The sequence below is a fragment of the Cherax quadricarinatus genome, chromosome 49 (assembly GCF_038502225.1).
Source record: "Cherax quadricarinatus isolate ZL_2023a chromosome 49, ASM3850222v1, whole genome shotgun sequence".
Lineage (NCBI taxonomy): Eukaryota > Metazoa > Arthropoda > Malacostraca > Decapoda > Parastacidae > Cherax > Cherax quadricarinatus.
This window is the reverse complement of record NC_091340.1, coordinates 23113419-23257597: the sequence shown is the minus strand read 5'-3', so window position 1 is coordinate 23257597 and position 144179 is coordinate 23113419. Positions and strand designations below refer to the sequence as shown.

Below are 144179 nucleotides of genomic sequence, written 5' to 3'. Positions count from 1 at the left end.
TAGAGTTGTCAGGCAGTGGAATAGCCTAGAAAATGACGTAGTGGAGGCAGGAACCATACACAGTTTTAAGACGAGGTTTGATAAAGCTCATGGAGTGGGGAGAGAGAGGGCCCAGTAGCAACCGGTGAAGAGGCAGGGCCAGGAGCTAAGACTCGACCCCTGCAACCACAAATAGGTGAGTACAAATAGGTGAGGTGAGTACACAGTGGGTGCAGACGTGGGTGCACAAGGCTCCAAGAACCTTAGTGTTTTTAAGGCGTGCAGTAACGGCTAGCAGTAATCAGTGGTAGTGACAAAGTCAGTGAACAATCCTAGGAGTGATAACTAAAATTAGTAGTTAAAAAAAAGTCGAGGGGAAGCCTGAAATCATTAATAATTCAAAGTGCCAAACCGTTGTGGGTCTACTAGGCACTGTTGCCACACAGATTCAAACATACAAAGATCAAAGTGAGTGTGGAAGCGGGTGTTCAAGAATTACCAGTGTTTGGTTAACAAGTGAAATGTGGGGCACCGTACAGTGAGAGTGAAAAGTTAATAAGCAAAAGGAGAAAGGAAAAATAAAATATACAACAAGGGAAGGTGGTAGCAGTAGGCCTGCTGAAGCAGTGACGTCACAACAAGTTGTGTGCCATTATACATATAAAGTGAAGTGTATATAATGTGAAGTGTATACTATCATAAGTGAAAAGTGAAATCACGTGAGGAACGCGGGATGTATGAGCATATATGGTTATAAACATCACGGGTGAAGGATCACCAAAATAGTGATTTAAGGCCTATGTACGACGACTATATCATCAGCATCTGGCAACTTGTCACAGCACTGCTGCCAGTGCAAGTATCACTCACCTATTGTGGTTTGCATGTTACAGGCTCTGGCTTCTGGCCTTGCATCACTGTTAGATACTGGTCACTCACTCCTGCAAGCTATTACCAGAATTAGAGTAGAAATAGCATACATAAAGTGAAGATAGTGTTGCCGAGTGCGAGGTGTAGAGCAGACTAGCGAGGGGTAACGTAGCATTACTACCGGTAGTTATTAGCAGTATGAATACTTAGGAAGCTAGGAAGTCCTCTCTCAATGTGAACAAGGAATAGGATAATAGCCAGCCATAATTGATACTTAAATCCAGAAAGGGCAATAAGTGGAGAGAGTAGCATTACTAGGACAGACAGCTGGGACTAAATTTGAGCCTACACGACAGAGGTATAACAGATATTTCAACCACACCACCTACCCCCCATAACCATCCCCCCTCACACACACACACAAGGGCAGACACTCATAGAAGCTTTAGACCCTAGTAACAATTTCCGCTTTTTATAACCCAGAATTACTGGTATGTATTAGCAGTATCTCCCCCTCACACCTCCCCCATACACACGAACACACACATATACACACATACACACATACACCTGCACTAGGACAAAATGGTAACTAACTAGGTGAATACACACACACACACATACACACACACACACACACATACACATGTACACACACACACATACACACACACATACACACACACACACACACACACACACACACACACACACACACACACACACACACACACACACACACACACACACACATACACACACACACATGTACACACACACACATACACACACACATACACACACACACACACACACACTGTGTGTGTGTGTGTCTCGACCCCTGAAACCACAACTAGGTGAGTACACACAGCTGATCCTTGGAATCTGACTGCGTCCCCTCACCCCCCCACACACCTTTCCCTCCCCCACAGACCTTTCCCCTCCCCGCTGTTGCCTTCACTCCCTCCTCCCTCCTATCTTTTCCTTCCCTCGCATTTCTCTCTCTCATAGCCTTTTTCCCTCCCCTTCCCCTACTCTCTCTCTCTCTCTCTCTCTCTCTCTCTCTCTCTCTCTCTCTCTCTCTCTCTCTCTCTCTCTCTCTCTCTCTCTCTCTCTCTCTCCCTCTCTCTCTCCCTCTCTCTCTCCCTCTCTCTCTCCCTCTCTCTCTCCCTCTCTCTCCCTCACTCCCATAACCCTATCTCTCACCCTCCTCTCTCTCTATAGGCTTCTCTCTCCATCTCTCCATTTCTCTCTCTCATAGCCTTTTCCCTCACCCTCCTTTCTCCCTCTCTCTTTCTCTCCCTCTCCCTCTCCCTCTCTTTCTCCCTCTCTCTACCCTTTCTCTCCCCCTCACATTTTTCTCTCTCCCCCTTGGTCTTATCCCTCATCCCCATACTCTCTCCTCTCTCTACCTCTTTCTACCCTTTCTCTCTCCTCTCTCTCCCTCTTTCTACCCTTTCTCTCTCCCCCTCGCACCCTCTCCCTCCTCTAGCCTTCTGTGGTAAAAAAAAAAAAAAAAAAAAAAAAAAAAAAAAAAAAAAAATGGGTGGCCTTAGAGGACGGAAAACCAGAGATCTGGTAGACGAACCAGGGAGGAAAGACTGGGAGTTAGAGCTCCAAAAAAGGGAGGAAGAGTGGGGAAGGAAGATAGTAGAGCTTGGTAAGAAAATGGAGGAGCGGATAGCTGAAGAGTGCAGGAAGTGGGAAGTACAGGTCTTAGCAACAGAAGCTAGGATACAGTGCTTAGAAGAGAAACTGCAAAGCCTGAAACAGATTAGAGACAAATGACAATTCAGATGTGACATCAGGAAATTCAAAGTCAGGCACAGACAAGGGGATGGTAAGCAACAACGGAGACATGCCATACACGAAGGCCCTATCAGACCCACGTGGGGCCAGGGAAAAGACGACGAGCACACTAAGATCAAACGACAGGTCCGAAGACAATGAAGGTATGCTATATGCAGAGATTCTAACAGCCAACTGCAGTAGCAAGGGACAGCTGGTCAGGAAAGACAGTTCACTGAGAATAGAAGTTTCAGATATGACAGGGACTGAAGGCAAGAACATGTCAATGGAAGGAAATAAAATGCCTCAGAGGAAGCAGATGGAGACTCAGTGGGAGGAGGAAAGGGCGAGGTCAGTTTTTGTGTACGGGCTCCAAGAAGCCAAGGGGGACAACTTTGAAGAAATAAAACAGGAGGAGAAAAAAATGATTGAAGGCATCATGAAAACAATAGGGGAGGGCGATATGACCCAGGTGACAAATTTTCAGAGAATTGGGTGGTTTGCGAGTGGAAGGATATGGCCTGTCAGAGTAACTTTCAAGGAAGAATCAGTTCGAACCAGGATTCTGCAAGAGAAAGCAAGACTGAGGGACAAAGAGGGGTACCAGAGAGTATACCTCGACCGCGACAGAACACAAGAAGAAAGGACTACTCTGAAAGAGAGGGTACAGAGATGCAAGGAGGAACGAGAAGCAATGACGAAAATGAGCAGGACCCAGACACAGGAGGAAGGGCAAACACACCCCACAGAATCTCCCACCAAAAGACTCCAACCGCGACATTCCCAACGCAACTGAGCAACCTATACTACAACCCACTCACTGTTCCCTCTGCCACCAACCCCCATATCACAAACCTCACCCCAACAGCTGTCCCTTATGGGCATTCTGACCCCACCCCCATCAACACAAACCCCACCTACACCACAGCCCCATATAGGCCCCCACCAAGGCTCTCGCTCCCCCAACCCCAATATTCTTGCATGACCACAATGATAAAAAAGAAACTGAAGGTTTGGTACACAAACGCGGATGGAATAACGAATAAACATGAGGAGTGGAATGAAAGAATCAGTGAAAAATCCCCAGACATCATAGCAGTCACAGAAACAAAACTCACTGAGACAATAACAGACACAATCTTCCCAACAGGGTATCAGATCCTGAGGAAAGATAGAAGGAGTAGAGGGGGAGGAGGGGTTGCACTGCTCATAAAACACCGATGGGGATTTGAGGAAATGGAAGGCATGGACATGATTGGAGAAAGAGACTACATTGTAGGTACAATTCAGTCCGGAGAACATAAAGTAGTCATTGGAGTGATGTATAACCCACCACAGAACTGCAGGAGGCCAAGAGAGGAGTACGAAGAAAACAACAGGGTGATGGTGGACACACTGGCTAAGGTGGCAAGAAGAGCTCACTCGAGCAGAGCAAAGTTACTGGTAATGGGCGATTTCAACCACAGGGAGATCGACTGGGAAAACCTGGAGCCACATGGAGGTCCCGAAACATGGAGAGCCAAGATGATGGATGTGGTACTTGAAAACCTCATACATCAACATGTCAGGGACACAACCAGAGAGAGAGGGGAGGATGAACCAGCAAGACTGGATCTTGTGTTCACCCTGAGCAGTTCAGACATTGAGGACATCACTTACGAGAGGCCCCTTGGAGCTAGCGATCACGTGGTTCTGAGTTTTGACTATATAGTAGAGTTACAAGTGGAGAAGGTAACAGGAACTGAAGGGGACAGGCCAAACTATAAAAGGGGGGACTACACAGGTATGAGAAACTTCCTGCAGGAGGTTCAGTGGGACAGAGAAATGGTAGGAAAATCAGTAAACGAGATGATGGAATATGTGGCAACAAAGTGCAAGGAGGCAGAGGAAAGGTTTGTTCCCAAGGGAAACAGAAATAATAGGAAGACCAAAACGAGTCCTTGGTTTACCCGAAGGTGTAGGGAGGCAAAAACTAAGTGCAACAGAGAATGGAAAAGGTACAGGAGGCATAGGACCCAGGAAAACAAGGAGATTAGTAGAAGAGCCAGAAACGAGTATGCACAGATAAGGAGGGAGGCCCAGCGACAGTATGAAAACGACATAGCATCGAAAGTCAAATCTGACCCGAAACTGCTGTATAGCCACATTAGGAGGAAGACAACAGTCAAGGACCAGGTGATAAGGCTGAGGAAAGGTGGAGAACTCACAAGAAACGATCAAGAGGTATGTGAGGAGCTCAACACAAGATTTAAGGAAGTATTTACAGTAGAGACAGGAAGGACTCTGGGGGGACAGACCAGATGGGGACACCAGCAAGGAATACACCAACAAGTGTTGGACGACATACATACAGATGAGGAGGAGGTGAAGAAACTGCTAAGGGACATCGATACCTCAAAGGCAATGGGACCGGACAACATCTCTTCGTGGGTCCTTAGAGAGGGAGCAGATATGTTGTGCGTGCCACTTACCACAATCTTCAACACGTTCCTGGAAACTGGGCAACTACCTGAGGTATGGAAGACGGCAAATGTAGTTCCCATTTTTAAAAAAGGAGACAGAAAAGAGGCACTAAACTATAGACCTGTGTCATTGACGTGTATAGTATGCAAAATTATGGAGAAGATTATGAGGAGGAGAGTGGTGGAGCACCTGGAACGGAACAAGCGTATAAATGCCAACTAGCACGGATTCATGGAAGGCAAATCTTGTGTCACAAACCTTCTGGAGTTTTATGATAAAATAACAGAAGACACGAGAGAGAGGGGTGGGTTGATTGCATCTTCTTGGACTGCAAGAAGGCCTTTGACACAGTTCCTCACAAGAGATTAGTGCAGAAGCTAGAGCATCAGGCGCATATAACAGGAAGGGCACTGCAATGGATCAGAGAATACCTGACAGGGAGGCAACAACGAGTCATGGTACATAATGATGTATCACAGTGGGCACCTGTGACGAGCGGGGTCCCACAGGAGTCGGTCCTAGGACCAGTGCTATTTTTGGTATATGTGAACGACATGATGGAAGGGTTAGACTCAGAAGTGTCCCTGTTTGCAGATGATGTGAAGTTAATGAGGAGAATTAAATCTGATGAGGACCAGGCAGGACTTCAAAGAGACCTGGACAGACTGGACACCTGGTCCAGCAAATGGCTTCTCGAATTTAATCCTGCCAAATGCAAAGTCATGAAGATAGGGGAAGGGCACAGAAGACCACAGACAGAGTATAGGCTAGGTGGCCAAAGACTGCAAACCTCACTCAAGGAGAAAGATCTTGGGGTGAGTATAACACCGAGCATGTCTCTGGAAGCACACATCAATCAGATAACTGCTGCAGCATGTGGGCGCCTGGCAAACCTGAGAACAGCATTCCGATACCTTAGTAAGGAACCATTCAAGACACTGTACACCGTGTATGTCAGGCCCATACTGGAGTATGCAGCACCTGTTTGGAACCCGCACTTGATAAAGCACGTCAAGAAACTAGAGAAAGTACAAAGGTTTGCGACAAGGTTAGTTCCAGAGCTAAGGGGAATGTCCTATGAAGAAAGATTAAGGGAAATCGGCCTGACGACACTGGAGGACAGGAGGGTTAGTGGAGACATGATAACGACATATAAAATACTGCGTGGAATAGACAAGGTAGACAAAGACAGGATGTTCCAGGGAGGGGACACAGAAACATGAGGCCACAATTGGAAGTTGAAGACACAAATGAGTCAGAGAGATAGTAGGAAGTATTTCTTCAGTCATAGAGTTGTAAGGCAGTGGAATAGCTTAGAAAATGACGTAGTGGAGGCAGGAACCATACACAGTTTTAAGACGAGGTTTGATAAAGCTCATGGAGCGGGGAGAGAGAGGGCCCAGTAGCAACCAGTGAATAGGCGGGGCCAGGAGCTAAGACTCGACCCCTGCAACCACAAATAGGTGAGCACAAATAGGTGAGTACACACACACACACACACACACACACATACACACACACACACACACACACACACACACACGCACACACACACACGTACACATGCACACATGTACACACACACACATGCACACACACATACACACACACACACACACACACACACACATACACATGCACACACACACACACACACACACACACACATGGTCACTTTACTCTAGGCCCTCTTTCCCCTCCCCTCCCCTTCTAATCCCATACACACACCTCCCCCGCTTCTAAGGGTCACTCATCGTTCTCTCCCCCTCCCCTCTCCCCCCTTAAGCCCATCCCTTTCTCTCCCACACATGCACACACACATACACAAGCACACATACACAAGCTCATATACACTTGACACAAACACGTACTCCCCAAACCATCTAACCCCTCCCCAAAACCATCTAACCCCCTCCCCCAACTACCTCTCCCCCTCCAATAACCATCCTCCCCCTCCCCCATAACCATCTATCCCCACTCCCCCTAACCATCTATTCCCCTCCCCCTAACCACCTCTCCCCCTTCCTTCTGTGGAGCAATGGGGGAAACTAGAACTAGGATGAGAACAAGGGGCCCGAAGGACGAATTTGGGAGGGAGGACTGGGAGGCAGAGTTCAAAAAAAAGGGAGGAAGACTGGGAAAGGAGGCTAGATGAGCTTGCAAGGAAGATGGAGGAGAGGTTAGCAGCAGAATGCAGAAGGTGGATGCTACATGCCACAACAGCAGAAAACAAGATACAGAAATTAGAAGAGGAGCTGAGACATCTGAAACAGCATAGAGACAAAGATATTACAGAAGTAGCATCAGCAATGGCTACATCAGACACAGACAACGGGTCTGAAGGGAGCATGGAAGCTAAACTGTATGTAGAGGTCCTGTCAAACCCACATGGGGCCAAAACAAAGACAGGGAGCAAACTAGGACAGAATGAGAGGTTGGAAGAAATTGAAGGAACTAGGATATGTGCAGGGACATTACCAGACACCTGTGGGGGCCAGGAACAGGTGAGCAGGAAGGACAAACCAATGAGCATAGGGGCCATGGCTAGGGAAGGGACTGAAGGAAGGAACACTCCAGGGGAAGGAACTAAAACACCTCAGAGGATACAATGGGAATCACAGTGGGAGGTGGAAAGGGAGAGATAAGTTTTTGTCTATGGGCTAGACGAAGCTAAAGGGGAAACTTATGATGAAAGAAAGCAGGAGGAGAAAAAAGCGATTGAAGGTATCATGAAGGTGATAGGAGAGGGGGACATGACCCAGGTGGCAAATTTTCGGAGAATCGGGTGGTTCACAAAGAAAAGGAATCGGCCTCTCAAAGTAATTTTCAAGGCAGAATCAACACGAACCATGATCCTGCAGGAGAAAGCACGGCTGAGAGGCAAACAGGAGTTCATGAGTGTGTACCTCGATCGAGACAGAACACAGGAGGAAAGGAGGATGCTGAAAGAGAGAGTGCAAAAACGAAAGGAGAAATAGGAGGAAATGAAAAACGAGAGCAGAATAACCCAGGAACAAGTGGAAGGACAAACACACCCCTCAGAAACACCTGCAGAAGGACTCTAGCCACGACACCCCCAAGGCAACTGAACAATCCAAACCAACCATCACACACTGATCCCTCTGTTCCCACCCCCTGCACCACAGTTACAGTATTAGAACAGAAGTTGAAGGTTTGGCACACAAATGCAGATGGATTAACGAATAAACATGAGGAATGGCAAGAAAGAATCAATGAGAAGTCCCCAGACATCATAGCAGTTACAGAAACAAAACTCACGGAGACAATAAGATGCAATCTTTCCACCAGGATACCAGATCATGAGGAAAGATAGAAGGGGCAGAGGGGGAGGAGGGGTTGCTCTGCTCGTAAAAAACAGATGGATATTCGAGAAAATGGGAGGCATAGTCGAGACTGGAGAAAGAGACTACATAGTAGGAACACTTCAGTCTGGAGAGCACAAGGTGGTCATTGTAGTGATGTATAATCCACCACAGAAATGCAGGAGGCCAAGAGAGGAATATGAAGAGAGCAACAGAGCAATGGTGGACACACTTGCTGAGGTGGCAAGAAGAGCTCACTCCAGCAGAGCAAAGTTGCTGGTTATGGGGGATTTCAACCACAGGGAGATTGACTGGGAAAACCTGGAGCCACATGGGGGTCCCAAAACATGGAAAGTCAAGATGTTGGACGTGGTGCTGGAAAACCTCATGCACCAACATGTTAAGGACACCACCAGAGTGAAAGGGGAGGATGAACCAACAAGATTGGACCTTGTGTTCACCCTGGGCAGTTCAGACATTGAGGACATCACATATGAGAGTCCCCTAGGAGCTAACGACCACGTGGTTCTGTGCTTTGAATACATAGTAGAGTTGCAAGTGGAGAGAGTAACAGGAGTTGAATGGGAAAAGCCTGACTATAAAAGAGGGGACTACATAGGGTTGAGGAACTTCCTGCAGGAGGTTCCGTGGGACAGAGAACTGGCAGGAAAGCCAGTAAACGAAATGATGGAATATGTAACAACAAAATGCAAGGAGGCAGTGGAAAGGTTTATTCCCAAGGGCAACAGAAACAATGGGAAGACCAGAACAAGCCCCTGGTTTACCCGACGGTGTGAGGAGGCAAAAACAAAGTGCAATAGAGAATGGAAAAAGTACAGAAGGCAGAGAACACACGAAAATAGGGAGATCAGTCGCAGAGCCAGGAACGAGTATGCACAGGTAAGGAGGGAGGCCCAGCGACAGTATGAAAATGACATAGCATCGAAAATCAAGACTGACCCGAAAATGTTGCATAGCCACATCAGGAGAAAGACAACAGTCAAAGACCAGGTGATCAGATTGAGGACAGAAGGTGGAGAACTCACAAGAAATGATCAAGAGGTATGTGAGGAGCTAAACAGGAGATTTAAGGAAGTTTTTATAGTAGAGACAGGAAGGGCTCTGGGAAGACAGCACAGAAGGGAACATCAAGAGAGAATATACCAACAAGTGTTGGAGGACATACGAACAACTGAGGAGGAGGTGCAGAAGCTGCTAAGTGACCTTGATACCTCAAAGGCGATGGGACCGGACAACATCTCCCCATGGGTCCTAAGAGAAGGAGCAGAGATGCTGTGTGTGCCCCTAACCACAATCTTCAACACATCCCTTGAAACTGGGCAACTACCTGAGAAATGGAAGACAGCAAATGTAGACCCTATATTTAAGAAAGGAAACAGAAATGAGGCACTAAACTACAGACCTGTGTCTCTGACATGTATTGTGTGCAGTCATGGAGAAGATTATCAGGAGGAGAGTGGTCGAACACCTGGAACGGAACAAGATTATAAATGAAAACCAGCATGGGTTCATGGAAGGCAAATCCTGTGTCACAAACCTCCTGGAGTTTTATGACAAGTTAACAGAAGTAAGACACGAGGGAGAGGGGTGGGTTGATTGCGTTTTCCTAGACTGCAGGAAGGCCTTCGACACAGTTCCCCACAAGAGATTAGTGCAGAAGCTGGAGGAGCAGGCGCATATAACAGGGAGGGCACTGCAATGGATCAGGGAATACCTGGCAGGGAGGCAGCAACAAGTCATGGTACGTGAAGAGGTATCACAGTGGGCACCTGTGACGAGCGGGGTCCCACAGGGGTCAGTTCTAGGACCAGTGCTATTTTTGATATATGCGAACGACATGATGGAAGGAATAGACTCTGAAGTGTCCCTATTCGCAGATGATGTGAAGTTGATGAGAAGAATTAAATCGGATGAGGATGAGGCAGGACTGCAAAGAGACCTGGACAGGCTGGACATGTGGTCCAGAAACTGGCTTCTCGAATTCAACCCTGCCAAATGCAAAGTCATGAAGATTGGGGAGGGGCAAAGAAGACCGCAGACAGAGTATAGGCTAGGTGGACAAAGACTACAGACCTCACTCAGGGAGAAAGACCTTGGGGTGACCATAACACCGAGCACGTCACCTGAGGCACACATCAACTAAATAACTTCTGCAGCATATGGGCGCCTGGCAAACCTGAGAATAGCGTTCCGATACCTTAATAAGGAATCATTCAAGACACTGTACACTGTGTATGTTAGGCAAATACTGGAGTATGCAGCACCAGTCTGGAACCCACACCTGGTCAAGCACGTTAAGAAGTTAGAGAAAGTACAAAGGTTTGCAACAAGGCTAGTCCCAGAGCTAAGGGGAATGTCGTATGAGGAAAGGCTGAGGGAAATCGGACTGACGACACTGGAGGACAGAAGGGTCAGGGGAGACATGATAACGACATACAAGATACTGTGAGAAATAGACAAGGTGGACAGAGATAGGATGTTCCAGAGAGGGGAAACAGAAACAAGGGGTCACAACTGGAAGCTGAAGACTTAGACGAGTCACTGGAACGTTAGGAAGTATTCAGTCATAGAGTTGTCAGGAAGTGGAATAGCCTAGCAAGTGGAGGCAGGAACCATACATAGTTTTAAGAAGAGGTATGACAAAGCTCAGGAAGCAGAGTGGGAGAGGACCTAGTAGCGATCAGTGAAAGGCAGGGCCAGGAGCTGAGTCTCGACCCCTGCAACCACAATTAGGTGAGTACACACACACACACACACACACACGCACACACACGCACACACACACACACGCACACACACGCACACACACACACACACACACACACACACACACACACACACGCACACACACACACACACACACACACACACACACACACACACACGCACACACACACACACACACACACACAAGTGCACACAAGTACTTACACATATGTACATGCAAGCATACCTGGAGTTTACCTGGAGAGAGTTTCGGGGGTCAACGCCCCCGCGGCCCGGTCTGTGACCAGGCCTCCTGGTGGATCAGCGCCTGATCAACCAGGCTGTTGCTGCTGGCTGCACGCAAACCAACGTACGAGCCACAGCCCGGCTGATCAGGAACTGCCTTTAGGTGCTTGTCCAGTGCCAGCTTGAAGACTGCCAGGGGTCTGTTGGTAATCCCCCTTATGTGTGCTGGGAGGCAGTTGAACAGTCTCGGTCCCCTGACACTTATTGTATGGTCTCTTAACGTGCTAGTGACACCCCTGCTTTTCATTGGGGGGATGGTGCATCGTCTGCCAAGTCTTTTGCTTTCGTAGTGAGTGATTTTCGTGTGCAAGTTCGGTACTAGTCCCTCTAGGATTTTCCAGGTGTATATAATCATGTATCTCTCCCTCCTGCGTTCCAGGGAATACAGGTTTAGAAACCTCAAGCGCTCCCAGTAATTGAGGTGTTTTATCTCCGTTATGCGCGCCGTGAAAGTTCTCTGTACATTTTCTAGGTCGGCAATTTCACCTGCCTTGAAAGGTGCTGTTAGAGTGCAGCAATATTCCAGCCTAGATAGAACAAGTGACCTGAAGAGTGTCATCATGGGCTTGGCCTCCCTAGTTTTGAAGGTTCTCATTATCCATCCTGTCATTTTTCTAGCAGATGCGATTGATACAATGTTATGGTCCTTGAAGGTGAGATCCTCCGACATAATCACTCCCAGGTCTTTGACGTTGGTGTTTCGCTCTATTTTGTGGCCAGAATTTGTTTTGTACTCTGATGAAGATTTAATTTCCTCATGTTTACCATATCTGAGTAATTGAAATTTCTCATCGTTGAACTTCATATTGTTTTCTGCAGCCCACTGAAAGATTTGGTTGATGTCCGCCTGGAGCCTTGCAGTGTCTGCAATGGAAGACACTGTCATGCAGATTCGGGTGTCATCTGCAAAGGAAGACACGGTGCTGTGGCTGACATCCTTGTCTATGTCGGATATGAGGATGAGGAACAAGATGGGAGCTAGTACTGTGCCTTGTGGAACAGAGCTTTTCACCGTAGCTGCCTCGGACTTTACTCTGTTGACGACTACTCTCTGTGTTCTGTTAGTGAGGAAATTATAGATCCATCGACCAACTTTTCCTGTTATTCCTTTAGCGCGCATTTTGTGCGCTATTACGCCATGGTCACACTTGTCGAAGGCTTTTGCAAAGTCTGTATATATTACATCTGCATTCTTTTTGTCTTCTAGTGCATTTAGGACCTTGTCGTAGTGATCCAGTAGTTGAGACAGACAGGAGCGACCTGTTCTAAACCCATGTTGCCCTGGGTTGTGTAACTGATGGGTTTCTAGATGGGTGGTGATCTTGCTTCTTAGGACCCTTTCAAAGATTTTTATGATATGGGATGTTAGTGCTATTGGTCTGTAGTTCTTTGCTGTTGCTTTACTGCCCCCTTTGTGGAGTGGGGCTATGTCTGTTGTTTTTAGTAACTGAGGGACGACCCCCGTGTCCATGCTCCCTCTCCATATGATGGAAAAGGCTCGTGATAGGGGCTTCTTGCAGTTCTTGATGAACACAGAGTTCCATGAGTCTGGCCCTGGGGCAGAGTGCATGGGCATGTCATTTATCGCCTGTTCGAAGTCATTTGGCGTCAGGATAACATCGGATAGGCTTGTGTTAATCAAATTTTGTGGCTCTCTCATAAAAAATTCATTTTGATCTTCGACTCTCAGTCTGGTTAGCGGCTTGCTAAAAACTGAGTCATATTGGGACTTGAGTAGCTCACTCATTTCCTTGCTGTCATCTGTGTAGGACCCATCTTGTTTAAGTAGGGGCCCAATACTGGACGTTGTTCTCGATTTTGATTTGGCATAGGAGAAGAAATACTTTGGGTTTCTTTCGATTTCATTTATGGCTTTTAGTTCTTCCCGCGATTCCTGACTCCTAAAGGATTCTTTTAGCTTAAGTTCGATGCTTGCTATTTCTCTGACCAGTGTCTCCCTGCGCATTTCTGATATATTGACCTCTTTTAGCCGCTCTGTTATTCTTTTCCGTCGCCTGTAAAGGGAGCGCCTGTCTCTTTCTATTTTACATCTACTCCTCCTTTTTCTTAGAGGAATAAGCCTTGTGCATACATCGAGTGCCACCGAGTTAATCTGTTCTAGGCATAAGTTTGGGTCTGTGTTGCTTAGTATATCTTCCCAGCTTATATCGGTTAGGACTTGGTTTACTTGGTCCCACTTTATGTTTTTGTTATTGAAGTTGAATTTGGTGAATGCTCCCTCGTGACTAGTCTCATTTTGTCGGTCTGAGGCTCCACGCATACATGTCTGAACCTCAATTATGTTGTGATCTGAGTATATTGTTTTTGATATGGTGACATTTCTTATCAGATCATCATTGTTAGTGAAGATGAGGTCTAGTGTATTCTCCAGTCTAGTAGGCTCTATTATTTGCTGGTTTAAATTGAATTTTGTGCAGAGATTTAAAAGCTCGTGTGAGTGTGAGTTTTCATCAGAGCTGCCTCCTGGTGTTATTACTGCAACAATATTATTTGCTATATTCCTCCATTTTAGGTGCCTTAAGTTGAAATCCCCCAGGAGCAAGATGTTGGGTGCAGGAGCTGGAAGATTTTCCAGACAGTGGTCAATTTTTAACAGCTGTTCCTGGAATTGCTGGGATGTTGCATCCGGAGGCTTGTAGACTACCACAATGACTAGGTTTTGGTTCTCGACCTTTACTGCTAAAACTTCCACTACGTCATTTGAGGCATTAAGCAGTTCTGTGCAAACAAGTGACTCTGCAATGTACAGGCCAACCCCCCCCTTTTGCCTGTTCACTCTGTCACATCTGTATAGGTTGTAACCTGGGATCCATATTTCGTTGTCCAAGTGATCCTTTATGTGGGTCTCAGTGAAAGCCGCGAACATTGCCTTTGCCTCTGCAAGCAGTCCACGGATGAAAGGTATTTTGTTGTTTATTGCTGGCTTTAGACCCTGTATATTTGCAAAGAAGAATGTTATCGGACTGGTGGTATTGTTGGTACTGGGTTGGTACACACACATTATAACTTATTTGAGATAGCAGTGTTATTACCATAACTAAAGCAGTTATAACAAGTGTTAGTGTTATAACTGAAGTCTGCTAACAGGTTGCATTGTTACAGGTGTGGTAGGATAACACCTATCGTTATAACGTAAGATAACAGGTGTTATTGAAATAACAGGTAGGATAACACCTATCGTTATAACGTAAGATAACAGGTGTTATTGAAATAACAGGTAGGATAACACCTATCGTTATAACGGAAGTAAGATATCAGGTGTCACTGATATAACAGGTAGAATAACACTTATTGTTATAACAAAGGATAACTATTATTATAACAAGTGTTATTGCTATAGGAAAGGAAAAATAACAGTTATTATTTCTCTAAGAGTGGTAAGATAACAGGTGTTATAGCTATAACAGAGGTAAGATAACAGGTGTTATAGTTACAACAGTGGTAAGATAACAGGTGTTATAGCTATAACAGATGTAAGATAACAGGTGTTAAAGCTATAACAGAGGTAGGATAACAGGTGTTATAGTTATAACAGAGACAGGATAACAGGTGTTATTGTTATAACAGAGACAGGATAACAGGTGTTATTGTTAGAACAGAGGCAGGATAACAGGTGTTACAGTTATAACAGAGGCAGGATAACAGGTGTTACTGTTATAACAGAGGCAGGATAACAGGTGTTACTGTTATAAAAGAGGCAGGATAACAGGTGTTACTGTTATAACAGAGGTAGGATAACAGGTACTATTGTTATAACAGAGACAGGATAACAGATGTTGTTATAACAGAGGTAGTTTTGTGAATAATTATTATGTAAATTACCTGCATGAGGCTTACAGGGTATTACTTGAATTATTACATGCAAATAATTTGGGTGAGATAATTGGGACTTAAGTAACAGTAGGTCGCTGAACTGTGACTCCCTTGATGCCCACTTCTTCACCACTCTCACAAAAAGCTAGACCTGACATTAAATTAATAATTGCAATATTAAAACCAGCTACAGTGATAAATTATAATTGTGGACTGTATATGATTAGGCTTGCTGGGTACACAAAATAAATTCGTATTACCACTTACCCTTTAATTATTGTAGATGGATCACACCACAACATTGACCTGTCACCTAGACCCTATACTGGCCAGTTAGAGAACTAAATGCAAAGACTAATGGTGCACTTCCCTGTGAGTGATGATCATATCTCTTATGTTCTGCCATCCACACATAATTCTTGAGGTCCCGCAAATTTCCTGTTTCAGTTCTTCAGCGGGGGACATTAACACAGGTTCCTATTACAAATTCAGGCCGAAACCCCCCAATTTGGCTCAGAAGATGCCTAATTATTATTATTAACAGTGCTCATAAATTACAAATGGCATCTCTCCTGGCGTCACTCCCTGGCAGTTCCACATCCCCACCTCACTCGAAATTTCTTGAAAGGGTCATATCAACATCACACTCTGTAACAGATAGGATAACAGGTGTTATTATAACAGATGTAAGATAACAGGTGTTTTTATTATAACAGAGGCAGTGTTTTTACTATAACAGAGGAAGGATAACAGGTGTGGTAAACTCTGGTAGCCTCACACAGTGTTAAATTAGCAAGTTAGAATGAGAGGATGGTGTCATTACGATTTCTTGAGTCATGTTGACGGCAGTGAAGGGACTTGAGCTAGAGTTCGTCACGGCCACGCTAGCTGGAGATTCGTCTGTAAAAACTTGCATTTGTGGTCACAGTGGTGCCTGTGCTAACCTTCCAATGGTGTAGAAATATACCTAGTTGGATGAATCTTATCGTGGCTAGCTGGTCTAGTGGCTAACGCGACGGGCTGGAGTTTTGAGACTCTATGACCGTGGGTTCAATCCCGGCGGGGGGTATGGTTTGTTTGCAATCGTGTCATTACGATTTCTTGAGTCAAGTCGAGTCAGTCTAAGAGGTTTATCTCTCCTGCCCTCCTAGGTAATAAGTCGGGTGACTGTGGCAACGGGACGGAGGCCATAGGGTGTGGACCCCAGGAGTGGTTCAGAGGTTGTGCTGACGTCTCAGTCTCCTAGAACACACCGCGTCCCGCCGCACTGACACTATTTACACTACTAGCACACCACTAGTATCACACACATATACACAGTGCTCTTTCAAACAGAGACCCAATTTCAATGCAGAGCATATATATATATATATATATATATATATATATATATATATATATATATATATATACGTACATACATACATATATTTGCGCAAATGTAATGTAACAGGTCTGGATTCTTGAAGATGCAACATTGCTCTAGTGCTGTGGATCAAGAGCATAAACCTCTGGGTTCTCAAAGGATATAAAAATTAAAGATTTGTGAAATATATTTATTTTATTAAATTCCTTTATAAGTGGAAATTCTTCTCCTTTATTAACTTCGGTAATATTTCTTTATTACTCTTTTATCTTCCATGTAACTGTATTTGTGTATACCTGAATGTGTGAGTGGCAGATGTGTGAGTAGCAGATGTGTGAGTGGCAGATGTGTGGCAGATGTGTGAGTGGCAGATGTGTGAGTGGCAGATGTGAGTGGCAGATGTGTGAGTGGCAGATGTGAGTGGCAGATGTGTGAGTGGCAGATGTGTGAGTGGCAGATATGTGAGTGGCAGATGTGTGAGTGGCAGATGTGTGTGTGGCAGATGTGTGAGTGGCAGATGTGTGAGTGGCAGATGTGTGAGTGGCAGATGCGTGAGTGGCAGATGTGTGAGTGGCAGATGTGTGTGTGGCAGATGTGTGAGTGGCAGATGTGTGAGTGGCAGATGTGTGAGTGGCAGATGTGTGTGTGACAGATGTGTGAGTGGCAGATGTGTGTGGCAGATGTGTGAGTGGCAGATGTGTGAGTGGCAGATGTGTGAGTGGCAGATGTGTGAGTGGCAGATGTGTGAGTGGCAGATGTGAGTGTGGCAGATGTGTGAGTGGCAGATGTGTGTGGCAGATGTGTGAGTGGCAGATGTGTGAGTGGCAGATGTGTGTGTGGCAGATGTGTGAGTGGCAGATGTGTGTGGCAGATGTGTGACTGGCAGATGTGTGAGTGGCAGATGTGTGAGTGGCAGATGTGATTGTGGCAGATGTGTGAGTGGCAGATGTGTGTGGCAGATGTGTGAGTGGCAGATGTGTGTGTGGCAGATGTGTGAGTGGCAGATGTGTGTGGCAGATGTGTGAGTGGCAGATGTGTGAGTGGCAGATGTGTGAGTGGCAGAGGTGTATGTGGCAGATGTGTGAGTGGCAGATGTGCGAGTGGCAGATGTGTGTGTGGCAGATGTGTGAGTGGCAGATGTGTGAGTGGCAGATGTGCGAGTGGCAGATGTGTGTGTGGCAGACGTGTGTGGGGCAGATGTGTGAGTGGCAGATGTGTGAGTGGCAGATGTGTGAGTGGCAGATGTGTATGAAGAGCAAGAGGTAAGTGAATGGCCGATGTATGTGAGGGGCAGGTGTGTGAGGAGGCAAGGGTGTACGAAGGGGGCAGGGATGTATGATGGAGCAAGGGTGTAAGGGGGAAGGGGTGTGTGAGGGGCAGGAGTGTGTGAGGGACAGGGTGTGTGAGGGACAGGGGTGTGTGAGGGAGCAGAGGTGAGTGAGAGAGCAGGGGTGTGTGAGGGAGCAGGGGTGTGTGAGGGAGCAGGGGTGTGTGAGGGACAAGGGCGTGTGAGGGGGCAAGGGTGTGTGAGGAGGCAGGGGTGTGTGAGGGGCAGGGGTGTATGAGGGACAGGGGTGTGTGAGGGGGCAGGGGTATGTGAGGGACACGGGTGTGTGAGGGGGCAGGGGTGTGTGAGGGACAGGGGTGTGTAATAGGGCAGAGGTGTGTGAAGGACAGGGGTGTGTGAGGGACAGGGGTGTATGAGGGGGCAGCAGTGTGTGAGGGACATGGGTGTGTGAGGGGACAGGGGTGAGGGACAGGGGTGTGAGAGGGGGCAGGGGTGTGTGAGGGACAGGGTGTGTGAGGGACAGGGATGTGTGAGGGACAGGGGAGAGTGAGAGACAGGGGTGTGTGAGGGGGCAGGGTGTGTGAGGACCAAGGGTGTGTGAGGGACAGGGGTGTGTGAGGGGGCAGCAGTGTGTGAGGGACAGCTGTGTGAGGGGGCAGGGGTGTGTGAGGGAAAGGGGTGTGTGAGTGACAGGGGTGTGTGAGGGACAGGGGTGTGTGAGGGGGAAGGGGTGTGTGAGGGACAAGGGTGTGTGAGGGACAGGGGTGTGTGAGGGGGCAGCAGTGTGTGAGGGACAGCTGTGTGAGGGGGCAGGGGTGTGTGAGGGAATGGGGTGTGTGTGGGACAGGGGTGTGTGAGGGACAGGGGTGTGAGGGGGCAGGGGTGTGTGAGGGACAGGGGTATGTGTGGGGCTGGGGATGGGGCGGGGGCTGCTGTGTGTGCGGGGGCAGGGGTGTGTGAGGGACAGGGGTGTGTGAGGGACAGGGGTGTGTGAGGTACAAGGGTGTGTGAGGGACAGGGGTGTGCGAGGGACAGGTGCATGTGAGGGGGCAGGGGTGTGTGAGGGACAGGGGTGTGTGAGGGACAGGGGTGCGTGAGGGACAGAGGTGTGTAAGGGAGCCGGGGGGTGTGAGGGACAGGGGCGTGTGAGGGACAGGGGTGTATGAGGGGGCAGCAGTGTGTGAGGGACATGGGTGTGTGAGGGGACAGGGGTGAGGGACAGGGGTGTGAGAGGGGGCAGGGGTGTGTGAGGGACAGGGTGTGTGAGGGACAGGGATGTGTGAGGGACAGGGGAGAGTGAGAGACAGGGGTGTGTGAGGGGGCAGGGTGTGTGAGGAACAAGGGTGTGTGAGGGACAGGGGTGTGTGAGGGGGCAGCAGTGTGTGAGGGACAGCTGTGTGAGGGGGCAGGGGTGTGTGAGGGGAAAGGGGTGTGTGAGTGACAGGGGTGTGTGAGGGACAAGGGTGTGTGAGGGGGAAGGGGTGTGTGAGGGACAAGGGTGTGTGAGGGACAGGGGTGTGTGAGGGGGCAGCAGTGTGTGAGGGACAGCTGTGTGAGGGGGCAGGGGTGTGTGAGGGACAGGGGTGAGTGAGGGACACGGGTGTGTGAGGGACAGGGGTGTGAGGGGGCAGGGGTGTGTGAGGGACAGGGGTATGTGAGGGGCAGGGGAATGGGAGGGGGCAGCAGTGTGTGAGGGGGCAGGGGTGTGTGAGGGACAGGGGTGTGTGAGGGACAGGGGTGTGTGAGGTACAAGGGTGTGTGAGGGACAGGGGTGTGCGAGGGACAGGTGCCTGTGAGGAAGCAGGGGTGTGTGAGGGGGCAGGGGTGTGTGAGGGACAGGGGTGCGTGAGGGACAGAGGTGTGTAAGGGAGCAGGGGTGTGTGAGGGACAGGGGCGTGTGAGGGACAGGGGTGTATGAGGGAGCAGCATTGTGTGAGGGACAGGGGAGTGTGAGAGACAGGGGTGTGTGAGGGACAGGGGTGTGTGAGGGGGCAGGGGTGTGTGAAATACAGGGGTGTGTGAGGGAGAGGGGTGTGTGTGAGGGACAAGGGTGTGTGAGGGGGCAGGGGTGTGTGAGTGACAGGGGTGTGTGAGGGACAGGGGTGTGTGAGGAAGCAGGGGTGTGTGAGAGACAGGGGTGTTTGAAGAACAGGGGTGTGTGTGAGGGGGCAGGGGCGTGTGAGGGGGCAGGGGTGTGTTAGGGGGCAGCAGTGTGTGAGGGACAGGGGTGTGTGAGGGACAGGGGTGAGTGAGGGAGCCGTGGTGTGTGGGTGACAGGGATGTGTGAGGGGGCAGGGGTGTGTGAGAGACAGGGGTGTGTGAGGGACAGGGGTGTGTGAGGGACAGGGGTGTGAGGGGCCAGCAGTGTGTGAGACATGGGTGTGTGAGGGGGCAGGGGTGTGTGAGGGGGCAGCAGTGTGTGAGGGACAGGGGAGTGTGAGGGACAGGGGTGTGAGGGAGATGGGTGTATGAGGGGGCAGCTGTGTGTGAGGGACAGGGGTGTGTGAGGGATAGGGGTGTGTGAGGGACAAAGGTGTGTGAGGGACAGGGATGTGTGAGGGACAGGGGTGTGTGAGGGGGAGGGGGTGTGTGAGGGACAAGGGTGTGTGTGAGGGACAAGGGTGTGTGAGGGGGCAGGGGTGTGTGAGGGACAGGGGTGTGTGAGAGACAGTGGTGTGTAAGGGGGCAGGGGTGTGTGAGGGACAGGGGTGTGTGAAGGACAGGGGTGTGTGAGGGACTGGGGTGTGTTAGGGACAGGGGTGTGTGAGGGACAGGGGTGTGTGAGGGGGCAGGGGTGTGTGAGGGACAGAGGTGTGTGAAGGACAGGGGTGTGAGAGGGATAGGGGTGTGTGAGGGGGAAGGGGTGTGTGAGGGACAGGGGTGTGTGAGGGACAGGGGTGTGTGAGGGGCCAGCAGTGTGTGAGGGACGGGTGTGTGAGGAGGCAGGGGTGTGTGAGGGGCAGCAGTGTGTGAGGGACAGGGGTGTGTGAGGGACAGGGGTGTGAGGGACAGGGGTGTGTGAGGGACAGAGGTGTGTGAGGGACAGGGGTGTGTGAGGGACAGGGGTGTGTGAGGGGGCAGCAGTGTGTGAGGGACAGGGGTGTGTGAGGGGGCAGCAGTGTGTGAGGGACAGGGGTGTGTGAGGGACAGGGGTGTGTGAGGGACAGGGGTGTGTGAGGGGGCAGTGGTGTACTCACCTAGTTGTGGTTGCAGGCGTCGTGTCATAGCTCCTGGCCCCGCCTCTTCACTGGCCGCTACTGGGTCAATCTCTATGCACCATGAGCTTGATCATACCTCTGCTTAAAGCTATGTATGGATCCTGCCTTCACTACATCGCTTCCCAAACTATTCCACTTACTGACTACTCTGTGGCTGAAGAAATACTTCCTAACATTCCTGTGATTCATCTGTGTCTTCAACTTCCAACTGTGTCCCCTTGTTACTGTGTCCCATCTCTGGAATATCCTGTCTTCGTCCACCTTGTCAATTCCTCTCAGTATTTTATATGTCATTATCATGTCCCCCTATCTCTCCTGTCCTCCAGTGTCGTCAGGTTGATTTCCCTTAACCTCTCCTCGTAGTACATACCTCTTAGCTCTGGGACTAGTCTTGTTGCAAACCTTTGCACTTTCTCTAGTTTCTTTACGTGCTTGGCTAGGTGTGGGTTCCAGACTGGTGCCGCATACTCCAATATGGGCCTAACGTACACAGTGTAGAGGGTCCTGAACGATTCCATATTAAGATGTCGGAATGCTGTTCTGAGGTTTGCTAGGCGCCCATATGTTGCAGCAGTTATTTGGTTGATGTGCGCTTCAGGAGATGTGCCTGGTGTTATACTCACCCCAAGATCTTTTTCCTTGAGTGAGGTTTGTAGTCTCTGGCCCCCTAGACTGTACTCCGTCTGTGGTCTTCTTTGCCCTTCCCCAATCTTCATGACTTTGTACTTGGTGGGATTGAACTCCAGGAGCCAATTGCTGGACCAGGTCTGCAGCCTGTCCAGATCCCTTTTTAGATTTGCATGGTCTTCGTCTGATTGAATTCTTCTCATCAACTTCACCTCATCTTCAAACAGGGACACTTCGGAGTCTATTCCTTCCGTCGTGTTCGCAAATACCAGAAACAGCACTGGTCCTAAGACTGACCCTTGTGGAACCCCACTCGCCACAGGCGCCCACTCTGTCACCTCATCTCGTACCATGACTCACTGATCCATTGTAGTGCCTTCCCTGTTATCCCTGCTTGGTCCTCCAGTTTTTGCACTAATCTCTTGTGTGGAACAGTGTCCAACGCCTTCTTACAGTCCAAGAAAATGCAATCTACCCACCCCTCTCTCTCTTGTCTTACTGCTGTCACCCTGTCATAGAACTCCAATAGGTTAGTGACACAGGATTTCCTGTCCCTGAAACCGTGTTGGCTGTTGTTAAGCTCATTTCTTTCTAGGTGTTCCACCACTCTTCTCCTGATAATCTTCTCCATGACTTTGCATACTATACTTGCCAGTGACACTGGTCTATAATTTAGTGCTTCATGTTTGTCTCCTTTTTTAAAAATTGGGACTACATTTGCTGTCTTCCAAACCTCAGGTAATCTCCGTTTCGATAGATGTGTTGAATATCGTTGTTAGAGGTACATATAGTACCTCTGCACCCTCTCTCAAGACCCATGGAGAGATGTTATCTGATCCCATCACCTTTGAGGTGTCTAGCTCACTCAGCAACCTCTTCACTTCTTCCTCGGTTGTATGTATTGTGTCCAACGCTTGGTGGCATACTTCATCTTTCTTGAGTCCCTTATGTCTCTGTGAACACTTCCTTGAATCTTATGTTGAGTTCTTCACATTCTTCTCGGTCGTTTCTTGTGATCTCTCCTCCTCCTTTCCTTAGCCTGATTACCTTGTCCTTGACTGTTGTTTTCCTCCTGATGTGGCTGTACAACAGCTTCAGGTCAGAGTTGGCTTCCACTGCTATGTCATTCTCATATTGCCATTGGGCGTCCCTTCTTACCTGTGCATATTCATTTCTAATTTTATGACTGCTCTCCTTATTCTCCTGGGTCCTTTGCCTTCTATACTTCTTCCATTCCCTAGCACACTTGGTTTTTGCCTCCCTGCACCTTTGGGTGAACCATGGGCTCATCCTGGCTTTTTCATTATTCCTGTTACCCTTGGGTACAAACCTCTCCTCAGCTTCCTTGCATTTTGTTGTCACGTATTCCATCTCGTTTACTGACTTCCCTGCCAGTTCTCTGTCCCACTGAACCGCTTTCAGGAAGTTCTTCATTCCTGCGTAGTCCTCCTTCTTGTAGTTTGGCTTGGTATGTCCAGCTCTTCCTGCTTCCCCCTCCACTTGTAACTCTGTGTATTCGAATCTTAAAACCACATGATCTCTGACACCAAGAGGTCTTTCATATGTGATGGCCTCAATATCTGCACTAGTTAAGGTGAATACTAGGTCCAGTCTCGCTGGTTCATCCTCTCCTCTCTCTCTGGTAGTGTCCTTTACGTGTTGGTACATGAAGTTTTCCAGTACCAACTCCATCATCTTAGTCCTCCACGTTTCTTGGCCCCCATGTGGCTCCAAGTTTTCCCAATTGATTTCCTTGTGGTTGAAGACACCCATGATCAGTAACTTTGCCCTGCTCGCATGAGCCCTTCTTGGCACTTCAGCCAGTGTCAACCATCACTCTATTACTCTTATCATACTCTTGCCTTGGCCTCCTGCTGTTCTGTGGTGGGTTATACATCACTGCAATTACCACCTTGGGACCTCCAGACTGAAGCATTCCTATTATGTAATCCCTTTCTTCTCTACTGTCTCCTCTCTCCAGCTCATCAAAATCCCATTGGTGTTTGACCAGCAGTGCCACTCCTCCACCCCCTCTGTTTTTCCTCAGGATTTGATATTCTGCTGGAAAGATGGCATCTGTTATCATACCTGTGAGCTTGGTTTCTGTGAGATCTATGATGTCTGGTGATGCCTTCTTGACTCTTTCATGCCACTCCTCCCACTTATTTGTTATTCCATCAGTGTTGGTGTACCATACCTTTAGTTTCCTCTCCAATACTGTGTTTTGGGGGGTCTGTGAGGGTGGGGGACCTGGCAGTGTACTGTGGGATTCTATAACTGAGTGTTGGGTGGGAGCTGAGAGTGTGGATTATGGTTTGTGTTGGGATAGCGTGATTGGTTGTGGGGTTCTGGGGATGGTCGTGTGTGTGCTTGCTCTTGTTGCTCTGTCCTGCATGTCCTCTTCACATTTTTTTGTGTTCTCAATCTTTCTTTCTGCCTGCTGCCTTTCAGTGTGTGTCCTTCCCTTGCTCTCCCTATCCCTCACACTGGTGTGTGTGGTCTTCTGTGTGTGAGGGGGCAGTGGTGTGTGAGGGGGCAGTGGTGTGTGAGGGGGCAGCGGTGTGTGAGGGGGTAGCGGTGTGTGAGGGGGCAGTGGTGTGTGAGGGATAGAGGTGTGGGGGGCAGTGGTGTGTGGGGGCAGCAGTGTGTGAGGGGGCAGTGGTGTGTGAGGGGGCAGCAGTGTGTGAGGGGGCAGCGGTGTGTGAGGGGGCAGTGGTGTGTGAGGGACAGGGGTGTGGGGGGGCAGTGGTGTGTGGGGGGTAGTAGTGTGTGAGGGGGCAGTGGTGTGTTAGGGGGTCAGTGGTGTGTGAGGGGGGCAGTGGTGTGTGAGGGGGGCAGTGGTGTGAGGGGGCAGTGGTGTGTGAGGGGGGCAGTGGTGTGTGAGGGGGGCAGTGGTGTGTGAGGGGGGCAGTGGTGTGTGAGGGGGGCAGTGGTGTGTGAGGGGGGCAGTGGTGTGTGAGGGGGGCAGTGGTGTGAGGGGGGCAGTGGTGTGTGAGGGGGGCAGTGGTGTGAGGGGGGCAGTGGTGTGAGGGGGGCAGTGGTGTGTGAGGGGTATGGGGTCAGGAAATAAGAGTACAAGCGTCCGTACTAAAGTCAGGACTTTCGGTGAGTCGGCCAATTAGAGATGCAGCGGGAGACACCTCAAAAGTGAACCCCACACACCTACTGACAATCTATTAATATGTGGTAAACTGACAGTGTGTTAGTCGTGTCTGATATTAATGATGGAGACATCAGTATAATAATACTCTTAACTAAGCACTAAACCCATAAGGGTCATACAGTGCTGCTGTGAAGAAGAGTGTAGCCTCCGATACTACAGTGGTGGGTCGACGATGGCCTCAATTCTGAACGTAATTCCCTTCAAGGGAGGTTCCTTGACATTGACGAGGGGCTCTTGATCAGAGGAACTGGACCTGGGCTCCAATTACTTGAATTGTGTCTGAATGCTCTCCCCCCTCCCTCCCAACCCAGGCACTGCACGACCCCTACAGGCTTAATATTTCCTTATGATGATAATAATCTGAACGTAATTTTATATCAAACAATTTCTTGCGGACCATCTCCGACCAACCTTGTTGTCAGTGACTGTACTGTTGATAGATCCTGTCAGTGACTGTACTCTTGATAGATCCTGTCAGTGACTGTACTCTTGATAGATCCTGTCAGTGACTGTACTGTTGATAAATCGGTGGAAAATCAGGTCTTGAAGAAATGATCACAAAGCTGAATTTGCTTACTTCCTATCCTCAACAGAGGAGTTGAATTTCTTGATGTACTGTACCTCACTTTGGGGAACCTGAAACGGCTATGACAGACAAGGTAGACAGACAGGGTTACAATGTTTTTGACAGCATGAAGAACTGCATACAACTGTGAAAACCCTGGACCACTCTAGTAAATGACTTGGGATTATTCTTTTAGGATAAAACAACTGTACATCCAACACCATCACTGGAAGTTTCAGAAACAAGTGTACACAACAGCAGCTAGGGAGTAACACTGGAATCATTCACGAGCAAGCGTGAAACTGCATAAGATGAATGAGTTTTTTGTTTAAAAACGCGTCAGCAAACACCAGGGCATATTTATCAGAAAACATTTCAATCTTGTGACCTTGATCACTTCTAACAAACACAGGTTATAATTGCAGCATATATAAGCAGAGTGAGGCATGAGTAACACATTGACCTGGAAAATGTCCTAGTGTTTCTTCACATGTCTTTTCAAACCTATTTATTGGTATCAATTACCCAGGTTAATACCAAGTGACCTTTTGTACACACAAGTGAAGAGTAAACATGAATTCACATAACTTCTCAAGGAGTGAGAGAAAAGATAAGGAAGGGAAGTTAAGGAGAGCCAATACAGTGAACATGGAGAGGACTGGAGAGTAATAAATTAGCCTTGATAATTGAAGTTACTGTTGTGTGTGTTAGGATCATGAAGGTTGTGTGATTAAGCAAAATACACATATAACCCATACATAGGAGAGAGGAGCTGACTACGTTTTGGTCCAACTTTGACCGTTCACAAAGTTTGTGAGACTTTGTAAATGATCCAAGTCGGACTGAAACATCGTCACAAGTTTCATTCTCTTACGTGTAAGCATACAGTGACTGTGGGTTAAGTGGACCACCTGTGTGCTTTATTGCGGATAATAAAAAAGATGAACGGGGAAAATTATACATTTTTATTGAAAATAAAAAAAGCAAGATTTGCATTCAGTTCAAGAAAAAAAGTTATTTTTTCAATAAGGTTCTCAGCAGCAAAGCTTAACTGATGGGAAACATTGAGCCAGCTTAGTGTTTATCAGCTGAAGCTGCAGCTTGATTGATGATGGACATGTGTTATGGCAGCGAATATCCACATTTCCTGTAGTGTTTTAAATGGCACCATGGATGAGGTAACAGCCTCACAGACATAGTTGAAGTAACAGCCTCACAGACATAGTTGAAGTAATAGCCTCACAGACATAGTTGAAGTAACAGCCTCACAGACATGTCAGGGTAAGTGCCTCACAGACGTGATCAGAGTAACAGTCTCACAGACATAGTTGAAGTAACAGCCTCACAGACATGTCAGGGTAAGTGCCTCACAGACGTGATCAGAGTAAGTCTCACAGACATAGTTGAAGTAACAGCCTCACAGACATGTCAGGGTAAGTGCCTCACAGACATGATCAGAGTAACAGTCTCACAGATATGGTCAGGGTAACAGCCTCACAGACATGGCTGAAGAAATGAAAGAACAGTTTTCAGAATGATTTTAGCAGGTTGAGGCTAGTCCACTCTCACTGTGATCCAACACAAGACCTGTCAAATCAAGGGCTGGATACTCACCTTCAAGCCTTCCTTAGTGGATAAATCCTACATGTCCACTGCACTGATGGTCAAATCCTTCTCTGGTGAGATGAATGAACTTCCCCATCTGTTTGTTTACTTTGCGTCGGTCTCCTACAGGGACGATGAACTGGAAATGCTCCACTAAATTCACCAGATGTTTACCAGTGATTAGTCATTGCGTTGTGCTATCAAACTCATCACGAGCATCAATGATGGTTGATGCGAAATTGTCAAACATGTCAATACAATCTCTGAATACTCTATTTTACTGGAGTGGTGAATTAATGTAAAGTGAAGCCAGCATCCTTGAGACTGTGTATCTATGAGGTGTTAGTCCCATGTGTTGCCTGGGACCTTTGCTCTCGTTATTATTACAATCACAACTAAGCACTCTACCCACCAGGATCATACTGTGGTTGCATGTTAACTAGCTCACTTGTTTATATTGCAACGATGATTACGATTATAGTGAATCCACTCGGAATGCACACACTGAGGCACTATGGCACATTAACATTCTGCTTGTAAGAACATTGCTTGCTTACACTCCTGGCAACTTACTATGGACTAACAGTAACTCATGGATCACCACTCCGAGAAGCACTGGTCCAGGGCGTATTCCGCGGGCCGCAGGATAGGTATCGACTCTTCTTGACTTGTCTTCGGATAGTCTCTATTTCCTTCTCACTCACTTGTGGCTTGACAATTAATCAAATCCTCCTGCCGTCTCTTCTGGTCCAGGATGGACTAGGGTCCTCATAAGATTCCTATCTTAAGTGCAAGTTAGTTGTGAACTGCTGCAGTCATAGTATTGTGGGTTAGTTGTGAATTGTTACACCTATGGTACTGTGGGTTAGTTGTGAATTGTTACCACCATGGTACTGTGGGTTAGTTGTGAATTGTTACAACCATTGTACTGAGGGGTTAATTGTGAACTGTTACAACCACAGTATTGTGAGTTAGCTGTGGATTGTTCTAGCCACAGAACTGTGGGTTGTGAATTGTATTATGGGAATAATTGTATTATGGGAATTATTGTTCACTTGTGAGTAAAAACCACATATACGTAACTCATCCCTCAGCTCAAAATGCCAAAATAATAACTCACCCTCAGCTAACACAGCAGCATTATAACTTCACTGGTAAGCTGAAAACCATAATTATAAGTCCGGCATTAATACATCTTCCTCGGTAACTTATCAGGTAATATTTCTTATAGCTAAAGTCTTAAATATACTGTACAATATTATCTGTCGGGTTTCCCTGTGAAACATTTCGTTTTTGCGGTACGAAGTCTGGGTAAGAATTTTGAAACGCTAACTACTATAAATTTAAAAAAATTATATATGAAAATAACGACTAGATTCAGTAATATACGCTCTTCTCTCGGTTATCATTTTAATTATTATTATTACACAACATAGAGTGCAGCTATTACTATCAATAATGTTAGTCTATTAGAAGCGACTGGCCGGCCTCCCCATTTTCCCGAGCTCTGGAGTCGTTGGGGGTGAATACTGCACTTCCAGAGGGTGTCAGTTCGATGCTGTCCTCTTCCTCGTGTTGACTGGCCAGCTGATAACCTACAGGGACACCTAGGGTTTTGCTGCGCTGGGCTGTGTACAAAACGCACATTGACAAGAAGAGGAAGAAAAGAGAGACGAAGCTGATGGTGACGAGGATGTAAGAGTAAGCGTGAGAATTCCCTGCCACCCTCGTCAGCAGGGAATGCGTCAGAGAGTTACCAAATGAAGCTAAGACAATCATGAGAGCACACATGCGGTGCGTCACTCGCATGTACTGGGCCATCCACAGTAAACTCGTTGGCAAAACAGGCGCCAAACCAATTGCCAAAAATACAATGCCGCCCCACAGGAAATCTTCCTTTCCGAAGGAGCCAATCGATAAGAATACTGACCCGATAAACGACAAAAGAACAGAGATGACGAGGAGTTTGCCGGGCTTCAGGTGCAAGCAACCTGATACTAATATGCAAAGAAATCGAACGAGGCAAACCAGCCCCCAGAAAAGCACCTGGCCATCAATTTTCGATTCTTGGACGACATCAAGACCCGCACCAGTGGCTGAGGATGCCAGCAAGTGATGAACGGCCCCTTGCAATGCCTCGGCCATGAACATGAACACGGAAAACACAATGGTGAACAAAACGATTCGGCCTTTTTGCATTTTGTTCAAGTTACCGTCATCTTGTTTTGATCGAGTTTCTCTGGGGTTGTGACACAGTATTACCACAGAAATTAGGGCATTAAGAATGATGAAAATACCAATACATATATAAGCTAAATGGACCTTAGTGACCTTCAAATTTTTCAACTTGAGCGCCATGTCATCAAGAAACTGATTATTTTCGTCGCTTCCATTACTGAAAGTCCCTGGCTTCGACTGATGATGGATTAGTGATGAAGTATCTGAAGTGTCAGCATTATCAAATGCATCACTCTCAGAATTTAAATCTTCTGGTTCATATTTGATGGGCTCTTTGAGGTCTAACAACTCAGGTTCTGGAACGATGGCATCCTCGTCCTCGATACTTTCTTTTGGTTGTTCTGCCAAGGTGCCAAATCCTTTATTGCCATATATGAGAGAGTCTGTGTCAGAGGTCATGTCTATCTCAGGGAATTCTATTTCATAGTTGTTGAGCTTCAGATACTTAGATGTGGGGGTTACTGTGGTGGTATCTGGTAGAATGGTGGTGGTAGATGGGAGGCTGGTTGTGATAGGTTGGAACTTGGAGGTGGTCGCTGTAGATGGGAGACTGGTGATGGTCAACAGCAGCTTGGTGGTGGTACTGGTGGTAGTAGAAGGGGCAACAGTAGTGGTAGTGGTGGTTGTAGAAGGGGCAGTGGTGGTGGTGGTAGTGGTGTAAGTGGTGGTAGACGGGTGAATGGTGGTAGCAGTGGTAGCTAGGGGCCTGATGTCAGTTGTAATTAAGGAGATACTTGATGCAGTCTGCTGTATGGAAGTGACAGGAGTGGTCAATGAATGAACTTTCACTGTAGCACTGCTACCATCCACAGTTGCAGTGACAGCGGCACTACTACCATCCACAGCCGTAGTGTCTGAGGCACTGTGATCCACCTGGTGTGAAGCACTGCTTGCTGAGGTCACTGAGGAAGTGTGTGTGTGGTTGTCTGGCATTCCACCGGTCACTTGCTGAGTGTTGAGTACTGGCATCGACACCTCTGCTGCTTGCCCTGCTAGTGTTGTAAGAGAACTAACATCAGGTACAGGAGTGCTTGCCACTCCGCCTGAGTCTTTCTTCTCCTCCACAATTGGACTGTTCAGTTTGGGTTTAGTGTCGATGGCTGTGGCTCCAGCTGCAGCTCCGGCCGGCTTCTTCCACACCTTGACAGAGTCAGGTTCAAGGCGGTTAGCGTCTGTGTAACTGGGCTTCATTTTTGGCGTCTTCACAGTCGAGGAAATGTTTGGGGCAGCGACAGTTGCCGAGATGGCGGGTATCGTCCCTGGGGGTGACGGAGTCTCGCCATCGTAACTAACGGACGTGCCCAACCACGTTGCATTTGCAGTGGTATCGACAAAGCTCCCATTGGTTGCATTTGTCTGAGGTAACGTCAGGCGTATTATGTCGTCCCTGGAGAGTGATTCGAGATCAAAAAATGAAGAGTTGAGGTGGGTGTTGTCTGTGGGTTCCACCCCTGGAAGGCCCCGGATGAGCCTCAGCACATCTGTCGTGTCGGTGGCGAGATCCTGGGCATCCGACTGGTTGCCACGCAGCACCATGGGTTGCAATCCAACAAAGAGAGGCTGGATGACCAGAGGAACCACAAAAGCTCCAACGGCAAAACTGAAGTGCAGAGCTTGAAGTGACGCTCCACCCTGCCGACCCCAGAGGTCCAGACACAGAACATTACCACCTGGAACAATAACAAAAGGTATTAGGTAAAGTCAGGTCATAGTAAAGGTATGCAGTATTGACAAGTTGATAAATAAGACACGTACAACACCTGGGTGTCTTTATTGATAAATAAGACATATGTACAACACCTGGGTGTCTTTACTGGGTGTCTTTATCGATGAATAAGACAAGACTAAATAGCCTTGAAGTCTTAACTATTATAAGACTACTTACACAAATAACCAGCACGTAGGAGAGGAGCTTACAGTGACATTTAGGTCTGACTTGGACCATTTACAAAGCCACACAAACAGAAAAGAGAGGATGCAGTATATATAGGTCAGCAGACAGAGACAGGACAAGAGAGGTAGTAGGAAAGGAAGTAGAGAGGCAGTAGTAGTAGTAGTAGTAATAATGGAGTCAGTCAGAAAAAGGAGCACTGCAGGAGAGCTAGGGGCACACTTAGGGTAGGAACAAAAACACAGGGGAGGGGGTAATAAAAGAACCAAACACCCAAGGCAGAAGAAAGAAAACCCAAAGAAGAAAGAGGAAAAAGAAAAGGGGAAGAGGGACAAGAAGAAAAAAAAGAATCAGGTTAAGTCACGGGTGTTCTGAAGTTTGGAGCATTTTACAATGTAATGAGAAAGGAAGGCATCTACAGAGACAAAGCCATGACTAAGTTAGTGTGACTTAGTAAATGGTCCAAGTCAGACCAAAATGTCGTCATAAATTCCTCTCTCCTATGTGTGGGTTATCTGTGTATTGTTCCAGTCACAGTATTGTGCCTTTTTGTTATTTAAGACTATGTAGTCCTGAAGTCATGACTACAAGACTACATAGTCTTGAAGTCTTAGTCCCAGTCTAAATTTATCCATAACATTATATAATGAATTGTTGTGTTTATTATTATTGTTATATTTATATTAAAAATGTTTATTATTATTATTATTATTATTATTATTATGAATGTCACTGACCTGTGAAGAGGAAGCCCAGACCGAGGCCAAGGGCAGCGGTAGTGAGGAAAGTCCACCAGAGGGCAGTCGGTACTGTGAACGGCAGCATCGTCACTGACACTGCCACCCACACCAGGCTCACGAAGATCAGGAACTGCCGGTTGTAAACCTCGAACAGCAATGACCCTGTAGAATGACCGTGATATGTAGTACTGTACACCTTAAACAACAATGACGCTGTGTCTAAACAGTGTCACAACAGTGTCATAACACAGCATCACAAAAGTGTCATAACAGTGTCACAACACACATAGTAACAATGCTGACTTATACTTATGGTTGATAAACTTGTAATATATCTCTTACTAACTCTGTTTTAATTATAACATAACAAATCCTCTGCCATAATCTACACTACACAAATTTACTCTAATGAATTTTGTCCTCATTTACAAGAAATTTATTTTCAATTTACACTCTTGTTTCACATGTATAAAAAATCAACATTCACACCAGCAATTTACATTCCATTTACAATTCACTGATATCTATGTTGCATTGCTCACTATTTCTATACACAGGAGAAGTACAGTACTTTTTCTCTAACTAAAAATACTGAAACTTGTTTGACCAGCCTACAAGAAGCATGAATAAAAGATCGAAAGCTAAATTATTATACAGTAGACCATTATATTACACGGTAGTTATGTTCCTGAAAATGCCGTGTTAGATAAACTGAAGAACTTATGGGGAAAAACAGGGTTACATTCCTGGGAGCCCCAAAAAAGCCAAACTTTTTTTTTTAGACCTCCAGATCTTACAAAAATAAAAGTGAATATATAACTGTTGTTCACTGTTGTGATATAGTATATTGTTTTTACTGCTTAAGACTACAAGTGAAACAGAAATAATAGTATTTCTTACATTAAATTGTGCGTACTAATGTTTGTCGATGATTGTGAAGAGAGTAGAGAGTTATGTTGTGGCCCTACTGGACTGAGGTGGATGGCAGAGGTAATTTTGAAACACTGGACTTGTTTTAGTTTTAATAGCTCAGCATCAGACGTAACTGGGAGAGCTACACCCTACCCACATCCCAAACTTATAGCTCTCATCACTCACCTTCAGTTTATAGGATGTGACATTTTATGGAAAAAAAAAGCGTCTAATAAACTACAAAATATGGCACGTAAGTATGTAGGTAGGTAGGTAGGTAGGTAGGTAGGTAGGTAGGTAGGTAGGTAGGTAGGTAGGTAGGTAGGTAGGTAGGTAGGTATGTAGGTAGGTAGGTAGGTAAGTAGGTAGGTAGGTAGGTAGGTAAGTAGGTAAGTAGGTAGGAAGATAGTTAGGTAAGCATGTAGGTAGGCAGATAAGAAGGTAGGCAGGTAGGTAGGTAGGCAGATAAGCAGGTAGGTAGGTAGGCAGGCAGATAAGCAGGTAGGTACATAGGTAAGCAGGTAGGTAGTTAGATAAGCAGGTAGGTAGGTAGGCAGATAAGCAGGTAGGTAGGTAGGTAGGCAGATAAGCAGGTAGGTACATAGGTAAGCAGGTAGGTAGTTAGATAAGCAGGTAGGTAGGTAGGCAGATAAGCAGGTAGGTAGGTAGGTAAGGAGGTAGGTAGGTAAGGAGGTAGGTAGGTAGGTAGGTAGGTAGGTATGTAGGTAGGTAGGTAGGTAGGTAGGTAGGTAAGGAGGTAGGTAGGTAGGTAGGTAGGTAGGTAGGTAGGTAGGTAGGTAGGTAGGTAGGTAGGTAGGTAGGTAGGTAAGCAGGTAGGTAAGCAGGTAGGTAAGTAGGTAGGTAGGAAAGCAGGTAGGAAGGTAGGTAAGCAGGTAGGAAGGTAGGTAAGCAGGTAGGTAGGTAAGCAGGTAGGTAGGTAAGCAGGTAGGTAGGTAAGCAGGTAGGTAGGTAGGTAGGTAGGTAGGTAGGTAAGCAGGTAGGTAAGCAGGTAGGTAGGTAGGTAGGAAAGCAGGTAAGCAGGTAGGTAGGTAGGAAAGCAGGCAGGTAGGTAGGAAAGCAGGTAGGTAGGTAAGCAGGTAGGTAGGTAAGCAGGTAGGTAGGTAAGCAGGCAGGTAGGTAGGTAAGCAGGTAGGTAGGTAAGCAGGCAGGTAGGTAGGTAAGCAGGTAGGTAGGTAAGCAGGCAGGTAGGTAAGCAGGTAGGTAGGTAAGCAGGCAGGTAGGTAGGTAGGTAAGCAGGCAGGTAGGTAGGTAAGCAGGTAGGTAGGTAGGTAGGCAGATAAGCTGGTCAGTAGGTAGGTAAGCAGGTAGGTAGGTAGGTAAGCAGGTAGGTAGGTAAGCAGGTAGGTAGGTAGGTAGGAAAGCAGGTAAGCAGGTAGGTAGGTAGGTAAGCAGGTAGGTAGGAAGGTAGGCAGATAAGCTGGTCAGTAGGTAGGTAAGCAGGTAAGTCAGTCAGTCAGTGAGATGACATCCTGGGTTATTCATTGCACAAACCTGTATATTTACCTCATTCTTTTCAATTGTATTAACTGATGCCTCATTAAGGTCATAGGCTCTTGCTATAGCCACCACACGTGAGCCACTCTTAAACTTGTCTAATATCTTGATTTTATTTGTAATTCAAAGACTTAAATGCTTAAACCTTTTCTAGACACTTTCAGCAAACACTCGTATGCCTACTGGGTGCCACGATTGCTTGGCTGATACAACATATGGCAATAAAAAAAATCAAACACAGTTCACAAACACAGCTAGCTCCTAGGAGAGAATTGTAGTAGATGTGTTCGCACGGAAGGCTGGGACAGGGGTGGTGGGGGTGGCAGGGGATGGTGGTAGGTCTCCCCTGTGGAGTTAGTGGTCTCACCCACAGCCAGGCAGTGGCCTGAGCTGGGGAAATATCCCATAGGCGACGTTCCACACTTTTTTCCCTCACGCAAACTGAATCACGTTTAGTTAATTTGATGAAGTGTTGTATAAAATTATGCCGCAATTTTTCAATAGTGCAACACCCAAAATGTGGCAAATAAATCCGCGTAATTTAATGGTTTACTATACTGTTTTTATATCCAAACTATGATAAATAATGGGGTTTATGAGTGAAGATGATGAGTTAGGTCTGGGTCCCCAGAACTATACAGCCCTAGCCTGGGTGGGTGTGTGTGTAGCTACCCAGGGGTGGCATACCCATGACAACCCTGTCCAGGATGGACCTAAACATCATATTTAGTTCCTGTCCTAAGTGCTAGTCAGTCGTGAGCTTACGAAATAATAGCCGTGGAGATAGACAAAACAATTTTGTGATAAATCCCACATCAACGACCCATTATTAACCCTTTGGGGGTTTCGGACATACAGTGGACCCTCGACCAGCGATATTAATCCGTTCCTGAGAGCTCATTGTTAATCGAAATAATCGTTAATCGAGTTAATTTTCCCCATAAGAAATAATGGAAATCAAATTAATCCGTTCCTGACACCCGAAAGTATTGAAAAAAAAATATTTTACCACATGAAATATTAATTTTAATACACACAAACTGAAGAAGACATGCACAGTTACATGACACTTACCTTTATTGAAGATCTGGTGATGATTGATGGGATGGGAGGAGGGGGAGTGTGTGGATCTTCTTAGTGTTTAGAAGGGGAATCCCCTTCCATTAGGACTTGAGGTAGCAACTCTTTTTCCGGGGTTACTTCCCTTGTTCTTTTAATGCCACTAGGACCAGCTTGAGAGTCACTGGACTTTTGTCGCACAACATATCTGTCCATAGAGGCCTGTACCTCCCGTTCCTTTATGACATTTCTAAAGTGTTTCACAACATTGTCAGTGTACAGGTTGCCAACACGGCTTGCAGTAGCTGTGTGATTTTCATCCATAAAGGTTTGCACTTTAAGCCACATTGCACAGATTTCCTTAATCTTAGAAGTAGGCAACTTCTTCAATTTCTCTATCCCCTCCTCCAAAACAGTTTCCTCAGGTGTGGCCTCATGCTGATGAAGATGATCTAGCAGCTCATCAGTAGTTAGTTCTTCATTGTCCTCCTCCACCAACTCTTCCACATCCTCCCCACTAACCTCCAACCCCAAGGACTTCCCCAGTGCCACAATGGATTCCTCAACTGGCATAGGATTCTCAAGGTTAGCCTCAAACCCTTCAAAATCCCTTTTGTCTACACATTCTGGCCACAGTTTTTTCCAAGCAGAGTTCAAGGTCCTCTTAGTCACTTCCTCCCAAGCCTTACCTATAATGTTTACACAACTGAGGATGGTAAAGTGATCTTTCCAAAACTCTCTTAGAATCAGTCGAGTTTCTGAGGTCACTACAAAGCACCTTTGAAACATAGCTTTTGTGTACAGTTTCTTGAAGATGGAAATGACCTGCTGGTCCATGGGCTGCAGGAGAGGAGTGGTATTAGGAGGCAAAAACTTCACCTTAATGAAGCTCATTTCCGCAGAAAGTCGCTCTGCCAAGTCTGAAGGATGACCAGGAGCATTGTCTAATACCAGGAGGCACTTCAGGTCTAATTTCTTTTCAGTTAGGTAATTTTTCACAGTGGGGGCAAATGCATGGTGTAACCAGTCATAGAAAAAGTCCCTAGTGACCCATGCCTTACTGTTTGCCCTCCACAGCACACACAAATTAGCCTTGAGGACATTGTTTTTCCTGAACACTCTGGGAGTTTTAGAGTGATACACCAATAAAGGCTTCACTTTGCAATCACCACTAGCATTGGCACACATCAACAGAGTAAGCCTGTCTTTCATAGGCTTATGTCCTGGGAGTGCCTTTTCCTCCTACGTAATGTAGGTCCTGCTTGGCATTTTCTTCCAAAACAGGCCTGTTTCGTCACAATTAAACACTTGTTCAGGTTTGAGTCCTTCACTGTCTATGTACTCCTTGAATTCATGCACATATTTTTCAGCTGCTTTGTGGTCCGAACTGGCAGCCTCACCATGCCTTATCACATTATGAATGCCACTACGCTTCTTAAATCTCTCAAACCAACCTTTGCTGGCCTTAAATTCACTCACATCACCACTAGTTGCTGGCATTTTTTTAATTAAATCGTCATGCAACTTCCTAGCCTTTTCACATATGATCGCTTGAGAGATGCTATCTCCTGCTATCTGTTTTTCGTTTATCCACACCAATAAGTCTCTCAACATCTTCTATCACTTGTGATCTCAGTTTCGAAAACATAGTTGCACCTTTGGCAAGAACAGCTTCTTGATTGCCGTTTTCTTGCCCACAATAGTAGCTATGGTTGATTGGGGTTTACTATACAACCTGACCAGCTTGGAGACACGCACTCCACTCTCATACTTAGCAATGATCTCTTTCTTCATCTCCATAGTAATTCTCACCCTTTCTGCTGTAGGGTTGGCACTGCTTTCTTGGGGCCAATGGTGACTTATTTTGCAGGTGCAATCACTACAAAGGATGTGATAATATGAAATGTTCCAATTGTATGTTTGGAAGCGACCGCAGTGGCTGGCTGGCTTGTAAACAATGGCACCCATGGGACAAGTGAGGCGCGCTCAGGCCAAAGTGGACGCGTCTCGAACGGAACGAATAGCGTTGGTCGGGCTTTTTAGCGCTAGTCAAGGCAAAATTTTTGCGATAAAATGTATCGCTAGTCGGATTTATCGTTAATCGATGCCATTGTTGGTCGAGGGTCCACTGTACTAGTACGTCTTACGACCCAAGGTTTTTGACGTACAAGTACGCCTAAATTCTACCGCCCTCAAATCTAGTGAGAGAAAGCTGGTAGGCCTACATATGTAAGAATGGGTCTATGTGGTCAGTGTGCGCAGTATAAAAAAAATCCTGCAGCACACAGTGCGTAATGAGAAAAAAAAAACTGACCATATTTTTGGATTAAAATAGCGACTTTGCACTGTATTTTCGTATGGTATTTATTGTTATATTCTAGTTTTCTTGGTCTCATTTTATAGAATGGAAGACATATTACAGAAATTGAGATGATCTTGACTGGTTTTACAATGAAAGGTACCTTGAAATAGAGCTCAAAGTAGCAGAAATGTTCGATTTTTACCAAAGTTCAAAAGTAAACAAATCATGCCAAGCGTCCAATACACATCAACTGGTGAGTCTAATATTCCTTCACAAGTACGCTGATATTATTTATACCATTTCTACACTAATGCAGTAGTCTGCATAACAGTAAATCTTATTTATTTTTTTTTTGTAAGAATAAAAATTCAAAGTGGAAAGCCAAAGAAATATAATAGGGGCCTGGGAATGTGACTAACGAACAGAGAACTTGTTATTTTAGTGCCAGGAATGTCTTTCTTGTTTATTCTGGACCCTATTCATCAGAGTACAAAACAAATTCTGGCCACAAAATAGAGCGAAACACCAACGTCAAAGACCTGCCGGAGGATCTCACCTTCAAGGACCATAACATTGTATCAATCGCATCTGCTAGAAAAATGACAGGATGGATAATGAGAACCTTCAAAACTAGGGAGGCCAAGCCCATGATGACACTCTTCAGGTCACTTGTTCTATCTAGGCTGGAATATTGCTGCACACTAACAGCACCTTTCAAGGCAGGTGAAATTGCCGACCTAGAAAATGTGCAGAGAACTTTCACGGCGCGCATAACGGAGATAAAACACCTCAATTACTGGGAGCACTTGAGGTTTCTAAACCTGTATTCCCTGGAACGCAGGAGGGAGAGATACATAATTATATACACCTGGAAAATCCTAGAGGGACTAGTACCGAACTTGCACACGAAAATCACTCACTACGAAAGCAAAAGACTTGGCAGACGATGCAACATCCCCCCAATGAAAAGCAGGGGTGTCACTAGCACGTTAAGAGACCATACAATAAGTGTCAGGGGCCCGAGACTGTTCAACTGCCTCCCAGCACACATAAGGGGGATTACCAACAGATCCCTGGCAGTCTTCAAGCTGGCACTGGACAAGCACCTAAAGTCAGTTCCTGATCAGCCGGGCTGTGGCTCGTACGTTGGTTTGCGTGCAGCCAGCAGCAACAGCCTGGTTGATCAGGCTCTGATCCACCAGGAGGCCTGGTCACAGACCGGGTCGCGGGGGCGTTGACCCCCGGAACTCTCTCCAGGTAAACTCCAGGTATTCGGAAATTGGCATCTTTTGAAATTTGTGTGAAATTGGCAAAATTGCTAAATTCTGACCACTTTATTGGATAGTTGAAATCGGTAAATGGGTGGTTTCTTGTACTCATTCGATAAAAAAAAATGGAGTTCTAGCAATATATCAACATCACTCCTTCAGAGGACAGACACTGTACTTCCCACCTCCAGGACTGTAACATCCTCACCCATCCTTCAGAGTGCAGGTGCTGTACTTCCCACCTCCAGGACTATAACATCCTCCCCCATCCTTCAGAGTGCAGGCACTGTACTTCCCACCTCCAGGACTATAACATCCTCACCCATCCTTCAGAGTGCAGGTGCTGTACTTCCCACCTCCAGGACTATAACATGCTCACCCATCCTTCAGAGTGTAGGTGCTGTACTTCCCACCTACAGGAATATAACATCCTCACCCATCCTTCAGAGTGCAGGTGCTGTACTTCCCACCTTCAGGATTATAACATCCTTACCCTTGCTTCAGAGTGCAGGCACTGTACTTCCTACCTCCAGGACTATAACATCCTCACCCATCCTTCAGAGTGCAGGTGCTGTACTTCCCACCTCCAGGACTATAACATCCTCACCCATCCTTCAGAGTGCAGGCACTGTACTTCCCACCTTCAGGACTATAACATCCTCACCCATCCTTCAGAGTGCAGGTGCTGTACTTCCCACCTCCAGGACTATAACATCCTCACCCATCCTTCAGAGTGCAGGCACTGTACTTCCCACCTTCAGGACTATAACATCCTCACCCATCCTTCAGAGTGCAGGTGCTGTACTTCCCACCTCCAGGACTATAACATCCTCACCCATCCTTCAGAGTGCAGGCACTGTACTTCCCACCTCCAGGACTATAACATCCTCACCCATCCTTCAGAGTGCAGGTGCTGTACTTCCCACCAACAGGATTATAACATCCTTACCCATGCTTCAGAGTGCAGGCACAGTACTTCCCACCTCCAGGACTATAACATCCTAACCCATCCTTCAGAGTCCAAGCACTGTACTTCCCACCTTCAGGACTATAACATCATCACCCCATCCTTCAGAGTGCAGGTGCTGTACTTCCCACCTCCAGGACTATAAGACCCTAACCCATCCTTCAGAGTGCAGGCACTGTACTTTCCACCTCCAGGACTATAACATCCTCACCCATCCTTCAGAGTGCAGGCACTGTACTTCCCACCTCCAGGACTATAACATCCTCATCTATCCTTCAGAGTGCAGGCACTGTACTTCCCACATCCAGGACTATAACATCCTCACCCATCCTTCAGAGTGCAGGCACTGTACTTCCCACCTCCAGGACTATAAGATCCTAACCCATCCTTCAGAGTGCAGGCACTGTACTTCCCACTTCAAGGACTAACATCCTCACCCATCCTTCAGAGTGCAGGTGCTGTACTTCCCACCTCCAGGACTATAAAATCCTCACCCATCCTTCAGAGTGCAGGCACTGTACTTCCCACCTCCAGGACTAACATCCTCACCCATCCTTCAGAGTGCAGGCACTGTACTTCCCACCTCCAGGACTATAAGATCCTAACCCATCCTTCAGAGTGCAGACACTGTACTTCCCACCTCCAAGACTATAACATCCTCACCCATCCTTCAGAGTGCAGGCACTGTTCTTCCCACCTCCAGGACTATAACATCCTCACCCATCCTTCAGAGTGCAGGCACTGTACTTCCCACCTCCAGGACTATAACATCCTCACCCATCCTTCAGAGTGCAGGCACTGTACTTCCCACCTCCAGGACTATAACATCCTCACCCATCCTTCAGAGTGCAGGCACTGTACTTCCCACCTTCAGGACTATAACATCCTCACCCATCCTTCAGAGTGCAGGTGCTGTACTTCCCACCTCCAGGATTATAACATCCTCACCCATCCTTCAGAGTGCAGGTGCTGTACTTCCCACCTCCAGGACTATAACATCCTCACCCATCCTTCAGAGTGCAGGCACTGTACTTCCCACCTCCAGGTACTGCAACATCCTCACCCATCAGAGTGCAGGCACTGTACTTCCCACCTCCAGGTACCATAACATCCTCACCCATCAGAGTGCAGGCACTGTACTTCCCACCTCCAGGTACTGCAACATCCTCACCCATCAGAGTGCAGGCACTGTACTTCCCACCTCCAGGTACCGTAACATCCTCACCCATCCTTCAGAGTGCAGGTGCTGTACTTCCCACCTCCAGGACTATAACATCCTCACCCATCCTTCAGAGTGCAGGCACTGTACTTCCCACCTCCAGGACTAACATCCTCACCCATCCTTCAGAGTGCAGGCACTGTACTTCCCACCTCCAGGACCATAACATCTTAACCCATCCTTCAGAGTCCAAGCACTGTACTTCCCACCTTCAGGACTATAACATCCTAACCCATCCTTCAGAGTGCAGGCACTGTACTTCCCACCTCCAGGACTATAACATCCTCACCCATCCTTCAGAGTGCAGGTGCTGTACTTCCCACCTCCAGGACTATAACATCCTCACCTATCCTTCACCTATCCAGACATGAGACGTTTTCCACTACAATGAAATAACTGACCTCCATATCAACTGCACCAGTGTTTAACGGGAAGACAACATGGCAGAAAACCTGATCAACTAAATCTCCAAGGAAATGACAGGTCTGTAGGACTTTTTTCTTCAGTGCCAAACGAGGGAAAGAATTGAGCATTTAAACATGGCTGACCGGCATCCAAACAGCCGCTACTGCCAGACGTACAACTAGCGAAGTGAAATTCTCATCTTTACTGACGTTCATCTGTTGACAGTAGCATCATATCTGTACCACCATCATATCACCTGTACCAGTGCTAACGAGAGGGAAACACAGGAGACATCGTCAAATCAACAGTACAAAACTCCAAGGTTATAGGTCGGATATCCCTCAGTGCCAGTCGTGGGAAAGAAGTGAATAGTTAAACAGTCAAGGTTTATGTTTTAGTAGCTGACCTATATTCAGCTGACCAGTGTACAGTGAGAGAATCATAGCAGAAACGCCAAATATATCTATAAACTCAAGGAAAGTCAAGTTGTAGGTGGCGTTACTCCCCTCAGTGTTTTAAAAATGGCTGAGTCAGCAGAACAGGTCAGGAGACAACAACACCACACAACCCCTGATAAATGGAATTGAGGGGGATTTGGAAGGATTAAACCATGGATTAAACCTTTCTGATCTACCAGAATGGAAAGGAGTTAGAAGTTAATTGGGGAAGCCAGACTGTGAAGTGAGATGGGAAGGGGAGTGTGTAATAAGGGGTTAACTGTAAGGGGTTTGTGAAGTTAAGGGAAAAGTGAGCAGTGAAGAGGGTTTTGAAGAGGAAATTTTACTAGTAATTCAGTGGTGATTGCTAAAGCAGATACTAAGTGTACTAGGGACTGGAAAAGAGAAATAAATATTATTGTATATGAGTAAAAGAGCGAAGAGTGAAAATGGCAGTCATTAGGGGGGTACAGGCTGCCATAATTATATTTATCTTTCTTCTTCAATTCCATGAAGAAAGAAATCAGTCATGGGGGCTGGAAAAGGTGAATGGAGTAACAGCGCCCTGGACAGTAAAAGCCCAACAGTTGCCATCCTACCAGAAAAGTAAATATCACTATCGCCGCAAGGTATGGCAACACCGCATACCCAAACAAAAACAGTGGCACACAGCTCTTATTGTAGCGCTCTTAAGTGGTGATATCCAAATTAATCCAGGACCTCAAACTATTGTGCAGAGGCAAAACAGACAGATAAATGACGGTGATAATGACCGTCTAGTAGCTAGGAATGATAACCTTAACTCCATATGTAATGCATACATAGGTCAATGTGAGACAATACAGCCATTATTATCTCAAACACTACCAAACAGGTGCATACACTGTACTAAAGTACGCATGAAAAACAGAAAAGGCACCTTATGTAAAATGTGTAAGGGGTGGGTGCATGATGGATGTATGTACAATTATAGCAACGGTGCCAGAATTCATTTTGTGTGTAACAAATGCACTTTGGCACAGTTACCCTTCAGCAGTGATGACATTGATTTACCTAATTTTAATACAAATGACCCATTGCCATATATTGATGATTATGATTGTTTTATGAAAACAGGCCTTCACTTTATTCATGTCAATGCAAGATCACTTCTTCCTAAATTGGCAGAGATTAGGATTCTAGCTAACAAAATTAGGGCGGCAGTTATAACCATCTCTGAATCTTGGTTGGATGATACGGTGACTGACGACGAGGTCAAAATAGATGGTTACAATATAAAACGCTTAGATAGGAACAGAAAGGGTGGTGGAGTATGTGCCTACATTAGAAATGACTTAGCTTACAACCCAAGACCTGATTTAAATAACAATAAACTGGAGATTCTATGGTTTGAAGTGCTGCTTCCTAAGACCAAACCCATCTTAGTAGGAACTAGTTACCGCCCTCCTACCCAGGACCAGTTCTTAGAAGACTTTTCCAAAGTCTTGTCCGGAGTTGAAAACAATTGCGAGACAATAATACTGGGCGACCTCAACATCTGTTTTCAGCAGCAAAATAACGGGCTATGCAAAAGGTATAAGCAAATTCTAGGATTAAATAGTTACACTCAACTAATTAATACTCCAACCCGGATCACACAGTTCTCAGCCACCCTAATTGACCACATACTTTGTAACCGCTCTGAGAACATTAGTCAGTCAGGCGTCATTACCACAGGTCTTAGTGATCATTTCATCATTTACTGCACCAGGAAAATCACTAGGGATAGGATAGGCCTACACAGGACAATAAAAATGAGGTCAACTAGAAACTACAGTAAAGAAACACTGGTAAATAGGCTACACAATTGTGACTGGACAGAGATAACAAGTTGCATGGACGTAAACGATGCCTGGGAAAAATTCAAAACAATGTTCACTACCATCCTTGATAATATTGCACCAGTTAAAGAGGTTAGGATTAAACGAAGAACTGAACCCTGGATGAATGCTGAGATATTAGATAATATGAAATTCAGAGACCAGCTGCTAAAAGGATTTAAAGCAAACAGAAAGGATATTGCAGCACTAAATGAATTACAAAGGGTGAAGAACAGAGTACAGAGACTTATAAAAGGAGCAAAGGCAAAGCACTACTGCTCAAAAATTGAAGAGTATAAGCATAACCACAGAAAGCTCTGGCAACAACTAAAACAGTTGGGGTATAGCCATAAGCCAGTAGATAGGTCTAACATGTACTCACTATCGATAATGAGGTATGCCATGAAACATCTAAGGTGGCAAATTGCTTTAATTCCTACTACACATCTGTTGCATCAACACTAGTAAGTAAACTACCAGCTGTATCAAATACCTTTAACACAGACTCTGATAAGTTTCAAACATACTATACCAATAAAGGGGTAACCCCAAACAGTTGTCAACTAGTAAGTGTATCTCATGACTTTATTCAAAAAGAACTAAGCAGGTTAAACCCAAGTAAGAGCACAGGCCCTGATAACATCCCGTCTAAGTTCCTAAAAAATGGCGCTTCTGAACTGTCAATCCCTATTGCTCACATAATAAATCTATCAATCACCACTAATACCGTACCGGAGGGGTTCAAGGAGGCCAGAGTTACTCCTATCTTCTAGAAAAATAGTAGGTCTGATATAAGCAACTATAGGCCTGTTAGTATATTTTTTTTATTATTATCACACTGGCCGATTCCCACCAAGGCAGGGTGGCCCGAAAAAGAAAAACTTTCACCATCATTCACTCCATCACTGTCTTGCCAGAAGGGTGCTTTACACTACAGTTTTTAAACTGCAACATTAACACTCAGCATAATATCTAAAATTCTAGAGAGGGCGGTGTATTCTCAAGTAGTTAAGTACCTTAATGACAACAACATTCTCCATAGCTATCAATCGGGCTTTAGAAAATCCTACTCAACCGACACCTCCCATATTAATCTGATGGATTACCTGAGAACTGAAATGTCAAAGGGGAACCTCATAGGTATGGTAACCTTAGACCTGCAAAAGGCCTTCGATACTGTCAACCACAATATATTATGCAATAAACTTCAAGCTATCGGTATAGGTTCTGTAGACTGGTTTAAGTCCTACCTTAGCAACAGGAGACAAATAGTCAAAATCAACAAAACAGAATCAGAACCCCTGCCGATAACATGTGGAGTTCCCCAAGGTAGTATTCTGGGTCCCTTATTATTCTTATGTTATGTCAATGATATGCCTATCAGTGTCAAGTGCAAACTCCTACTGTATGCAGATGACAGTGCTCTGTTAGTGTCAGGTAAAGACCCACAAGATATTGCTAATGTTTTAACACTGTAACTGGAGTCCTGCAGAAAATGGTTAGTAGACAACAAACTATCATTACACCTAGGGAAAACTGAAGCCATTCTCTTTGGCACGAAACATAAACTGAGAAGGGTAAATAATTTTAATGTTCAATGTAATGGGGAGCCCATCACTTTGGTTTCATCAGTAAAATATTTGGGAATCCCCTTTGACCCATGCATGTCAGGAGAATTGATAGGGAACAGTGTAGTAAAGAAAGCGAATGCCAGACTGAAGTTCCTGTATAGACAAGCACAGTGTCTACCTACTGAGGCTTGCAGGACCCTATGTCAAGCCCTTATACAATGCCATATGGATTACGCTTGCTCTTCTTGGTACTCTGCCTTGACAAAAAAACTGAAAGATAGACTGCAAATCACCCAGAACAAAATCGTAAGATTCATCCTGGGGCTGGGACCAAGAGAACATGTAGGCCAGGATGAATTACAGCAGTTGGATATGCTGAATGTTGAAGACAGAGTAAAACAACTGAAGCTAAATCATGTTTATAAAATTGCTCACAAACAATGTCCAGAATATCTTGCTGTCAATTTTGTCAAGGTTGGGAACCGCAGCAATCATAGTACTAGGGGGAGAGAGCACAACTTTGTAGTACCCACAGTCAGTGGCCAGGCTTCAAACACCTTTTATTGTACAGCAATAAAGGAATGGAACAGACTACCCGCACATGTCAAAGCCAGTCATAGCATGAACCAGTTCAAGAAGAGTGCCAAAAAGTGTCTGATGAATGTAGCTACAGAAAGGGAGGGGAATGATTTTCTATTTTTTAGCTAACAAACGTGCAAATTTTACCTTATTCCTAGTAATGACCCTCGTATTGTAGATAGTCTTAATGACCCTCGTGTAGTAGATAGTCTCTTTAGTATGATAATAAGATGTTATTTTCATTGTAGAATAATAAGAAAATATTATAACCTTCATATTATAATAATAAGGTAAAAGGACCCCAATGGAAATAAGTCACTCTGTCTGACTTTTTTGGGTTATCCTAGGTTCTCTACACATATGCTGCTATGTATGATAATTCAATGTAACTGTATTTGTGTATACCTGAATAAACTTACTTACTTACTTACTTCAGAGTGCAGGCACTGTACTTCCCACCTCCAGGACTAACATCCTCACCCATCCTTCAGAGTGCAGGCACTGTACTTCCCACCTCCAGGACTAACATCCTCACCCACCCTTCTGAGTGCAGGTGCTGTACTTCCCACCTCCAGGACTATAACATCCTCACCCATCCTTCAGAGTGCAGGTACTGTACTTTCCACCTCCAGGGCTATAACATCCTCACCCATCCTTCAGAGTGCAGGCACTGTACTTCCCACCTCCAGGACTAACATCCTCACCCACCCTTCTGAGTGCAGGTGCTGTACTTCCCACCTCCAGGACTATAACATCCTCACCCATCCTTCAGAGTGCAGGTACTGTACTTTCCACCTCCAGGGCTATAACATCCTCACCCATCCTTCTGAGTGCAGGCACTGTACTTCCCACCTCCAGGACTATAACATCCTCACCCATCCTTCAGAGTGCAGGCACTGTACTTCCCACCTCCAGGACTATAACATCCTCACCCATCCTTCAGAGTGCAGGCACTGTACTTCCCACCTTCAGGACTATAACATCCTCACCCATCCTTCAGAGTGCAGGCACTGTACTTCCCACCTCCAGGACTATAACATCCTCACCCATCCTTCAGAGTGCAGGTGCTGTACTTCCCACCTCCAGGACTATAACATCCTCACCCATCCTTCAGAGTGCAGGCACTGTACTTCCCACTTCCAGGACTATAACATCCTCACCCATCCTTCAGAGTGCAGGTGCTGTACTTCCCACCTCCAGGACTATAACATCCTCACCCATCCTTCAGAGTGCAGGCACTGTACTTCCCACCTCCAGGACTATAAGATCCTAACCCATCCTTCAGAGTGCAGACACTGTACTTCCCACCTCCAGGACTATAACATCCTCACCCATCCTTCAGAGTGCAGGCACTGTACTTCCCACCTCCAGGACTATAACATCCTCACCCATCCTTCAGAGTGCAGGCACTGTACATCCCACCTCCAGGACTATAACATCCTCACCCATCCTTCAGAGTGCAGGCACTGTACTTCCCACCTCCAGGACTATAACATCCTTACCCATCCTTCAGAGTGCAGGCACTGTACTTCCCACCTCCAGGACTATAACATCCTCACCCATCCTTCAGAGTGCAGGCACTGTACTTCCCACCTTCAGCACTATAACATCCTCACCCATCCTTCAGAGTGCAGGCACTGTACTTCCCACCTCCAGGACTATAACATCCTCACCCATCCTTCAGAGTGCAGGCACTGCACTTCCCACCTCCAGGACTATAACATCCTCACCCATCCTTTAGAGTGCAGGCACTGTACTTCCCACCTCCAGGACTATAACATCCTCACCCATCCTTCAGAGTGCAGGCACTGTACTTCCCACCTCCAGGACTATAACATCCTCACCCATCCTTCAGAGTGCAGGCACTGTACTTCCCACCTCCAGGACTATAACATCCTCACCCATTCTTCAGAGTGCAGACACTGTACTTCCCACCTCCAGGACTATAACATCCTCACCCATCCTTCAGAGTGCAGACACTGTACTTCCCACCTCCAGGACTATAACATCCTCACCCATCCTTCAGAGTGCAGGCACTGTACTTCCCACCTCCAGGACTATAACATCCTCACCCATCCTTCAGAGTGCAGGCACTGTACTTCCCACCTCCAGGACTATAACATCCTCACCCATCCTTCAGAGTGCAGGCACTGTACTTCCCACCTCCAGGACTGTAACATCCTCACCCATCCTTCAGAGTGCAGGCACTGTACTTCCCACCTCCAGGACTATAACATCCTCACCCATCCTTCAGAGTGCAGGCACTGTACTTCCCACCTCCAGGACTATAACATCCTCACCCATCCTTCAGAGTGCAGGCACTGTACTTCCCACCTCCAGGACTGTAACATCCTCACCCATCCTTCAGAGTGCAGGCACTGTACTTCCCACCTCCAGGACTATAACATCCTCACCCATCCTTCAGAGTGCAGGCACTGTACTTCCCACCTCCAGGACTATAACATCCTCACCCATCCTTCAGAGTGCAGGCACTGTACTTCCCACCTCCAGGACTATAACATCCTCACCCATCCTTCAGAGTGCAGACACTGTACTTCCCACCTCCAGGACTATAACATCCTCACCCATCCTTCAGAGTGCAGGCACTGTACTTCCCACCTCCAGTGTAGACAGCCTGTACTGTCAGAACACACAGCCTAGCCGTCTGCTCTGACTAGTTCATATTTCGCGGCATTTAGGTGCTGCCCTCTGTAGGCTCACCCACGTCAGTGGGAGGCTGAGCCCATCCGCCCTCACTCCTAGGCCGACCGATTTGATAGACACAAGTGCTCCCCCTCCACGGACTGGCTTGCGGTCACTCCCTCACACTGCCCGTTGTGTACTCACTCCTATCCAATTAAAGCCAAACTAGTCCATGGCCATATCATTGCTACCTACGCTACCTTCATTGGCACTAAACCACTGTTCAGCAGTAAGAACAGTAACAACAGTGGTGACAGCGGAGTCAATGGCATTGCGAGTCTCTTCAGGGTGGAGGGGTCAACACCATCGGTCGACGCCAGTCAACATCATCCGTCATCATCCAATGCACCTGCTGGCCTAAAGAGTTATCTGTTACTCCCAGCGTCTTGACGGGACCTGAGATAGATCTTCGTCTTAGATTTTTCCCACAAAATCTGGACATAGGCGTCACGGCATCATCTCCAGCATTAGCAGTCACGTGTTCACCTCATCACCCTCTCTACAGCCCTTCAACAATCTCCAGCACTATTCTCCTGCCTCCTACAGCGTCCCTACCCCCTTCTCAGCTCCATTAAGTAGAGGTGAGGTAGTTTAGTGTGTTGGCTTCGTGTGGCTCCATGCGTGACCACGAGGCAGCTCTGGGGTTGGTTGATACCCTAGGCAGCGTGTAAACACACCAGCCCTCTCTACAGCCTTCTCTGCTATGCAACGACGTCCATCTCGCCGTCCATGTGTGTTGTGTTCTTCCCAGTTTCCTCCTAGAAGTTCTACCTGGCTTAACCACGTGGGAACCCAGTTGGCTTAGCCCCTAAGCCAGCTTAGTTCAGCCCCCACGCCGTCTACAGCAGCTCGTGACTCATCATTGTGTCTACAACTATTCAGCATCTACGTATCTCCAGCCAGTGCAGTTTTTTTTTTGTGTTGCCCAGTTACATTTTTTTTTTCTTTCCCTTGCTGTTACATTCCCAGTTCATCACCAGTTTTGTTTTCCCCAGTGATTTGTTACAGTAAAACTTCCTCGTCCCAGTTCATAGTTTCACTTAAGCTTGTTTTTAGCACGTTCGAGTAGTGCAGTAAATGTTTTGTTCTCCGTGTGCTGAAGCCGCAGTCAGTCAGCGTGCCCAGACACGCTTACCAGTGTAAACAAACCAAGCACAGCTGTGGCTCACGCTGAGTTAGCCACGTTTCTCTCATATCTTATACCTCCACAGAGTAACCCCGGTCTTTCCTGTTCTTCCCAAGTCCATCCTGATAATTTTTCCTACGACACTGAAGCCCCATAGCAGTGTACAAATGCTACGAGGCATGTAGTGTTACTAGAGCATCACTGAAAGTTTCAGGACCTGCAGCACCCAGTACCTTCGTCCATCTCCTGCACTCAAAGTTAAGTAAACAGTGACTTACCTAGCATTTCCTAATATTTTGTGACATTATTTAACTGTCCTGCACCAATACAGTTACAGTTACTGAAGCCATACTTCAGTAAATTGTTCAGTTTTAGTCATCAGTGCACATTTTGTGTACGAATGGTATACAATACCGACAAGATGAGAGTAAGACACATGTGCAACATCTGGGTATCTTTATTGTAGACGTTTCACCATCCAGTGGCTTTATCAATACAAATTCTAGGACATAACTTGAAGACAGTAGAACTATGTACAGAAGATGAGGTAATCAGTCCCTCAACCTAGGAGTAGGTGCGAACAGCACCATAGTGCTGTTCGCACCTACTCCTAGGTTGAGGGACTGATTACCTCATCTTCTGTACATAGTTCTACTGTCTTCAAGTTATGTCCTAGAATTTGTATTGATAAAGCCACTGGATGGCGAAACGTCTACAATAAAGATACCCAGATGTTGCACATGTGTCTTACTCTCACAGTGCACATTTTGCCACTTACCCTCAGCTTCTTAAATTTTGTACATTTATTTTGCACTCCTACATTTTAAATTCCAGTATTTTATTCTGCATCTTGCACCTCAGTTATTGATTTAATTTGTTCAGTGTTAACCATTTATACAATTTACCTCTCACATGGATATAAATTCTCTGGAAAATGTACAAAGGAGGATGACAAAGATGATCCCATGTATCAGAAACCTTCCCTATGAGGATAGACTAAGGGCCCTGAAACTGCACTCTCTAGAAAGACGTAGAATTAGGGGGGATATGATTGAGGTTTATAAGTGGAAGACAGGAATAAATAAAGGGGATGTAAATAGTGTGCTGAAAATATCTAGCCTAGACAGGACTCGCAGCAATGGTTTTAAGTTGGAAAAATTCAGATTCAGGAGGGATATAGGAAAGTACTGGTTTGGTAATAGAGTTGTGGATGAGTGGAACAAACTCCCAAGTACCGTTATAGAGGCCAGAACGTTGTGTAGCTTTAAAAATAGGTTGGATAAATACATGAGTAGATGTGGGTGGGTGTGAGTTAGACCTGATAGCTTGTGCTAACAGGTCGGTTGCCGTGTTCCTCCCTTAAGTCAATGTGACCTGACCTGACTAGGTTGGGTGCATTGGCTTAAGCCGGTAGGGACTTGGACCTGCCTCGCATGGGCCAGTAGGCCTTCTGCAGTGTTCCTTCGTTCTTATGTTCTTATGTTCTTATACAGTTTGCAAGTAATTCCTGCATGCTGTTAATTTTGTTAGTTGCACCTGCAAGTTAGCCACAGATTGTTGACAACCCTGCACTGTTTTGTTTGTTAGTGTGTTTTTTTTTTTCTTTAATAAGTGTAATCTTCAAGTACTTAAGTATTAGTTTATTCTACCTGCAGTGATACAATCTGTGCCTAGCCCATTACACTTTTCTCCTGTTTCCCCATTTATATGCTCTACATATACTCTATGTTTTATCTGTGAATATTCACCAATGTGCATTACATTTTGCTATTTTGTATACCCAAGTCATTGAGTGCATTTTTGGAAACCTGCTTATTTACCATTAATTACCAAAATTACTTGTGAAGTTCATTAATTTTGACCTAGAGATTGTGAAATTTTTGTTTTTTGCCAGTGTACACCCTGCTAACACCAGTTAACCTTTGCCCTATTCTTGAATTTAATAAGTTGCATTTTTATTAATTTTATTTTGTGTGCAATATAGCATTTCTTGATACAGTGTATTTTTTTTTCTGTGATTTTTGGCACTATCCCATACTCTGATATCTTTGCTGTGCCAACTTCCCTTTGTGCAAGTGAATTACTTTTTTTTTGCATTCCAATTTGCAACTGCCAGCACCTGCAATCTTTTTAAACTGTGCTTGCAGCACAGTTTAGTGTTGTGTAGTACCTGATTTATTTTAAATTTTGTGCAATTTTTGCTACCAGTGTTTACAGTTCAACTCCTTTTCATAAATTTTGTTGCCAGTCTCCTGGTGAAATTATTGACCACCCTTAGCTTCATTTTGTGCACTTCCCTGTAGTTCATTCTCTTGCATACATCTCTTATTTTGTGTTTCAGAGTGTACTACTTTTTTTTTGTTGTTTTGCTAAAATTATTTCCATCACTAAGCAGTTTACCTAGTACAGTGCTGCCGTGTTCTCTCTGACTCTGTGTTGAATTGTAGCCAGTGCATACCATTTCTTGCTCTGACCTGTTTACCCTCTTCGTGACCTACTTGCGTTTGAACAATAGACGTCATGACTAAGACACGCAGTGGCCGTACCATTAGTCCAGATTCTACTGATGCTAGCAATGGTGCCTCAGCCAGCGTGAACACGCGGCAGGGCATTGAAGCCCCCATGACAGTTGGTCAACTTGTGGCTCAAGTCTCGACCACCAGTGGGCCGGCTACTCATCCATACCCGCCCTTCTTTTTTGACGGTCGTTCAAATAGGTTAGAGCCATGGCTGCAGTCAGTCGAGACGACTGTTAAGGCCCTATTTGATAGTCCCACGGATGCACAGTACATTCGTGCTGCTGTTGCAGCAGTGGATCTCACCCGGGATGATATAGGTGCCTTTGTGCAGCTCAATCGCGTTTGTAAGATTCAGTCTTGGTACGAGCTTAAGGAGGAATTTAGGCGTTATTTTCGGCGTAATCGCCAACGCCATTACATTGACATCGTTACCAGCATCTTGGCCGAATGTCAATACCGGCACAAAAGCCCCCTGGCTTGCTTTTGCCGGTTTGAGCAAGCCGCCAAAGACTTTACTGATGCCATCAGCTCCACTAAGTGGGTGAATGGTGACGACTGTATTAAAGCTAAAGACATCATCCCCATGCTGGCTGTAGGCATCATGCGGAGGGACGCCCCCCCCTAACCTCCGGGGTGCCATTGATGCGCTAGGACTCGGCACTCAGCACGACGTCCTGGGTGCATATGATGCCATTGACGCGATCAAGCCACCTGCCGAGCAAGACAAGGTTTGTCACTTTGCGGATGATCCTATACCCATCCTTCCGGCGCCGTCCACAGTGACCCCGCGGTCACAGCCGGAAGTCACTTTTGCCACTGCTGTCAGACAGCCAGCCCACAAAGCTTCTAACCCCAGTCCCACTAACACTCGCCCAAGTAAAAATATTGAGCACAGTAACAACAGTCAGTCTCATACAAAAAAGCAGTCATCGACTTCCTGGACCAAGGCAATACGTCGCCAGCAAACACCATCTCCAACCTCATCTGCTAAGCGCGTAGTGACTTGTTTCAACTGTAGCAAACGCGGGCACTACCGATCGGAGTGTTACAAACCTAAGTCCCCGCAAAGTAACCATCACCGTCCCCACGCTCAGTATCAAAGTAACCGTAACCATCCCCATGCTCAGTATCAAAGTAACCGTCACCGTCCCCATGCTCAGTCTCGCGAGGGAGTCTGTATGTACCACAATACAGTGGACCCCCGCATAACGATCACCTCCGAATGCGACCAATTATGTAAGTGTATTTATGTAAGTGCGTTTGTACGTGTATATTTGGGGGTCTGAAATGGACTAATCTACTTCACAATATTCCTTATGGGAACAAATTCGGTCAGTACTGGCACCTGAACATACTTGTGGATTGAAAAAATATCGTTAACCGGGGGTCCACTGTACTTCCAGTCATACCTCCCATGAGTGTCACAAGCTGTGAAGTATGCTGTCAGCTGAGTGGAGCAAGCAGTCATCGCGCAATGCACGTGCTCGTAGAAGCCCTTCCACTAGTTCGGGGGAAGAGGCGCGTCCACAAAACCAGCGAAAGACATAGTAACCCTGTCGGAGTCGCTGTATTCCGTCCCTGTCCGCAATGCATTCGCCGCCCTGGGCAGTGATACGCTTGCCAACAGTGAGGAAACAGAGTGTCTTGACGTTGTTGCCAAAACTCGTACCGTACCTTCCAGGTCAAGCCTCGTCAACAAGCGTCGAGCCTCAAGCAGCTGTGACTCCGGGGATTTCGTTGGCCTGTCATGCCTTCATGTTCGGAATGACAACCCATGTGGATCGCTCATCGAGTCCACTGTCCACCATAAGCCTGTCCAGCTTTTCCTAGATACAGGTTCGGTGGTTAACATTGTCTGCTCCACTCTTTTCCGAGACATTGGCCTTCACGCGGCCATGTTGACAGAGCCGTCTGTCATTCAGACCTTGAGAGGAGTCTCAGGTAATCCGCTGACGGTTCGTGGTCGTACAACGTTAGAATTTGCGGTCCAGGGTCACAAGCTGTCCGCAAAATTCTTAGTCGTAGATAGTATTGTTTTCCCTGGTGACCTGCTCATAGGGTTCAAAACCATGGCAGACCTTAGGATCCGCTTAGATCCAGCCAAGTGGAAAGCAGAATTCAACAGAGTGGATGTGCCCTTCTGGGGCGTGCGCTTAGGATCCACTACGTGCTACTCTGTCTCAGAGTATGCACAGTGCCTGGAATCGTTGGAAACCGGTGGTTTCCGTAGCACATTCTCCCCGGGGTCGGTCTCTTGTCCTGATCGGCCTCATAGTAGAGCTCGTTGCCCGTCACCTCCTGGCCATCAGCGCTTAGTTACCAGTGAAACCCAGTCTGGGGACGCCCAGTCTAACCTTCACTCTAACTCTGACGCTGTTGTAGAGAACAGCAGTTGTCAAGCCGCAGTATCCCTGTCGGCAGGCGACTGTCTGACTCATGTCATGGCATCAGCAAGCAGAGTTACTGCTTGTACAAAGTATGACGTCACTTTGTCAGCTAACTCGCTCACTCCTGTTATGGTGTACGTGAGCAGAGCTTTTGAAGGAGACCATGTGCTGGTTGACAACGACACGTGCCGGGTCAAGGGCCTCTCCCTTGAACCATCCTTGCACACAGTGCAACGTGGTAAGTTGCAAGCCCTTGTAGTCAACATGCACAGTCGAGAATTTCCCCTGCGGAAGAATACCTCACTTGTCGACCTTGTCAGATTCCCTCTCCCGGTGAGAGTGGAGGGTGAAGCCCCAGCTGACTTCCTTGTGAGTGCAGTTCTCCCAGGCGAGTCTGCTGCTGACTCTTCCAACACCCGGCCAGTGCAGGAAGATGATCTAGCTTTGACAGACTATCCTGAAGAGGTCCCAAAACTTCTCCAGGTTCTCAATCGTGCACGTTCTGCAGTCGCACTAGATGGTGAGTCGATGGGTTTGACCCCACTGATCTCTCACCGTATTCCACTCGACAAAGGTACTAAACCCATTTACGTACCTGCGTACCGCCTGCCACATGCGCAAAGAGTCTTTGCCGAAGAACTCATTACGCGGATACTCCGTGATGGAGTTATTGAGGAGTCCACTTCCCCATGGAATGCTCCCCTTATTCTGGTCCCCAAGAAAGACGGAACCTGGCGCCCTGTTATCAATTACAGGAAACTGAATGCATGTACGATCCCAGACCGCTTTCCGTTGCCAGTTCTGAACGACCTGTTGCAGAACATTGGAGACAATAAGGTCTTTTCAACTCTTGACCTTCTTCAAGGGTTCTGGCAGATCCCCCTCGATGATGAGAGCAGAGAGCTGACAGCTTTCTCTACGCCAACTGGTCATTACCAGTTCAGGAGGATGCCCTTCGGCTTGCGCGGAAGCCCAATCACGTTTAGTCGTTTGATGACGACAATTTTCCGTACCCTCCTAGGTGGCACGCTCATGGTCTACCTAGATGATCTCATAGTCATGCCGCAAGATGTCCCGTCACATCTCGAGAAACTTGACAGGGTACTGGACAGGCTAGCTCAGGCAAACCTTAAGGTAAAGCTCTCCAAATGCCATTTCCTCCGGAAGGAAATAAAATTTCTGGGTCACGTAGTGACTCAGAATGGCATAAAGACGGACGAGTCTAAAATCTCGGCCGTGCAGAAATTCCCCAGACCCATGACGGTGGATGCAGTCCGGTCCTTCATAGGCCTGGTGGGTTTCTACCGCACCTTTATCGCAGGTTTCTCCACCATTGCTGCACCCATGACACGCTTACTCAAGAAGGATGCCCCTTTTGAGTGGACGTGTGGCCAGGAACGAGCTTTTGTCACTCTTAAGAACAAGTTAACATCAGCCCCAACCCTTAGATTCCCTGATTTCACCAAGGCATTTACCTTGACGACTGATGCCAGCAAAGTTGGCATCGGTGCAGTCTTGTCACAGGAATCTAATGGTAAGCAACAGCCTATTGCCTATGCTAGCCGTGTCCTTACTAAAGCGGAAGTCAATTATTCAGTGACAGAGCTAGAAGCTTTAGCCATTGTATGGGCCCCGAGTCATTTTCGGGATATCATCGTACACCAAATCCAGTCATTCCTGGAGTGGAACCACAGTCGATGGCCTCCACTCCAAACCAACAGATACAGATACTAATGCCGGAAAAAAAATCCCCCCCCAGTACCAACAATACCACCAGTCCGATAACATTCTTCTTTGCAAATATACAGGGTCTAAAGCCAGCAACAAACAACAAAATACCTTTCATCCGTGGACTGCTTGCAGAGGCAAAGGCAATGTTCGCGGCTTTCACTGAGACCCACATAAAGGATCACTTGGACAACGAAATATGGATCCCAGGTTACAACCTATACAGATGTGACAGAGTGAACAGGCAAAAGGGGGGGGGTTGGCCTGTACATTGCAGAGTCACTTGTTTGCACAGAACTGCTAAATGCCTCAAATGATGTAGTGGAAGTTTTAGCAGTAAAGGTCGAGAACCAAAACCTAGTCATTGTGATAGTCTACAAGCCTCCGGATGCAACATCCCAGCAACTCCAGGAACAGCTGTTAAAAATTGACCACTGTCTGGAAAACCTTCCAGCTCCTGCACCCAACATCTTGCTCCTGGGGGATTTCAACTTAAGGCACCTAAAATGGAGGAATATAGCAAATAATATTGTTGCAGTAATAACACCAGGAGGCAGCTCTGATGAAAACTCACACTCACGCGAGCTTTTAAATCTCTGCACAAAATTCAATTTAAACCAGCAAATAATAGAGCCTACTAGACTGGAGAATACACTAGACCTATCTTCACTAACAATGATGATCTGATAAGAAATATCACCATATCAAAAACAATATACTCAGATCACAACATAATTGAGGTTCAGTCATGTATGCGCGGAGCCCCAGACCGACATAATGAGATTAGTCACGAGGGAGCATTCACCAAATTCAACTTCAATAACAAAAACATAAAGTGGGACCAAGTAAACCAAGTCCTAACCGATATAAGCTGGGAAGATATACTAAGCAACACAGACCCCAACTTATGCCTAGAACAGATTAACTCGGTAGCACTCGATGTATGCACAAGGCTTATTCCTCTAAGAAAAAGGAGGAGTAGATGTAAAACAGAAAGAGACAGGCGCTCCCTTTACAGGCGACGGAAAAGAATAACAGAGCGGCTAAAAGAGGTCAATATATCTGAAATGCGTAGGGAGACACTGGTCAGAGAAATAGCAAGCATCGAACTTAAGCTAAAAGAATCCTTTAGGAGTCAGGAATCGAGGGAAGAACTAAAAGCCATAAATGAAATCGAAAGAAACCCAAAGTATTTCTTCTCCTATGCCAAATCAAAATCGAGAACAACGTCCAGTATTGGGCCCCTACTTAAACAAGATGGGTCCTACACAGATGACAACAAGGAAATGAGTGAGCTACTCAAGTCCCAATATGACTCAGTTTTTAGCAAGCCGCTAACCAGACTGAGAGTCGAAGATCAAAATGAATTTTTTATGAGAGAGCACAAAATTTGATTAACACAAGCCTATCCGATGTTATCCTGACGCCAAATGACTTCGAACAGGCGATAAATGACATGCCCATGCACTCTGCCCCAGGGCCACTCATGGAACTCTGTGTTCATCAAGAACTGCAAGAAGCCCCTATCACGAGCCTTTTCCATCCTATGGAGAGGGAGCATGGACACGGGGGTCGTCCCACAGTTACTAAAAACAACAGACATAGCCCCACTCCACAAAGGGGGCAGTAAAGCAACAGCAAAGAACTACAGACCAATAGCACTAACATCCCATATCATAAAAATCTTTGAAAGGGTCCTAAGAAGCAAGATCACCACGCATCTAGAAACCCATCAGTTACACAACCCAGGGCAACATGGGTTTAGAACAGGTCGCTCCTGTCTGTCTCAACTATTGGACCACTACGACAAGGTCCTAAATGCACTAGAAGACAAAAAGAATGCAGATGTAATATATACAGACTTTGCAAAAGCCTTCGACAAGTGTGACCATGGCGTAATAGCGCACAAAATGCGTGCTAAAGGAATAACAGGAAAAGTCGGTCGATGGATCTATAATTTCCTCACTAACAGAACACAGAGAGTAGTCGTCAACAGAGTAAAGTCCGAGGCAGCTAGGGTGAAAAGCTCTGTTCCACAAGGCACAGTACTCGCTCCCATCTTGTTCCTCATCCTTATATCCGACATAGACAAGGATGTCAGCCACAGCACCGTGTCTTCCTTTGCAGATGACACCCGAATCTGCATGACAGTGTCTTCCATTGCAGACACTGCAAAGCTCCAGGCAGACATCAACCAAATCTTTCAGTGGGCTGCAGAAAACAATATGAAGTTCAACGATGAGAAATTTCAATTACTCAGATATGGTAAACATGAGGAAATTAAATCTTCATCAGAGTACAAAACAAATTCTGGCCACAAAATAGAGCGAAACACCAACGTCAAAGACCTGGGAGTGATCATGTCGGAGGATCTCACCTTCAAGGACCATAACATTGTATCAATCGCATCTGCTAGAAAAATGACAGGATGGATAATGAGAACCTTCAAAACTAGGGAGGCCAAGCCCATGATGACACTCTTCAGGTCACTTGTTCTATCTAGGCTGGAATATTGCTGCACACTAACAGCACCTTTCAAGGCAGGTGAAATTGCCGACCTAGAAAATGTACAGAGAACTTTCACGGCGCGCATAACGGAGATAAAACACCTCAATTATTGGGAGCGCTTGAGGTTCCTAAACCTGTATTCCCTGGAACGCAGGAGGGAGAGATACATGATTATATACACCTGGAAAATCCTAGAGGGACTAGTACCGAACTTGCACACGAAAATCACCCACTACAAAAGCAAAAGACTTGGCAGACGATGCACCATCCCCCCAATGAAAAGCAGGGGTGTCACTAGCACGTTAAGAGACCATACAATAAGTGTCAGGGGCCCGAGACTGTTCAACTGCCTCCCAGCACACATAAGGGGGATTACCAACAGACCCCTGGCAGTCTTCAAGCTGGCACTGGACAAGCACCTAAAGTCAGTTCCGGATCAGCCGGGCTGTGGCTCGTATGTTGGTTTGCGTGCAGCCAGCAGCAACAGCCTGGTTGATCAGGCTCTGATCCACCAGGAGGCCTGGTCTCAGACCGGGCCGCGGGGGCGTTGACCCCCGGAACTCTCTCCAGGTAAACTCCAGGTATCATTATCCTATCAAGATTTACACAGATCATTTACCCTTATTGGCCCTTTTTGCGAATAAGAACCTCTTGGGAAAGCATGCTTGGTGGTCGCTCACGTTCAATGACTACAACCCTGAAATTTGCTATGTCCCAGGTAAGCAAAACGTTGTAGCTGATGTCCTGTCGAGGCATATAGCATTCGTGAGTGTCAGCAACTCGTTCTCTGTTGAGGATCTCGAGAGAGCCCAACGACAGGACCCTGTGTGGTCTCCAGTCCTTCGTTTCCTGACCAAGGACGACGTTGACTTACAGGTCAAGTCTCCCGTTCCACTGAAGGATTTAGTGGTCAACCAAGGAGTACTGTGCCGTGTTGCACAGCTGGTGGACCCCGGCAGAACCATATACCAACTGGTGATACCAGAGTCCATGATACCAGCTACTCTTAGGTTGATTCACGATGTCCCAGGTGTAGCGCACCCCGGGAAGGATCGCAGTATCAAACAGGCATGAATGAAATATTTCTGGCCTAAGATGGCAGCGGACATTGCCAAGCATGTACACCAGTGTGTTGTTTGCCTACAGCACAAGGGTACCATTACAGGTCCTAACCCCATTCTAAAGTATCCCATTATAAAGGAGCCCTGGGAGAGAACTTCTGTCGACCTGTTGACGAACTTCTCGACCTCGGAGAAGGGAAATAAGCACCTGCTTGTAATGGTAGATAACTTGACGCGGTACAGTGGATTAGTACCCATTCCTGATAAAACCGCCGAAACGGTCGCTAGTGCTTTCCGTGAGCATGTTGTTCTTCGTCATACTTGCCCACGTAAAATTCTGTCAGACAATGGGTCTGAGTTTATAAATGGCATAATGCAGGATCTTTGCTCCAGATTCAACATTCACCAAGCGCCAGTAGCTCCACGCCACCCTGCGAGTAATGGTCTTGCTGAACGTACAAATCGCAAAGTCCTGGAGGTGCTCAGGGTAACCGTTAACCCAAGTTGTACTACATGGGATGAGGCTATCCCAGATGTTCAGTGTACATTAAATTCCTCCCTCAACAGCTCGATCGGTGAGACACCTCATTTTGCTTTGTATAGCTATGACAAGCGCTTACCATATGAAATTCTGTTTGCTCCACCTAGACCTACTTATGATACTGATAACCCCAGTGTAGTAAAGATGCGGACAACGCAGCTTGTCTTCCAGCGGGTACGAGAGAACCTTATGAAAGCTACCGATAGGTTCACGTCTGAGCGCAATGCCTGCGCCAAGGAAAGCAAAGTGGAACCAGGTTGCAAAGTTATGTTGCTCAACCCAGTGCAGACCCCAGGTATGCACAAACTTGTCCCAAAATATGTGGGTCCTTACCGTGTCCTACAACAGCTCCGTGGCAATAAGTTCGAGGTGAGGGAGATTGCTACGGGAACTATCAAGGAAGCCCACCTTGATCACATGAAGTATGTGGACCATGTGCAGGCCGAAGCAGAGCTGGAGTCGCGTGCGTTGCAACGCCACAATCAGACCAATGCTAGGGACAACCCGTCTATCCCTACTGTTACGGAAGACGGCCCAGTAAGGCTCCATACTTATGGCCTGCGACCCAGGACAACAGTACATTTCTGTGACATTGATGTACCTACTGACTTGTCTGACTCCTACGCTAGTTATGCTAATTGTTTGCTTGCAGAAATGGGTATAAATGCACACACATTGTATGGCTAGTCGATAATGGAGTCAGGGTGGACAACATCATGTAATTATGTAAATACTTTTAGAAGGCTACCCAGAGTGTAATGAATTCCATGGATATAGTATTATTGTAGGTATGTGCACCCAGTGTTTTTATATAAAAAAAAAAGAGCCTGTATTACGGTCAGGGCAGTGCTGCCCTCTGAGTCACATGTCACACCTTAGGAAATGCTACTGTCAGTCATTGTTTGCAGATGTGAGGGTGCAACAACGTTTGTAGACGAGTGGTCAACTGATGTTCAGCCCTGCGGACAACCTGTATATAGAAGATTTTAGTTCCAGTGCTGACGTCTCCGGACTCTCTCCTCGATGAAACAGCGCGGGCAAACCAGTTTTCTCTTCCCCTGGATGGGAGAGTTTTTTTTTTGCCTGTTGCATTTTTATGTCCATTTTTTATTTACTAGTGAGCGAAAGCCAGTCCCTCTCTGGGGTAGCTAGTGTAAGTAATTCCTTTATACCTGCGGGCCCACCAGTACTGTCACGTCGGGACGACGCGAGGTGCGTGGCCAAGCAAATGTAGACAGCCTGTATTGTCAGAACACACAGCCTAGCCGTCTGCTCTGACTAGTTCATATTTCGCGGCATTTAGGTGCTGCCCTCTGTAGGCTCACCCACGTCAGTGGGAGGCTGAGGCCATCCGCCCTCACTCCTAGGCCGACCGACTTGACAGACACAAGTGCTCCCCCTCCACGGACTGGCTTGCGGTCACTCCCTCACACTGCCCGTTGTGTACTCACTCCTATCCAATTAAAGCCAAACTAGTCCACGGCCGTATCATTGCTACCTACGCTACCTTCATCGGCACTAAACCGCTGTTCAGCAGTAAGAACAGTAATATCACCAGGACTATAACATCCTCACCCATCCTTCAGAGTGCAGGCACTGTACTTCCCACCTCCAGGACTATAACATCCTCACCCATCCTTCAGAGTGCAGGCACTGTACTTCCCACCTCCAGGACTATAACATCCTCACCCATCCTTCAGAGTGCAGGCACTGTACTTCCCACCTCCAGGACTATAACATCCTCACCCATCCTTCAGAGTGCAGGCACTGTACTTCCCACCTCCAGGACTATAACATTCTCACCCATCCTTCAGAGTGCAGGTGCTGTACTTCCCACCTCCAGGACTATAACATCCTCACCCATCCTTCAGAGTGCAGGTGCTGTACTTCCCACCTTCAGGACTCAAGTCCAGCTAACTGGTCTCCCTGAATCCATTTGTAAGTGTTACTTTGCTCACACTCCAACTTACTTATATATATTTTTTTTTATTATCACACTGGCCGATTCCCACCAAGGCAGGGTGGCCCGAAAAAGAAAAACTTTCACCTTCATTCACTCCATCACTGTCTTGCCAGAAGGGTGCTTTACACTACAGTTTTTAAACTGCAACATTAACACCCCTCCTTCAGAGTGCAGGCACTGTACCTCCCATCTCCAGGACTCAAGTCCGGCCTGCCGGTTTCCCTGAACCCCTTCATAAATGTTACTTTGCTCACACTCCAACAGCACGTCAAGTATTAAAAACCATTTGTCTCCATTCACTCCTATCAAACACGCTCACGCATGCCTGCTGGAAGTCCAAGCCCATCGCACAGAAAACCTCCTTTACCCCCTCCCTCCAACCTTTCCTAGGCCGACCCCTACCCCGCCTTCCTTCCACTACAGACTGATACACTCTTGAAGTCACTCTGTTTCGCTCCATTCTCTCTACATGTCCGAACCACCTCAACAACCCTTCCTCAGCCCTCTGGATAACAGTTTTGGTAATCCCGCACCTCCTCCTAACTTCCAAACTATGAATTCTCTGCATTATATTCACACCACACATTGCCCTCAGACATGACATCTCCACTGCCTCCAGCCTTCTCCTCGCTGCAACATTCATCACCCATGCTTCACACCCATATAAGAGCGTTGGTAAAACTATACTCTCATACATTCCCCTCTTTGTCTCCACAGACTCCTAAGTGCACCACTCACCCTTTTCCCCTCATCAATTCTATGATTCACCTCATCTTTCATAGACCCATCCGCTGACACGTCCACTCCCAAATATCTGAATACATTCACCTCCTCCATACTCTCTCCCTCCAATCTGATATTCAATCTTTCATCACCTAATCTTTTTATCCTCATAACCTTACTCTTTCCTGTATTCACTTTTAATTTTCTTCTTTTGCACACCCTACCAAATTCATCCACCAGCCTCTGCAACTTCTCTTCAGAATCTCCCAAGAGCACAGTGTCATCAGCAAAGAGCAACTGTGACAACTCCCACTTTATGTGTGATTCTTTATCTTTTAACTCCACGCCTCTTGCCAAGACCCTCGCATTTACTTCTCTTACAACCCCATCTATAAATATATTAAACAACCACGGTGACATCACACATCCTTGTCTAAGGCCTACTTTTACAGGGAAATAATTTCCCTCTTTCCTACATACTCTAACTTGAGCCTCACTATCCTCGTAAAAACTCTTAACTGCTTTCAGTAACCTACCTCCTACACCATACACCTGCAACATCTGCCACATTGCCCCCTATCCACCCTGTCATATGCCTTTTCCAAATCCATAAATGCCACAAAGACCTCTTTAGCCTTATCTAAATACTGTTCACTTATATGTTTCACTGTAAACACCTGGTCCACACACCCCCTACCTTTCCTAAAGCCTCCTTGTTCATCTGCTATCCTATTAAACCATACCCCCGGCCGGGATTGAACCCGCGGTCATAGAGTCTCAAAACTCCAGCCCGTCGCGCTAACCACTAGACCAGCTAGCCACAATAAGATTCATCCAACTAGGTATATTTCTACACCATAGGAAAGTTAGCACAGGCACCTCTGTGGTCACAGAGGTGCCTGTGCTAACTTTCCTATGGTGTAGAAATATACCTAGTTGGATGAATCTTATTGTGGCTAGCTGGTCTAGTGGTTAGCGCGACGGGCTGGAGTTTTGAGACTCTATGACCGCGGGTTCAATCCCGGCCGGGGGTATGGTTTATTTGCAATCGTGTCATTACGATTTCTTAAGTCATGCTATCCTATTCTCCGTCTTACCCTTAATTCTTTCAATAATAACTCTACCATACACTTTACCAGGTATACTCAACAGACTTATCCCCTTATAATTTTTGCACTCTCTTTTGTCCCCTTTGCCTTTATACAAAGGAACTATGCATGCTCTCTGCCAATCCCTAGGTACCTTACCCTCTTCCATACATTTATTAAATAATTGCACCAACCACTCCAAAACTATATCCCCACCTGCTTTTAACATTTCTATCTTTATCCCAACAATCCCGGCTGCCTTACCCCCTTTCATTTTACCTACTGCCTCACGAACTTCTCCCACACTCACAACTGGCTCTTCCTCACTCCTACAAGATGTTATTCCTCCTTGTCCTATACACGAAATCACAGCTTCCCTATCTTCATCAGCATTTAACAATTCCTCAAAATATTCCCTCCATCTTCCCAATACCTCTAACTCTCCATTTAATAACACTCCTCTCCTATTTTTAACTGACAAATCCATTTGTTCTCTAGGCTTCCTTAACTTGTTAATCTCACTCCAAAACTTTTTCTTGTTTTCAACAAAATTTGTTGATAACATCTCACCCACTCTCTCATTTGCTCTCTTTTTACATTGCTTCACCACTCTCTTAACCTCTCTCTTTTTCTCCAAATACTCTTCCCTCCTTGCATCACTTCTACTTTGTAAAAATTCTCATATGCTAACTTTTTCTCCCTTACTACTCTCTTTACATCATCATTCCACCAATCGCTCCTCTTCCCTCCCGCACCCACTTTCCTGTAACCACAAACTTCTGCTGAACACTCTAACACTACATTTTTAAACCTACCCCATACCTCTTCGACCCCATTGCCTATGCTCTCATTAGCCCATCTATCCTCCAATAGCTGTTTATATCTTACCCTAACTGCCTCCTCTTTTAGTTTATAAACCTTCACCTCTCTCTTCCCTGATGCTTCTATTCTCCTTGTATCCCATCTACCTTTTACTCTCAGTGTAGCTACAACTAGAAAGTGATCTGATATATCTGTGGCCCCTCTATAAACATGTACATCCTGAAGTCTACTCAGCAGTCTTTTATCTACCAATACATAATCCAACAAACTACTGTCATTTTGCCCTACATCATATCTTGTATACTTATTTATCCTCTTTTTCTTAAAATATGTATTACCTATAACTAAACCCCTTTCTATACAAAGTTCAATCAAAGGGCTCCCATTATCATTTACACCTGGCACCCCAAACTTACCTACCACACCCTCTCTAAAAGTTTCTCCTACTTTAGCATTCAGGTCCCCTACCACAATTACTCTCTCACTTGGTTCAAAGGCTCCTATACATTCACTTAACATCTCCCAAAATCTCTCTCTCTCCTCTGCATTCCTCTCTTCTCCAGGTGCATACACGCTTATTATGACCCACTTTTCGCATCCAACCTTTACTTTAATCCACATAATTCTTGAATTTACACATTCATATTCTCTTTTCTCCTTCCATAACTGACCCTTCAACATTACTGCTACCCCTTCCTTTGCTCTAACTCTCTCAGATACTCCAGATTTAATCCCATTTATTTCCCCCCACCGAAACTCCCCTACCCCCTTCAGCTTTGTTTTGCTTAAGGCCAGGACATCCAACTTCTTTTCATTCATAACATCAGCAATCATCTGTTTCTTGTCATCCGCACTACATCCACGCACATTCAAGCATCCCAGTTTTATAAAGTTTTTCTTCTTCTCTTTTTTAGTAAATGTCTACAGGAGAAGGGGTTACTAGCCCATTGCTCCCAGCATTTTAGCCGCCTCATACGACACGCATGGCTTACAGAGGAAAGATTCTTTTCCACTTCCCCATGGACAATAGAAGAAATAAAGAAGAACAAGAGCTATTTAGAAAAAGGAGAAAAACCTAGATGTATGTATATATATATGCATGTGCGTGTCTGTGAAGTGTGACCAAAGTGTAAGTAGGAGTAGCAAGATATCCCTGTTATCTAGCGTGTTTATGAGACAGAAAAAGAAGCTAGCAATCCTACCATCATGCAAAACAGTTACAGGTTTCTGTTTCACAGTCATCTGGCAGGACGGTAGTACTTCCCTGGGTGGTTGCTGTCTACCAACCTACTATATATTTATGGATATTAAAGGTATACAAACAACAAATTAAGACATTTCAAATGCAATGAACAAGCAAACAACAATTCTACAGTAACTTGTGTTAAAATATTACATCATGAAATAACAATACTGAAAAAAGATCAAACACTACTGTAAGTTCTATTCAATCAGAATAATATACTGAGAAAGGATCAAACTCTACTGTTCTATTAGAAAATGATCAGACTAATATATTGAGGAAAGATCAAAATAAGCCTGTGTTAGAATCTACTGAAAAGTGAGCTTAACCCTTTGACTGTTTCCGACGTATAAATACGTCTTACGAGCCAATGTTTCTGACGTATTTATACGCACAAATTCTAGCGGCTTCAAATCGCGCGCCAAAGGCCTGGTAGGCCTACACGGGAGAGAATGGGTCTCAGTGGTCGGTGTGCACCCTGTGAAAAAAATCTGGGACCTAGCGGTGCATTGTGGGAACGCCATGTTGTCAGTCCATTTTCACCATGCCTCTCGGTAAGAAGTTCCTCACTCCTCGGCGGATTGGAGGTCTTTTGTTCCCAAGTGATAGCTCTAACAGCGATGAAAATGTCAGTGACAGTGAATTCAAGGGTTTTCAAGTGAGTGTTACCGAAAAAAGTGCCCAGGATAACGTAAATAGTGACGAAAACCCAGATGACCCACAACCTTCGACCTCTGGTGCTGTGCCGGCTTGTTCACATTCACCTTCGCCTGTACCAGGACGAAAGAGGAAACTATTTGGTCGTGTACAACACCCTGATGATAGCAGTGATAGTGATAGTGATTTCAAGGTCATTGAAAGCAGTTCTAGTGACAGTGAGAGTGAATATTCCCCAGTGAAGCGCCAGTATGTACGACGTAGCATGCGGTCTGGTAGTGTTTCATATGTTGTTCCAAGGGGAAGGAGAAACTCTGGGAGCACATCCCGTGGCCCAACACCACGACCTGATAGTGAAGATGACGATATTGTAACGATGGGTATGAATGGTGACAGTGAGGGAGGAGGCAGTGGTGGTGATAGTGAGGGTGGCACGGCCCATGTGGCACCATCACCGGGCCACGCTACTAGCCACGCGGCTGACTCAGCAGAACAACCAGCCTCACCCTACCCCACACTGCCACAACCTGCACCACCACAACCTGCACAGCCACAACCACGGTACAATATCCAGACCCCACCAGCAGACCGCATCTGGGATTGGCAGGACGGTGACGAGTTTGTTCCCAGTCCCCATGACTTTGATGAAACACAAAGTGGAATAAAGCCATCTTGTCCACTTGGGAACAATGCCAGTGAACTGGACTGCTTTGAGTTATTCTTCGATGAACCCCTGATGGACATCATTGTCAGGGAAACCAACACATACTGTGAATACACCATGGCAAATACAATTCTCTCACCAAAATCACGGCTACACAAGTGGAAGGAGACAACTGTGGCAGAGATGTACCTGTTTTTTGCCACAATAATGCTTATGCCACATGTGTATAAGCACACTGTCACCACATACTGGACAACAGATCGCCTGATTTCAACTCCAGGTTTTAGTGACATTATAGGTGTCAATCGTTTCCTGATACTGTTGCGTATGTTACACTTTTCAGACAAAACCAGGCCTGACAGAAGCGACAGGTTATATAAGATAAGAAATGTGTTTATGTACCTGAAACAAAAGTGCTGCATGTATTTTTATCCCTTCAGGAAGCTTGTTATTGATGAGTCCTTGATTTTATTCAAAGGAAGACTCTCATTCAAGCAATATATACCAAGCAAGAGGAAACGCTTTGGTATAAAGCTATTTGTACTGTGTGATTGCAGAAGTGGTCTTGTTTTAGATATTATTGTGTACACTGGCAGTAATACTTTGAGAGATACCATGAAGTTATTGGGTATCTCTGGTGATGTGGTTCGAACAATGATGGAACCATATCTTGGTAAGGGGCATATGTTATTTACTGATAACTGGTACACAAGCCCCTTACTCAGTGATTTCTTGCGAGTGAACTTGACAGACGTGTGTGGCACAGTGCGTGGTAATCGCAAACATATGCCAAGGTTCGACGCTGGCACTCGCAGAGGTGAGGTGCAAGCCTTTGCTGCCAATGACATCATGGCATTTCGGTGGCATGACAAACGTGATGTCACATTGTTGACATCAGTTCACACAAACGAAATGGTACCCAGTGGCAGGGACAACAGAGAGACCAATGAACCCATTCTAAAGCCTGCAGCTGTCATGGACTACAACCTCAATATGCGCTTAGTGGACAAATGTGACATGCAGATTGGGTTTGCAGACTGTGTACGCAAGAGTTATAAGTGGTATATCAAACTTTTTTTCCATCTTGTTGATATCTCTATGCTAAATGCTTATAACATATACAAGTTGAAGACCAACAAAACACCAAAATATGGTGAATTTTGCCTGTCAGTAATCAGACAAATAATTGCAAAGTACAAAGGAGCAACTCCTGCAATAGACCAGCGCCCACAGACGTCATCTCGTTTGAGGCCTGGTGATCACTACCCCATACAACTGCCTCCTACTACTGCCAAGAAAAACGCTCAGAAGAGGTGTTATGTATGTATGCATACCACAAAACGCCCACAAACACGCAGAGACACTCGTTTTATGTGTGAGGAGTGTGAAGTGCCCCTCTGCATATACCCATGTTTCAAAGAGTTCCACAAGCTGCAGCAGTTCTAGGAACGTGCTTAGTGACTGTACATATGTATATATATTATGGAACAATAGTAATAAACATTGTTTTGTATTGTTTGTTTGTGTAAACAAAGTGTATACACAAACTAATAGTGATAAAGTTTGTTCTGTTATTGTGTTGTAAATAATGAGTGTATATTTGAACAATGCACCTTACATTGGTCTCACAGGCCACATAAGTTACCTGGAAAAGAAAAATATTGAAAAATGCAAGAAACCTTTGAATTAGAGTAAATAAAAGAATACCGGGTGGGCGGCAGTCGCCGCTGTTGCCATACGCACGTCGATTTCTGCAAACTTTGCGGCTCTATATCTTGGTAAGTACTGATGGCAAAAATTTTTTTTTAGGCTTAAAACACTAGTAAAAATATTCCTAACATTTTCATAAGAAAAAATAATTTTTTTTTTTTCGAATATTTGGCGACATAGAATGACAGTTTCAGAGAGGGCCCTGAAACAGTCAAAGGGTTAATATGATAGTTTAGAGAGAGGATAGAAGATGACTGGGGTAGGGTAGGTACTGACCTAGGATACCTCCCAGCAGCATGCCGAAGGAGCGAGCAGTGAAGGTATGGAATGCTGTGTCCAGTGGTACCCCGATACCCACCTCCAGTCTTATCAACGGTCCACCGCTCACTGACACACACAGTCCCTGAACACATGCAATGCTTTTTATTACTGGTCTAGTATGTATGTACACACACACACACACACACACACACACACACACACACACACACACACACACACACACACACACACACACACACACACACACACACACATTCACACACACACTCACACACTCACACTCACACTCATATAAAGCACTTCTATACAGAGCAATTTTTTGCAAATCAACTGGAAAAGTTGATCATAATAGAGCAGGAAGTACTGTGAAATTCTATCCACATGCTCTTCAGTTTCAGACATACTTTTTCCAATCTTACAAAAAAAAAAAAAAAAAAAGGAGCACTATACAGCATACTCAATTCCTTACATAAATTCTTCACATAATTTTTAAATCAATTCCACATACAACAGATGACACACTCACCAACGCCACAAAAGCAGTGCAGAGAAAAACGGTTCTTATGAAGAGCATGAAGGTGGGCAAAAAGCCCACGGTGGATTGTTGCCGCGACCGCGGCATCTTGCCACCCAGCAAGCCGGCTTCATCAAAGACAATGTCCTCCTCAAAGGGATCGTTGTCTTCTGGGTGGTCGGCCATGGCAACCCACCGTCTAAACTGTCGGTAAATTGTGAAGTGGACCAGAGGCGATGATGCTCCAATGTGACACTAATCTGTAAACAAAATTATTATAATTATTATTATATTATTATTATGCATAGAATTAAATGTGCAAACAAAAGAAAATGTCACAAATACACAGCTTTAAGAAGAGGTATGACAAGGCTCCTGAAGCCAGGAGTGGACCTAGTAGAGACCAGTGGAGAGGCAGGGTCAGGTGTGACTTAACCCCTGCAACCACACAGGTGAGTACATATACAGTGGACACCCAGTTCACGTTATTAATCCGTTCCTGAGAGCTCATCGTAAAGCAAAATTATCGGAAAGCGAATCAATTTTCCCCATAAGAAATAATGGAAATCAAATTAATCCGTGTAAGACACCCAAAAGTATGAAAAAAAAACTTTTACCACATGAAATATTAAGTTTAATGCAATAGAATAATTACAATAACAATAATAACAATAGAATAATCATAATAGAATAATTGACACTTACCTTTAATGAAGATCTGGTGATGATTGATGGGATGGGAAGAGGGGAGAGTGTCGAAGTTTTTAATGTTTAGAAGGGGAATCCCCCTCCATTAGGACTTGAGGTAGCAAGTCCTTTTCTGGGGTTACTTCCCTTCTTTTAATGCCACTAGGACCAGCTTGAGAGTCACTGGACTTCTGTCACACAACATATCTTGAATTCAACTCCTTGAATTCATGCACATATTTTTCAGCTGCTTTTTGGTCTGAACTGGCAGCCTCACCATGCCTAATCACACTATGTATGCCACTACGATTCTTAAATCTTTCAAACCAACCTTTGCTGGCCTTAAATTCACTCACATCACCATTAGTTGCAGGCATTTTTCTAATTAGATCCTCATGCAACTGCCTAGCCTTTTCACAAATGATCGCTTGAGAGATGCTATCTCCTGCTATCTGTTTTTCATTTATCCACACCAATAACAGTCTCTCAACATTTTCTAACACTTGCGATCGCTGTTTTGTAATCACAGTTGCACCTTTTGCAAGAAGAGCTTCCTTGATTGCCGTTTTCCTGCTCACTATAGTAGAGATGGTTGACTGGAATTTACTATACAACTTGGCCAGGTCCAACACACGCACTCCACTTTCATACTTTGCAATTATCTCTTTCTTCATTTCAATAGTCATTAGCACCCTTGAATTCGATGGGTTGGCACTAGAAGCTTTCTTGGGGCCCATGGTGACTTATTTTGCAGAAACAAGCACCAAAAACAGTGATAATATGGATAATATGGAATGTACCGAATGTATCCTTAGATGCGCGCACACTGGTTGGCTTGTAAACACTGGCACACATGGGGCAGTTCAGGCCACACGTGGACACGTCTCGTACGAATCGCTTCGCATACCGGGTTTTGTAACGGGAACCGAGGCAAATTTTTTTTCTATATAATGCTTCGGATACTGGATTTATCAGATACCGATGACTTTGCGAACTGGGGGTCCACTGTACAGTGGTACCTCGGTGTATACGTCCGCTTTGGGATAAGTCCAACTTGGTATATGTCTTGTTTGGATGTGAAAATTTTTGCTTAGTATATGACCTTTGTTTGGAATACGACTCACGTGCTAGAACTTGTATGGGTCAAAATGAGTCATGACACTGCGTACTACCCTTGTTTACCTCTCTCTCGAGACAAAGCCACGACTGCCCACTAGTGTCAGTACGCCCGTTGCTACCATTCAGTGAACAATCTGCGCTGTGACTCTCAGTGAATTTTCACATGATTTTATGTTTTTTGTATAAATTTTTAGAAAATTCATTAACCATGAGTTCTAATTAAGTTAATGAGAAGAACCAAGCAATAAAGAAAATGGTTAGGATCACCATGGAGGTGAAAAAGAGATTGTTGAAAAGTATGGAGGTGGCATGCGTATCCGGGTCTTGGCTGCTGCATACCATATGCCAAGAACAACGGTATCTATGATTGTGAAAAACAAAGATACAGTGGACCCCCGCATAACGATTACCTCCGAATGCGACCAATTATGTAAGTGTATTTATGTAAGCGCGTTTGTACGTGTATGTTTGGAGGTCTGAAATGGACTAATCTACTTCACAATATTTCTTATGGGAACAAATTCGGTCAGTACTGGCACCTGAACATACTTCTGGAGTGAAAAAATATCGTTAACCAGGGGTCCACTGTATTATTAAATCAGCTAACATTGTGAAGGGGGTGGAGTACTGATAGTGGTGGGTGAAGTAGTGATGGTGGTGGGTGAAGTAGTGATGGTGGTGGGTGAAGTAGTGATGGTGGTGGGTGGAGTAGTAATGGTGGTGGGTGGAGTAGTAATGGTGGTGGGTGGAGTAGTGAAGGTGGTGGGTGCAGTATCCAATATTTATAAATACATTTTTCTTATTTAAAACAAAAAAAATGGGGTGGTTTTTCTGGGGGCTGGAATGGATTAATGGCATTTCAGTTAATTTCAATGAGGAAAATTTATTTGATATATGAGCAAACTGAGTTATAAGCTAGGTCAGAGAACAAAATAAAATTGTAAGTCAAGGTACCACTGTATACCTATGATAAAGTTTAACTGATAAATTATGCAAAACAAGTCTAGAATTAGCACTTTTTCAGTAATGGGAAGCACTTCACAGCTTCTCTGCCACCATCACTACTTTTGCACTCTGTGGCCATTAAGCAAAATTAAGGGCTATTCTCGGAAAATGGTGAACCAAGGATAACTGAAATAGCAGATACTGTATCCACAGAAACAGGGGTTCTACTGTATTATGCAGCTTTTACAGACTAATATAGGCATATTACTTTTTATTTCCAGTATAAAAATACAGTGGATGAGCATAGTTCAGGCTTCAGGGCCGTTGATCCCTGGAACACCCTCCAGGGATACTCCAGTCTAGCTATTCTTGGGTTATCCCAGGTTCTCTACACATATGTTGCTATGTATGATAATCTATGTAACTGTATTTGTGTATACTTGAATAAACTTACTTATTTACTTACTTACTGAATACAGTGTTGTTAATGACTTATCCAACTTATGAACTGAAAAACCTGTGGGTAAAATTTGATTGTGTTCTTCAAACCGTTAGTCACCTGGGTGACTAACTCTCCCCTGGATTATCCTGAGTGACTAACCCTCCCCTGGATTATCCTGGGTGACTAACTCTCCCCTGGATTATCCTGGGTGACTAACTCTCCCCTGGATTATCCTGGGTGACTAACTCTCCCCTGGATTATCCTGGGTAACTAAGGTCACTGGTCCTGCCTCTGGTTATACCTCATCCTGCCTCCACTACATCACTTCCCAGACTATTCCACTCTCCCCTGGATTATCCTGGGTGACTAACTCTCCCCTGGATTATCCTGGGGTGACTAACCCTCCCCTGGGTTATCCTGGGGTGACTAACCCTCCCCTGGGTTATGTTGGGGTGACTAACCCTCCCCCTGGGTTATCCTGGGTGACTAACCCTCCCCTGGGTTATCCTGGGTGACTAACCCTCCCCTGGGTTATCCTAGGGTGACTAACCCTCCTTTGAGTTATCCTGGGTGACTAACCCTCCCGTGGATTATTCTGGGTAGATAACCCTCCCCTGGGTTATCCTGGGTGATTAATCCTCCCCTGGGTTATCCTGGATGACTAAACTTCCCCTGGTTTATCCTGGGATGACTAACCCTCCCCTGGGTTATCCTAAGTGAATAACCCACCCCTGGGTTATCCTTGATGACTAATCAACCCTGGGTTATCCTAGGTGACTAACTCTCCCCTGGGTTATCTTATCTGAATAACCCTTCTGTGGTTATCCCGGGTGACTAATCCTCCCCTGGTTTATCCTGGAGTGACTAACCTTCCCTTGGTTTATCCTGGGGTGACTAACCAACCCTGGGTTATCCAAGGTGACTAATCTTCCCTGGGTTATCCTGGGTGACTAATCCTCCCCTGAGTTATCCTAGGTGAACTATCACTGCAGCTCACCAACACACAGTGACCAGGAGCTGTGACTCGACCCCTGCAACCACAAACAGATAAGTACAAATAGGTAAGCACTAGCATTGCGGTGATGTTGCTCCTCCTTCATAACACTGAACTTCGTGTTGCTCTCCCGCCAGACCGATCTATCACAGTCTTGGAATGCATTGCTTGCTTGATGGGGTTTCAAGCCTGTCTACTCCACAAGAGTCATTAAGACAATGTGTAACCTTTTCACCGGCAGACTTAACTATTCTCAAGGAACTGAAGAAAAACTGTTGAACTGGAGAAAATAAATTATGGAACTGGAGAAAATAAATTATGGAACCAGAGAAAATAAATTATGGAACCAGAGAAAATAAATTATGCAACTGGAGAAATTAAATTATGGAACTGGAGAAAATAAATTATGGAACTGGAGAAAAATTATGGAACTCAACAAAATAAATTATGGAACTGAAGGAAATAAATTCATGTAACACACCTCAATATAACAATCTTCAGAAATACAGAAATTCCACTGGGTAGACTGATTTGTAAACAGTAGACAGAGTTTATTGGTGGTACAACTGTTCATTATTATTACTACAACCCCAGTAAAACATCATTATCCACCACAACTGCCACAACAATCAGACATCCGCTACCTAGCAATTAGTCCGTTATACACAGAGTTTACTGTACGTTCATTCCCTGTAGACTATATGCCAGCATTAACTATGTAAAAACTTTAAATGAATATTCTCAGTGTCATGAGCCTATGTAAAATATTATAAACAATATATATTACTTACTATCTATAACCCTCCCAAACCAGTAATTCTCTCCATTACACTTATTAAAGCCATATACAGTGGATCCTCCCTTTTTGTTGATCTCCGTTATCGCCGATTTCCATTTTCGCCGACTCTTTTTTTGTCAAAATACTGGTTCCGTTTTCATCGATTTCCTCCAATTTTGTCGATGGTACGGAACCAGTCCAGTGCCCAGCATGCAGACAAAGCCGCCTCTCACACGCATTCTCAGGCAGTGTCATGTTTCTCGGTGAGTGAACATATCCTGTGAGGTCATACGAAACATTTCGTAATAATCCATTGTTTTTGGCACTTGTTCATTGTGTGTGACTGCTAAATAAGCCACCATGGCCCCAAAGAAAGCTCCTAGTGCCAGTCCTTTGGTAAAAAAAAGTGAAGAACAACGTAGAAATGAAAAATAAATCACTCAAATACAGGAGGGCCCCACTTATACGGCAGGTTAGGTTCCAGGCTACCGCTGTAAAGCGGAAATCGCCGTAAAGTGGAACACCCTTTTTTTCCACTTATAAATGCATACAAACACTAGATAACAAGTTTACACTAACATATATTAAGTTAGCAATAGAACCAGGCATCAAAAAACAATAAAAAAGTACAATACACACATAGTGCACTCATTACTTACCTTAAAATATTTATAGTCTTAATCTAGGGTGAGACAAGTAGTATTTATTGTAAGAAATCAAGTGTGGTACGTATGGTAATAGCCAGGCTACCTTACCAGGCCACCCCACCCACACATACTATTCTATGATATTTAAGCATCCCAGAGCGATAAAATGTATATACAGTTCACTCATTACTTACCTTAAAATATTTGTAGTCTTAATGTAGGGTCAGGAGTAAGTAAATGAGATAAAACGAATAAATGAGAGAGAGAAAGAATGAGTACATGAGAGGGGGCAGGCGCAGAGTTATGTAAACAAACCAGGCGAAGGTAAGTTTTGTAAACAAACGAAGTGTACACATCTGATTTGTGTACAAGTTACATTGTGTACAGGTTGTCTCTACATTGATACGGTAGAATTAATAAAGAAGAACACTCCCATTCTCATGTAACATCATTTTGAGAAGAAATGAAGCTCTGAGTGAAGGCAATGGAAATAAGTCACACTGACTTTTTTGGGTTATCCTAGGTTCTCTACACGTATGTTGTTATGTATGATAATCTATGTAACTGTATTTGTGTATACCTGAATAAACTTACTTACATACATACGAAAGGAATAATTTTCTACAGTTACCCCCAGTAACACATTTTCTCTTATGTTAGATTAGAGAAAATGTTATTCTTGCCGTCACTTGTACAAGTTATGTGGCTCCCACATCTTATATTTATGTTTATTTATTCTATTGTGGGGTGTATTTATCATCTTTTTATGTTATGTATCGTGTTTATTATATAATTTAAAAAAAAATATCATGGATGGATTAATGAAAATGTGTATATTAACGTAATATACGACATTTAATGAGACTCGGTGAGTATTGTTATTATCATTTCTAATATGGCGTCACTTGTGCAAGTCGTCTGCTACCACATCTCACATTTATGTTTATTTATTCTACTGTGGGGTGTATTTATCTTATTTATATGTTATGCATCGTGTTTATTATATAATTTTGAAAAAAATATCATGGATGGATTAATGAAAATGTGTATATTACCGTAATATACGACATTTAATGAGACTCGGTGAGTATTGTTATTATTATCATTTCTAATATGGCGTCACTTGTGCAAGTCGTCTGCTACCACATCTCACATTTATGTTTATTTATTCTACTGTGGGGTGTATTTATCTTATTTATATGTTATGCATCGTGTTTATTATATAATTTTGAAAAAAATATCATGGATGGATTAATGAAAATGTGTATATTAACGTAATATACGACATTTAAATGACTCGATGATTATTATTATCATTACTAATATGACGTCTGGAGACATAAGACACTTACCAATTTTAATGTGTACCTGCATGCCAGCACAGTATGTAAGTTTATTTAGGTACAGGTATACATAAGTATAGTTATCAGAGTATATATAAAATATGAAATAACTTTTAAAAACATTTGAAATTTTGGAGTTTCCAGACAAAATGGAGAGACTTGGTGCTTACTGAGCTAATGGAGAATGTAAACAAACAGGGTGGGGCACGGTGACCGTATTAGAAAGTCAGGTGGGGGGAGCCGTATAGCGAGTTTTGGTCATAATTTGAAATGTCCGTATTAGCGGAACGCCGTAAAGTGAAACGCCGTAAAGCGGGGCCTTCCTGTATATGATAGTGGCATAAACATTGCCGAACTCGGCAGGATGTACAGGAAGGCGCCATTAACCATCAGCTCCATTGTGGTGAAGAGAAAAGAAATCATGGAAGATGATGTTACAAAAGGGGTGGATGCAATAACAAAACAGAGATCTCAAACAAATTTCATGGAGCAGCTCAATCAACATAACCTGAATCAGCATGGTTTTAGAGCAGGACGATCATGTCTGTCACAGCTGCTGAACCATTGTGACAGAATTATGGAGGCACTGGAAGACGACCAAAACGCAGATGTGATTTACACAGATTTTGCAAAGGCGTTTGACAAATGCGATCATGGAGTGATAGCGCACAAAATGAAGGCCATGGGCATTACGGGGAAGGTAGGCAGATGGATTTTCGGTTTCCTAACACACAGAACACAAAAAGTAGTAGCGAACAGGGCAAGATCCAGCATCAGCGAGGTTAAAAGCTCAGTGCCCCAAGGCATTGTCCTGGCACCTCTGTTGTTCCTCATCCTCATAGCAGACAGACAAAAACACCCGGCACACTTTTGTATCATCATTTGCAGATGACACTAAAATAAGCATGAAAGTCAGCACGGTAGAGGACACTGAAAAAGTACAGGAAGACATAAACAGGCTTTTCCAGTGGGCAGTGGAAAACAACATGATGTTCAATGGTGGTAAGTTCCAGCTGCTTAGGTATGGAAAGAATGAAGAACTCAAAAGGAGCACTATATACAAAACTCAAGAGGGTCACCAAATATGTAAGGAACATGTAAAAGACCTGGGAATAATTATGTCAGCCGACCTTTCTTTTAAAGACCATAACAAGACAAAGATCACAACAGCCAGGAAAATGACTGGGTGGGTATTGAGAACTTTCAAAACAAGGGAAATAATGCCGATGGTGACACACTTCAAATCGCTAGTGCTCCCTCACTTAGAATATTGCTCAGTGCTGACAGCCCCGTTCAGGGCAGGAGAAATATCGGAGCTGGAACAAATACAGATCGTTTATGGCTCACATTGAGCCAGTAAACCACCTAAACTACTGGGAACACCTGCAAGTCTTGAACATGTACTCATTGGAGCGGAGGAGAGAGAGGTACATGATAATATATACCTGGAAAGTACTCGAGGGCTTGGTCCCAAATCTGCACACTGCCATAACAACATACTGGAGTGAGAGATATGGGAGGAAGTGTAAAATAAACCCAGTGAGGAGCAGGGGTGCGGTGGGGACAATAAGGGAACACTGTATCAACATCCGAGGTCCCAGACTTTTCAACATCTTACCAGAAGATATCAGAAACACTGCTGGAACAAGTGTTGAAGCCTTCAAGAGGAAACTAGACAAGTATCTTCACCAGGTGCCAGATCAACCAGGCTGTGGTGGATATGTGGGGCAGCAGGCCTCCAGCAGCAACAGCCTGGTTGACCAGGCAAGCACCAGACGAGCCTGGCCCATGGCCGGGCTCAGAGAGTAAATATAGTCTTGAAATTCTTCAAAGGTATATCAAAGGTAATTGAAGCTGTGGAGAAAATGTTGTTGGTGTGAATCAACGAGAAACAGTTAGCAGGAGATAGTGTTGTGTAGTCGATAATTTGTGAAAAGGCAAGGAAGTTGCATGACAATCTTGTAAAGAAAATGCCTGCAACAAGTGCTGATGTTGGTGAATTTAAGGCTAGCAAAAGCTGGTTCGAAAAATTCAAGAAGCAAAGTGGCACACACAGTGTTAAGAACATAAGAAAGGAGGAACACTGCAGCAGGCCTGTTGGCCCATTCTAGGCAGGTCCTTAACAATCCATCCCACTAATAGGATATTTGCCCAACCCAACTTTCAGTGCTACCCAAGAAACAAGCCCTGATAATTCCATTCACTCATGTGCACGTCCCACTCAAATCCAACCCCCTCACTCGTGTATTTATCCAACCTAAATTTGAAACTACCCAAGGTACTAGCTTCAATATAACTATTAGGCAGACTGTTCCACTCATCAACTACCCTATTTCCTAACCAATACTTTCCTATAACCTTCCTAAATCTAAACTTATCTAATTTGAATCCATTATTGCATGTTCTCTCTTCTCTGTAGATGAATGGTTCATAGATTAATGGTTCAAAGAACCGACACATTGTTAAATTAGACACATGTGCAACTCTTGGGTATCTTTATTGAGGAAACGTTTTGCCACACAGTGGCTTCATCAGTCCATACAAAGGATAAACTTGAAGAACAGTACAATAAAGATACCCAGATGTTGCACATGTGTCTTAATTTCATCTTCTTGTGTGGAAATGCCAATGGAGATTTGAAAGTGAAGCCTTTACTGGTGTATCACTCTGAAAATCCCAGTGTTTTTAAGAAAAACAGTGTCATCAAGAGTAAATTGTGTGTGATATGGAAGGCTAACAGTAGGGTATGGGTTCAAGGAAATTTTCCTGGAATGGTTCAATGAAGTGTTTAGCCCAAGTGTGAAGAAATATCTCCTGGATAATAAATTGCCACTCCAGTGCCTCTTGTCGATGGACAATGCTCCTGCTCATCCTCCAGGTAGGTCTAGTCACAATCATGACAAGTTACAAAGGTATTTACAGATTACAGAGGTACACAATGGGTCCAGGGACCGGGCTCCGAAGTTTTGATGGACCCTGGAGTTCATTACCTTTGTAAATTGTGAGTTCATTACCTTTGTAAATTGTGAATTCATTACCTCTGTAACTTGCTCAGCTATCAAAACTTTGAGGCCCAGTCCCTGGACCCATTATGTACCTCTGTAATCTTTTGACTACCGCCCACAGGATGGGTATGGGGTGCATAATAAACATATTAAACTAACTAAAACTCATCCTCCAGACTTCAAAGACCAACTGTCTATGGAATTCAGTTCTGTAATAGCGAGTTCTTGCCTCCTAACACTACTCCTCTTATCCAGCCCATGGACCAGCAGATCATTGCAAACTTCAAAAAACTGTATACCAGAGCAGTGTTTCAAAGGTGCTTTGGCATAACCTCAGATTCTCCATTGACCCTAAGAGAGTTCTGGAGGGATTACTTCAATATCTTCCACTGCATAAACCTAACAGATAAGGCTTGGCAGGGAGTGACTTCCAGGACGATGAACTCTGCTTGGAAAAAAATTGTGACCAGATTGTATCCAAAAGAAAGATTTTGAAGGGTTTGAGTCTTACCCTGTTGACCCTACACCTGTTATGCAATCAATTGTGGCATTGGGGAATTCCATGGGGTTGGATGTGAGTGGCAAGGATGTGGAAGAGTTGGTGGAGGACCACAATTAACCCTTTGAGGGTCGACAGGCCCTCTCCGAAACTCGTTCTCAGGGTCGGCCAAATTTCAAAAAAAAAAAAAAATTATTTTTTCTTATGAAAAAATAGTTTTTTTTTCTAAACATTATAGGCTAAACAAAAAAATTTTAACGTCAATACTTACCGAGATATGGAGGCGTGAAATTTGCCAAAATTGAACAACATATGGTAACATCGCCGACTGCCGTCACCCGGTATTTTTCTATTTACTTTTTTATGTACTATTTTCAATTATTTTTCAATTTTTCTTTTTCTAAGTAACTTTTATGGCCTCTGAGGCCAACATGATCAGTATTTTGTAAGTTATTTCTTTTTCAATACTACACAATAAGGGCGTAAACACTGTTGTCATTATTTTGTTTACAGAAAATATTTACACAAACAAACGATATGAAATGTTTTTTATTACTATTTTTCTATATTTTATATACACATATACAGTCACAGGGAATGTTTCTAGAAGTTCTGAAGCCTGTGGAACTCTTTGAAACATGGTGTCATGCACAGTGGAGTTTTGCACTCCTCACACATAAAACGAGTGTCTCTGCGTTGTTGTGTGCGTTTTTTTTGTATGTGCACAGACGTAACACCTCTTCTGAGCCTTTTTCTTCAAAGCAGTAGCAGGCAGTTTTACCAGGAAGTGATCACCATGCTTCAGACGAGCAGGTAGTTGTTGATAATTTGGTGGGCGGTCAATTGCAGGTGCTGTTCCTTGGTACTTGAATACTATTTGTTTGATGACAGACATACAGAATTCGCCGTACTGTGGTTTGTTTCTGGTGCTCATCTTATACATATTATAAGCATTGAGCATGGAAATGTCCAGAAGATGGAAAAACAGTTTGATGTACCACTTATAACTCTTGCGAACACAATCAGCAAACCCAATCTGCATGTCACATTTGTCCACTGAACGCATGTTGAAGGCGTAATCAATCACAGCTGCAGGTTTTAGAATGGGTTCATTTCTCTCTCTATGCTGCCTGCCACTGTCTGCCATTTCATTAGGGTGAATTGATGACAACAGTGTGACATCTCGTTTGTCATGCCACCGAAATGCCATGATGTCATTGGCAGCAAACGCCTGCACCTCACCTCTACGAGTGCCAGCGTCAAACCTGGGCATATGTTTCCGATTTGCATGCACTGTGCCACACACATCTGTCATGTTCACTCGCAAAAAATCACTGAGTGAGGGGCTTGTGTACCAGTTATCTGTATATAATATATGCCCCTTACCAAGGTATGGTTCTATCATTGTTCGAACCACATCACCTGAGATGCCCAATAACTTCCTGGTATTTTGCAATGTATAACTTCCAGTGTACACAATAATATCCAATACCAGACCACTGTAACAATCACAAAGCACAAACAACTTTATACCAAAGCGTTTCCTCTTGCTTGGTATGTACTGCTTGAAAGAGAGTCTTCCTTTGAACAGAATCAAAGACTCGTCAATTACAAGCTTCCTGAAGGGATAAAAATGCGTACTGAATTTCTGTTTCAGATACACAAACACATTCCTAATCTTATATAACCTGTCAGTTCTGTCAGGCCTGGTTTTATCTGAGAAGTGAAGCATACGTAACATTAGCACAAATCGATTCACTGGCATTATATCACTGAAACCTGGTGTTGCAATCAGGGGGTCTGTTGACCAGTATGATTTCACTTTGTACTTATACACATGTGGCATAAGCATTATTGTGGCAAAGAAAAGATACATCTCAGCCACAATTGCTCCTTCCACTGGTGTAGACGTGATTTTGGTGAAAGTAATGTGTTTGCCATGGTGTACTTGTAGTATGTGTTGCTTTCCATGACAATACTTTTCATCAGTGGTTCGTCAAAGAATAACTCGAAACATTCCAGTTCAGTGGCATTGTTCCCAAGTGCACAAGATGGCCGTATTCCACTTTGGCTGCCATCAAACTGGTGGGGATTTGGAACAAAATTGACAGCTTCCTGCCAATCCCAGGTGCGGTCTGCTGGTGGGTACTGGACAATGACAGGTGGTTGTGGTTGTGGAGGTTGTGGTTGTGGAGGCTGGTGTGGTGGGTGAGTGGGGGATGGTGGCCTTTGTTCTAGATCAGCTGAGGCAGCGGCGTGGGTGGCAGCGTGGGTGGCAGCATGGCCCACTGCTGGTGCCTCACCGCCGGCACCACTACCACCACGCACATTTTCCATCCCAATTGCAACAGTATCTTCGTCATTTTCACTGTCTGTTCCTGTTGTACAGCCACGGGATGTACTCCGAGATACACTCCTTCCCCTTGGTATAACATATGGCACACTACCAGAGCGCATATATCGTCGTATATACTGACACTTCACTGGGGAATATTGCACTTCACTATCACTACTGGAACTAGTTTGAAGAGTTTGTAGTTCATATTCACTATCACTATCATCACCCATGCTCTCATCTGAGTCTGGGATTTGGGAAAATAGAAGTTTCCTCTTGGGTTCTGGAACAACTGAACATGAACAAGAGGGCCCAGCACCAGAGGTGGAAGGCTGAGGGTCGTCTGGGTTTTCCTCACTATTACCGATATTATGGTCATTAGTTTCGGTCAAAACCTCACTAAAACCATGAAACTCATCTTCACTGGCACTTCCATCACTATTAGAACTGTCACTGGGGAACAAAAGTGTCCCAATTCTCCGAGGAGTGAGGACCTTCTTACCGCGAGGCATGGTGGACATTGTTTACTAAGAGGGCATTCCCACAATGCACCACTGGGTCCCAGATTTTTTTTCTACCGCGCACACCGACCACGCAGACCCATTCTCTCACACCTAGGCCTACCAGCCTTTTCGCGCGAGATTTGAGGCCGCTAGAATTTATGCGTACTAGTACGTCAAAAACCCCTACGCGTAAGACGTACTAGTACGACCAAAACCCTCAAAGGGTTAAGAGCTACCCACTGAGTTGCAAGAGCTTCATCTGCAGCAGCAATAGACGGCAGCTCAGGAAATTGATGCAGAGGAGGAGGAAGAGAGATGGAAGCAGGTGCCTTCTTCAAAGATTAAAGAGATTTGTGCAATGTCGACTAGGGTGCATTCATTTGTGGAGCAACATCGCCGTGAGAAAGCTGTTGCAATCCATGCCGGCAACTTTTACAATGACAATGCCATGTCCCATTTTAGGCAAATCTTAAAGAGACGCCAGAAACAGACCTATCTGGACAGATATTTTGTGCGATAGAGGTCCAATGACTCTCAAGCTGGTCCTAGTGGCATTAAGGACTTTGTACCTGCAGTCCTTATGGAGGGGGATTCCCCTTCCAAACAATAACCTCTCTTCCATCCACCAACAACAGTCTTCAATAAAGGTAAGTGTCATGTTGAATGTTTGTTCTTTTGTGCATGCAAATCTACCTTTAACCCTTTCAGGGTCCAAGGCCCAAATCTGGAGTCACGCACCAGTGTCCAAGAATTTTCAAAAAAAAAATTTGTTATTTTTTCTTATGAAATCGTAGAGAATCTTTTTGTGAAGGTAATAAAACAAAAAGTACGAAATTTGGTGGAAAATTGACGAAATTATGCTCTCGCGAATTTTGATGTGTCAGCGATATTTACGAATCGGCGATTTTGCCGACTTTGACTCCCATTTTAGGCCAATTACATTATTCCAATCAACCAAATTCTTAGCTATTTCACTAGTATTACTTCTATTCTATCGATTGAGCACAAGAAATTGCCAAGTCAACTGTTTCAACTACAAAATAAAGTGATCGGAAATTGTTAATTTGGCCAATTTAACACAAAGTTCAAAATATTCCAATTTCAAAATAGGGTCCAGAATGAACAATGTAGGCATTCCTGGCACTAAACTAACATTTCCTCTGTTCATTAGTTATGTTTTGAGGCTTTACAAATAAATTCCATTTTGATTTTTTATTCACATAATGAATTTTTATTCACACCAAAAAATAGAAGATTTACTGTTATGCAATACTGTAATAATTGTATAAATATCATCACCATATTTGTGAATGTATATCAGACCCACCAGCTGACGTGTATTAGACTTGTGAGGTCGTTTGTTTACTCTTGAATATCGGCAAAAATTTAACATTTCCGTTACTTTGAGCTTAGTTTCAAGCCATTTCCAATGCTAAAACCAATCAAAATCATCTCTATTTCTGTAATATGTCTTCCATTCTATCAAATGAGACCAAGAAATCGCAAATACAACTATAAAAAACATACGAAAAAACACTGCAAAGTTGCTGTTTTAATCGAAAAATCATGATTTCATTTTTTTTCTCTCATTATACACAGTATGCTGCAGGATCTGTTTTATGTGGTGCACACATACCACATAGACGTATTCTCTCATATCTAGGCCCAAATGTACCACTCACAGTTTATCAGAGTGAGCTGAGCTCATGGCGTAGATCTACGGTTTGGACCCTGAACGTAAAGCCGTAGATCTACGGGACGGACCCTGAAAGGGTTAAGGTATAAAATTTTTTTTTGTTAATACTTCTGGGTGTCTGGAACAGATTAATTGGATTTACATTATTTCTTATGGGGAAAATGGTTTCAGTTTTCGCCCATTTCTGTTTTCGCCAATTTCTCTGAAATGGATTAAACACGAAAACCGAGGGTTCACTTTATAATGAACAAATAGGATATTCAGTTATCTTGTATTCATTATAAACTCCTAAATTTACAACTTACTGTTATTACCCTCTTAACCCTTTGAGGGTTTCGGCCGTACTAGTACGGCTTACCACCCAGGGTTTTTGACGTACTAGTACGCCTAAATTCTAGCGCCCTCAAATCTGGTGAGAGAAAGCTGGTAGGCCTACATATGAAAGAATGGGTCTATGTGGTCAGTGTGTGCAGTATAAAAAAAAATCCTGCAGCACACAGTGTGTAATGAGAAAAAAAAAACTTTGACCGTGTTTTTGGAATAAAACAGCGACTTTGCACTGTATTTTCGCACGGTATTTATTGTTGTATTCTACTTTTCTTGGTCTCATTTTATAGAATGGAAGACATATTACAAAAATTGAGATGATTTTGACTGGTTTTACAATGAAAAGTACCTTGAAATTGAGTGCAAAGTAGCAGAAATGTTCAATTTTTATCAAAGTTCAAAAGTAAACAAATCATGCCAAGCGTCCAATACACGTCAACTGGTGAGTCTAATATTCTTTCACAAGTACGCTGATATTATTTATACCATTTCTACACTAATGCAGCAGTCTGCATAACAGTAAATCTTCTATTTTTTGTAATAATAAAAATTCAAAGTGGAAAGCCAAAGAAATATAGGAGGGGCCTGGGGATGTGACTAACGAACGGAGAGCTTGTTATTTTAGTGCCAGGAATGTCTTTCTTGTTTATTCTGGACCCTATTCGGAAATTGGCATCTTTTGAAATTTGTGTGAAATTGACAAAATTGCTAAATTCTGACCACTTTATGGGATAGTTGAAATTGGTAAATGGGTGGTTTCTTGTACTAATTCGATATAAAAAATGGAGTTCTAGCGAAATAGTTATGATTTTTGTCGACAAGTACAGTGGACCCCCGGTTTACGATATCATTTCATTCCAGAAGTATGTTCAGGTGCCAGTACTGAACGAATTTGTTCCCATAAGGAATATTGTGAATTAGATTAGTCCATTTCAGACCCCCAAACATACACGTACAAACGCACTTACATAAATACACTTACGTAATTGGTCGCAATGGGAGGTGATCGTAAAGCGAGGGTCCACTGTACATTGGAATTGGCCAAAAATATGGCTCAAATTGGTCAAAATCGCCGATGCGTAAACATCGTCGAGACTGCTAACTTCACGAGAGCATAATTCCGTAAGTTTTCCATCAAATTTCATACTTTTGGTGTCATTATGATCGGGAAAAGATTCTCTATCTTTTCATAGGAAAAAATATTTTTTTTTTGTTTTTTGAAATTTGGCCGACCCTGAGAACAAGTTTCGGAGAGGGCCTGTCGACCCTCAAAGGGTTAATCTTAAGTCAGTCTTCAGTTTGCCCGAAATGCTCTGCATATACAGGAGCTTTTGGCATGTACACCTGATGTCTTGGATTTCATTCCTGGGACAACTTTTGTTCAAGAAACACACACCTGATCAAACACACTGTATCAAACTGTTCATGATGCATGATGGTACTATCATGGACGTGGTGACATCAACACTGGTGCCAATAATGACACTGGCACTCACCTATATACCACTCTCGACACGGACACAGCTGATACCTGCTGTTAACAACACTGTCACTCACTTGTAAACAACCCTCGACACTGACACCGCTGATACCCACCAATAGCGACACTGGCACTCACCTGTACACAACCCTTGACACTGACGCCACCAATAATGACACCCTAGCTGATCCCCAAGCTGGATGGTGGTGGATGTGGTTGCATCCACAGAAGAACAAGTTCTATGAAATACAACTGATGTATTACAACTATGAGGCTGTTGTAAGAAATATTCAAAACCATATCTTATATGTACTGGATTATATCTTATATACCTGGAGTTTACCTGGAGAGAGTTTCGGGGGTCAACGCCCCCGCGGCCCGGTCTGTGACCAGGCCTCCTGGTGGATCAGCGCCTGATCAACCAGGCTGTTGCTGCTGGCTGCACACAAACCAACGTACGAGCCACAGCCCGGCTGATCAGGAACTGACTTTAGGTGCTTGTCCAGTGCCAGCTTGAAGACTGCCAGGGGTCTGTTGGTAATCCCCCTTATGTGTGCTGGGAGGCAGTTGAACAGTCTCGGGCCCCTGACACTTATTGTATGGTCTCTTAACATGCTAGTGACACCCCTGCTTTTCATTGGGGGGATGTTGCATCGTCTGCCAAGTCTTTTGCTTTCGTAGTGAGTGATTTTCGTGTGCAAGTTCGGTACTAGTCCCTCTAGGATTTTCCAGGTGTATATAATCATGTATCTCTCCCTCCTGCATTCCAGGGAATACAGGTTTAGAAACCTCAAGCGCTCCCAGTAATTGAGGTGTTTTATCTCCGTTATGCGCGCCGTGAAAGTTCTCTGTACATTTTCTAGGTCGGCAATTTCACCTGCCTTGAAAGGTGCTGTTAGAGTGCAGCAATATTCCAGCCTAGATAGAACAAGTGACCTGAAGAGTGTCATCATGGGCTTGGCCTCCCTAGTTTTGAAGGTTCTCATTATCCATCCTGTCATTTTTCTAGCAGATGCGATTGATACAATGTTATGGTCCTTGAAGGTGAGATCCTCCGACATAATCACTCCCAGGTCTTTGACGTTGGTGTTTCGCTCTATTTTGTGGCCAGAATTTGTTTTGTACTCTGATGAAGATTTAATTTCCTCATGTTTACCATATCTGAGTAATTGAAATTTCTCATCGTTGAACTTCATATTGTTTTCTGCAGCCCACTGAAAGATTTGGTTGATGTCCGCCTGGAGCCTTGCAGTGTCTGCAATGGAAGACACTGTCATGCAGATTCGGGTGTCATCTGCAAAGGAAGACACGGTGCTGTGGCTGACATACAGTACATCTTATAATATACTGCATATCTAATAATATTCTGTATAAATACTTTATTTCCACAAGATACATGAATACATACATAATACAACATTTTATGTATTGGTATGTATGTATAGGTTGGTAGACAGCAACCGCCCAGGGAGGTACAACCGTCCTACCAAGAGAGTGTAAAACGGAATCCTGTAATTGTTTTACACGATGGTAAGATTTGCTGGTGTCTTTCTTCTGTCTCTTAACCCTTTCAGGGTCGACAGGCCCTCTAAGAGACTTGTTCTCAGGGTCGGCCAAATTTAAAAAAAAAAAAAAAAAAAAAAAATTCTTATGAAAAGATAGAGAATCTTTTCCTGATCATAATGACACCAAAAGTATGAAATTTGATGGAAAACTTACGGAATTATGCTCTCGCGAAGTTAGCGGCCTCGACGATGTTTATGCATCGGCGATTTTGCCCACTTTGAGCCCTATTTTCAGCCAATTCCAGTGTACTTGTCGACAAAAATCATAACTATATCGCTAGAACTCCATTTTTTCTATCGAATGAGTACAAGAAACCACCCATTTACCGATTTCAACTATCCAATACAGTGGTCAGAATTTAGCAATTTTGCCAATTTCACACAAATTTCAAAAGATGCCAATTTCCGAATAGGGTCCAGAATAAACAAGAAAGACATTCCTGGCACTAAAATAACATTTCGTCTGTTTATCAGTCACACCCCCATGCCCCTCTTGACATTCTTTTGCTTTCCACTTTGAATTTTTATTCTCACAAAAATATAGAAGATTTACTGTTATGCAGACTACTGCACTGATGTAGAAATGGTATAAATATTATCAGTGCACTTGTAAAAGAATATTAGACTCACCAGTTGACGTGTATTGGACGCATAGCACGATTTGTTTACTTTTGAACTTTGGTAAAAATCGAGCATTTCTGCTACTTTGAGTGCAATTTCAAGGTACTTTTCTTTGTAAAACCAGGTACTTTTCTTTGTAAAACCAGTCAAAATCATCTCAATTTCTGTAATATGTCTTCCATTCTATAAAATCAGACCAGGAAAACTAGAATACAACAATAAATACCATACGAAAATACAGTGCAAATTCGCTGTTTTATTCCAAAAACACGGTCAAAGATTTTTTTTTCTCATTACGCACTGTGTGCTGCAGGATTTTTTTTGTACAGCACACACTGACCACATAGACCCATTCTTTCAAATGTAGGCCTACCAGCTTTCTCTCACTAGATTTGAGGGCGCTAGAATTTAGGCGTACTAGTATGTCAAAATCCCTGGTGCATAAGCCGTACTAGTACGGCCGAAACCCTGAAAGGGTTAATACTGCTTGTAGATAATTCTTGGATATCTGCACAAGGGGCGTGACACCAATTTTCACAAAAGTGGCATGTAATCCATGTGGAAGCCCGTTTGTTTGATTTACTGCAGACTACACATTATTTCATAATGTGATTTCAATGGTTGATTTACTGTAATTCTACTAGTAACCCCTCGAATATTCTACTAATAACCTCCTTAAAGTGAAGCTCTGGCTATTTGTATTTCTATTTCTAACTGTACTTGTATATTAGGACAAGCTTACCGCTGTACGTTTCTGCTTTATAGCTACTGTTTGTGTTTGATAAAGGCACCTAATACCCTGTCCGTTTATAGTCTGCTTTATTGTCCAACGAATCCGTTTGAAACCGGTCAAGGGTTCAGAACCAGTCGGATCTCATCAGTGGATCACTTATTTAAAACATATCTGGTCAGTGATTTGGGCTAACACATGAAGGAACTACTGGAAATTATTTAACCAAGTAATATGTGATTAGATTGATACAAAAGTATAACTTGCGTGTTGAAGAACCGGTGATTGCTGGCAGCTCCTACAATGCTGAACGGTCGAGGCCTCAACCCTTATTTACAGCCTGAAGGTTTATAGATCACTGTATTTAGCTTTTCTAGATTTTTTCCGTCTCCACCACAACAAATGCTATGTTATCACTATAGTTGGCTGGTGAAGATTATTGGAGGAAAGTCGCTTTTTCTGGAGTAATATTTGCTTTTCGTTGTGTTTATTGCGACCGCTACTAACTACAGGTTATATGAATTTCCACTGTATACGTCTTGCATTTCAAGAATGAAGAAAAAACTAATGATGGTCACTCCACTCCACTAAGTACCATTATATTACTGGTTAGTTGCTACTACAATGCTGTGGTAAGGTTTCTGGATGATAAATGGTCTCATTGTTGCAAACCTTCACTGATATCGTATTTTTTTTTTTTACAAAACTGTACACTTTTCGTATTTTCTCAGGATTTTGCAACTTATTGTAATTAAGAAGAAAAAAATTTTCCCCACTGGTATCACTAGATTATATGCAAGGTACACTAGCAGGCCAGGAAGATTATTAAAACAGCTGACCTGTGTGATAGATTTCTGGAGACTGCTGGCACCTGCCTCTTTAAGCCTATCACTTCAGTTACAATTACACCTGATTTAAATGGCTAGCATTTATTATCTATATAATAGGTGCCACTGTAGTATACACTATAATGCTATGTATACAAAATATTATCAGGGAGACTTTCTTTCCTCTGACAAAGAAAAGTTCTATTATTATTACAGTGGAACCTCAAAAATCGAACTTAATCCGTTCCAGGAGCTAGTTTTAAATTCGAAAAGTCTGAAATTCGAAGCAATATTTCCCATAAGAAATAATGGAAATACAATTAATCCGTTCCAGAAACCCAAAAATATTCACACAAAAAATACATTTTATAGAGATTAATTACAGTTTTACATACAACAAATACATACTACAGTTTTTAATTATGCATAGTAATACATATAAAATAACATTTTTACTTACCTTTATTGAAGATTGGTGACGGCATCTGGAAGATATGGAGGAGGAGAGAGAAAGTGGGGGTTAGTGTTTGCAAGGAGAATCCCCCTCCATGAGGACTTCAGGTAAAGCCCTCTCTGGGGTTACTTCCCTTCTCTGTTTTTTAATGCCACTAGGACCAGCTTGAGAGTCACTGGACCCCTGTCTCACAAAATAACTGTCCACAGTCCTCTGTTTCTGGCGCCTCTTTAACATTTCCCTAAAATGGGACATGGTTCTGTCACTGAACTTGTTGCAAAGATGGCTTGTTTCAGCTTGCTCAGGGTGGTACTTCTGCACAAACATTTGGACAACATTCCACTTGGCACAAATCTCCTTAATCTTTGAAGAACGCACCTCATCCACTCTCTATATTAACACCTTTCGCAACATCAGGTTCCTTGATTTGTTCTTTCTTTGGCAGGATAGAACCGATGGTCGACTTGTTTTTCCCATACATCCTGGCAAGCTCAACAAGTCTCACACCACTCTCATACTTCTGTATTATTTCCTTCTTCACATCTATGGTGTTTCTCACTTTCTTTACCACAGGGGTACCACTAGCAAGTTTCTTTGGGCCCATGGCAGCTTATTTCACAGTCCCACAAGCATTAAACACAGCGAAATAATCGTAAAATGCGTGAATGAGAGCGCAGGTTAGTGTTCACTCAAGCATAAACAAAGCTAGACTGCTCACGGCCCTGCGCGGGGATGCGGACAGAGCGGGCGGCAGACAGGCCCCATACAGGGCGGTCCGAAAATAGGGGCGCATTCAATAATAGGGACACAGTTTGTCCGAAAAAATGGTCCTATTTTCGAAACGTTCGATATGTGATACGTTCGATTTTTGAGGTTCCACTGTATTTTGCACACAGCACACTAGGCCTATGATTCCCCTAGGGGAGTAAACTCTGCTAGGTATTGCACACTAATCCTCCTTTTTGACTCGGTATATACTATTTCTCCCCAAGATTGGTTCCAAGCGCTAGAGGGATGTATCGTATAAGATCGCTGGCACAAATTAAAGCTCTAGCACGTAAGAGAGACCGTGAAAACATGAGAAAACACGGAGCTGACTGTATATAGAGGAGTATTATAAGTGAGTTGACTGTATATAGAGGAGTATTATAAGTGAGCTGATTGTATATAGAGGAGTATTATAAGTGATTTGACTGTATATAGAGGAGCATTATAAGTGAGTTGACTGTATATAGAGGAGTATTATAAATGAGCTGACTGTATATAGAGGAGTATTATAAGTGATTTGACTGCATATAGAGGAGCATTATAAGTGAGTTGACTGTATATAGAGGAGTATTATAAGTGAGTTGACTGTATATAAAGGAGTATTATAAGTGAGTTGACTGTATATAGAGGAGTATTATAAGTGAGTTGACTGCATGTAGAGGAGTATTACAAGTGGGTTGACAGTATATATAGGAGTATTATGAGTTGAATGTATATAGAGGAGTATTATAAGTGAGCTGACTGTATACAGAGGAGTATTGTAAGTGAGTTGACTGTACATATAATACTCCTCTATGTACAGTCAACTCACTTACAATACTCCTCTGTATACAGTCAGCTCACTTATAATACTCCTCTATATACATTCAACTCATAATACTCCTATATATACTGTCAACCCACTTGTAATACTCCTCTACATGCAGTCAACTCACTTATAATAATCCTCTATATACAGTCAACTCCCTTACAATACTCCTCTATATACAGCCAGCTCACTTATAATACTCCTCTAAGTGAGCTGGCTGTATATAGAGGAGTATTGTAAGGGAGTTGACTGTATATAGAGGATTATTATAAGTGAGTTGACTGTATATAGAGGAGTATTGTAAGGGAGTTGACTGTATATAGAGGATTATTATAAGTGAGTTGACTGTATATAGAGGAGTATTAAAAGTGAGTTGACTGTATATAGAGGAGTATTATAAGTGAGTTGACTGTATACAGAGGAGTATTATAAGTGAGCTGACTGTATATAGAGGAGTTTACCTGGAGTTTACCTGGAGAGAGTTCCGGGGCTCAACGCCCCCGCGGCCCGGTCTGTGACCAGGCCTCCTGGTGGATCAGAGCCTGATCAACCAGGCTGTTGCTGCTGGCTGCACGCAAACCAACGTACGAGCCACAGCCCGGCTGATCCGGAACTGACTTTAGGTGCTTGTCCAGTGCCAGCTTGAAGACTGCCAGGGGTCTGTTGGTAATCCCCCTTATGTGTGCTGGGAGGCAGTTGAACAGTCTCGGGCCCCTGACACTTATTGTATGGTCTCTTAACGTGCTAGTGACACCCCTGCTTTTCATTGGGGGGATGCTGCATCGTCTGCCAAGTCTTTTGCTTTCGTAGTGAGTAATTTTCGTGTGCAAGTTCAGTACTAGTCCCTCTAGGATTTTCCAGGTGTATATAATCATGTATCTCTCCCTCCTGCGTTCCAGGGAATACAGGCTTAGGAACCTCAAGCGCTCCCAATAATTGAGGTGTTTTATCTCCGTTATGCGCGCCGTGAAAGTTCTCTGTACATTTTCTAGGTCGGAAATTTCACCTGCCTTGAAAGGTGCTGTTAGTGTGCAGCAATATTCCAGCCTAGATAGAACAAGTGACCTGAAGAGTGTCATCATGGGCTTGGCCTCCCTAGTTTTGAAGGTTCTCATTATCCATCCTGTCATTTTTCTAGCAGATGCGATTGATACAATGTTATGGTCCTTGAAGGTGAGATCCTCCGACATGATCACTCCCAGGTCTTTGACGTTGGTGTTTCGCTCTATTTTGTGGCCAGAATTTGTTTTGTACTCTGATGAAGATTTAATTTCCTCATGTTTACCATATCTGAGTAATTGAAATTTCTCATCGTTGAACTTCATATTGTTTTCTGCAGCCCACTGAAAGATTTGGTTGATGTCCGCCTGGAGCTTTGCAGTGTCTGCAATGGAAGACACTGTCATGCAGATTCGGGTGTCATCTGCAAAGGAAGACACGGTGCTGTGGCTGACATCCTTGTCTATGTCGGATATGAGGATGAGGAACAAGATGGGAGCGAGTACTGTGCCTTGTGGAACAGAGCTTTTCACCGTAGCTGCCTCGGACTTTACTCTGTTGACGACTACTGTCTGTGTTCTGTTAGTGAGGAAATTATAGATCCATCGACCGACTTTTCCTGTTATTCCTTTAGCACGCATTTTGTGCGCTATTACGCCATGGTCACACTTGTCGAAGGCTTTTGCAAAGTCTGTATATATTACATCTGCATTCTTTTTGTCTTCTAGTGCATTTAGGACCTTGTCGTAGTGATCCAATAGTTGAGACAGACAGGAGCGACCTGTTCTAAACCCATGTTGCCCTGGGTTGTGTAACTGATGGGTTTCTAGATGGGTGGTGATCTTGCTTCTTAGGACCCTTTCAAAGATTTTTATGATATGGGATGTTAGTGCTATAGGTCTGTAGTTCTTTGCTGTTGTTTTACTGCCCCCTTTGTGGAGTGGGGCTATGTCTGTTGTTTTTAGTACTGTAATTGAGTTGACTGTATATAGAGAATTATTATAAGTGAGTTGACTGTATATAGAGGAGTATTATAAGTGAGTTGACTGTATATAGAGGAGTATTATAAGTGAGTTGACTGTATATAGAGGAGTATTATAAGTGAGCTGACTGTATATAGAGGAGTATTGTAATTGAGTTGACTGTACATAGAGGATTATTATAAGTGAGTTGACTGTATATAGAGGAGTATTATAAGTGAGTTGACTGTATATAGAGGAGTATTATAAGTGAGTTGACTGTATATAGAGGAGTATTATAAGTGAGTTGACTGTATATAGAGGAGTATTATAAGTGAGTTGACTGTATATAGAGGAGTATTATAAGTGAGTTGACTATATAGAGGAGTAATATAAGTGAGTTGACTGTATATAGAGGAGTAATATAAGTGAGTTGACTGTATATAGAGGAGTAATATAAGTGAGTTGACTGTATATAGAGGAGTAATATAAGTGAGTTGACTGTATATAGAGGAGTAATATAAGTGAGTTGACTGTATATAGAGGAGTAATATAAGTGAGTTGACTGTATATAGAGGAGTAATATAAGTGAGTTGACTGAATATAGAGGAGTAATATAAGTGAGTTGACTGTATATAGAGGAGTAATATAAGTGAGTTGACTGAATATAGAGGAGTAATATAAGTGAGTTGACTGTATATAGAGGAGTTTTACAAAAAAAAATTATTCCATGTATATCTTTCACATATTTTTATAATACTAATATGATTAAAATAATAATTATAGCAATAATTATAACAAACATAATAAAATGATCAAAATAATGATAATCATATTAATAACAATAAAAACAATAGCAATAATAATATAATAAGTACAATAATAATAATAATAATAATAATAATAATAATAATAATAATAATAATAATAATACAACAGATGGTTGCAAAAGTTATGATGCTACACCAGATGACTATGAGGTGCTGTATCACTCCATATTTCAGTATTAACTGCTGTATTAACTAGTGTATAAACTACTGTATTACATAATACAACAACCTCGGCAGGGAAAATTCCCCAATACATCAGCCCTGAATCACCTTTCTAATTTCCACTCAATCACGGCCTTAATTACCCACTAACGGCGCCATTAATGATTCTTAAGTCATAATTGATGTCCTGGGCATGACTCACCCGCTCATGGGCGATGCCCGGGGCGCGGGACGGGCATAAAACCTGGTTAAATAACAGGAGGTACCAGCTCGTCCATACCCCAGTGTTGTCGTCTGCTGTGGTAATCCGGATTACTGAAGAGTAGCTCACGAACGAGGTCCTCAGCCGGATTCATTCGGATTCAGACGGATTCTCGAAGATTTGTCTGGATTTGATAGCGCTTCTTTTTTATTATAATAATAATTGTCTGGATTTGTGAGGATTTGTGAAGATTCGTGAGGATTTATAAAGATTTGTAAGGATTTATGTGGGTGTGTGAGAATTCGTAAGGATTTGCGAGGGTTCTTGAGAAACTGTGAGGATTAGTAAAGATTTTTGAGGATTCTTGAATCCAAATGTGTTTTGTTCCGGTTGTGGACGTGTGAATTGCTCATTACTCTATAATTTGTTCATGATTGAAGCCATGTATAAACGTAAGTAAATTTACTGACATGATTCATTACCTTTGTACCTAATTCAGCTATCAAACCTTTGGGGGCCCAGTTCCTGGACCCATTATGTACCTCTGTAATCTTTTGACTACCGCCCACAGAATGGGTATGGGGTGCATAATAAACATATTAAACTGGAAAAACAAATGATTTCTTCATTAGAACACATTACTGTGTAAGTGTAATAATAATAGTAATAATAATAATAATTGTGGAAAATTGCATTTATCTGAATGTAACTAATTATATACATAACAGTAAATGAACATAGATAATTATTATTTATCAATGTTACATAGACAAGTAGGAATTTGGGACACCTAGGTCGCAAAAATGTCCCCCTTCGATACCTACCACTGTCATATCCACAAGTTGCTCTGGACCTATTAATTAAATGAATTATACATCACCAGGAATACTGGTAAATATATAAATTTGTGGACTGTATATTAAAAATAATAAATGGTTATATATATATATATATATATATATATATATATATATATATATATATATATATATATATATATATATATATATATATATATATATATATATATATATACACACACAATTACATAACAGAAGGAAAATATATCTTAATATCACTCACCAATTTGACTGGATATTAAGTTTTATCATACTCAGAAAAACCTCACTAACTAAATTTATGAAAACACTGGCCAGAATTATACACAAATCTAGAGAGCTTATCTGAGGTTCCTGGAGCTGTCTTGTCCAGTCGTCTGATATCTCAAGTTATGCAGGAATGCATGTCCAACAATTTCACCTCCTATTTGAGAGGTGTCAGCCCAATTTTAACCTCTAGAGCACGAAAATTCCTTCCCATTACACTAACGTTGTACCCAATTCAAAACCAAGATGGCGAGTCTCCTCTGTGCCGATGCAGGCTTTCTGTTTCCTATGATATAAATATTATTAAATACAGTATGGCCATCTATTTACATATAAATACTGAATTTCTGGAAAATATATACAGTATTTTCCACACTGCAGCCGGCCGGAGTTCGTTGCTAAACGATTCAAATTACTCCTTCCTTTAGGAGACGATTCCAGCCAGTTCTGGCTTGAGTGGCTGTTCTCCTAGTAGGTCTTACTACAATTTCATCTTCCGGCATCACTTGGTCTGCGTTATCTTCCATATCACTCGTGTCACTTTCCCTCAGATTTACATTTACGTTTGATTGAACACTTAATTCCAAGGAAATCAATTTATTAATTGTGCGTAAACTTTCCTGGCCACGACACAACACTTTGACATTCCTGACAACACCTTGTGCATCTGGGTACAATGTCAATACTTTGCCCAGAGGCCACAATGTTCGATGTTGTTCAGTGTCAATTAACACAATGTCACCTGGTTGAATGGTCTGTCGATTTACTGCCTCTGTCGCACCATAAAAGTGTTCGCGTAGTGTAAGAAGATATTCTTTATGCCACACATTAGACCAATGATCAATTACTTTATTTAACATTTTAAATTTATTACACAACACTGCAGCATCATTGTAATCTTCATCACTTTCTTCTGGATTATCTCTATAGACAGGGGCAGCTTCCAATTTCCTTCCACATATTAGGTGAGAAGGTGTTAATACATCTGCATCAGGTGTATCACTCATGTACGAGAGAGGGCTATTATTTATACGATTTTCTGCCTCCACTAACACTGCACGGAATTCTTCCAAATTAATTCTCTTCCGGTGTAGTACAATGTGGAGACACCTCTTCACTGTGCCTATCAGTCTTTCGTACAGCTCCTCCCCTGCCAAGGGGCTCTAGGAGTAATAAATTTCCAGGTACATCCTCGCTGGTTTAACAGAGATTGAACATCGTTACTATTATTTAATTCTATAGTGTTGAGCACCTGCTACAAAATTTGTGGCATTATCCGAAATCATCAATCTTGGACAGGATCTCCTAGCTGCAAATTTTTGAAACAGCTGTATAAACTGTTCTGCAGACAAGTCCTGAACCACTTCTACATGAACTGCACTAGTAGCAGTACAGGTGAACAAACAAACATACACTTTCAGTGGAACATTTGACTTACCTGTTAAAATTATTGGACCACTATAGTCTACACCTGTTACATCAAATGGTTTCACTAATTGTACACGCTCCTTTGGCAATGGTGGAGGACCTGGGTACATATAGGATCTGGCATCCACACGGCGACATATTACACAAGATTTAATCATCCTTTTTACACTTTGCCGTCCTTGTGGAATCCAGAAAGTTTCCCTAATACAATTTAAGGTATCTTGTACCCCACCATGCATTACATTTTTATGGACATTTAGAACAATTAAATTTGTTAGATGATGAGTTTTGGGCAGTAAGATAGGATGTTTAGCATAATCACCCAATTCAGCATTTTGTAACCTACCTCTGCAACTAATTACATTGTTCTCTAAATACAGCCCCAATTTCTCTATTATGGAACCTTTCACAATTTTTCTTTCCATCATCAATTTAATCTCATTTCCATATATTTCCTCCTGTACCCTCTTTATCCAATATTCAAGAGGATGTGAAAACTTAAATGAAATATTCATCTTGTTTAGAAATTTAAACACCAACTTAGTTACATTGATTAATTTGGGTAAAGAAGAATGCCTATTTATATCAATGGCTAAGGAAGGACAAACTATTGGAGCAGTGGTCACAGTAATTTCAACAGTAGCAATATACGCCTTTTGTACAGGCCAATTAGCTTTATTTACCAACCAGCTTGGTCCTTTAAACCATGATAAAGCATTTACAAATTTAGCATAAGGTAAACCTCGAGACAATAAATCAGCTGGATTCTCCTCACCAGGTATATGATTAAATGTTAACATATGCTGACCCAAACTATTATACTTCTCTTGCATCTGATTAATTTCAGCGACTCTGTTTTGTATGTACACAATTTTACTGTTTCCATTACGAATCCATTGTAAGGATACCTCATTATCAGATCAAATTACAGTGTCGCTAATATTTATCTCCTGCAACTTATTTCTTATATAATCAGCTAATTTGACACCTACATAAATGGCTGTTCATTCCAACTGAGGCAAGGTACGTGATTTAATTGGAGACACTTTAGCCTTAGACATAACAAGAGAAATAACACTATTACATTGAAGGTAAGCAACTGCTCCATACGCCAATTTTGAAGCATCACAAAAAATGTGGAGTACATTTTTCCCATCTGGATTGGCCACCTTGCGTGGGAACTCCAACATTGGATTTTTCTCATAATCACCAATTAATTCATCCCACCTGTTAATGAATTCCTCAGGTAGAATTTCATCCCAAGCACATTTAAGTTTCCATGCTTCCTGAATTAATAATCTCCCTCTTATAGTAAGGAGTGACACTAAACCTAGTGGATCAAAACATTTGGAAACTTCAGCAAGCAAAACTCTCTTAGTTAATTTATTGGGCATACTCTAATTATTAGGTTTTAACATTAACAAATCTCTCTCAGTATCCCAAGTTTATCCCAATACATTACTACATTTTAGCACTTCATCTCCAGGATAATCTTTACTTATTTTGTCCTTTAATTTGGACGAATTACTATTCCATTCCCTCAGAGGCATATTTGCACTTTGCATTATTTTATTAGCCTCTCCATAAGCCATTAACAGTTCCTCTTCAGTTGATGTCACACCCAGGAAATTCTCCACATAAAATTGTTTGCTCATTACTTTACTCAATGGACTTCCCGTACGTTTAAGGTGTGCATTTATCGTCGCTTGAAGTAGGAATGGACTGGATATGGCACCAAATAATACACTCCTAAAGCTAAAGGTTTTCAGAGGGCTAAGTGGGTCACTAGGATTCTCAGGCCATAAGAAGCGGGTACAATCCCGGTCAGCTTCTTGTAAACCCACTCTTAGGAAAGCTTTACTTATGTCAGCCGTAAAGGCATAATGCTTCACTCTGAAATTTAATAAGATATTTCCTAATTTTTCCGTCAACGACGGACCTGTCATCAACGAATCATTTAAACTAGGCACTCCTGGCACTACAATTACACACAATTCTCAAAGGAGTGGTCTTAGAATCCTTCTTCACTCCGTGATGTGGCAAATAGTGACCATAAATTTTGGCTTGCTCAGAAGGTACCTCTTCTATAAATTTATTAATTAACTGCTCAGCAATTATATCATTATAGGCAGTTAACAATTCTGGTGTCTTACTCAGTTCGCGGAGCTGAGCCTTTAACTGTCCATATGCCATTCTGTAATTAGTGGGCAATTCTGGATGGTTCAGTCTTCACGGAAGTCGTACCCAGTATTGTCCAGATTCAAATTTTACATCTCTCAGGTATTGCTCCTGAGTAAAAGAATTGTCTGGACTTTCTTCATTTACATTTATTCCAATGCTGTCTAATTCCCACAATTTATGCACTGGCTCAACACCATCCTCTATGGAAGAATTATACTGGGGTACGATTTCATGAGGAAGACACACAGTTGTGGTATTTGTAGTTTCCTCTAGTCATGTATTATTATTACGAGGAATCCTACCATACATTACATGGCCTCCTGCAATCTTTAAAAGGGTGACACCACATTTCTTTACCATACCCTTTACAAAGGAGGCATAATAGTCACTACCTATCAAAATATTTATTGGTTAGTTAGTTTAATATGTTTATTATGCACCCCATACCCATCCTGTGGGCGGTAGTCAAAAGATTACAGAGGTACATAATTGGTCCAGGGACTGGACTCCAAAGTTTTGTTAGCTGAGCAAGTTACAGAGGTAATGAATTCACAATTTACAAAGGTAATGAACTCACAAATTACAAAGGTAATGAACTCCGGGTAGGTCTAGTCACAATCATGACAAGTTACAAAGGTATTTACAGATTACAGAGGTACGTAATGGGTCCAGGGACTGGGCCCCAAAGTTTGGATGGCTGAACTAGGTACAAGGTAATGAACTCACAAGTTACAAAGGTAATTAATACTGTAAGAATGGTTACTTACGTTTATACATGGCTACAATCATGAACAAATTATAGTGTAATGAGCAATTCACACTTCCACACCCGGTCACAACTGTAGTGAGTTATTGGTGCAAATATTGCTTGTTGAGTCACACACACCACACACACACACACACACACAGGACACACAGGACTCGACCCCTGCAACCACAAATAGGTGAGTACACACACACACACACACACACACACACACACACACACACACACACATACACAAACTCATACACACACACGCACACACACTCATACCGGTGAAGAGCAACCGGTGAAGAGGCGGGGCCAGGAGCTAAGACTCGACCCCTGCAACGACAAATAGGTGAGTACAAATAGGTGAGTACACACACACACCCACTCATACACACACACACACTCATACACATACACATGCACACACAAACACACACACAAACACACACACACACACACACACACACACACACACACACACACACACACACACACACACACACACACAAGCACTGGACAAGCACCTAAAGTCAGTTCCTGATCAGCCGGGCTGTGGCTCGTACGTTGGTTTGCGTGCAGCCAGCAGCAACAGCCTGGTTGATCAGGCTCTGATCCACCAGGAGGCCTGGTCACAGACCGGGCCGCGGGGGCGTTGACCCCCGGAACTCTCTCCAGGTAAACACACAGGAGCTTGGACTCGACCCCTGCAGTCTCAACTAGGTGAATGCACACACACACACACACACACACACACACACACACACACACACACACACACACACACACACAAACACAAACACACACACACACACACACACACACACACACACACACACACACACACCGCGACCGCGACAGAACACAAGACGAAAGGCGGAAACTGAGAGAGATGATACAAAGGCGAAAGGAGGAAAGAGAGGGGATGGAGAAGAAAGACAGGAGATCCCAGACACAGGAAGATCAAATACAACCTCCCTCACAGCTTCCTATAGAAGCCTCCCAACCAGGTCAACCCCAGTGCAGCCAAACACTCTAAACCAAAACACCCATGTCATATCCAATGCCCCCACCCACTACATTACAAACTCCACCCCCACAGCAACCACCCATAGTTCCTTATCAGGTCTCCCACTTCCCCAACCCCAATACACCTCCCAGACCACAGTCTTAGAAAAGAAGTTGAAGGTATGGTATACAAATGCAGATGGAATAACAAATAAGTATGAGGAGTGGCATGAAAGAATCAAGGAGACATCCCCAGACATAATAGCACTCACAGAAACAAAACTCACCAGAATAATAACAGATTCAATCTTTCCACCCGGATATCAAATCCTCAGGAAAGACAGAGGGAGGAGAGGGGGAGGAGGAGTTGCACTGCTCATTAAAAACCAGTGGGGTTTTGAGAAAATGGAAGGAATGGATGGCACGGATGAAAGGGACTACTTAGTAGGAACAATCCAGTCTGAGGGACATAAGGTGATAATTGCAGTAATGTACAACCCACCACAGAACTGCAGGAGACCAAGAGAAGAATACGATGAGAGCAACAGAGCCATGGTCGACACACTAGCCGAGGTGGCCAGGAGAGCACATGTGGGGGGAGCAAAGTTACTAGTTATGGGTGATTTCAATCACAAGGAGATTGACTGGGAAAACCTGGAGCCCCATGGGGGTTCCGAAACATGGAGAGCCAAGATGATGGATGTAGTACTGGAAAACCTCATACATCAACATGTTAGAGACACTACCAGAGAGAGAGGAGAAGATGAACCAGCAAGACTGGACCTTGTATTCACCTTGAGTAGTTCAGACATAGAGGATATCTTGTATGAAAGGCCCCTGGGAGCTAGTGATCATGTGGTTCTGTGCTTCGACTACATAGTTGAGCTCCAAGTGGAGAGAGTAGCAGGAATAGGGTGGGAAAAACCAAACTACAAAAGGGGGAACTACTCAGGCATGAGGAACTTCCTTCAAAACATTCAGTGGGAGAGGGAACTGACAGGAAAACCAGTACAAGAAATGATGGACTATGTGGCAACAAAATGCAAGGAGGCAGAGGAGAGGTTTGTTCCCAAGGGAAACAGAAATAATGGGAAGAACAGAACGAGTCCTTGGTTCACCCAAAGGTGTAGGGAGGCAAAAACTAGGTGTACTAGAGAATGGAAAAGGTACAGAAGACAGAGAACTCAGGAAAATAAAGAGATTAGCCGAAGAGCCAGAAATGAATATGCACAGATAAGAAGGGAGGCTCAGCGACAATATGAAAATGACATAGCATCGAAAGTCAAGACTGACCCGAAGCTGTTGTACAGCCACATCAGGAGGAAAACAACAGTCAAGGACCAGGTAATCAGACTGAGGAAGGGTGATGGGGAATTCACAAGAAACGACCGAGAGGTATGTCAGGAGCTCAACACGAGATTTAAAGAAGTATTTACAGTGGAAACCAGTAGGACTCCAGGAAATCAGAACAGGGGGGTACACCAGCAAGTGCTGGATGAGGTACATATAACCAAGGAGGAAGTGAAGAAGCTGCTATGCGAACTTGTCACTTCAAAGGCGGTGGGACCAGACAACATCTCTCCGTGGGTCCTTAAAGAGGGAGCAGAGATATTGTGTGTGCCATTAACAAAGATCTTCAACACATCATTTGAAACTGGGCAACTCCCTGAGGTATGGAAGATGGCAAATGTAGTCCCAATTTTTAAAAAGGGAGACAGACATGAGGCACTAAACTACAGACCTGTATCACTAACGTGTATAGTATGCAAGGTCATGGAGAAGATCATCAGGAGGAGAGTGGTGGAGCACCTGGAAAGAAACAAGTGTATAATTGACAACCAGCATGGTTTCAGGAAAGGAAAATCCTGTGTCACAAACCTACTAGAGTTTTATGACAAGGTGACAGAAGTAAGACAAGAGAGAGAGGGGTGGATCGACTGCATTTTTTTGGACTGCAAAAAGGCCTTCGACACAGTTCCTCACAAGAGGTTACTGAAAAAGCTAGAAGATCAGGCACACATAACAGGAAAGGCACTGCAATGGATCAGAGAATACCTGACAGGGAGGCAACAACGAGTCATGGTACGTGACGAGGTGTCAGAGTGGGCGCTTGTGACAAGCGGGGTTCCACAGGGGTCAGTCCTAGGACCTGTGCTGTTCTTGGTATATGTGAACGACATAACGGAAGGGATAGACTCAGAAGTGTCCTTGTTTGCAGATGATGTGAAGTTAATGAGAAGAATCAAATCGGATGAGGATCAGGCAGGACTACAAAGAGACCTGGACAGGCTACAAGCCTGGTCCAGAAACTGGCTCCTTGAGTTTAACCCTGCCAAATGCAAAGTCATGAAGACTGGGGAAGGGCAAAGAAGACCGCAGACACAATATAGTTTAGATGGCCAAAGACTGCAAACCTCACTCAAGGAAAAAGATCTGGGGGTGAGTATAACACCGAGCATATCTCCTGAGGCGCACATCAATCAGATAACTGCTGCAGCATACGGGCGCCTGGCAAACCTACGGATAGCGTTCCGATACCTCAATAAGGAGTCGTTCAAGACACTGTATACCATTTACGTCAGGCCCATACTGGAGTATGCAGCACCAGTTTGGAATCCACACCTAGTCAAGCACGTCAAGAAATTAGAGAAAGTGCAAAGGTTTGCAACAAGACTAGTCCCAGAGCTACGGGGATTGTCGTACGAAGAAAGGTTGAGGGAAATCGGCCTGACGACACTGGAGGCCAGGAGGGTCAGGGGAGACATGATAACGACATATAAAATACTGTGCAGAATAGACACGGTGGACAAAGACAGGATGTTCCAGAGATGGGACACATACACAAGAGGTCACAATTGGAAGTTGAAGACTCAGATGAATCAAAGGGATGTTAGGAAGTATTTCTTCAGTCATAGAGTAGTCAAGTTGTGGAATAGTCTAGAAAGTGAAGTAGTGGAGGCGGGAACCATACATAGTTTTAAGGCAAGGTATGATAAAGCTCATGGAGCAGGGAGAGAGAGGACCTAGTAGCAATCAGTGAAGAGGCGGGGCCAGGAGCTATGACTCGACCCCTGCAACCACAAATAGGTGAGTACAAATAGGTGAGTACACACACAAACACAAACACACACACACACACACACACACACACACACACACACACACACACACACACACACACACACACACACACACACACACACATGCACACATGTGGTAATGCTTTATTTACAGCTAGCAAAGTCAGGGTATTTCTCCAGAATGGTCTGCTATATACCACTGTGGATAAAATACTTTGCCATTTCTTGAACATTTCTGAGTGAGTTGTTTCTAAATTCATTAATTTTATCACACTCCAGTACATAATGACGCAGGGTGTGACAATAGTCCATCTGGCAAAGTTTACATTTCGTTTGGTCTACATCTGGTGGTGGTGATTTAACCTGCCAAAGATACTTGTAACCCAGCCGGAGCCGGGCAGTAGTGACATCCAAGAGTCTGCTTATTTTGTTGGATGCACCATAGACATGTGGCTCCTCCTGCATGATAGAGTGATGATAGATGGACTCACTGGTGTCAATCTCCCTGAGCCTTAAGTCCATAAAATTCAGTTGAAGTTCTTTTCGTATTATTGTTCTCAAACTACTGCCTGACAAGCCAAGATTGTAATCTACTCCCTCTTTGAAAGCATACAGCTTAGCCAATTTATCAGTTCTATCATGCATCTGAAGACCAATGTGAGATGGAATCCACAGCATGTGCACTCTGACTCCACTGTCCACAATCCTACCATACCTGTGTCTGGCTTCTGACACAAGCATGCCACAATTTATGCTTAATGAGTTGAGAGCATTTATGGATGACAGAGAATCAGTTACAATTAAACTGTCAATCTTTGATACATAGATGCATTTCAGTGCAAGGAGTATGGCAAACAGTTCTGTCTGAAGGGTAGAGGCCCAATTATTGATGCGTGCTCCAATTTCTTTAAGAGAGCCATCACTCTGTACGACAACAGCAGCACTACCAGCTGCACCAGTGGATTGGTGAACAGAACCATCAGCGTAAATAATTTGCGAGAGTGTGTGCTGTGTGACTAAGTTATCAATACAGCTTAAGGCCTCATGTTTGGCTTTAAGGCGAAGTTTTGGTTGTGATTTAAGAAGTAGTTTGGGGGGAAATGGAGGAATGGTAGTTTGGAATGGGGTAATATTCCATGGAGCGGAGAAGTGCCGCTGTTGCCTTACTTGACATAGATCATGTATCTGATTCATGCGGAGGTCGGTTCCAGTTTTCTCGATCCATCTGGAGGAGTGTTCACCAGTGCTGAGGAAAGTTTGGAGGGCTTCTGTGCAGGGGTTTGAATGAGCTTGCCTGAGCATATTAACCCCAATTAGGATATTTCTTTCAGTAACACGATCTCTGATGCTTGGAATATCAAGTTCTTTTTGCATATTTAAAATTTTGGCAGTACGAGGGCATCCTAAAATGATCCTCATTGCTTCGTTCTGCAGTTTTTCCAGCCCTCCAAGCTTCCAGTCAGACACAAGAGCAAGTAGTGGCGCAGCATAATCAACCAATGATCTAATATAAGCAAGATACATCATTTTCACAATTTTAACATTAGCACCATACCTGGGGTGAAACCCAGCCACAACTCTAAGTGCTCTTAGTCTTTCTTTGTATTGGCGACAAAGTCTTGTTACAACAGGTCCAAGTAGTGGAACCTCAAAGCCTAGATACCTGTATCTGCTTACATATTCTAGAAGAGACCCATCATGCAACTGGATCTGACGAACTGTGCCTCTCTGTCGAGGAGGACGCCTATTGAGTATCTTTGTTTTATCAGTAGAGATTATCAACCCCAGGTCCTGACACGAGGCTAGTACATGATTAAGAATGTTTTGGGTATTGGAGAATTCGGTGGTGTGAATCATTATATCATCAGCAAAACTAATCACATAACTAATCACATAATGGTTGTCAGTCCCTCGGCCTGGCCGAGGGACTGACAACCTCAAATTCTACGACTTTAAGGGTGATGGACTGATTACATCGTCTTCTCTACTGTTCCTGCCTACTTTCTGTATTCGACTGAAGAAGCCTACTGTGTAGGCGAAACGTTTCGGAATAAAGTTGCCTAACTGTTGCCTATGTGTCTTACCTACCAACCTGTCGGTATTGTATACCATTTTGATGTTAATCACATAATGATGGGGCTGACTAGGCATAGCATTAAGTAATGCATTAATTAGAATATTGAACAGTGTGGGACTGAGCACACCTCCCTGTGGTGTTCCTAATTCAAAGTCTTTAGTTACACTTCTATGTCCCTGGAACAACACAGACGATTTTCTGTTTGACAGGTAGCCTTTAATCCAGCGGAGAAGCCATCCTCCAACATCCATTCTGGCAAGTTCACTAATGATTACATGTCGGTTGGCTACATCGAAAGCGGATTTAAGGTCAAGGAAGGTAGTGTATGAGCTGTCAGTGTGCAGAGTGAGAAATGTGGCTATGCAATGATGCACGCTCCTTCCATGCATGAAACCATGTAACCGGGGAGACAAAAATTGTTTGATTCTGTACAAGAGACGATTAAGAATCATTTTCTCAAATGTTTTACACAAGCAGCTAGTAAGAGATATTGGGCGAAATGCATTTTGTTGATTGGGCTTAGGAATTGGAATGATGAGGCTGTTGGTCCAAGATTGAGGGAGCTCCCCAGTTACATAGCTCATGTTATATAATTCAAGTAATGGATTACCTGGTACTCGACACAGCAATTCCAGGAACAGCTGTTAAAAATTGACCACTGTCTGGAAAATCTTCCAGCTCCTGCACCCAACATCTTGCTCCTGGGGGATTTCAACTTAAGGCACCTAAAATGGAGGAATATAGCAAATAATATTGTTGCAGTAATAACACCAGGAGGCAGCTCTGATGAAAACTCACACTCACACGAGCTTTTAAATCTCTGCACAAAATTCAATTTAAACCAGCAAATAATAGAGCCTACTAGACTGGAGAATACACTAGACCTCATATTCACTAACAATGATGATCTGATAAGAAATGTCACCATATCAAAAACAATATACTCAGATCACAACATAATTGAGGTTCAGACATGTATGCGTGGAGCCCCAGACCGACAAAATGAGACTAGTCACGAGGGAGCATTCACCAAATTCAACTTCAATAACAAAAACATAAAGTGGGACCAAGTAAACCAAGTCCTAACCGATATAAGCTGGGAAGATATACTAAGCAACACAGACCCAAACTTATGCCTAGAACAGATTAACTCGGTGGCACTCGATGTATGCACAAGGCTTATTCCTCTAAGAAAAAGGAGGAGTAGATGTAAAATAGAAAGACAGGCGCTCCCTTTACAGGCGACGGAAAAGAATAACAGAGCGGCTAAAAGAGGTCAATATATCTGAAATGAGCAGGGAGACACTGGTCAGAGAAATAGCAAGCATCGAACTTAAGCTAAAAGAATCCTTTAGGAGTCAGGAATCGCGGGAAGAACTAAAAGCTATAAATGAAATCGAAAGAAACCCAAAGTATTTCTTCTCCTATGCCAAATCAAAATCGAGAACAACGCCCAGTATTGGGCCCCTACTTAAACAAGATGGGTCCTACACAGATGACAGCAAGGAAATGAGTGAGCTACTCAAGTCCCAATATGACTCAGTTTTTAGCAAGCCGCTAACCAGACTGAGAGTCGAAGATCAAGATGAATTTTTTATGAGAGAGCCACAAAATTTGATTAACACAAGCCTATCCGATGTTATCCTGACGCCAAATGACTTCGAACAGGCGATAAATGACATGCCCATGCACTCTGCCCCAGGGCCAGACTCATGGAACTCTGTGTTCATCAAGAACTGCAAGAAGCCCCTATCACGAGCCTTTTCCATCCTATGGAGAGGGAGCATGGACACGGGGGTCGTCCCTCAGTTACTAAAAACAACAGACATAGCCCCACTCCACAAAGGGGGCAGTAAAGCAACAGCAAAGAACTACAGACCAATAGCACTAACATCCCATATCATAAAATCTTTGAAAGGGTCCTAAGAAGCAAGATCACCACCCATCTAGAAACCCATCAGTTACACAACCCAGGGCAACATGGGTTTAGAACAGGTCGCTCCTGTCTGTCTCAACTAATGGATCACTACGACAAGGTCCTAAATGCACTAGAAGACAAAAGGAATGCAGATGTAATATATACAGACTTTGCAAAAGCCTTCGACAAGTGTGACCATGGCGTAATAGCGCACAAAATGCGCGCTAAAGGAATAACAGGAAAAGTCGGTCGATGGATCTATAATTTCCTCACTAACAGAACACAGAGAGTAGTCGTCAACAGAGTAAAGTCCAAGGCAGCTACGGTGAAAAGCTCTGTTCCACAAGGCACAGTACTAGCTCCCATCTTGTTCCTCATCCTCATATCCGACATAGACAAGGATGTCAGCCACAGCACCGTGTCTTCCTTTGCAGATGACACCCGAATCTGCATGACAGTGTCTTCCATTGCAGACACTGCAAGGCTCCAGGCGGACATCAACCAAATCTTTCAGTGGGCTGCAGAAAACAATATGAAGTTCAACGATGAGAAATTTCAATTACTCAGATATGGTAAACATGAGGAAATTAAATCTTCATCAGAGTACAAAACAAATTCTGGCCACAAAATAGAGCGAAACACCAACGTCAAAGACCTGGGAGTGATTATGTCGGAGGATCTCACCTTCAAGGACCATAACATTGTATCAATCGCATCTGCTAGAAAAATGACAGGATGGATAATGAGAACCTTCAAAACTAGGGAGGCCAAGCCCATGATGACACTCTTCAGGTCACTTGTTCTATCTAGGCTGGAATATTGCTGCACTCTAACAGCACCTTTCAAGGCAGGTGAAATTGCCGACCTAGAAAATGTACAGAGAACTTTCACGGCGCGCATAACGGAGATAAAACACCTCAATTACTGGGAGCGCTTGAGGTTTCTAAACCTGTATTCCCTGGAACGCAGGAGGGAGAGATACATGATTATATACATGTTGTGATAGAAACACAGGCCTTATCTCTAGGCTTTATTGAACATAGAATCTTCATAGCACTCCTGCAACAACAAAATATAATGACTAGTACATCTAATAATGGCTTCTACAGGGATGGTGATGTCTTGCATATGTCAAGAGAAAAGTTATAACTACAGGCCACATATTTAAACTCACCATGTAATCTGCATCGCTGATAAATGGATAAAGTAGGAGAGAATCACACACCATGTGTTAGTGCCCATGACACACACCAAACTGTTGTTGTTGTTAAGGGCCCCTAGAGGTGGTGCAGTATTATCCTGCTGCTGCTCCCCACAGGACCAGTATCACTACAATCTCCCCCTTCTAAAATATCAGAGACAGTAATCTCCCAAACTGTTAGGTGGGCGACGTACACGTCCCGACCTTCGTAGCCCTTGAGCCTCTTCACCAGGTTCGATATTTTCCAGCGGGGTTTGATTAACTGCTGGAGCAGAATCCTCTATTTCCATAGGGGTAGTCTCAAGGGGCTTTCCAGGAGAAAACGAAGCATCTTTCACATCTATTGGTGTATCTTGAGATTCCACACTAATAGGGATTTCAACTGGGGCTAAATGTCTTGTAGATACTGTAGTCTCTTCACCATTTTGGTAGCGAATGTGGGCGTAATGTGGATTAGCTTGCAGGAGCTCTACCTCTTCCACTAAAGGATCCGTCTTGTTCATCCTACGGTGACTCTTCAGGAGAACGGGTCCAGGATGACATAACCAAGTGGGCACGGAGGCTCCCGTAGAGGAACGACGTGAATAGTTGAGGAGTCTTTCATGAGGGGTTGCATTAGTAGCTGTGCACAGCAGTGATCTAATAGAGTGAAGAGCATCAGGTAGGACAGTTTGCCAGTGTTGAACAGGTAGATTGCGCGACTTTAATGTCATTGTAACTGCCTTCCATATAGTACCATTGAACCGCTCCACTTGACCATTGCCTTGAGGGTTGTAGCTTGTTGTTCTGCTGCAGGCAATACCTTTGCTAGCCAAAAACTCCTGAAGTTCGTTACTCATGAACGAGGATCCCCTGTCTGAATGGATATAAGCTGGCATACCAAAAATAGAGAACAACTGTGAAAGACAACTAATAACAGTTGAAGCAGCCATATTTGCACAGGGGAATACAAAGGGACACCTTGAATATTCATCTACTATGTTAAGGAAATACCTATTCTGATTTGTGCTTGGTAGAGGTCCTTTGAAATCTATATTCAATCTTTCGAAAGGCTGGGTGGATTTTATGAGATGAGTCTTCTCTGGCTGATGAAAGTTTGGCTTGCACTCTGCACATACTCTGCATGCTCTGATCACTTGTCGCACATCTTCCACTGAGTAGGGCATGTTCTTTGATTTGACAAAATGGTACAGGCGTGTAACTCCTGGGTGACACAAAGCCTTGTGGAGAGCTGAGAGTGATTGCAAATCATGACATGCTGCTCCACAGTGGGACCTAGAGAATGCATCAGGTGAGATGTTCTCTTGACCCGGTCGGTACAGAATATCAAAGTCATAACACGATAGTTCCATCCTCCAGCGTAATATCTTGTCATTCTTTATCCTACTTTTGTGCCTCTTGTCGAACATATACATCACGGACCGTTGGTCAGTCCTTATGGTGAAATGTCTACCAGTTAAATAATGCCTCCAGTGGCGAACTGCTTCTATGATGGCCTGGGCTTCCTTTTCTACAGCAGCATAACATTTCTCTGATCCTTGAAAAGTTCTCGAAAAGAAGGCTACTGGTCGTCCTGCCTGAGATAAGACTGCAGCAATGGCAATGTCAGATGCATCCGTTTCCACTTCGAATGGTAGGGACTCATCAATGGCTTGAACTACTGAGTTTTCAATGTCCTGTTTGAGAGTATGGAAAGCGGCTTCTGCTTCCTTTGTCACAGGAAATGTGGTAGCACTCAATGGGCGGACTTTACTTGAATAGTTGTAGATCCATTGTGAGTAATAAGCAAAGAGACCAAGAGTTCTTCGGAGTGACTTTTTGTCTTGAGGCATTGGAAGTTCCCGTAGAGGTCGTAGTCGTTCAGGGTCTGGGAATATTGAACCTCCTTCCACTACATAACCAAGGATGCTAAGCCTTTTAGTTGAAAAAGTGCACTTTTCCTCATTGTAACTGATATTTTTCTTCTTGGCGGCTTCCAAAAACTTATCAAGGTTTGCATCATGTTCCTCCTGGGTCTTGCCACAAATGGTAACATTATCTAAATACGCGTAGGTTCCCATGAGTTGCTCTTCCTGAATGAGTGAATCCATAATTCGTTGGAAGCAGGCTACCCCATTGGTGACTCCAAAAGGGACTCTGGTAAACTGATCCAGGCCATCACTAGCCTGAAACGCTGTGTATGGTTTATCTGGAAAATCCTAGAGGGACTAGTACCGAACTTGCACACGAAAATCACTCACTACGAAAGCAAAAGACTTGGCAGACGATGCACCATCCCCCCAATGAAAAGCAGGGGTGTCACTAGCACGTTAAGAGACCATACAGTAAGTGTCAGGGGCCGGAGACTGTTCAACTGCCTCCCAGCACACATAAGGGGGATTACCAACAGACCCCTGGCAGTCTTCAAGCTGGCACTGGACAAGCACCTAAAGTCAGTTCCTGATCAGCCGGGCTGTGGCTCGTACGTTGGTTTGCGTGCAGCCAGCAAGCAGCAACAGCCTGGTTGATCAGGCGCTGATCCACCAGGAGGCCTGGTCACAGACCGGGCCGCGGGGGCGTTGACCCCCGAAACTCTCTCCAGGTCTCCAGGTCCAGGTGTTGTAAGTAATACCATCCTCACCAGGCGACGTGGAGTTGCCCTTAGTTAGTGCTGCATCAAGTTCATAATTAGTGAAAGGAATGTTGCAATCATATGACCGTAATGGAAGTGGTGGTGAAGAGTGTACTCACCTATTTGTACTCACCTATTTGTGGTTGCAGGGGTCGAGTCACAGCTCCTGGCCCCGCCTCTTCGCTGATTGCTACTAGGTCCTCTCTCTCCCTGCCCCATGAGCTCTATCATACCTCGCCTTAAAACTATGTATGGTTCCTGCCTCCACCACATCACTTTCTAGGCTATTCCATGGCCTGACTACTCTATGACTGAAGAAATACTTCCTAACATCCCTTTGATTCATCTGAGTCTTCAACTTCCAATTGTGACCTCTTGTGTCTGTGTCCAATCTCTGGAACATCCCGTCTTTGTCCACCTCGTCTATTCCGCGCAGTATTTTATATGTCGTTATCATGTCTCCCCTGACCCTCCTGGCCTCCAGTGTCGTCAGGCCGATTTCCCTCAACCTTTCTTCATAGGACAATCCCCGTAGCTCTGGGACTAGTCTTGTTGCAAACCTTTGCACTTTCTCTAATTTCTTGACGTGCTTGACTAGGTGTGGATTCCAAACTGGTGCTGCATACTCCAGTATGGGCCTGACGTAGATGGTATACAGAGTCTTAAACGAATCCTTACTGAGGTATCGAAACGCTAACCATAGGTTTGCCAGGCGCCCGTATGCTGCAGCAGTTATCTGATTGATGTGCGCCTCAGGAGATATGCTCGGTGTTATACTCACCCGCAGATCTTTTTCCTTGAGTGAGGTTTGCAGTCTTTGGCCATCTAAACTATATTGTGTCTGCAGTCTTCTTTGCCCTTCCCCAATCTTCATGACTTTGCATTTGGCAGGGTTAAATTCAAGGAGCCAGTTGCTGGACCAGGCTTGTAGCCTGTCAAGGTCTCTTTGTAGTCCTGCCTGATCCTCGTCCGATTTGATTCTTCTCATTAACTTCACATCATCTGCAAACAAGGACACTTCTGAGTCTATCCCTTCCATTATGTCGTTCACGTATACCAAGAACAGCACAGGTCCTAGGACTGACCCCTGTGGAACCCCGCTTGTCACAGGCGCCCACTCTGACACCTCGTCGCGTACCATGACTCGTTGTTGCCTCCCTGTCAGATATTCTCTGATCCATTGCAGTGCCTTTCCTGTTATGTGTGCCTGGTCCTCTAGCTTTTGCAGTAACCTCTTGTGAGGAACTGTGTCGAAGGCCTTCTTGCAGTCCAAAAATACGCAGTCGATCCACCCCTCTCTCTCTTGTCTTACTTCTGTCACCTTGTCATAAAACTCTAGTAGGTTTGTGACACAGGATTTTCCTTCCCTGAAACCGTGCTGGTTGTCAATTATACACTTGTTTCTTTCCAGGTGCCCCACCACTCTCCTCCTGATGATCTTCTCCATGACCTTGCATACTATACACGTTAGTGATACAGGTCTGTAGTTTAGTGCCTCATGTCTGTCTCCCTTTTTAAAAATTGGGACTACATTTGCCATTTTCCATACCTCAGGGAGTTGCCCAGTTTCAAATGATGTGTTGAAGATCTTTGTTAATGGCTCACACAATATCTCTGCTCCCTCTTTAAGGACCCATGGAGAGATGTTGTCTGGTCCCACCGCCTTTGAGGTGTCAAGTTCGCATAGCAGCTTCTTCACCTCCTCCTTGGTTATATGTACCTCATCCAGCACTTGCTGGTGTGCCCCCCTGTTCTGATTTCTTGGAGTCCTACTGGTTTCCACTGTAAATACCTCTTTAAATCTTGTGTTGAGCTCCTGACATACCTCTCGGTCGTTTCTTGTGAATTCCCCATCACCCTTCCTCAGTCTGATTACCTGGTCCTTGACTGTTGTTTTCCTCCTGATGTGGCTGTACAACAGCTTCGTTTCAGTCTTTACTTTTGATGCTATGTCATTTTCATATTGTCTCTGAGCCTCCCTTCTTATCTGTGCATATTCGTTTCCGGCTCTTCGACTGATTTCTTTATTTTCCTGAGTTCTCTGTCTTCTGTACCTTTTCCATTCTCTAGTACACCTAGTTTTTGCCTCCCTACACCTTTGGGTGAACCAAGGACTCGTTCTGTTCTTCCCATTATTTCTGTTTCCCTGGGGAACAAACCTCTCCTCTGCCTCCTTGCATTTTGTTGCTACATAGTCCATCATTTCTTGTACTGGTTTTCCTGTCAGTTCCCTCTCCCACTGAATGTCTTGAAGGAAGTTCCTCATGCCTGAGTAGTTCCCCCTTTTGTAGTTTGGTTTTTCCCAGCCTATTCCTGCTACTCTCTCTTCTTGGAGCTCAACTATGTAGTCGAAGCACAGAACCACATGATCACTAGCTCCCAGGGGCCTTTCATACATGATACCCTCGATGTCCGAACTACTCATGGTGAATACAAGGTCCAACCTTGCTGGTTCATCCTCTCCTCTCTCTCTGGTAGTGTCTCTAACATGTTGATGCATGAGGTTCTCCAGTACCACATCCATCATCTTGGCTCTCCATGTTTCGGGACCCCCATGGGGCTCCAGGTTTTCCCAGTCAATCTCCTTGTGATTGAAATCACCCATAACTAGTAACTTTGCTCCCCCCACGTGTGCTCTCCTGGCCACCTCGGCTAGTGTGTCGATCATTGCTCTGTTGCTCTCATCGTATTCTTCTCTTGGCCTCCTGCAGTTCTGTGGTGGGTTGTACATTACTGCAATTATCACCTTATGTCCCTCAGACTGGATTGTTCCTACTAAGTAATCCCTTTCGCCCATGCCATCCATTCCTTCCATTTTCTCAAAACCCCACTGGTTTTTAATGAGCAGTGCAACTCCTCCTCCCCCTCTCCTCCCTCTGTCTTTCCTGAGGATTTGATATCCGGATGGAAAGATTGAATCTGTTATTATTCTGGTGAGTTTTGTTTCTGTGAGTGCTATTATGTCTGGGGATGTCTCTTTGATTCTTTCGTGCCACTCCTCATACTTGTTTGTTATTCCATCTGCATTTGTATACCACACCTTCAACTTCTTTTCTAAGACTGTGGTCTGGGAAGTATATTGGGGTTGGGGAAGTGGGAGACCTGGTAAGGAACTATGGGTTGTTGCTGTGGGGGTGAAGTTTGTAATGTAGTGGGTGGGGGCATTGGATGTGGCATGGGTGTTTTGATTTAGAGTGTTTGGTTGCACTGGGGTTGACCTGGTTGGGAGGCTTCTATAGAAAGTTTTGAGGGAGGCTGTATTTGATCTTCTTCCTGGGTCTGGGATCTCCTGTCTGTCTTCTCCATCCCCTCTCTTTCCTCCTTTCGCCTTTGTACCATCTCTGTGATGAGGGCAATGGTGTCTATAATGTTAGTAATAGTGATGAGCGTAATATAAGTGGTGGTGAAGAGTGTGATGAGAGCGGTGGTGTCTATAATGTTAGTAATAGTGATGAGCGTAATATAAGTGGTGGTGAAGAGTGTGATGAGAGCGGTGGTGTCTATAATGTTAGTAATAGTGATGAGCGTAATATAAGTGGTGGTGCAGAGTGTGATGAGGTTAACCACATAGACATTAATGTTGAATACAATACTGTTGATAAATGTAATGAACACAATGTTGGTAGTGGCGCTGGTGATGACAGTTGTAGTGTTGCGTGTAATGTTAGTGGAGGAGGGAATGTGAGTGGTGGTGTCACCTATCATACATTCACACATGAACAGCGTCATGCTCTGTGTAAACAAAGACTCCCACGAGGCCTTACAACTGGAAGTGCACTTAACAAACTCATGGACAAGGGTAACACTGTTGACATTGATAAGGTCTGCTATTTATATGAAATTTTTTTTCATTATGCTGAGAAACTCGACAAGATCCCAGGACTACTATAATGGATCAAAACTCGTATAAACTTTCTATATTAAGCTGGAATATTGCATCACTTAGAAAAAGACTTCCTGACCTTCATCATAAAGTAACCACCGAACCCATTGATGTTGTGTGTCTACAAGAGTGCAGAGTCCCTGAAAAATCCCAACCCCCTAAATTACCATCATTTGTTGCATATAACCTCATATCTACTAACTCTTGTGTTCTATATATTAAAAAATCGCTTCCCCATCAACTTCTTGCACATAAGAAAACAGAAGGGCTACAATATCACGGTGTTAGGATTTATATAGGGAACTCTGCTCTCAACATATTTAACTTGTATGCTCCTGCTGATAAATTTAATTACTTGGAGCTCCCAACTTGTGCTCATTCTGAGCCTACTCTTATTATTGGCGATTACAATGCGAGACACAAAAGCATTGGAAACTCACAGTTTGGTAATCATAATGGCAATCAACTGTTGTCACTCTTAAACAGTCATGATAATGTGCAAATTGTAGGTGACCTTGAACCCACACATATCTATGGAGGCGTCCTTGATCTGTGCCTGGGCTTCAACATTACTTCTGCCAGCTGTGAGTCTTCCATTGTAACAGATATAGCATCTGATCATTTCCCTAGGCTAACCTCTCTAGATATTGGTAATACTATCCTTCCTGGTGGGATATTCAAACGGAAACGTTTTAATGTTCCCACTGATCAGCATGATGACTTTGTTGCACATGTGACTGACTGGTATAATTCCTATGAGTGTTCCTCTGTAGAGACCTTTAACAATGATCTTGTGAGCAGTATTCAGAACTACTTAGAGCCGCCACTGAAACCTCTTGGTACTCTAAACCCAACAAACTTCCATAATAATCGTACCTCCTTCAAAAACCATACTTATTACAACGATTCTAAACTTCGTACACTGAAACGTACTGCTCGCAGACTAGGCCTAGCCTATAGAAAACATCGTACCCCTGGAATGCTGAGGCTCTTCCAAACTGCCCTTGCTGCTGCCAGAGAGCGTATGACAGAGCTGAGGCAAACAGACTGGGAAAAATTTGTCAACGGTCTTAATGCTCGCACCCCACTTAGCCGAGCATGGAGGGACATAAATAGAATTAAGGGTAACAGAACTGGGCAGATCGCGCACCCTCATCCCTTACATATTTATTGGGCCTACAGAATCATCACTTACACCAGAAGGTGCTAAATTTACATTATGTGAGAGTCTTTCTGTAGCTTCACTAAGCCCTACTGTAGATATTTTCTCTGGAAGTCTATCTACAATTACTGCATTAACACGTTTTTTCTCATTGCCCAACCTGACAGTTACATAAACAGTGTCATACAATTGAGCCCTTTTATCCGAGAGAAAACCAGATAATTTTAAAGTTGTGGGATCTCTCATCTGTATTTTCATATCATCAAGACATTTACGTTTTATGAAAGTACGCTGGGATCCCTGGTCCAATAATGCATTTACAATTTTAGATTTATGCCTTTTATTATAAATTTTTACCTGTAACACAGGTAAGGCTACTTCAGCAAAACCATCATTATTAATTATTTTTTTTTTTTATTATCACACCGGCCGATTCCCACCAAGGCAGGGTGGCCCGAAAAAGAAAAACTTTCACCATCATTCACTCCATCACTGTCTTGCCAGAAGGGTGCTTTACACTACAGTTTTTAAACTGCAACATTAACACCCCTCCTTCAGAGTGCAGGCACTGTACTTCCCATCGGTAGGCTGTCCAATATACAAAAAGAGTTAGAAACAGAAATACAAATAGCTAGAGCTTCATTTAAGGTTATTAATATAATATTCAAGAGGTTGCTAGTAGACTTGCAGTAAATCAACCATTCAAATCATTATGAAGCTGTGTGTAGTCTGTGGTCAGTCAAACAAACGGGCTACCACATGGATAAATTGTCATTTTTGTGGAAATTGGTGTCACGCTCCTTGTGCAGATATCCCAGAACTAGCTACAAGCAGTATTAAAACAGAGAAGTGTTTTTGGGTATGCCCAAATGAGGAAAATCTGTGGACTAAAATCACAAGGGTATTAAAAGAGGATAACATCAAAGCTGCTTTCATAGAAAACCTGGAAGCTTTCTACAACAGATGGGAACATAAAAAGTCCGGGCTGAATGGTACTGCCCTTGATACTGGCCATGTAGTCACAAACTGTAAGGCTGGAGGTGATGTCCTGGTAGTCAGTAAATGTAGGGCTGATAGTGCTGTCCTGGGAGACAGTAATGGTGAAGCTGGAGGTGCTGTCCTGGGAGACAGTAATGGTGAAGCTGGAGATACTGTCCTGGGAGACAGTAATGGTGAAGCTGGAGGTGCTGTCCTGGGAGACAGAAATGGTGAAGCTGGAGATACTGTCCTGGTAGACAGTAATGGTGAAGCTGGAGATTTTGTCCAGGTAGTCGGGAATTATACGCAGGAAGGAATACATATAAATGACCTCATAGAGGACAGGAGCCATAGTAGGGAAACAAGTGTAGTCAAAGATAAGATAAAACCAATATTGCAAACCAGAAATACCGCAGGAAATAGCAAACAAGAGGACTCCAATAGCAATAGTGAGGATAAATTACCAAAAACAACTGGTGGGAGCTCCATTGTTGGTGCTAAGGAGGATAGGAATAAGACAGGGAAACATGCACCAACAGGGAATACAGTCACAGAAACCCAAGGCAAACGGAAACCAAGCCTGTGCACATACTATGCACTTGGTATCTGCTGGCATGGGAAATCTGGAAAAACAGATGGGACATGCAACTATGACCACCCTAGAAAATGTCATGCCCATATGACAACAGGAAAATGCAAACTCCCTTCCTGTAAGCTTTTTCACCCTGAAATGTGTACCTCTTCAGTACAGGAAAGACTGTGCTATAACTTAAATTGCCAGGCATACCATCTAAAGGGGACAAAAAGATACAAAACATCCAGGCCATGGGAAAACCTGGGTAGCCACAGCCACTCAAGAGGGAGAGGTTTTTTAGTGCCAGGAAGGAAAAAAAACTGGCAGGAAATGGCAGAAATCGTACACCAAATCCAGTCATTCCTGGAGTGGAACCACAGTCGATGGCCTCCACTCCAAACCAACAGATACAGATACTAATGCCGGAAAAAAAATCCCCCCCCAGTACCAACAATACCACCAGTCCGATAACATTCTTCTTTGCAAATATACAGGGTCTAAAGCCAGCAATAAACAACAAAATACCTTTCATCCGTGGACTGCTTGCAGAGGCAAAGGCAATGTTCGCGGCTTTCACTGAGACCCACATAAAGGATCACTTGGACAACGAAATATGGATCCCAGGTTACAACCTATACAGATGTGACAGAGTGAACAGGCAAAAGGGGGGGGTTGGCCTGTACATTGCAGAGTCACTTGTTTGCACAGAACTGCTTAATGCCTCAAATGACGTAGTGGAAGTTTTAGCAGTAAAGGTCGAGAACCAAAACCTAGTCATTGTGGTAGTCTACAAGCCTCCGGATGCAACATCCCAGCAATTCCAGGAACAGCTGTTAAAAATTGACCACTGTCTGGAAAATCTTCCAGCTCCTGCACCCAACATCTTGCTCCTGGGGGATTTCAACTTAAGGCACCTAAAATGGAGGAATATAGCAAATAATATTGTTGCAGTAATAACACCAGGAGGCAGCTCTGATGAAAACTCACACTCACACGAGCTTTTAAATCTCTGCACAAAATTCAATTTAAACCAGCAAATAATAGAGCCTACTAGACTGGAGAATACACTAGACCTCATCTTCACTAACAATGATGATCTGATAAGAAATGTCACCATATCAAAAACAATATACTCAGATCACAACATAATTGAGGTTCAGACATGTATGCGTGGAGCCTCAGACCGACAAAATGAGACTAGTCACGAGGGAGCATTCACCAAATTCAACTTCAATAACAAAAACATAAAGTGGGACCAAGTAAACCAAGTCCTAACCGATATAAGCTGGGAAGATATACTAAGCAACACAGACCCAAACTTATGCCTAGAACAGATTAACTCGGTGGCACTCGATGTATGCACAAGGCTTATTCCTCTAAGAAAAAGGAGGAGTAGATGTAAAATAGAAAGAGACAGGCGCTCCCTTTACAGGCGACGGAAAAGAATAACAGAGCGGCTAAAAGAGGTCAATATATCAGAAATGCGCAGGGAGACACTGGTCAGAGAAATAGCAAGCATCGAACTTAAGCTAAAAGAATCCTTTAGGAGTCAGGAATCGCGGGAAGAACTAAAAGCCATAAATGAAATCGAAAGAAACCCAAAGTATTTCTTCTCCTATGCCAAATCAAAATCGAGAACAACGTCCAGTATTGGGCCCCTACTTAAACAAGATGGGTCCTACACAGATGACAGCAAGGAAATGAGTGAGCTACTCAAGTCCCAATATGACTCAGTTTTTAGCAAGCCGCTAACCAGACTGAGAGTCGAAGATCAAAATGAATTTTTTATGAGAGAGCCACAAAATTTGATTAACACAAGCCCATCCGATGTTATCCTGACGCCAAATGACTTCGAACAGGCGATAAATGACATGCCCATGCACTCTGCCCCAGGGCCAGACTCATGGAACTCTGTGTTCATCAAGAACTGCAAGAAGCCCCTATCACGAGCCTTTTCCATCCTATGGAGAGGGAGCATGGACACGGGGGTCGTCCCTCAGTTACTAAAAACAACAGACATAGCCCCACTCCACAAAGGGGGCAGTAAAGCAACAGCAAAGAACTACAGACCAATAGCACTAACATCCCATATCATAAAAATCTTTGAAAGGGTCCTAAGAAGCAAGATCACCACCCATCTAGAAACCCATCAGTTACACAACCCAGGGCAACATGGGTTTAGAACAGGTCGCTCCTGTCTGTCTCAACTACTGGATCACTACGACAAGGTCCTAAATGCACTAGAAGACAAAAAGAACGCAGATGTAATATATACAGACTTTGCAAAAGCCTTCGACAAGTGTGACCATGGCGTAATAGCGCACAAAATGCACGCTAAAGGAATAACAGGAAAAGTTGGTCGATGGATCTATAATTTCCTCACTAACAGAACACAGAGAGTAGTCGTCAACAGAGTAAAGTCCGAGGCAGCTACGGTGAAAAGCTCTGTTCCACAAGGCACAGTACTAGCTCCCATCTTGTTCCTCATCCTCATATCCGACATAGACAAGGATGTCAGCCACAGCACCGTGTCTTCCTTTGCAGATGACACCCGAATCTGCATGACAGTGTCTTCCATTGCAGACACTGCAAGGCTCCAGGCGGACATCAACCAAATCTTTCAGTGGGCTGCAGAAAACAATATGAAGTTCAACGATGAGAAATTTCAATTACTCAGATATGGTAAACATGAGGAAATTAAATCTTCATCAGAGTACAAAACAAATTCTGGCCACAAAATAGAGCGAAACACCAACGTCAAAGACCTGGGAGTGATTATGTCGGAGGATCTCACCTTCAAGGACCATAACATTGTATCAATCGCATCTGCTAGAAAAATGACAGGATGGATAATGAGAACCTTCAAAACTAGGGAGGCCAAGCCCATGATGACACTCTTCAGGTCACTTGTTCTATCTAGGCTGGAATATTGCTGCACTCTAACAGCACCTTTCAAGGCAGGTGAAATTGCCGACCTAGAAAATGTACAGAGAACTTTCACGGCGCGCATAACGGAGATAAAACACCTCAATTACTGGGAGCGCTTGAGGTTTCTAAACCTGTATTCCCTGGAACGCAGGAGGGAGAGATACATGATTATATACACCTGGAAAATCCTAGAGGGACTAGTACCGAACTTGCACACGAAAATCACTCACTACGAAAGCAAAAGACTTGGCAGACGATGCACCATCCCCCCAATGAAAAGCAGGGGTGTCACTAGCACGTTAAGAGACCATACAATAAGTGTCAGGGGACCGAGACTGTTCAACTGCCTCCCAGCACACATAAGGGGGATTACCAACAGACCCCTGGCAGTCTTCAAGCTGGCACTGGACAAGCACCTAAAGGCAGTTCCTGATCAGCCGGGCTGTGGCTCGTACGTTGGTTTGCGTGCAGCCAGCAGCAACAGCCTGGTTGATCAGGCGCTGATCCACCAGGAGGCCTGGTCACAGACCGGGCCGCGGGGGCGTTGACCCCCGAAACACTCTCCAGGTAAACTCCAGGTCTCCAGGACTCAAGTCCGGCCTGCCGGTTTCCCTGAATCCCTTCATAAATGTTACTTTGCTCACACTCCAACAGCACGTCAAGTATTAAAAACCATTTGTCTCCATTCACTCCTAATGAATGCAATTTTTACATTAGCCACTGTTGTGTCAGGATTGTCAACATTATCATTATTATAAACATTATCATATAGACCCTTGCACATGAATATATGGTGTCTTCCTTTATGACATTGATAACAGATGTTTAATTTGGCATAACAATCCTTTACATTGTGATTACCCAAACATCTGATACATCTGTCAAGTTCCTCCAATCTTTCAACTTTATCATTCCATGAATTGTATGCATTGCAATTCTTAGAAAAATGAGTACCATTACAGAAGAGACAATCTCTCCTTTCTTTGACTGGTTTCTTATTAACTGGGCTACTCTTAGGAGGGTACTTATTCTTCTTACCTTGTGGAGATTCATTATTTCTGATTCCTGCTCCTTGATATGCCTCTATGTAACTCCTTTTAGGAAATGAATTTTGATTATTAACATTGGGATAATTTTTCCCTTTGTGAAACTTGGCAGATACCTCAGAGTTATTATGTGTTGCATCTTTAAAATGAGTTAGTTGGCTGGTCTGCAACTGCACAATCAATTCTTGTAGACCTAGTCTTATTTCCTCCAGACCAAAATAACGCTTGTGATATTTGTTTGAGAGCCATTCAAGTGTTTTATAGTTTAATTTATTCTGTATCATGGCACTCAATAACCAGTCTGAATCCTTCAGATAAGATAAGATAAGATAAGATAAGATTTCGTTCGGATTTTTAAACCCGGAGGGTTAGCCACCCAGGATAACCCAAGAAAGTCAGTGCGTCATCGAGGACTGTCTAACTTATTTCCATTGGGGTCCTTAATCTTGTCCCCCAGGATGCGACCCACACCAGTCGACTAACACCCAGGTACCTATTTGCTGCTAGGTGAACAGGACAACAGGTGTAAGGAAACTTGTCGAAATGTTTCCACCCGCCGGGAATCGAACCCGGGCCCTCCGTGTGTGAAGCGGGAGCTTTAGCCACCAGGCCACCGGGCCACCAGATTATATTTATTACTTAAAGTTTAACTCTAAACTTCTAAACTCTAAACTTCTGTAAACCTTTGTAAGTGTGATCTGGGGATTTTAAATTAACAATGTTATTCACTATATCCAACCTACTTTGTTCTGTATTACCATAAGTGACTTTCAACAAGTCAACTGCTTCCTTGTAAGAATCATCTACATTGGGAAATGCTTGTATTAGTATGTGAGCATCTCCTCTTACCTGTCCTTTGAGGTAAAATAATTTAGTTACACAGGCTAGGTCACTCCTGTCATGCACAGCTGCTTTAAAAATTGACATAAATTCCTCCCAATTTTCACCAGGATTAAATACAGGTAAACATAGTTCTGGGAGTTTTGGCAAAGACATCTTATTTGTTGGAGCAGACTGATTAACTGCCTGGTTTACACATTTTAATTTATTCAAAGCCTGACTTTTACAAGAAAGAATCTTTTCCTCTAATTCATAATACTGATTAATCATGAGATCTACTTCAGTCTCGTCTACACAGTTTACTAATAAATCTCCTTCATATTTGTTGTAATATAATTTGTATGAATCATATCTATTACCTAAAGCATCTAAATACAATTTTAAATCATCAGTATTCACAGTTTCTTGATTCATTAATTCCAAGCACTTATTATATGCCTTGGTTACATGACATTTTCTAGCCTGTAGTGATGCTTTCTTTGCTCTATATTCCATATGTTTGTCTTCTATATTAATTTCCTCATTTTCAGCCATGATGCAATGTATTAAATTCAACTTAATAACACTGATTATGTACTAAATTATGCACTTTATAAAGGTAAATAGTACAACTTACCTTTAAATAAATCCTAGCTACTTGAGCTTAGCAATTACATGTATAATATAAATTTTAAATGTACATTAATACAAACTTGGCTCCTCAAAATTAATATTATACAAATTAATAAATCCTTGCCAGAATTTGGCATAGCAAAATTAATATACACATTAATAATTAGCTACACATGGCTTATCAATTGCACATACACTGATATAAATCTTGGCCAGAATTGTCTTATCAAATTAGTATTATACAAATTAATATAAACTTAGCCAGACTTGAGCTTAGCTTATCAAAATTAATTTTGTAATTATTATAATCCACTACACATTAAGTAAATTTGTGAATTTAACATCCACATCCTTCTGTTATTTCACATATAATTATTAAGTAATTAACTAATTAATGACTTCACTAATTACCTCCGGTTCAAGAAGGACCAACGGGCAAATTAAATGTTTAAAATTGCATTTATCTGAATGTAACTAATTATATACATAACAGTAAATGAACATAGATAATTATTATCTATCAATGTTACATAGACAAGTAGGAATTTGGGACACCTAGGTCGCAAAAATGTCCCCTTCGATACCTTTGTACCTAGTTCAGCTATCAAAACTTTGGGGGCCCAGTCCCTGGACCCATTACGTACCTCTGTAATCTGTAAATACCTTTGTAACTTGTCATGATTGTGACCAGACTTACCTGGAGTTCATTACCTTTGTAAATTGTGAGTTCATTACCTTTGTAAATTGTGAGTTCATTACCTTTGTAAATTGTGAGTTCATTACCTTTGTAAATTGTGAGTTCATTACCTCTGTAACTTGCTCAGCTATCAAAACTTTGGAGTCCAGTCCCTGGACCAATTATGTACCTCTGTAATCTTTTGACTACCGCCCACAGGATGGGTATGGGGTGCATAATAAACATATTAAACTAACTAACTTCGATACCTACCACTGTCATATCCACAAGTAGCTCTGGACCTATTAATTAAATGAATTATACATCACCAGGAATACTGGTAAATATATAAATTTGAGGACTGTATATTAAAAATAATAAATGGTTATATATATATATATATATATATATATATATATATATATATATATATATATATATATATATATATATATATATATATATATATACATATATATATATATATATATATATATACATATACATATATATACATATATATATATATATATATATATATATATATATATATAAATATATATAGAGATAGATATATATATATATATAAATATATATAGATATAGATATATATATATATATATATATATATATATTTGTCGTGCCGAATATGTAAAACTGGTCAATTAGCAAGAACTCATTTAAAATTAAGTCCTTTCTAAAATTTTCTCTAATACGTTTAAAGATATATTTTTTTCATTAATGTTAATGTAAAAAATTTTAATTTTGCACCAAAAGAATCATAGAAAACTTACCTAACCTTATTATAACAAGAGCAATTTATTTTAGCTTAACCCAACTAAATATATTTTAAATACGTTTACAATAATTTAGTACTAAACAAACACAATCAAATATATTTTTTTCGTTAGGTTCAGAATGATTTGGGCGAAATTATTGCATACACAAATTTTCACTTGTCCTATATGGCAAGATGAGCGTTGCTATTTAAGCCAAGATGGCAAGTTCTGCCTATTCGGCACGACATATATATATATATATGCAATAAGATCACAGTAAACAGGTTTAATTATTAAGGGTAATAATGAATTCAAATTTAAAATTTACAGAAAACCTACAAATAACTGTTCCTGTTACTGGGAGCGCTTGAGGTTTCTAAACCTGTATTCCCTGGAACGCAGGAGGGAGAGATACATGATTATATACACCTGGAAAATCCTAGAGGGACTAGTACCGAACTTGCACACGAAAATCACTCACTACGAAAGCAAAAGACTTGGCAGACGATGCAACATCCCCCCAATGAAAAGCAGGGGTGTCACTAGCACGTTAAGAGACCATACAATAAGTGTCAGGGGCCCGAGACTGTTCAACTGCCTCCCAGCACACATAAGGGGGATTACCAACAGACCCCTGGCAGTCTTCAAGCTGGCACTGGACAAGCACCTAAAGTCAGTTCCTGATCAGCCGGGCTGTGGCTCGTACGTTGGTTTGCGTGCAGCCAGCAGCAACAGCCTGGTTGATCAGGCGCTGATCCACCAGGAGGCCTGGTCACAGACCGGGCCGCGGGGGCGTTGACCCCCGAAACTCTCTCCAGGTAAACTCCAGGTATGCCCACTATTATTCCTCGCATCAAGATAGAGTCAAACTGTCTGTTTTCTCATCAATGTTTTTGAGAGCTTTACGAATTTGTAGTCCTGAGTTCATAGATGAGGAAATATCCAAAATTTATAAAATAGGTAATGATTTAAAATACCCAAGAAATGTAATTGATAAATCTTTTAAAGTTGCTAGGAACACTTTTTATAATCCAAAAAAGGGCAACCAGCCTTATTCAACTAAAAATATGTTGGTTCTCCCTTACCATGAAAACTTGGTTGATTTGCCTTCTCTTCTTAAGACTTTTAATATTAAAGTTGTATTCAAAAATCTTGATACAGTAAAAAAACTTTTGATTAAGAATTCCCCCCAAAATGCTGATGGATGTGTCTATAAGATTCCTTGTAAAATTTGTGATAAAGTTTATTACGGTCAAACTGGTAAAAATCTCGAACTATGATTAAAACAACATAAATATAGCATTAGAACTGGACAAGATTCCAATGCTCTATTTATTCATGTAAGAGATTTTAACCATCCAATTGATTTTCAAAAAGTTGAGAAAGTAGTATCAAGCAAGTCCATGGTCGACAGGAATATAATTGAATCTTGTTTCATAAAAAGCAGTTTTGACAATAATATGAATATTTCCTTTGGTTTATATAAATTAGATCCATTTATAATTAATAGAATTTGGGTAGAATTTAATAATACACTGGACAAATAAATAGCTTGGGGGTGAGTTTTGCAAAGGACCTGTCCAAGTTGGCTCGCCGCGCGTCACGTGTTTAACAGTTGTGGGATCTGATAGTGAGGTGCTGGCCGACCCCTTATATAGCTTCCTTGGATGCTTCACTTTCATAGTTCCTTGATAATGTGAGTAGTCACGAAAGCGCTTGGAATTTCTCTATTCTTTCAGAGTGGTTGTTTTGCATATATATATATATATATATATATATATATATATATATATATATATATATATATATATATATATATATATATATATATATATATATATATATATATATATATATATATATATATGCAAAAAACCACTCTGAAAGAATAGAGAAATTCCAAGCGCTTTCGTGACTACTCACATTATCAAGGAACTATGAAAGTAAAGCATCCAAGGAAGCTATATAAGGGGTCTGGCCAGCACCTCACTATCAGATCCCACAACGGTTAAACACCTGACGCGCGCCGACCCAACTTGCATAGGTCCTTTGCACAACTCACCCACAAACTATTCTACCCAAGAAAATTTAAAAATTATTATTTGTCCAGTGTATTAAATTCTTCCCAAATTCTATTAATTATAAATGGATCTAATTTATATAAACCAAAGGAGATATTCATATTATTGTCAAAACTGCTTTTTATGAAACAAGATTCAATTATATTCCTGTCGACCATGCACTTGCTTGATACTACTTTCTCAACTTTTTGAAAATCAATTGGATGGTTAAAATCTCTTACATGAATAAATAGAGCATTGGAATCTTGTCCAGTTCTAATGCTATATTTATGTTGTTTTAATCTTAGTTCGAGATTTTTACCAGTTTGACCGTAATAAACTTTATCGCAAATTTTACAAGGAATCTTATAGACACATCCATCAGCATTTTGGGGGGAATTCTTCATCAAAAGTTTTTTTACTGTATCAAGATTTTTGAATACAACTTTAATATTAAAAGTCTTAAGAAGAGAAGGCATATCAACCAAGTTTTCATGGTAAGGGAGAACCAACATATTTTTAGTTGAATAAGGCTGGTTGTCCCTTTTTGGATTGTAAAAAGTATTTCTAGCAACTTTAAAAGATTTATCAATTACATTTCTTGGGTATTTTAAACCATTACCTATTTCTTAAATTTTGGATATTTCCTCATCTATGAACTCAGGACTACAAATTCGTAAAGCTCTCAAAAACATTGATGAGAAAACAGACAGTTTGACTCTATCTTGATGCGAGGAATAATAGTGGACATAGGAACAGTTATTTGTAGGTTTTCTGTAAATTTTAAATTTGAATTCATTATTACCCTTAATAATTAAAACATCTAGAAAAGGCAATGAGTTATTTTCTTCAAACTCAACAGTAAAGTTTATAGAATGGGCTAAGCTATTTAATTTTCCAAGGAAATGGTGTATATCTACATTTTTGTAATTGATAAATCTTTTAAAATTGCTAGAAATACTTTTTACAATCCAAAAAGGGACAACCAGCCTTATTCAACTAAAAATATGTTGGTTCTCCCTTACCATGAAAACTTGGTTGATATGCCTACTCTTCTTAAGACGTTTAATATTAAAGTTGTATTCAAAAATCTTGATACAGTAAAAAAAACTTTTGATAAAGAATTCCCCCCAAAATGCTGATGGATGTGTCTATAAGATTCCTTGTAAAATTTGCGATAAAGTTTATTACGGTCAAACTGGTAAAAATCTCGAACTAAGATTAAAACAACATAAATATAGCATTAGAACTGGACAAGATTCCAATGCTCTATTTATTCATGTAAGAGATTTTAACCATCCAATTGATTTTCAAAAAGTTGAGAAAGTAGTATCAAGCAAGTCCATGGTCGACAGGAATATAATTGAATCTTGTTTCATAAAAAGCAGTTTTGACAATAATATGAATATTTCCTTTGGTTTATATAAATTAGATCCATTTATAATTAATAGAATTTGGGAAGAATTTAATACACTGGACAAATAATAATTTTTAAATTTTCTTGGGTAGAATAGTTTGTGGGTGAGTTGTGCAAAGGACCTATGCAAGTTGGGTCGGCGCGCGTCAGGTGTTTAACCGTTGTGGGATCTGATAGTGAGGTGCTGGCCAGACCCCTTATATAGCTTCCGTGGATGCTTTACTTTCATAGTTCCTTGATAATGTGAGTAGTCACGAAAGCGCTTGGAATTTCTCTATTCTTTCAGAGTGGTTGTTTTGCATATTCTGAAATCACCTGTTTACTGTGATCTTATTGCAAATATATATATATATATATATATATATATATATATATATATATATATATATATATATATATATATATATATATATATATATATATATATATATATATATATGTATATATATATACACAGTTACATAACAGAAGGAAAATATATCTTAATATCACTCACCAATTTGACTGGATATTAAGTTGTATCATACTCAGAAAAACCTCACTATCTAAATTTATGAAAACACTGGCGAGAATTATACACAAATCTAGAGAGCTTATCTGAGGTTCCTGGAGCTGTCTTGTCCAGTCGTCTGATATCTCAAGTTATGCAGGAATGCATGTCCAACAATTTCGCCTCCTATTTGAGAGGTGTCAGCCCAATTTTAACCTCTAGAGCACGAAAATTCCTTCCCATTACGCTAACGTTGTATCCAATTCAAAACCAAGATGGCGAGTCTCCTCTTTGCCGATGCAGGCTTTCCGTTTTCTATGATATAAATATTATTAAATACAGTATGGCCATCTATTTACATATAAATACTGAATTTCTGGAAAATGTATACAGTATTTTCCACAATAATAATAATAATAATAGTAATAATAATAATAATAATAATAATTATTATTATTATTATTATTATTATTGTTGTTGTTGTTGTTGTTGTTGTTGTTGTGGAAAATTACATTTATCTGAATGTATCATTATGTACATAACAGTAAATGAACAAAGATAATTATTATTTATCAGTTAGACAAGTAGGAATTTGGGACACCTAGCTTGCAAAAAATGTCCCCCTTCGATACCTACCACTGTCATATCCACAAGTTGCTCTGGACCCATTAATTACAAATGAAATATGTATCACCAGGAATACTGGTAAATATATAAATTTGTGGACTGTATATTAAAAATAATAAATGATTATATATATACACATACATAACAGAAGGAGAATAACTTAAAATCACTCACCAATTTGACTGGAGATTAAGATGCATCATACTCAGAAAACCTCACTAACTAAATTTATGAAAATACTGGCCAGAATTATAACACAAATCTAGATAGCTTATCTGAGTTTCCTGAAGCTGTCTTGTCCAGTCGTCTGATATCTCAATTTATGCAGGAATGTATATCCAACAATTTTGCCTCCTATTTGAGAGGTGTCAACCCAATTTTACCTCTAGAGCATGAAAATTCTTCACATTATTAACTAACGTTTGTGTTGATTCAAACAACAAAATGAGGAGTCTCTTCTGTGCAGGCGCAGTTTCCCATTTTCGATAACATAATTTTTACTAAATACAGTATGGCCATCTATATACATATAACTACTGTATTTCTGGAAAATGTATACAGTATTTTCCACACTGCAGCCGGCTGGAGTTCATTGCTATACGACACAACTTGCTCATTTGGAAATGGTGGAGGACCTGGGTACATATAGGATCTGGTATCCACACAGCGACATATTACACAAGATTTAATCACCCTTTTTACACTTTGCCGTCCTTGTGGAATCCAGAAAGTTTCCCTAATACAATTTAAGGTATCTTGTACCCCACCATGCATTACATTTTTATGGGCATTTAGAACAATCAAATTTGTTAGATGATGAGTTTTGGCCAGTAAGATAGGGTGTTTAGCATAATCACCCAATTCAGCATTTTGTAACCTACCTCTGCACCTAATTACATTGTTCTCTAAATACAGCCCCAATTTCTCTATTATGGAACCTTTCTCAATTTTACTTTCCATCATAAATTTAATCTCATTTCCATAGAGTTCTTCTTGTACCCTCTTTATCCAATATTCAAGAGGATGTGAAAACTTATATGAGATATTCATCTTGTTTAGAAATTTAAACACCAACTTAGTTCCATTGATTAGTTTGGGTAAAGAAGAATACCTATTTATATCAATGGCGATAGGACAAACTATTGGAGCGGTGGTCACAGTAATTTCAACAGGAGCAATATACGCCTTTTGTACAGGCCAATTAGCTTTATTTACCAACCAGCTCGGTCCTTTAAACCATGATACAGCATTTACAAATTTAGCATAAGATAAACCTCGAGACAATAAATCAGCTGGATTCTCCTCACCAGGTATATGATTAAATGTTAACATATGCTGACCCAAACTATTATACTTCTCTTGCATCTGATTAATTTCAGCAACTCTGTTTTGTACATACACAATTTCACTGTTTCCATTACGAATCCATTGTAAGGATACCTCATTATCAGACCAAATTACAGTGTCGCTAATATTTACCTCCTGCAACTTATTTCTTATATAATTAGCTAATTTGACACCTACATAAATGGCTGTTAATTTCAACTGAGGCAAGGTACGTGATTTAATTGGAGAGACTTTAGCTTTAGACATAACAAGAGAGATAGCACCAACCAACCAACCAATTGTAAGCAACTGCTCCATATGCCAATTTTGAAGCATCACAAAAAATGTGGAGTACATTTTTCCTATTTGGATTGGCCACCTGGCATGGGAACTCCAACATTGGAATTTTCTCATAATCACCAATTAATTCATCCCACCTGTTAATGAATTCCTCAGGTAGAGTTTTATCCCAAGCACATTTAAGTTTCCATGCTTCCTGAATTAATAATCTCCCTCTTATAGTAAGGGGTGACACTAAACCTAGTGGATCAAAACATTTGGAAACTTCAGCAAGCAAGACTCTTTTAGTTAATTTACTGGGCATACTGTAATTATTAGGTTTTAACATTAACAAATCTCTCTCAGTATCCCAAGTTAATCCCAATACATTACTACATTTTGGCACTTCATCTCCAGGGTAATCTTTACTTATTTTGTCCTTTAATTTGGACGAATTACTATTCCATTCCCTCAGAGGCATATTTGCACTTTGCATTATTTTATTAGCCTCTCCATAAGTCATTAACAGTTCCTCTTCAGTTGACGTCACACGCAGGAAATTGTCCACATAAAATTGTTTGCTCATTACTTTACTCAATGGACTTCCCGTACGTTTAAGGTGTGCATTTATCGTCGCTTGAAGTAGGAATGGACTGGATGTAGCACCAAATAATACACTCCTAAAGCGAAAAGTTTTCAGAGGGCTAAGTGGGTCAATAGGATTCTCAGGCCATAAGAAGCGGGTACAATCCCGGTCAGCTTCTTGTAAACCCACTCTTAGGAAAGCTTTACTTATGTCAGCCGTAAAGGCATAATGCTTCACTCTGAAATTTAATAAGATATCTCCTAATTTTTCCGTCAACGACGGACCTGTCATCAACGAATCATTTAAACTAGGCACTCCTGGCACTACAATTACACACAATTCTCAAAGGAGTGGTCTTAGAATCCTTCTTCACTCCGTGATGTGGCAAAGAGTGACCATAAATTTTGGCTTGCTCAGAAGGTACCTCTTCTATAAATTTATTAATTAACTGCTCAGCAATTATATCATTACAAGCAGTCAACAATTCTGGTGTCTTACTCAGTTCGCGAAGCTGAGCCTTTAATTGTCCATATGCCATTCTGTAATTAGTGGGCAATTCTGGATGGTTCAGTCTTCACGGAAGTCGTACCCAGTATTGTCCAGATTCAAATTTTACATCTCTCAGGTATTGCTCCTGAGTAAAAGAATCGTCTGGACTTTCTTCATTTACATTTATTCCAATGCTGTCTAATTCCCACAATTTATGAACTGGCTCAACACCATCCTCCATGGAAGAATTATACTGGAGCACGATGTCATGAGTAAGACGCAGTTATAGTATTTATAGTTTCCTCTAGTCATGAATTATTATTACGAGGAATCCTACCATACATTACATGGCCTCCTGCAGTCTTTAAAAGGGACACCACATTTCTTTACCATACCCTTTACAAAGGAGGCATAATAGTCACTACCTATCAAAATATTTATTGGGCCTACAGAATCATCACTTACACCAGAAGGTGCTAAATTTACATTATGTGAGAGTCTTTCTGTAGCTTCACTAAGCCCTACTGTAGATATTTTCTCTGGAAGTCTATCTACAATTACTGCATTAACACGTTTTTTCTCATTGCCCAACCTGACAGTTACATAAACAGTGTCATACAATTGAGCCATTTTATCTGAGAGAAAACCAGATAATTTTAAAGTTGTGGGATCTCCCATCTGTATTTTCATACCATCAAGAAATTTACGTTTTATGAAAGTACGCTGGGATCCCTGGTCCAATAATGCATTTACAATTTTAGATTTATGCCTTTTATTATAAATTTTTACCTGTAACACAGGTAAGGCTACTTCAGCAAAACCATCATTATTAATATTAGCAGCAATTTTTACGTTAGCCACTGTTGTGTCAGGATTGTCAACATTATCATTATTATCAACATTATCATATAGACCCTTGCACATGAATATATGGTGTCTTCCTTTATGACATTGATAACAGATGTTTAATTTGGCATAACAATCCTTTACATTGTGATTACCCAAACACCTGATACATCTGTCAAGTTCCTCCAATCTTTCAACTTTATCATTCCATGAACTGTATGCATTGCAATTCTTAGAAAAATGAGTACCCTTGCAGAAAAGACTATCTCTCTTTTCTTTGACTGGTTTCTTATTAACTGGGCTACTCTTAGGAGGGTGCTTATTCTTCTTACCTTGTGGAGAATCATTATTTCTGATTCTTGCTACTTGATATGCACCTATGTAACTCTTTTTAGGAAATGAATTTTGATTATTAACATTGGGATAATTTTTCCCTTTGTGAAACTTGACAGATACCTCAGAGTTATTATGTGTTGTATCTTTAAAATGAGTTAGTTGGCTGGTCTGCATCTGCACAATTAATTCTTGTAGACCTAGTCTTATATCCTCCAGTCCAAAATAACCCTCGTGATATTTGTTTGAGAGCCATTCAAGTGTTTTACAGCTTAATTTATTCTGTACCATGGCACTCAATAACCAGTCTGATTCCTTCAGATTATATTTATTACTTAAAGTTTTGAGAGTGCTCTCCAATTTAACTCTAAACTCCTGTAAACCTTTGTAAGTATGATCTGGAGATTTTAAATTAACAATGATATTCACTATATCCATCCTACTTTGTTCTGTATTACCATAAGTGACTTTCAACAAGTCAACCGCTTCCTTGTAAGAATCATCTACATTGGGAAATGCTTGTATTAGTATGTGAGCATCTCATCTTACATGTCCTTTGAGGTAAAATAATTTAGTTACACAGGCTAGGTCACTCCTGTCATGCACAGCTGCTTTAAAAATTGACCAAAATTCCTCCCAGTTTTCACCAGGATTAAATACAGGTAAACATAATTCTGGGAGTTTTGGCAAAGACATCTTATTTGTTGAAGCAGACTGATTAACTTCCTGGTTTACACATTTTAATTTATTCAAAGCCTGACTTTTACAAGAAAGAATCTTTTCCTCTAATTCATAATACTGATTAATCATGAGATCTACTTCAGTCTCATCTACACAGTTTACTAACAAATCTCCTTCATATTTGTTATAATATAATTTGTATGAATCATAGCTATTCCCTAAAGCATCTAAATACAATTTTAAATCATCAGTATTCACAATTTCTTGATTCATTAATTCCAAGCACTTATTATATGCCTTGGTTACATGACATTTTCTAGCCTGTAGTGATGCTTTCTTTGCTCTATATTCCATATGTTTGTCTTCTATATTAATTTCCTCATTTTCAGCCATGATGCAATGTATTAAATTCAACTTTATTAATAACACTGATTACAACTTACAACACTAATACAACTTACCTTTGAATAAATCCTAGCTACTTGAGCTTAGCAATTACATGTAAGAAAATTATAATATAAATTTTAAATATACATTAATACAAACCTTTAACCAGACTTGACTCATCAAAATTAATATTATACAAATTAATATAAATCCTTGCCAGAATTTGGCATAGCAAAATTAATATTATACACATTAATATTATCTTTAGTTGCACTTGACTTGGTTTATCAAAATTAATATTATACAAATTAATATAAATCCTTGCCAGAATCTGGCATAGCAAAATTAATATTATACACATTAATATAATTAGCTACATTTGGCTTATCAATTACACATACACTGATATAAATCTTGGCCAGAATTGTCTTATCAAATTAATATTGTAATAGTTATAATCCACTATACATTAAGTAAATTTGTGAACTTAACATCCACCTCCTTCTGTCGTTTCACATATAATTATTAAGTAATTAACTAATTAATGACTTCACTAATTACATCCGGTTCAAAGGACCAACGGGCAAATTAAATGTGGAAAATTACATTTATCTGAATGTATAATTATGTACATAATAGTAAATGAACAAAGATAATTATTATTTATCAGTTAGACAAGTAGGAATTTGGGACACCTAGCTCGCAAAAAATGTCCCCCTTCGATACCTACCACTGTCATATCCACAAGTTGCTCTGGACCCATTAATTACAAATGAAATATGTATCACCAGGAATGCTGGCAAATATATAAATTTTGACTTTATATTAAAAATAATAAATGATTATATATATATATATATATATATATATATATATATATATATATATATATATATATATATATATATATATATATATATATATATATATATATATATTATATATTTATATATATATATATATATATATATATATATATATATATATATATATATATATATATATATATATATATATACACACACATATACATAACAGAAGGAGAATATCTTAAAATCACTCACCAATTTGACTGGAGATTAAGGTGTATCATACTCAGAAAAATCTCACTAACTAAATTTATGAAAATATTGGCCAGAATTATAACACAAATCTAGATAGCTTATCTGAGGTTCCTGGACCTGTCTTGTCCAGTCGTCTGATATCTCAATTTATGCAGGAATGCATATCCAACAATTTTGCCTCCTATTTGAGAGGTGTCAACCCAATTTTACCTCTAGAGCACGAAAATTCTTCACATTATTAACTAACCTTTGTGTTGATTCAAACAACGAAATGAAGAGTCTCTTCTGCACAGGTGCAGCTTCCCATTTTCGATAACATAATTTTTATTAAATACAGTATGGCCATCTATATACATGTAACTACTGTATTTCTGGAAAATATGTACAGTACTTTCCACAATTATTATTATTATTATTATTATAATTAATAATAATAATAATAATAATAATAATAATAATATTAATAATAATAATAATAATAATAATTATTATTATTATTATTATTATTATTATTATTATTATTATTATTATTATTATTATTATTATTATTATAAATGGAATGCTGCCTTCTACCTACTCACCACCACCTATCATCACTCTATCATGCAGGAGGAGCCACGTGTCTATGGTGCATCCAACAAAATAAGCAGACTCTTGGATGTCACTACTGCCCGGCTCCGGCTGGGTTACAAGTATCTTTGGCAGGTTAAATCACCACCACCAGATGTAGACCAAACGAAATGTAAACTTTGCCAGATGGACTATTGTCACACCCTGCGTCATTATGTACTGGAGTGTGATCAAATTAATGAATTTAGAAACAACTCACTCAGAAATGTTCAAGAAATGGCAAAGTATTTTATCCACAGTGGTATATTGCAGACCATTCTGGAGAAATACCCTGACTTTGCTAGCTGTAAATAAAGCATTACCACATATGTGCATGTGTGTGTGTGTGTGTGTGTGTGTGTGTGTGTGTGTGCATTCACCTAGTTGAGATTGCAGGGGTCGAGTCCAAGCTCCTGTGTGTTTACCTGGAGTTTACCTGGAGAGAGTTCCGGGGGTCAACGCCCCCGCGGCCCGGTCTGTGACCAGGCCTCCTGGTGGATCAGAGCCTGATCAACCGGGCTGTTGCTGCTGGCTGCACGCAAACCAACGTACGAGCCACAGCCCGGCTGATCAGGAACTGACTTTAGGTGCTTGTCCAGTGCTTGTGTGTGTGTGTGTGTGTGTTTGTGTGTGTGTTTGTGTGTGCGTGTTAGTTACCATTTTGTCCTAGGCACATGTCGATTAGACACTAGGCCTGTTGTATTTGCGAGTGTGTGTGTGTGTGTGTGTGTGTGTGTGTGTGTGTGTGTGTGTGTGTGTGTGTGTGTGTGTGTGTGTGTGTATGTGCATGAGTGTGTGTGTGTGTGTGTATGAGTGGGTGTGTGTGTGTACTCACCTATTTGTGGTTGCAGGGGTCGAGTCTTAGCTCCTGGCCCCGCCTCTTCACCAGTTGCTCTTCACCGGTATGAGTGTGTGTGCGTGTGTGTGTATGAGTTTGTGTATGTGTGTGTGTGTGTGTTTATGTGTGTGTGTGTGTGTGTGAATTTGTATATATGTGTGTGTGTGTGTGTGTATGTGTACTCACCTAATTGTACTCACCTAATTGTGGTTGCAGGGGTCGAGACTCAGCTCCTGGCCCCGCCTCTTCACTGATCGCTACTGGATCCTCTCTCTCTCTCTGCTTCCTGAGCTTTGTCATACCTCTTCTTAAAACTATGTATGGTTCCTGCCTCCACTACTTCACTTGCTAGGCTATTCCACTTGCTGACAACTCTATGACTGAAGAAATACTTCCTAACGTCCCTGTGACTCGTCTGAGTCTTCAGCTTCCAGTTGTGACCCCTTGTCCCTGTGTCCCCTCTCTGGAACATCCTATCTCTGTCCACCTTGTCTATTCCCCGCAGTATCTTGTATGTCGTTATCATGTCTCCCCTGACCCTTCTGTAGTCCAGTGTCGTCAGTCCGATTTCCCTTAACCTTTCCTCGTACGACATTCCCTTGAGCTCTGGGACTAGCCTTGTTGCAAACCTTTGTACTTTCTCTAACTTCTTGACGTGCTTGACCAGGTGTGGGTTCCAGACTGGTGCTGCATACTCCAGTATGGGCCTAACATACACAGTGTACAGTGTCTTGAACGATTCCTTATTAAGGTATCGGAACGCTATTCTCAGGTTTGCCAGGCGCCCGTATGCTGCAGCGGTTATTTGGTTGATGTGTGCCTCCGGTGATGTGCTCGGTGTTATGGTCACCCCAAGGTCTTTCTCCCTGAGTGAGGTCTGTAGTCTTTGTCCACCTAGCCTATACTCTGTCTGCGGTCTTCTTTGCCCCTCCCCAATCTTCATGACTTTGCATTTGGCTGGATTGAATTCGAGAAGCCAGTTACTGGACCACATGTCCAGCCTGTCCAGGTCTCTTTGCAGTCCTGCCTCATCCTCGTCCGATTTAATTCTTCTCATCAACTTCACGTCATCTGCGAACAGGGACACTTCAGAGTCTATTCCTTCCATCATGTCGTTCACATATATCAAAAATAGCACTGGTCCTAGAACTGACCCCTGTGGGACCCCGCTCGTAACAGGCGCCCACTGTGATACCTCTTCACGTACCATGACTCGTTGCTGCCTCCCTGTCAGGTATTCCCTTATCCATTGCAGTGCCCTTCCTTTTACGTGTGCCTGATCCTCCAGCTTCTGCACTAATCTCTTGTGGGGAACTGTGTCAAAGGCCTTCCTGCAGTCTAGGAAAACGCAATCTACCCAACCCTCTCTCTCATGTCTTACTTCTGTTACCTTGTCATAAAACTCCAGGAGGTTTGTGATACAAGATTTGCCTTCCATGAACCCATGCTGGTTTTCATTTATAATCTTGTTCCTTTCCAGGTGTTCGACCACTCTCCTCCTGATAATCTTCTCCATGACTTTGCACACAATACATGTCAGAGACACAGGTCTGTAGTTTAGTGCCTCGTTTCTGTTTCCTTTCTTAAATATGGGGACTACATTAGCTGTCTTCCATTTCTCAGGTAGTTGCCCAGTTTCAAGGGATGTGTTGAAGATTGTGGTTAGAGGCACACACAGCATCTCTGCTCCTTCTCTAAGGACCCATGGGTGTGTGTGTATGTGTGTGTGTGTGTGTATGACTTTGTGTGTGTGTGTATGACTTTGTGTGTGTGTGTGTGTATGACTTTGTGTGTGTGTGTGTGTGTGTGTTACTCAACAATCAATATTTGCACCAATAACTCACTACAGTTGTGACCGGGTGTGGAAGTGTGAATTGCTCATTACACTGTAATTTGTTCATGATTGTAGCCATGTATAAACGTAAGTAACCATTCTTACAGTATTCATTACCTTTGTAACTTGTGAGTTCATTACCTTGTACCTAGTTCAGCCATCCAAACTTTGGGGGCCCAGTCCCTGGATCCATTACGTACCTCTGTAATCTGTAAATACCTTTGTAACTTGTCATGATTGTGGCCAGACCTACCCGGAGTTCATTACCTTTGTAATTTGTGAGTTCATTACCTTTGTAAATTGTGAATTCATTACCTCTGTAACTTGCTCAGCTATCAAAACTTTGGAGTCCAGTCCCTGGATCAATTATGTACCTCTGTAATCTTTTGACTACCGCCCACAGGATGGGTATGGGGTGCATAATAAACATATTAAACTAAACTACCTACTCACCAGCTGTTAGCAGTCCGACACTCAAGACTCCTCCTAAAGACCATTTATTTATTTATTTATTTATTTATTAATTTGAATATGATACAGTGAAGTACAAAGGAATACAGTTATTACAGTGTAACATGCCAAAGCCCCTTGTATGCAGAGCATTATGGGCAGCTTAAAATTAACTTAAGCTTAACTAAGCAATGATATATTCAGTGGTAAAAACATTATTGTAAACAGATAACAATTTAGCACAAATGAGTATTACAAAGACAGGTCATATGGTCAATTATTGTGTTGCTGAGCATTCAGTAGACTGGAGTATTCTGTTAGGTAACGTAATTAAAAAATAAAGTTTGATTGGATCACAGGTTAGACATTTATGAGATACAATAATGAGAAACATTTGTGAGATACAATTTATGAGATACAATTATTCAGTATTTATTTAGCTGTGGGCAAGTGATTTTTGAGAAGAGACTTGAATTTATAAACAGGTAGTGTTTCTTTTATAGTCACAGGTAATGAATTCCAAATTTTAGGGCCTTTTATGTGCATTGAGTTTTTGCATAGCGTGCGATGGACACGAGGAACATCAAAGAGTGATCTGTGCCTTGTGTTATGGTCATGTGTTCTGTTGAGGTTGGTAAGGAGACGTTTGAGGGGAGGGTTTATATCCGAGTTAAGTGTTCTATGTATGTAGTAGGTGCAGTAATAAGTATGGATGTTTTGTATGGCGAGTAGGTTTAGAGTTTTGAATATTGGTGGAATGTGCTGCCTGTAGTGGGAATTTGTTATCATTCTGACTGCAGCCTTTTGTTGGGTAATTAATGGTCTGAGATGATTTATTGTTGTTGAGCCCCATGCACAAATTCCATAGGTGAGATAGGGGTAAATATGTGAGTGATATAGGGCCAGGAGGGATGACTGTGGAACATAGTACCGTATCTTCGATAGTATGCCTACCGTCTTGGAAATTTTCTTGGAAATTTGTTGTATATGTGTATGAAATTTGAGTCTATTATCAAGGTGGATTCCTAAGAATTTTCCCTCTGAATTTTGTGATAGGTGATCCGTTTATCATTATGTTAAGAGACACATCTGTAGCTCTGTTACCAAACTGAATGAAGTAGGTTTTGTCAATGTTTAGAGTAAGTTTGTTAGTACTCATCCAGGTAGATATTTTCTGTTCGGTATTTACAGTATTGGCTAGCGTGACTGGGCTCGGGTGAAAGAAGACGTATGTAGTGTCATCTGCAAATAGTGTGGGTTTGAGTAGTTGCGATGCATTTGGTAGGTCATTTATGTATATGGGAAAGAGAAGAGGGCCTAGGACACTTCCCTGTGGGACACCAACTGTAATTGGCTGTGCGGAAGAGTTTGCCCCGTTTGCTGAGGTAAGACTTTAGGTAGTTGAGGGAGTGCCCTCTTATACCATAGTGCGACAATTTTATATGGAGCAAGTCATGGTCAACTGTATCAGTGTATATGTGTTCTAGCATGTGTATAATAGCATCATTAGTATTTTTATTAGGCCTGAACCCAAATTGACAGGGGTTGAGTATGTTGTGGGAGATGAGGTAGGAATAGATTCGCTTATGAATTAATTTTTCGAAGATTTTAGAGAGAGGGTGCAAGTTGGATATTGGCCTATAGTTATTCAAGTCTGTTTGATCTCCTCCTTTATGGATCGGGGTGACCCTTGCTATTTTGAGAACTGTAGGGAAGGTAGAGTATTCAATGGATTTGTTAAAGAGTGTTGCAGTGATTGGTGATAGTACTTGTGACGCTTTTCTGTATATAAAGGGTGGTAAGGTATTTAAATCTCCTGTCTTGTTTTTTAGTGTGCTGATAATAAGGGAGACTTCAGTAGGGTTAGTCGGAGCTAGGAACAGTGTGTTCGGGTAGGTGCCAGTGTTGGTCAGAGCTAGGAACAGTGTGTTCGGGTAGTTGCCAATGAGGTAGTCATTGAATGGGGTACCTGAGCTTGGGATTTTATTGATATATTGTGCTAGAGAGCGTAATGAATCTTTTCCTAGAAGATAGACAGTGGTTGCCAGCCTTACTTCCAGTCTGGCTTGTTGCACTGGAAGTAAGTTAATCCTCCCAGGTTGCACTACCATAGCTTCAGACGAGTTAATAAAACAAATTCTTCCGTACCATACCACGGGCGGGGTTAGAACCCGCGATCAGAGTCTCAAAACTGCAGATCGACGCGTTAGCCACTGGGCCAGCTAGCCACAATAAAATTCATCCAACCAGGTATATTTATACACCATAGGAAGGTTAGCATATGCACCACTGTGACCACAAATGCATTTGTGGTCACAGTTTGTGATATGGTTTGTTTGCAATCGTGTCATTACGATTTCGTGAGTCAAATTCTTCCGGGCAATTTTGGTGACTCCGCAGGATTATAGGACCCTAGCTGCACCAGTGCCATTACCGAATGGGAGACTCTTGCTACTCCAGCACCAAAACCTAGTGCAGCACTGGCCTACAAACAGTCAAGTCGGGATAACTCCATCGCTGAAAAGGTGCAGACCTGGAGAATATATACAGGGAACTTTCATTGCATATATAAGTACCATAAAGCACCTAAATTACTGGGAAAGGCTGAAGTCCCCTGATCTGAACTCCGTGGAATGCAGGCGAGAAAGATACATAACATACATATGGAAAATTCTAGAGGGACTAGTCCCAAACCTACACACAGAAATCACTCCCTATGAAAGCAAAAGACTTGGCAGGAGATGCAACATTCACCCAGTGAAAAGCAGGGGCGCCACGAGTACAAGAAACAACACAATAAATGTTAGGGGTCCAAGACTGTTCAACTGCCTCCCAGCATACATAAAGAGGATTACCAATAGACCCCTGGCTGTCTTCAAGAGGCAGCTGGACAGACACCTAAAATCAGTACCTGACTAGCCAGGCTGTGGTTCCTATATCAATCTGCATGTGATCAGTAGTAACAATCTGATTGAT

General features: G+C 43.0%; 1 protein-coding gene across 2 annotated transcripts; it reads right to left on the bottom strand.

The window, feature by feature from the left end:
* Positions 1-28470: 28470 nt before the first annotated feature.
* Positions 28471-96160, bottom strand: LOC128697102 (uncharacterized). 2 transcript variants are annotated; one of them, XM_070095254.1, is made up of 5 exons: positions 96049-96160; positions 70336-70583; positions 69804-69930; positions 31989-32153; positions 28471-31030 (listed from the first exon to the last, which is right to left on the bottom strand). In XM_070095254.1, exons 2-5 carry the CDS (start codon positions 70507-70509, stop codon positions 28584-28586), a joined length of 2913 nt encoding a protein of 970 aa, XP_069951355.1. In that variant the 5' UTR covers positions 70510-70583; positions 96049-96160; the 3' UTR covers positions 28471-28583. The 2 variants fall into 2 exon arrangements, with proteins under 2 accessions (XP_069951355.1, XP_069951356.1); XM_070095255.1 differs by lacking the exon at positions 96049-96160 and adding an exon at positions 91327-91443.
* Positions 96161-144179: the final 48019 nt, after the last annotated feature.

What these genes read in the sequence shown, in the direction of transcription:
- LOC128697102 (XM_070095254.1), bottom strand. Translation starts at nt 70,509, where the DNA reads ATGGCCGACCACCCAGAAGACAACGATCCCTTTGAGGAGGACATTGTC. An exon ending in GCACTGCTTTTGTGGCGTTG is followed by an intron (nt 69,931 to 70,335) that starts GTGAGTGTGTCA and finishes GCATGTGTTCAG; the next exon opens with GGACTGTGTGTGTCAGTGAG. An exon ending in GCTGCTGGGAGGTATCCTAG is followed by an intron (nt 32,154 to 69,803) that starts GTCAGTACCTAC and finishes GTCATTCTACAG; the next exon opens with GGTCATTGCTGTTCGAGGTT.